The sequence below is a fragment of the Neolamprologus brichardi genome, chromosome 7 (genome assembly GCF_056152115.1).
Source record: "Neolamprologus brichardi isolate AB-2024 chromosome 7, ASM5615211v1, whole genome shotgun sequence".
Taxonomy (NCBI): domain Eukaryota; kingdom Metazoa; phylum Chordata; class Actinopteri; order Cichliformes; family Cichlidae; genus Neolamprologus; species Neolamprologus brichardi.
Window position 1 is genome coordinate 50,391,209 of NC_142110.1, and position 110,925 is coordinate 50,502,133.

Consider the following 110,925-nt stretch of genomic DNA (forward strand, 5'->3'; position numbering starts at 1 on the left):
TCCTACAAAGTAGATCTGTCGCTGAAGAAGTGTGAGCACAAGTGGGTCTGAGGAGAAGAAGTTATCAGCAAAAACTTTGTAGTTTTGCTCAGCTGGCAGAGTTTCACACAACTTCACCACAACATCTCCTCCAATCCCAAGTAAAGTCTTCTTCCCAGTACCACCTTGATAAACAACAAAATCATGGACCATACCAGAGGATGAGCACCGGGCCCAGATTTTCAATCCCCAGGGGTGGGGCTTTCCCTTCACATACTGCCTTATTGGGCTGTGTGTCCCCTTGAAGGATACCATTTGCTCATCAACAGAGTTGTACTCCTCTGGGACGATATCCAGGCATTGTTTGCAAAACATTTCAAGCCATGGACGGATCTTCCAGCACTTGTCTTCTGCATCTCTGTGTAATAAATCTGTATTGTCAGTGAAATGTAAAGATCCCAACAGGGTTTGAAATCGGTTGCGGGACATGTTATCTGCTACCATAGGACACCTGGTGTCATTTTCCCAGTATGCTCGATTTCCAGGCATTTGGCATAGACCCATCCTCAGATGGCGACCAATGAGTATTTCTAGTTCTTTAACAGTGGTATTTACATTTCTCAGATGGTTGGATTTTTGTACACTGTATAAATTTGTTTGTTCCATTACTAACAGCAGCATATCATCTGTGATGAAGTTTTTGAAGTACTCCAGTGGAGTGTGGATCTCATCTGGAGGTTTGGCACAGGGTCCCTTGAATGTGGTCTCAGGGGTTTCGAACGTTTTCTTTCTCCAGGAGAATTTTTGTCCTTTGATAGCTGCCTTGGGCTACCCAGTGTCCATATGGCTTGAATGTGGCTCTGTCTCTAAATCACTTGAATCACAACTGTCTGAATCACTGGATTCATCACTCTCCACGTCTTTGTGGGGGATGTAATTAGGGTCTTCAGAATCTTCATCTGAGCTACTTTCACATCCCTCATACTCACTGTCCTCTGCAGTGATAAACTCCAGCGCATCTTGAACACTATATTTTTTCTTTTTATCCATTCTACAAAAGAGTGAAAATGACAAAAAATCGGGGGTAACTGAAAAACGCCTCGACAAAGCTAAAGTAAAGTTCCATCACAAATTTAGGTAATTTAATAAATTAGTTATGCTTGAATTTAGTTAAATATGACTGAGAATTAACAACAAAGAATACATTTACTTAAAATAACTGAATGAGCTAAACTGACTAAGCAAATGATCAGTTTTTGTCTTTTTGTGACAAATATGTGACATCAGTTTTTTTATGAAAATTTGGAGTTTAATGCCCGATGTGACATATTTGTCACAGCAATATTTAACAAACTGATTCTAGATCAAATTGTTTCAGAAATATTACCAAACTAGGCTACAAGTGAGCTATGACATCTTATCTATAGTTTAGAATTGCTGAATGAGTAAAAGCTTACCTTTGCAAAAAGAAAAGAAAGTTTTTTAAAATTAGCATAGTGGTCTCATTAGCTAACCAGGTGGACCGAGACTTTGAAAATGGTGTCTTGCACACCCAGAGTGCCTCACTTGTCACATGACTGAACTAGTTTGTGCAGTAGACGTCACTTAGGGACTTTATTAGTTAAAAGTAAAAGTTAAACCATTATAAATAGTTTTTCTCTAAGTGTAAAGGGGCGGTGACACTAGTGTCACTGTGGGTCTTTAAGGGTTTTAAAAGAAAACAATTTGAAATCGCAATCCAGAGTGTGGTCAGTTCTTGGGTTAAGTCCTCTGAACGCTGCAGTATATAAAATACAATTCACACCAAACCATATTAACCTGGGTTACAATATCCTATCAATCATTATATAAAATAACAAACTTGATTAAAACTCGAGTTCTCCAAGTAAAAAAATCCCCATTCATGTATGTCATGTGACAGCCTAATTCCTATGACATCATACAATGGTGGTTCCTTCAGATCAAAGGCACATATTTGCCTTTGATCAAAAAGGCTTAAGTAGGGGTGCGAATGATAAACTTTAAGTCCGTTTATTCGCAGCACTCATGTTCGCAGCATTCAAATGTACGCCTGAGAAACATTTTGAAACAGTTGGATCTTTTACACAGTCACTTTATCAAGACTCCAACATGTCTGAAAGTAAACACAGCAAAAAACAACAAGCTTACGCTGGCTGTCCTCTCGAGGGTGCACAGCCAAATTCCCCAGATGACGTTTTATCCGTCCGAAGGGCGTTAGCTGAAAGTAGGCAGGTAAACCAAAATCTAGAGGACAGGATTAAACAAATCCAAGCAGAGAAGATTCGATTTGAAGAGCAGTGCAGACAAATGGAGACCCAAAATAAACAGCTGGAAGAAAGGCACAATGGGTTTGTCAAGAACCAACATGTCTTGCAAGTAAAGCTTAATAAAGCACTGCACAGAAATGCAGAAATGGTTCATAAGAATAAACAATTGGACACTAAATACAGAGAACTGGAGGCCCGAAATAAAGACTTGGAAGAAAGGCACAAGGAAAGTCTCATGAACCAACAGAAGCAGCCCAACGTGGACATCATAAATGAGGGCTGGGGAATAAAGTTTAATCAAGCTCAGCAGCGCATTGCAAGCCTGATGACAGAAAAGAAGCAGAACAGCCATAAGTTAAGAACAATGTCCTGCCAGCTTCAACAAGCACAAGCTGTTACTCAGGAGCTCCATGGGAATCTCCAAGACGCTGAGAAAAAGAAGCAGGAGATGCAAGTACAGCTTGATGAAGCCCTGGAGAAAAACCAAGAGTTTCTTCAAGAGAAGAAACAGCAAGACATAAAGGAGAAAGAGATGGAATGCAAACTTCACAACATGAAGAAACAAAACGATGTCTTGCAAATAAAGATTAATGAAGTACTGCAGAGAAATGCACAAGTGCTTCATGAGAAGAAACAACTGGACACTAAATACAGAGAACTGGAAGGCCGAAATAAAGACTTGGAAGAAAGGCACAAGGAAATGCTGGTGAACCAACAGAAGCAGCCCAACGTGGACATCATAAATGAGGGCTGGGGAATAAAGTTTAATCAAGCTAAGCAGCGCATTGTAAGTCTGATTACAGAAAAGAAGCAGAACAGCTACCAGCTTCAACAAGCACAAGCTGTTAATCTGGAGATCTATGGGAAACTCCAAGACGCTGTCAACCTGAATCAGCAGCTGCAAGTACAGCTTGATGAAGCCCTGAAGGAAAACCAAGAGTTTCTTCAAGAGAAGAAACAGCAGGACATAAAGGAGAAAGAGATGGAATGCAAACTTCACAACATGAAGAAACAAAACGATGTCTTGCAAATAAAGATTAATGAAGTACTGCAGAGAAATGCACAAGTGCTTCATGAGAAGAAACAACTGGACACTAAATACAGAGAACTGGAAGGCCGAAATAAAGACTTGGAAGAAAAGCACAAGGAAATGCTGGTGAACCAACAGAAGCAGCCCAACGTGGACATCATAAATGAGGGCTGGGGAATAAAGTTTAATCAAGCTAAGCAGCGCATTGTAAGTCTGATTACAGAAAAGAAGCAGAACAGCTACCAGCTTCAACAAGCACAAGCTGTTAATGTGGAGATCTATGGGAAACTCCAAGACGCTGTCAACCTGAATCAGCAGCTGCAAGTACAGCTTGATGAAGCCCTGAAGGAAAACCAAGAGTTTCTTCAAGAGAAGAAACAGCAGGACATAAAGGAGAAAGAGATGGAATGCAAACTTCACAACATGAAGAAACAAAATGATGTCTTGCAAATAAAGATTAATGAAGTACTGCAGAGAAATGCACAAGTGCTTCATGAGAAGAAACAACTGGACACTAAATACAGAGAACTGGAAGGCCGAAATAAAGACTTGGAAGAAAGGCACAAGGAAATGCTGGTGAACCAACAGAAGCAGCCCAACGTGGACATCATAAATGAGGGCTGGGGAATAAAGTTTAATCAAGCTAAGCGGCGCATTGTAAGTCTGATTACAGAAAAGAAGCAGAACAGGCATGAGTTAAGAACAATGTCCTGCCAGCTTCAACAAGCACAAGCTGTTGGTCTGGAGATCTATGGGAAACTCCAAGATGCTGTAAACTTGAAACAGCAGCTGCAAGTACAGCTTGATAAAGCCCTGGAGGAAAACCAAGAGTTTCTCCAAGAGAAGAAACAGCAAGACATAAAGGAGAAAGAGATGGAATACAAACTTCACAACATGAAGGAACAAAATGATGTCTTGCAAATAAAGATTAATGAAGCACTGCACAGAAATGCACAAGTGCTTCATGAGAAGAAACAACTGGACACTAAATACAGAGAACTGGAAGGCCGAAATAAAGACTTGGAAGAAAGGCACAAGGAAATGCTGGTGAACCAACAGAAGCAGCCCAACGTGGACATCATAAATGAGGGCTGGGGAATAAAGTTTAATCAAGCTAAGCGGCGCATTGTAAGTCTGATTACAGAAAAGAAGCAGAACAGGCATGAGTTAAGAACAATGTCCTGCTAGCTTCAACAAGCACAAGCTGTTAGTCTGGAGATCTATGGGAAACTCCAACACACTGTCAACCTGAATCAGCAGCTGCAAGTACAGCTTGATGAAGCCCTGGAGAAAAACCAAGAGCTTCTTCAGGAAAAAGAGCAACTGGAAAAAATGCAGGGAAAGACACCGGATCATAAGGCGGCATAGCCTGGTCTTCCTCCACCGCTTTTCTCATCTCCTCACCCCTATATCTCCCCTCTTGCCCTTTCTCTCCTTCCACCTCTCCATCATTCTCCATTTTTTCTTTCTCCCCTCCCTTCTTCATCCTTTTTCTTTTCTTTTTTCCCCCTCACTCCCCCCCCCCAACTAGTCAAGGCAGATGACCCTCCCTGAGCCTGGTTCTGCAATAGGTTTCTTCCTTTAAAGGGAGTTTTTCCTATCCACCGTCGCCGAGTGCTTGCTCAGGGGGGATTGTTGGGGTTTCCTCTCCTCCTTTCTCTTTCCTTCCTTATATCCCTTTCTTTTCACCTCCCCTCTTCTCTCCTACCATCTCTCCTCATCCTCTCCATCACTCTTCATTTTTTCTTTCTCCCCTCCCTTCTTCATCATTTTTCTTTTCTTTTTTCACCCTCACTTAACTTATTCTTGACTAACAATAAACACAATCAACCATATTTTTACTTGTGTCAAATCAATGTCTCTTCATTCAAGAATAGTTCATCTTATGAATAAAAGCAGCAAACGGGTAATAGCTGTGTGTGTTGGTGGGGCGGCATATTTACGTTTTACATTTTATAGTATTTGTCGTTATCTGCTGGTTTGACTCATCCAATAAAGAAATGCATAGACAAAAAACACAGAGTTATGTTTCTCTTATGTAAGAGGACAAAATTTCAGCAGATGTTTAACATAAGAGATACACATACATAATGTGCATTATTTAGACTGGTGAAAAGCACAGATTTTATTCACATTTGGATTAAAAAATTACAAAATAAATAGATGAAAGAACAATTGAACATAGTCTTAAAAAAACAAACCAGAAACATGAAGACATTGTAGACACATAGCTAGGACCAGAGTCTAGGTTTGCAAGAGCAGTTTTTACTGGTAATCTGAAGTAACAGACCACTGTGAATTTGGAACTGCTGGCTGCAATGGAACATGGAATGAAATGTACAGTTTCAGCACTTAAGTTGTTAGATCTAAATTACAGAAGGAATTAAATAAGACATCATCCATCCATCCATCCATCCATCTTCTTCCGCTTATCTGGGGCTGGGTCGTGGGGCAGCAGCCTAAGCAGAGAAGCCCAGACCTCCCTCTCCCCAGCCACCTCCCCCTTTCTGCTTGTCAGGCGGAAAACCAAGGCATTCCCAGTAGTGATGGGATTTCCGGCTCTTTTTAGAGAACCGGCTCTTTCGCTTCGGCTCACTAAAAAGAGCCGGCTCTTTCGGCTCCGAACAGGCTCTTCGGGTTGTTTTGTTGCTTTCATTTATTTATTATTAACAATAATATAAAATTATGCACAAAAGGAATTACTAATGTAAAAAAAAAAGTGGTTTTATTTATATATGTTTATATATAAATATATGCGGTGGACCCTGGAAACAAAACACGTACAAACTCCAAAACAAATTTCTAGCATGAACTGAACTTCCAAAGCAGAACTACTAGATCACTTAAATTACACAATTGAAAGCATGTGTGTATTGTTTGTGTATTTATACACAGGCACTCATATATATTCAAATAATTTAAAAACAATGTTCATTTACCTGTTACTACCACACACCAAATCTGGTCGTTGGTACTTGCTGGCTTGTGTAGCCACTAGGTAACAAATGCTCAACATTGCACCCTAACATCCTGGAGCACTTCTGTTGTCTTTTGTACGTGTTTTGAGTTTTTATGTGCTTCTGAGTTTTTACGTGCTTCGGAGTTTGTACGTGTTTTGGAGTTTGTACGTGTTTTGGAGTTTGTACGTGCTTCGGGGTTTGTACGTGTTTTGAAGTTTGTATGTGCTTTGTCTCTAAGGGCCACCGTAAATATACTTTTATTTATTCACTCCACATAAAATGTAATAAATAAATCATATAATACAAAAATCAACTATTCACATTTCAACTTTTAACTATTTACATTTTCAGCTTTTTCCTTTTACAAATTTAAAGTGAAACAACACAAAGCACTGCAAACCACAACACAATTAAATATAAATTAAAATATGAAAACAAAAAGAACATGCATATTCTCTGTCATATGGGCCCGCATGAATAAACTTTCTGAATCCTTTATCATCTGCAATTGAAAATAGTTGTGGATGATTACTATACCTTTCTAATGTGACGTTGTTGTCCCTGGCTCTCTTTCTCTCCCTCTGGCTCTGTTCCTGTGCTACTGAGTGTAACTACCGCCCCTCCCCCCTCTTCCCAGCGTAAAGCACAAGGCTCGAGTGCTGAGTGAAGCAGAAAAAAAGTGCGAGAGAGAGGCTGAGAGAAAGAAAAAAAAAAACAACAAAAAAACACGTGACGGCTCGCAATAAGGAGTCGGCTTGCATCGTTCACGTCAAAGACCCGGCTCTAAGCAGTGTTGCCAACTTAGCGACTTTGTCGCTATATTTAGCGAGTTTTCAGACCCCCTAGCGACCCCCTAGCGAAGTTGGCAACAGCTAAAAAAAGAAGTGAAAGCGCATATCGCTTTTACTCTCAACAAGCAGCGGGTGCTGTAACGCAGTCAGTTCTTCTTTTACTCTTTTACTCTTATGCTGTTTTGTGGATCACAACTCTTAAAACTACTTATAAACACACACAGAAAGTAACTCCACCAGAGTGCCTATTTCGGGTCACTTTTGCCGGTCCAAGCCCGGGTAAAGGAGCAGGGTTGGAATTGTGACATTAAAAAACAATAATTGCTAAAATAAATTTAATTTGTAGTTCTAAATAAATTCTAAATGCATTTAGGATGTTTTTTACTCACTTTATGTCTCTTCCACGATGTTATTTCTCTCTCCAACAACATAGATTACAATTACATTAGCATGACCAATTATGCAAATTAGGTGATGACGTCATTTAGCGACTTCTAGCGACTTTTAGGACAGCCAATAGCGATTTTCCTTACTGAGGAGTTGGCAAAACTGGCTCTAAGAGCCATTTCGTTCGCGAACGACCCATCACTACAAAACATGTACAAACTCCAAAAAGCACGTACAAACTCCAAAACACATTTCTAGCATAAACTGAACTTCCAAAACAGAGCTACCTAGATCACTTAAATTACACAATTGAAAGCATGAAAGCATATGTGTATTGTTTGTGTATTTATACACAAGCAATCATATATATTCAAATAATTAAAAAAAAAAAGTTCATTTACCTGTTACTACCACACACCAAATCCGGTCGTTGGTACTTGTTGGCTTGTGTAGCCACTAGATAACAAAAGCTCAACACTGCGCCCTAGCATCCTGGAGCACTTCTGCTGCGTTTTGTACGTGTTTTGAGTTTTTATGTGCTTCTGAGTTTTTACGTGTTTTGGAGTTTGTATGTGTTTTGGAGTTTGTACGTGCTTCAGAGTTCGTACGTGATTTGAAGTTTGTATGTGCTTTGTCTCTAGGGGCCACCGTAAATATACTTTTATTTATTCACTCCACATAAAATGTAATAAATAAATCATATAATACAAAAATCAACTATTCACATTTCAACTTTTAAATATCAATTATAATATGAAAACAAAAAGAACATGCATATTCTCTGTCATATGGACCTGCATGAATAAACTTTCTGAATCCTTATCATCTGCAACTGAAAATAGTTGTGGATGATTACTATACCTTTCTAATGTGATGTTGTTGTCCCTGGCTCTCTTTCTCTCTCTCTCCCTCCTGCTCTGTTCCTGTGCTACTGAGTGTAACTACCACCACTCCCCCCTCTTCCCAGCGTAAAGCACAAGGCTCGCGTGCTGAGTGAAGCAGAAAAAAAGTGCGAGAGAGAGGCTGAGAGAAAGAAAAAAAACACAAAAAACCAGGGCTCGCGATAAGGTGCGTCGTTCACGTCAAAGACCCGGCTCTAAGAGCCATTTCGTTCGCAACCGACCCATCACTAATTCCCAGGCCAGCTGAGAGATATAATCTCTCCAGCATGTCCTGGCCCTGCCCCAGGACTTCCTCCCGGTGGGACATGTCCGGAACACCTCACCCACGAGGTGTACTCATTATGTTATTATCTTCTGTGGATAAAAAACCAGCTGAACTCGTCACTATTCACCAGTCAACTGTGCGTTGGTAACTTGGTGCTCAACCTATTTTTCACTCTTACTTCATGTTACCTGACCTCCTCTTGTCTCCATTCCTGTTTCTCTCCCTGTCTGTTCCTTGGCTGGTAAAATGTGTTGGGTAAAAGCGGGTGAATAGATCAAAATATGATAGTATCGACACCAACACTGATACTCCATACTCCTTTGTTATCTATTTTTGTTGATTTATTTCTTGGAAATGAATTGGAAATAATTCCAGTTCATTTGTGAAAAATCTCTGAATATTTTTTTGTTGACTGTGAAGTCTGTTTTATTTATATAACATGTTTAAAACAGAATTTGACTCATGGTGCTTTAAAGACAGACACATTTAAATTACAGGTAGTGAAAAGACATTTTGAAAATATAATAATATAATAATAGCTAAAAGGTGTGTTATATTGTGTTAACTACAACTATTATTAGGGACAGTAAAAATCTGTGATTTAGAGGTTGTTAAAATGTGTTCAGAATTGGTAAATTGATGATAACTCATCTCATATTTTATGACACTTTGCTCTCTCCATACATAAACTGCCTTTATAGGTTAAAAGTAATACGGAACTTGGTATTGGATCGATACGATAATTTGCAGGATTGCCAGCACTATTGCCAAGACCTTGTTCATCTTCAGGCTATGTCCACATGTACACGGGTATTTTTGAAAATGGAGATTTTCCATTTTCATTTTAAAAAATAATCCCGTCCACACGTAAACGCAGAAATGAAGGAAAACACTGCCAGGAACATGCCAAAGCAACAGGTGGCCATATATTCCTAACGGTGTGTTCACACCGAACGCGATGGACGCGAACAAAAACGCCCCAAACGCCCCTAATTTGACGCGTGCACATTCGCGCCTCAACGCGTGTCCAAGAAAAATCCATCGCGCGTCAAAATATGAAATTTTGACGCGCGTGAACCGGAAATGTGGGAGGGATGTGGGAGGAAGTTGTGCCAGACCGGTATCTTTGCAAGATGGCAGCTGTCGAGCTAGCGCTTGAAGAGAGATTCTCCCTTCTCTATGTACTGTGGAGAGCAGAGCAGCGGCGTAAAAGACGCCCTCGCCGTACCTGGGTCCATCAGGTCCTCCAGAGGCATGAGCAGTTTGGTGAGTTTCACCATTTTCTCCAGGAGCTGTGCCTGGATGACGGCCGATTCCAGCGACATCACCGTCTTTCACTCGGCCAGTTTGAGGACCTGCTTCCCCGGGTCGGTCCCAGAATCGCCCGCCTAGACACCAATTACAGGCGCTCAATCCCACCTGCAGAGCGCCTGTCCATCTGCCTGAGGTTAGTAAAAGTATTTAATACGGTAGTCCTTTATTGATACCTGTGCTAATACATGCTAAACCATCCATTTATACACTGCTAACATGGATGTGCTATGCTAACAGTGAATGCTCTCGGTGTTTACTGATAGCAAACTGTGGTACGGAGACGACTGTTTATAATATTTCTAGTGATACTCAGAAGGTCTCATCGAGTCCCGATTTAATTCGATTTATGCTGTTATCAGTGTTTGAATGATAGCATGGCTGTGGTGTCATATCAATGTAGTATGCGCTCGGTGTTTGCTGATATCAAACTGTAGCATTAGGACCACTGAGTTAACCTTTGTAGTGATACTCACTCCTTTTTATTTAGACCTGGTTTAATTCTGGGATAGTTGAATATTTGTATATAATCACCGCAGACTGTTTTAGATTATATCTAATATATATCATGTAATTATCCTTATAATTAAAAAAGGTTTTATGTAAGATTTATGTTTTGCAATTTGTAATTTTGGAATTTCAATAATGTATTTTGTAACTGCAGTACACATAATACTCATTTTAAACAATTTTGTCCAGGTTCCTTGCCAGCAAACAACTCCTCCAGAGAGGCTGTCCTGGTGAGGGAGAAATTCATGGCTCACTTCTCGGTGGAGGGAGCTGTGTCTTGGCAACCAAAGGAGTAGCCTGTTTGAAGTCCGAGTGACTTCCCCACAACGGCTCTTTTAAGAGCCACCCACAAACCTCTAAAGAGTGTTCCTGTCTTTTTAAATTTTTCTTAATAAATGGAGCTCTACTCCAAAATAAACTAACCTCTTTTTACTCTCTTAAATAACTTGTCTTCACTATGTTCCTATATACAGTGTGGTGCAAAAGTTTGGGCAACCTTATTAATAGTCATTATTTTCCTGTACAAATCGCTGTTACAATGAAAAATGTCACTTACATATATCATATAGGAGACACACACATTGATATACACTAAATATTTATTTCATTTCTCTTTTTTTGTGTTCCCAATTTATGCACCTGCTTGATTTAAACAGTTATTGCACACTTTCTGTAAACTGCATTTCACTTCTCAAATATCACTGTGTGTGTCTCCTATATGATATATTTGACTATTTTTATTGTGACAACCAATGATTTGTACAAGAAAATAATTACTTTTCACAATGTTGCCCAAACTTTTGCATCCCACTGTATTAGTATGTTTTGTCATTAGTATAATATGAAATAAATTCTACTTGTGTCAAGTCGGGTGCCAATATTTGCTGTGTAGTAGAACAGAGACATTTTGTCATTATAAATGTTTATTTGAAAAAATATAAATTCATTAACAAAAACATTTATCATAAATATATGAAATTTAACTATTTACAGAGAGACAGGAATAAAAAGGACCCAGCTTGGAGTGGAAGAGCCTCAGGGAGAAGGAGGAGAAAAATAAGAACATTGTTTCTGCCCTGGAGAGCTGCTGCCTCATCAGAAAACTACTGATCATTAGGGTCCAATGTTTCCAAATTTAACACAGCTGTGCTGTTTTCAAAAGCTAATTTATAAATTTGAAATTTCACGAATTCTCGTGTCTGAGGCGGCATGCTCTCCAGAACAGGAACAAGGCCGAGGAGGAAATGTTCAGTTGGAGACGGGCGTGGCCTCTTTAGGGACTCCAGGATGGCCAGCTCCACCGCCGATGGACCGTCCTGGGACCCGTCCCTCGCCCGCCTTCGAGCTGTCCTCCTCTGTGGGCCTGTAAAACACAGCACAAAACAACACAAAGTAATGAGAAGGCTGCTACTAGATTTTCATTTTCAAAATTGAAAAAAACAGGATATAAACAGATTGGTTGTAGATATTTAGTAAAGGTGATCACAAGGGAATCCAAGCAAGTAAAAAGCTGTCAGTGCTTGATGTTCATACCTGTGGGTGCAGCAGCAGGAGCTGAGGGATCAGGGACTGGGGAGCCAGGAGAAGAGACAGGGGAGGACTCTGCTGCATGATTACTTGACTCTATGAAGACAATATTAAATGTTAACAGGTTGAAGACAATAGTCATAGAGAATATTATATTATTATATACTTATATATACTTATATACTTATTATTATATACAGTGGTCTCTCATTTATTGCAGCACATGAACAGTAGTCACAGTTCTCACAAGTTGATTCTCAAAGTGAAAACCTTTGTCGATTTTAAAACGTAAAAGTATTATGCCGCGCTTTTTCTCCGTCTGCGGCGCCACTTTTGTGCGCCTTTTTTGCTCCCGGTGCAGGTGTGTATTTCCGAATGAGGGTCATAGTTATGAGTGTTTTTGTGCTGTTTTTTTCTATTGGACGTGATGGTTATCAAAACCAAACATGATAAGTTTGGCAAGCGCAGGAGACACGACACGGAGGAGATTTGTCATTTGGGCTGCAGAATGCAATGCGCATTGTTGAAAGCTGTACGGTGCAATAAAAAAAATCAGCGAAAAGGCGAGGCAGTGACGGATGAACAGCGGGACTACTGTATACTGTTTATTAATAAACAAAATATGTTCCTGTATGACAACACGCATAAATTAACTGCCTACATTAACTCAATGTAAACATACCTTCTGACTGACACTCCCCTGCTGCCTCTTCGGGCTGTCCCTGGTCCTCGGGGGAGAAGTTCTCCACGGTCCGCACCATATTACCGCTAGTCTCCCGCGGGGTGAGGAAGGGGTCCAGAAACCCCATGACCGCGAAGAACTTCCATTTTCTCCCCGATCCTGCTGCAGACCCACTCCCCTTCTCCTTCTCTGTCTTCTTCTCCTTATTATAAGTGTCCCTGAGGCTCTTCCACTTTCTCCTGCAGATGTCCTCTGAATAAACGCATTATCTTGTTAGCGGAAAGGTATTTGTACATCAGTGGGAAAATAGCGGGGCAGTAGGCGGGCTTGCTAGCTTTTGCGCGGGTTCATCGGGTCAGTCTGAAAATTAAAAAGAAGAAGGAATGAACTTACCAGGTTGCCCGATCTCCTCACTTATGTGTCTCCAAGCTAGGTCCTTTTTATTCCTGTCTCGGTAGAAGTAGTAGCTAGCATCATATAGCTCCGGGTGATTAGCCACGGCTCTGATGAGCTTTTCCTCCATTCTGAATGAAGAATGAAGGGCTTTGGCTGGATCTGCCCCTTTGACCTAGGTCAGAGCCACGTCACCAGGCTCCTGATTGGTTGTCGCGGCGCGATTTGACGCTGGAGTTCAGATTTTTCCAACTCGAGCGGTAGACGCGAAACGCGCGTATGCACAAAATGCAACACAAAAACTCACGCGCGTGGTTTTATCCGCGAGTCAAACGCGCCAGACGCGCTACACTGACGCGCGTTTCACGCGTTTTGGCGTTTTCGCGACGCAAATCTGCTTCCGAATTTTCGCGGGACCCACAATCGCGCGTCATCGCGCTTTTCCATTGACTTTACATGTAAACCTGACGCTCTATTCGCGTCCATCGCGTTCGGTGTGAACACACCGTAACCGTGCAGAAATGTTGGCCAATCAGAAGTCTAGAAGCCTCGGTGGGAAAAAGTAAACAAAGCTGGGGCATAGAAGCAGAACCAAGTCGTATATGTGGAGGGACAGTAACTGTGTGTGTATATGTAAGCATTTAAACACTGCAGAGAGTACAATTAACAGTAACAGTATTGTAGAAATTCATTTCACTGAAACAATAACGTGGCGCACAGTGTGACGTCAAAAAATGCGCACACCTTTGACGCTGCATTTTCTGCGTTTTCTGCGTTTTTCTCGTCCAAACGTAAATGCAAAAACTGAGTTTTCAAAAATATCCACCCTGGCCGGAGTTTTTAAAAATCTCAGTTTTCAGTGACCAAAAACGCAGTTTACGTGTGGACGAAAGGTGCAAATGCATAGAAAAATCTGCATTTTCAAAAATACCCGGGTACGTGTGGACGTAGCCTCAGAGGAAGGATATTCAAACTCACCTCACTCTTCACCAGCACTGCTTTCTGGAGACTTTGCTGCCTCCCAAGCCTGCAAATCACAAAGGAAACACAAATTACCAGCTTGCTTACTGTACTGAAGGACAGCTTATCTAAGTTAAAACTTACCTGTTTCTTTGTCTGTGAATGTCAAAAATCTTAAAATGTTCATTGGTCTCTGGGGCCCTGCTCTTGTTCCTGTAATTACAACAGCAAAATGTGTTCTTGATAAAAATAAATAAATAAATACAATGATTTGTTTATTTGGGTTCTGTCCTGCTAACTAGAGCAAACCAAAAATATTTATCACTATCTTTATTAGAAAATTTGCGATATCAATAATAATAATAATGATGCATTTTATTTGGTGTGCCTGTCAGAATCCCAAGGTCACCTTACAAAGAACAAAATTAATAAAATAACAATAGTCATAAAATAAGTTAAAATTGCAAAACAGAGCTTGACAAATAAGTTAAAATTGCAAAACAGAGCTTGACAACAAATAAAATCAGCACTAAAGCAAATAAACCAGTTTAAACAGATGCGTTTTGAGCTGTGACTTAAATACGGAAAGGCAGTCAATATTTCTTATGGCTGGAGGAAGAGAGTTCCAGATCCGAGGAGCAGAGCAACTGAAAGCTCTGTTCCCCATAGTAATAAGGCGTGAGGACGGAACAGTAAGACGAATAGCAGATGAGGATCTGAGAGGGCGGGAAACAGTGGTGATATGGAGCAGGTCACACAAATATGAATGAGCAGATTTATGGATAGGAGGGAATTACAGTAATCAATACGGGACGTAATAAGACTATGGACAAGGATGGCAGCAGCATGGGGAGTAAGGAAGGGACAAAGTCGGTTAATATTATGTAAGTGAAAGTATGCAGACCGGGTTATGTAATTAATGTGAGACTGGAATGAAAGAGTATTATCAAGTATGACACCCAAACTCTTAACCTGAGGGGAGGGAAGGGTAGGAGGATTTTCAATGTTAATGGAAAAACTGTGGGATTTGGTTAAGATAGATGGTGTACCAACAAGTAAAACTTCAGTTTTATTACTGTTGAGTTTGAGGAAATTGGAGAAGAACCAGGATCTAATCTCAATAAGACAGTTTGAGAGGGAGGTAGGTGACGGTATAATTGATGCGAGACAAAATACAACTCCACAACTTTACTAGGGCAAAAAAAACCCATCCATTTATTTTCACTTAAACAAGCAGCTGTTTTTATGTGCATTAAAGCATATTACAAATTTAACAGTACAAATGCAAATTCCTTGCTGAAAGTTTAACCAAAAGGCATTTCCAGTAGAAATGGGCTGACATATCCTGAGCATAACCATGTATAATATCCACTGAAGTTAAAAAAAAAAAAAAGGTGCTTTGCAACATTAAACTGCAGTGTGCCAAATAAAAAAGTCAAATACGTATTTTTCGGACCATAAGGTGCACAGGATTATAAGACACATTAAGTGAAACAAAGCAGTCAGATAAATCAAATTTTATTCAACTCATTCTTCTTGCTTCCTCCACTTCTGTACCATTGATTCATTAATGCTGTATTCTGTCACAGCTGCTCTAAGAGCAGCTTCTATTGTGGATAGGTTATATCAGTTGTTCTCCTGACTGAAGTTTGGTCTGTATACAGCATCCTGCCATGCGGTTGCATTTGTCTCTAACCATCAGGAACCTTCATGTTAACTTTTATAGAGTGGAAAAAGTTAGCGTTCATCCTCCAGCTTCACTGATTATGTTATACTAACATAGCTGTGTCGCTAGCGATCACGTAGCACATCATGATATACCAGCTAGCCCAACTTCAGTAACCTTACAAACGTCACTGCTGTTTAATTTCCTGTCTTCATTTATGTTGGAAGTGATAGCAGAGCTGTAGGTTTGAGTTTTTTCAGAACTCTCTCAGTCAGAACATGCTATGTCATGCTTCGGTAACTAGCGAAACTAGCGAGCTAACTTCAGCTTGCATGTTCTACAAAAAAACTTTGCTTTGGTGGGTATCTGACGGACAAACACCAAACCAGTTCCACATCATTGAAGTGGCACCATTTTTGCAAACCAATTCTGGTTCATCCATTTCACTCAACGATCTGCTTTCTCCCTTCTCATTCTCTGTTGCCACCATGCTTTTTCGGCCATGTGCGTATGAAAACAAAGGCACTGCGCATGCGCCTTTTACCCATATTCTATCGCGATATCTAACTTTCTTATCGTTGCCTACATATAAATTGACAATTTATATTTGCATTTAAAGTTATGGAATATGATTCATTAAACATGTTTGTGGCTGTTACAGTAAAAAATATAACTTTTTCTACTCGGATTTCATTTTCTTATCGTTGCCTGACATTGTACTGGTATTACCGTGAAAGGTATAATATTGTCCAGCCCTACTGCTAACTCTGTCTTTGAGCCAGGTGCTCTTCTGTCACACAACTATTATATTGCTTTCCAAGTTTAAACCACTGTGACAGAAATGACAACAATCCCTATGGTACACTAGTCAAGCTGGAAAGATAAGGGAGAGGGAGGAAAGTGTGACCGCCTTTGTCAAGAGCCAAACGAGGAACGAAAGGCTTTGGTGAAACTTTATACAACACAAACTTGAACATGGAAAACATATGAAATGTTTAAAGTGAGAAATTTCAGTATTTGATGGAAAATACTTGCTGATTTTGAATTTGATGGCAACAACCTCTTAAAAACACTGAGACTGGGGCAACAAAAGGCTGGAAAAGTAGGTGACATTAAAAATTAACGGATATATGAACAATTTGCAACTAACTAGGTCAGCTGCCAACATGTCAGTAACATGACCGGGTACAAAAAAAGCATCTTAGGGAGTTTCTCAGAAGCCAAAATGGGCTGAGTTTCACCACTGATCTTCAAAAACTGTATACAAATTGTGGAACAATTTCTGAATAATCTTCCTCAACACAAAATTATTTCAAAAGAGTCAGAGAATTTGGAGAAATCTCTGTGTTCAAGGGAAAAGGCTGAAATGAGATGCAAGGAAGAAGCCATATGTGAACCAGAAACACAGCTGACTTCTCTGAGCCAGAGCTCATTTTAAATAGACTGAGAAGTAAAACTGTTCTGTGGTTAAATGAACTGTCCATGAACTGTCAAATGCCTTCATCACTGATGGTATGGGGTGCACATGTGCTGAAGATATATAAAGATTTTACATTTTAAAAAATGGGAAAAAACAAAGTACAGATGAACAGAATATACTGATAAAAGCAGAAAACACATGAAAAAGAATCAAAGAAAAAAACGAATGACCTCAGTGTCAGTGACATTGAAACCAGGATGTTTAACATCATCTCAAAGTGCATCCTGAAGGAGCACATGCTGTATGTCTGAGAGATAATTTGAATGACTTCTTCTCTCTCATTGAACGAGAAATGGTGAATAACTGAAGTGCTGGCTTCTGGGGAATGTAATTTAACAGGTTAATAAACAAAAGTAGCGCATTTGTTGTTTGATGCATCTGATATTACCTGCAGGTGGTGAAATATCAGACCAATAATCGATTAAAAGTGGCTAAATTGAGTTAAACCATTTCCCATGAAGGCCTTTCCAAAACACAATAAATGCAAAATAATTTCACAGGTTTTTCAGCTACTATTTGCTGCTCTGGTTCACTTTTCTTTTATGATTTATTTTTTTCCTTGTGTTGAATTTAAATGCTGTAGATTAAGTATGCCGTTGGAGAATAAGGAGTGAGACAACAAAAAGAATGAAAGCAATGTCCTGATTTCGCCTCGGGTCGTAGATCTTCAGCACAGACTATTTATTACTTTATTATTTTCACTCTGAATTAAAGTTAGGGTGGGTGTGAGGTCCGTGAGCTCACCATGTGATTTGTTTGCATTGCTGTTAGCTTACTCTTCTTGTTTGTCAAAATGCCTTTAAACCTAAGCTGTACTTTGTACTATATAGCAAATGACAACATTACTCACAAAAATGCTCATGTTGAAGATGAGAGCTGAAAGATGACCAGTCATGCTATAATCAATCCATAAGCAACAGTTTGAAAAATTACTTTATTCAAATAAATGTTTGCATCTTTGCACACCAGCTCAAAAGATGACCGGTTATTACCTTACTGCTGCCAACAGCTGACCACAAATGAAGTACACTCACTAATTAGGTAAAGCTTGGTAGTGCTAGGGTAGACTTACTTTTGCCTTTAGAATTGCTTTAACTCTTCGTGGAACAGATCCAACAGATCTGGAAACATTTCTCAGGGATTTTAGTCCACATTAACATGTTATGCTACACATACAGCTGTCAGAAAATGGGTAAACTCTGGTTATAAAAGGATGATTAACATGGTGAGCACCAATATACAGCTAGGCTCTGGTGTTTAAATATGGCTTAGTTGGTTGAAAAGATCATTACACCATAATGGATTGCATTTATATCGCACTTTTCGAGACCCTCAAAGCGCTTTACATTAAAATTCCACTATTCATTCACATACTGGTGGAGGCAACCTACCCAAGGAAACAACAACCAAGACAGACAGAGCTGGGGATCGAACCAGGAACCTTCCGGTTACAAGATGAGCTTCCCAACCCCCTGAACCACGATCGCCACCACAACAAGCCTGTCTTGAACCTTTGACATGAGGCAGGATGGATTCAGGCTTTCATGGTATTTAGTGAATTTGAGACTTATCAGGCAATTTTCTAGTCTTTTATTATCCAATTTTGGTGAACCTGTGTGACTTATAGCCTCAATTTTTATGTTTAGCTGATTTAGCTGATACCATACCTGGTGTGATCTTCTGGTACTGTAGCCCATCTGGTTCAAGGCTTAACATATCAGAATTCCCAGAAGAGTTTTATTGTTTCTTTTTAAAACAAAACAAAACAAAAAATATTCAACAGGATAGATCGATAGACAGATAAATCAAAATTAAGGATGAATGATTGGTGTACAATGTGTATTATGATGCGAAACAAAAAACAGCAAAACCTAAATACATTAACAATACTAATTACCCAAAGTGATGCTGCAAAATTAATTAAAATAAGCTTCTAAATGCTAAAGTCATTGTTTGTGTGATGTTTGTCTTATATTAGCAATCATTTTAAATCTGAGCTTCCTTTTTGAGCTTGTTCAGAATACTGTCTTTAAACCTCAGGTAAGTTGTCATATACTAAGAATAACCTTTAACGATGAAAATAAATACTATTTTGTCTTTACATATTTTATTTTGTGGAGTTGAGGGCTCTTTCATTCAGTCACTCACTTAAAATTACCCTACACGTTAGCGACACGTGGAAACTACAATTCCCAGAAAACCCAGCAGTTGTCTCTCTGAGGTCACCAGGAAGCTGCTTCTTCACAACAGACGGTGTTCGCTAATTATTCACCGGCGTACACCGCAAGCAGCCCAGCTAGGCGGAGTTAACCACTCTATTAAAACTAGCTCCCCGGTGAACTGCTTCGGAGTTGTTTGCTCAGTATAAACCTCTAATGAACAAAAAGACATCTTTTTAGCTGAACAGGTGAGGACGAGCAGGAGGCTTGGAGGACGGTATATTTGAGTGAGAGTTGGATTTTATACAGCCTGTTGGTTTCACCTGTGTAATTTGGCCAGAATTACTTTTTATACATTTAGCGACGATAGTAACTCTATGACAGTTCTGAGCGGTTTGGTATGACTGTTTCGTGTGTGGTTCTTTCTTAAGTTTGTTACTGTTATGTCGTAAGCATGTAGTTGTTGTTTAGTACACACGTGATTCACCCCAAAGTGTTTGTGACATATCCAGCGGTCACTGTAACGTCAGTCTGCTCAGGCGCCCCGTGCACGCAGAGCTTCAGCAGAGGTGTCTTGTCTTCTCCTTGAAAGTAAGCCAAACTGCTCCTTAGTGCTATACAAAGTGTTGTACGCAGTGTGAAGATGTGCTCCACTTGTGGTGCTGTAGCTTCCCCTTGTTGCTTCGACTGTTCATGACGCATAACGTAACCGAGAAATAGCCCGTTTTGGGCCAAACTGCATTCAGTGATTGGCTCAAAAGCATTGAGTTTGTTGGCAGTGCGGTGTCGTTACTTAGGTACTAAACCATGTTACGTGTGCATGGTGCCATAGACAGTATAAAGTAACGGAAAGAAAGGATTTCAGTATAAAAGTAGAATCTTATACTGTCTGTGGACATTTGTGTACTGTAGTGTGCATGGTTGCACTCACTGATAATGAATGTCACTTTGACCTTTGAATAAAATACTCAGGTCCAGTTTCAAAGTCTAAAGTTTAAACGTCTCTGTCGCTGCAGACCACCAGGAAGGGTATTTCACCTTTCAACTGTCTGTGGTTTAGTTTGTCCTCTTCTGGTAGTCTTGGGTGCTTGAAAAGAAGGCAATGAGACTTTCTTGTTCTTTAGTTCTGAAACAACTATTGGAGATTCTTAATGATCCTGGTTCATTAACTCACTATTTTGGATACCCCAGGATAATTCAAGGTGTGAATTGTTTTGTTTTTTTAAACATTACCACCCTCTGCCACAATGTAAGCTATTAAGGGCACATGGGTCAAATTGTGACTGGGGAGGGATCTCAAGACTGCATTGTAGGTGGGTGATAGTTAGTGTCTGCTTAGTGACGGTCATTCAGAGTGGATGTAGACAGCCTCCTTTATCCTTTTCTTAAACAATTCCTCTTGGTCAAAAAGATGAACATCTACTATGACCTGGATGACTGAGGACCTGCACAGACATCCATCTTATGTTTTTACTATAACACATATTTACATGTATATGTTATACTTAGAGACTTAGAGAGTTTTATTGTCATTGTGCAGTTTCTTGCACAGTGAAATTGGGTAGCTGGACCACAAGGTGCAAAAGTAAAGAAGGGAAAACAATATACAATGAGGGAAAATAAATAAATAAATAAAAAGCAATATATTTTTATACATATATGTGTGAGTGAACTATATACATGGTGTATGCGTAGGAAACATTGAAACAGAAAATAGTCTGTCAGTATACCCTACACTACTTGCCAAAAGTATTTGCTTGTCTGCCTTCACATGCATATGAAGTAACATCTTATTCAAAAACCATGGGGTTTAAAATATGTTGGCCCACCTTTTGCAGCTATAAAGGTGCTCAGTCAGGGTGAGGTCAGGTCTCTGCAGGCCAGTCAATTTCGTCCACACCAAACTCATTCGAAAAAAAAGATATCGAAAAATATATATAAAAGGATATCGGTGAGTAGTGGCAGCAAGTCGCGCCAGCGTTCACTCAACCGGAAGATGATAACTTGTACCTCCAATGGCATTGTGGAACCTGCTTTGTGGACTGATGTACAGTTTTGTTGGAACAGGAAGGAGCTAAGTCCAGTCCCCACACAGTGCAGCATGTTTTACACCACTTCAACTGAGGCTTTGGATTGCGCTTGGCGATTTAAGGATTGGATACAGTTGGTCAGCCATGGAAACCGATACCATGAAGCTCTCTATGCAATGGTCTTGAGCTAATCTGAAGGCCATGTGAAGTTTGGAGGCCTGTCGTGATTGATTCAGGAAGTTGGAGAAACCTGGCTACTTCTATGCACCTCAGCATCCACTGACTGCTCTCTGTGATTTTAGGTGGCCTTCCACTTTGTTGCTGAGTTGCTGTTGCTCCCAATCACTTCCACTTCCACTGACTGTGGTAGTCACTCTGGCACTGATTGCTTTTTCACAACAGCAATGTCCTTAATAGTAGCAGATCCATTTTTTTTCTTGGTTTGTTTTCAGCAGACCAACCACATTAAAACCTCACCAATTTTACACTTAACCTTGGGTAGATCACTTAAGAAAGTCCGCAGATACGCAGTAGAACCAATATAGAACTTTTAAGACCAATATTGAAGCTGATATTTAGTAAAAGTCTGATCATTTTTTTCTTTCAGAAAACATAAGCAGCTACATGTAATTATTTATGAGTTCTTATTAAGCTAATATGACAGTGCAGTATAAATTAAACTTTTTTATTGTCCCAATAGAGAAGTTCCAGAGCTCTGGTTGATGCAATATCAACACTCATAATATGAGTGTTTCTGTTGAATGAGCATCATCCATCCCTCTGAACTCTCTTCAAATTTGTCTTCGTCTTTGGATTACCAACGTTTAAATAAACCAAAATGCGTGTTTCTTTCATTTCATATATAAACTGTCTGCCATAAGAAAACTCACTATTTTGTTTATCTTCAGGAAAATTCACATTACAGTACAGCTCAGGTACAGTGTTGAAGCTGAGTGTTATTGCCTCTTAACACAGTCTGGCTCCATTGCCAATAGCATTCACACAGAGAGTAGCGTTCTAAGGATCCTGTGATGCGATGTGGCTTTGAAATCTGTTTTTGATTTCTCACTCTTCCCAAGGTCGACCTCGTTCCCCTTAAACAGAAGGTTTGTCGCCCAAGGATTTTTCACCCGAAATTGCACTTTCAGAGATTTGTCCCGGTTGCCTGTGTGTTTCCCTTTGATGCGCTGCAAAGCTTTCCATCTTAAAAAGAAAAAAAATGATGTTGCTGTGTTGCAGCATGACCAAAGCATAAAATGGGCCCCCTTTCTCTGTCTTTCCCACAAAATGTAGGTGCAATAATAAAAGATCATGTGATTGCAGGCCATGAGCAACATAGAAATGAGATCACATCAACTGATGTTACCGGTCCAGGAATGGGGCTGCTGCTGTGCTGTTATTAACAGCTTTTTCTCCTCTGTCACAATGTGACACCCACTACGAGCTGCAGGGCATAATCAGACCGTACCATTTCTGGCACTGAGTCCAGAAATGAAGCTGCACTTACTGTTAGTGCTAAAGGTTCCTCATTACAGCCAGTACAGTGTTGATGTTATTGTTTTCATCTCAGTTTGAGTGTGTTTGTCGGTGAGTCATCATGGAAAACTGCTGTTCTGGAGACATGTACTGTTATATGAACTGCATATTTTTGCAAACACTGACATAGACTGGCAGACTTTTAGACTGTATGTGTGTCTGAACAGATTTTTGTCGGCTAAACTTAAATTTCTCCTAACATCACAGGGTCTGATATTAGCCTCCCCACCCCATCCCCCCAACTACTGCTATTGGTGTTGCATTGGATTGCATTAAACTGAAAGAAGTTTCTGTTATTTGATCCTATAGTCCTTTAATCATGGCACTGGCTGGGGTTAGAGTTATTGAGCTGGCAGGCCTGGCACCCGCACCCTTCTGCGGCATGATCCTGGCAGACTTTGGTGCCAAGGTGACCCGTGTGGACCGGACCAAAGTTCCTACGTCTTTGGACACACAAGCACGGGGGAAACGATCTGTGGCCATCAACCTGAAGACCACGGAAGGTATAGCTTTGCTCAGGAAGCTCTGCATAAAGTCTGATGTGGTCCTGGAGCCGTATCGCAAAGGTGAGACCTGCAGCACAATAGTGCCAACAAGGGGTATTATGAGCTCTCTACAACACTATGGTACTTATGTACAGAATTACTTAAGTAATTATAATGTTTAAAAACAACTTAATTCTTTTAAATTCACTTACATAACAAGTTGGCAATTTAGGGAAAGAAAACTATATATCCTAATGTAACACAGAAGTATGGCTCTTTGAGTTATTTAAAAAAAACTTTGTGTTTTATTTATACTCTTATTTTTTTACAGTTAGAAGATTCTTAATTTTTAAATGCCATTGACTCTTGTGTGTCTTCAAAGGCTTTACATAAGGCGACGAGCCACGTAGGAATATGAAAGTCTTTGAAAACCAACATAAGCAGTAGCACAAACAGAAAAGGTAATGTGTGATTAAATTTACATGTGGACTTAATTTTGACTGCCCAGGTGTTATGGAGAAATTTGGCCTTGGTCCACATGAGCTATTAAAGGAAAATCCTCGGCTGATCTACGCTCGCTTGACTGGATATGGTCAGAGTGGATCTTATGCCACCGCAGCTGGGCATGACATCAACTACATTGCCATGTCAGGTAACACAACTGTTAATGCTTTCAGATCAAAATTTTAGACTCATAAGACTGCAGACTTCATCAAATACTTATATGTATTTATTATTAATTGACATTTATTTTATCCTTCTTTTACGTGTGCACATGAGCTGTGAAAACAGGCCCTTTTAAGGGTGTCTGCATCTCACAGTTAGAAATGAGCTCAATGCTCCTTCATGTTTAAAAAAAAGAAGCCAGTTAAGGTGGTTTAAGCACTGATCTGGGATGCTTCCTGGTCACTTCCAAGGTGAGGTGTTTTGGAGCAGAACCAGGATACACTGAGAGAATATGGGCCAATCCATTAAACACCAACATATTTAAATAGCATCATTTCAAAATTCTTTAAATAGAAATGTTAACATTTTCTTACATACCATGTGGCGTTACCTTAACAACCACAAAGGCTTTTTTATCCTTCTCTGGCTTTGTGATTAAACTGTTTCCATGTTTCGTTTTTTTCAAAACAGCGTAGTTAGAACCATTTCTTCAAACTTAAAATTTATATATAAAAAGGTATGTACTCACATTCCCAGTTCCCATTTTAAAACTTCATGGCAGCGCTATAAACTGTGTAAAGGACTGCAGACTGACACAAGGTTTGAATAAAAGGGTGTAAAATGACAAGGGAGCCTTCATGAACTTGATAATTTGAGGTTTGGATAACCCTAAAAAAATGTAAATCTTAGCAAGAGTGTATTGTGTGAATCTCCGAGAACAGTGGGATTGGGTTTATGTGACTCAGAAAGATGTCGGCATCTCACCAGAAGAACTGGAGGCAGGGACCTTTTCAGGCCATTCACTGTAAAGCCTAGAGATGGTTGTGTGGGAAAATCCCAGTAGATCAAGAGTTTCTGAAATATAGACTAGCACATCTTGGAGCTAAATCATATCACATTCAAAGCCACTTTGATCACTTTTCCTCCCCATTCTGATGTCATGGTGGTTGTGTTGATCATGTCTGCATGCCGAAATACACTCAATTGTTATTGGCTGATCATATAGATAAAGGTAAAGATTCCTTTATTGTCGCTATACTTGGGCATCGTAAGGTGTAATTGGAGCAGAGCTTGCATTTCAGCAGACTAGTGTACATACATTCTTACGTGCTCTCTCTCAGATATTTGTGTTAATGAGCAGTTGAGCATGTCTATCTATTAAAAGGACCAGTGGGCGTATGACTACAAACTCCCAAATGAGGTCTGATAATGTAAACGTACTTTCTAGTTGTGCCTCCAATTAAACAAGCCCTAAGAAACCTTTAATAAAGCAGGATTTACTGCTTTATTAAAGGTTCTTGTTCAGTCTTGTTAAAGCATTAATGAGAATTTTAGAAGAGGTTCTAGATATTTCTTTTATTCATATTGTTGATATGAATCAGTTGGCACCGGTTATACCAGATGAACTTGATGGATTTTTGAAAATATATTAAAAACCATTTAACCCCACACATATTCTCCTCTCTTTCACCTACGTTTGGCGTCTTTACGAAATGAAAAAAGCCCGTCTGCATGGCCTCTTGCACTTTCATGGCCAGATGCTGGGTAATAAATTGTACTCACTAACTACAGCATTATTTATTTATTTATTTTTTTCAGAGAGTCTTTGCAGTCACCCTAAAACTCTGTTCAAGAACACATTTCTGTTACAATTAGCCCATTAGTGGTTTCCTAATAATATCATTTTAGTTTCAGCAAAGGGGGTGAAATATTTTATACATACATTTACACTTACAAGGATGCATTTTAAAGGTCTAGATAACAAGTTTTGATAGTCTGTTTGGGCTTTATTTTGCAGCACACCAAGCCGAACTATCCATGTTTATAAAGGATTAAAGGGAATGATGACATCAATGTAAGCCGAGCCAAAAATATGGTTTTATATGGTACTTCATATATGGTAAAACATCAGAAACGATCCTCAGAAAAGCTTTCAATGTTACTTAGCTTGGCACTTAACGGTACAGGCAAAATGCAGCGAGTGGCTTTGTTTAGCATAAAGAGTGACCTTGGTAAGTGTATATCTAGTGTACTGTAAGGCAGGTGAGATGTGTGTATATGAAGCTGTGAGGTTTTTTTCTGTGTGTGTGTTTCCCCCACCCAACCTCCAGGACGTTTTATGCAAACTAAAGAAGTGAGTGGATACAGCCGCGATAGTAGATGTGTTTAATTGGGACCCCATGCAATAAAAGATGGTTGTGAATATTATCTCTCATAGTTTATAGGGGTGGGTTTTTATAATCGATTTATTGATTAAAATCGATTCTGGCTTGGATAACGTGAAATCGATTAATTAAAATCCTGAATCGATTTTTTTATATAAATTTATTTTGCCCGAAATGCCAGAATCTCAGGTGAAACCTCACAAAATTTCAACAACCACCAAACAGCTAAAACAGTAAATGAGAGCAGAAACACAGATTCTTCACAAAGACGTAAACACAAAGCGCAGACCTGCGGATCAGAATCAGTGAGATGTCGCCTTTCTCACCCGACGGCACGGACACGGTCGGGGCTGAAAGCCGACAGCTGGCTGATTCTGATCTGTCGGCGGGTCCGCGCTTTGTGTTCACGTCCTTTTTGTGCTGATTCTAAAGCTGTTAGTTTGATGTCTCTCCAAACAATAAAAATGAAACTGACTGAACCAGCAGCAAAAGAAGATCCAAACTATGCTTCACATAAACATCGTCATGAATTCTCTCTGACTTTTACTGTTTTGCTTCCACCACGATAAAATCACACTTCATGCACAGCTCTCTCTCTCTCTCTCTATCTGTACTTCAAAAACAGTTTCCCGTCTATCCCCGAAATCTGTTTTCTGCATTATTCACTTGCTTGTTACGCACAAGACTACCGTTGTTTACAGCGCTGTCGGCCGATGTTTTTTTTTTTCGTTTTATATACTACTTCCGAAAAGAAAACCTAATTTCTGCCGTTCAATACTGAACAAATTTAAACTTTTTAAAATTATGCAAAATGCAAAGCGCTCAGCCGTGTCTCAAATAAAACCGCTGTAATGTCAGAGGTAACGTTCATATGTTGATTAATGGTTTTCTTTCATTTTTGATGTACTGCAGAATATTTTTATAAAATCCCAGGCCAGGAACATCACCTTCATGTTTTTCTGTGTTTTATCTTCAGCTACTTTGACACAAAGGCATCTGCTGTGATGCTCACACCTTTGATAAAGTCTTGCGTGTGTCAGCTTCCTTTTTATAGATACAAAAATATGTAAATGTACTGATCTGAATTATAATATTTCTGACTGTCAAAATTTCCCAGATTCAAATCTAATTGAATCGAATCGTGGATCAAATCGATTTGGGACCTTGTGAATCGGAAACGAATCAATTCTAGAAATCAGTGACCATACCCAGCCCTAATAGTTTATGTCCAGCTTGACAGTCTGCTTTTCATTCAAGATCCTTTTCTTTTTTTTTAATATGTATTTTTTTGGCCACGGGTCAGATATGAACCCGGGCCCACCACGCTGTGCTATACAGCATATGGTCGTCGCCTCATCCCAGTAAGCTAAGTCGGTGCCCCAAGGTCCTTTTTATGCTATTTCTTTGTTACAGGAAAAGCAAAAGGAGGGGAAAAATACAAAGCAAAGGTTACATGCTGCTTTAGCAATGCCAGCAATGGATTTGACAGACTAGAAGAAAAATAAACCCTTTGAAGGAGATATGTTCACTTTCACACCACTAAATATCTTTAATGCATTGCTGTTTGTTGTGGCTCTTTTGTTTTCACTGAGCTCAACAATACTTGTTTTTCTGCGTAAAGCTTCTACTTTTTCATTCCTGTCATAGGCCTTTTATCCCGGCTGGGTCGCAGTGGCGAGAAGCCTTACGCTCCGCTGAATCTGTTAGCAGACTTTGGAGGCGGTGGTCTTACGTGCGCTCTGGGGATTGTCCTGGCGCTGCTGGAGAGGACAAAGTCAGGGAAAGGACAGATCATTGATGCTAGCATGGTAAGCACCACTGATGTAAACATTTACTATCATGAACTGTATAAATGAAATAGTAAGAAATTTTTGTTTTTATCATAACATGCTGAAGGTGCTTGGTACATAGTGCTTACAGAAGCCCTGCAAACTTAAGACTGTGTTCTGTTTTATGTTGCACTGCACTGTGGTAAACTGTGTGGCTGTTATACTTTTCCCCCTGCAAGAGAATAGGAAACACTTAGGCTCTAAGCACACTATGAAAAATTAGTTTAATGTACTTATTGTAGTATAAATAAAGTAATCAGTGCGATGTCCACTCCGCTGCCCGTGTGAGTATCTGCAAGTGATTGTATTTCCTGTGATAGTAGGATAAGTCATTAGGTGGATTCCTTGCAAACATCTGGTTTATTAGGCAAAGACAGAAAAATGCTAGTGGGTGTGAAGCAGATATAAATGTGTGCTCTGAGCTTGTCTTATGACAGAAAAATGTTTAGAACCAGTCGGCTGAATTAAAGTGATAGAAAGTGTTAAAGTATTTACAATGATTTGTGCTGAAAAAAAGGGCAGTATTCTTTGCTCTGAAGTGCAGCTACAGACTGATAGCCCTCACGTCAAATGCACTGCACTGTTCGGATAAACAGAGTTGAGTCTGTCTTTAAACAGGAACATCACAACATCCTTTGGAGATTTTTGTTTAGTGCAATACGTTTGCAATCCTTTTATCCTGTTAGAAAAAAATAGCTACCAATGTGGCTTGAAGTTACAGCAGTTCTACAGTTTTTACATAATCCATCCATTCATCTGTTCTCTTCCGCCTATCCAACTCAGGATCGGGCTATCTGGAGCCTATACCAGCTGCCATAGGGCAAGAAGTGGGATACTTTTAAATAATAATTATATAAAATACTTCACTAACTGAGCGGTCCTGTATACTCTCAAGCCTATTACACTATTTATCTATTTGTTGCTGCTGTCAGTGTAATGTTATAGAATAATATGAACTTAAACTAAACGACTTCAGAACTTTAACATATAACAACATTTACATTTACATGTTGTAATGTGTTATGTGTGTGTGTGTGTGTGTGTGTGTGTGTGTGTGTGTGTGTGTGTGTGTGTGTGTGTGTGTGTGTGTGTGTGTGTGTGTGTGTGTGAAATCATGTAAAAATGCAACGGTATAAAATGCTGTGTATTTATAAAATGATAGATAAATATTCCTCTGCATTCCTAAGACAACAGTCTGCTTTTAGGATGGACTTTTTCTGTTTTCCCACATAGCATCCTCTGCACTTCACCGCTTCTCTTTTACTCATATTTGCAAATCTCTGGACAGGGAGGGATGAAACTCGATCATGTTTACTGAGATCAGCAGCAAACCTTTCAGATTATAAGTCATAAATACGTGAAAATGATGCAGCTCTGTAATGTGTTTTACAGACTCATGGATTGCAGGTAATTGACGGCGGGAATGATGGTCAAGTTAGAGATTATCTTTTCACTCTGTCTTTTCACACACTCTATCAGCTCAGCACAGCAGCTGTGCCATCAGCTGCAAAGCCAACAAACTGTACATGTAATTTCAGAGATGCCCTTCATAACTGAAGGATGTGCCAGACAGCAGCTGTAGTAGATAGCTGCAATTTCGCAAGTTGAAAGAAGCTGCACATCTCAGCCCTGTGGGGAACTGTTCACTGATCACAAGTTCTGAAAGTGAAAGTTATTTGGGCAGTAGAGAGATTTGAGATGCAGTGCTAAAGCTCAGAGAGGGGATGAAGTTTAATATTTTTACATTTTTAACTTGGGTACACAAGTTTGAATTTATTTGGGGTTTTATCAGATCCACTTAAGGTAAAAGGTATTAATACAGGCTTAAAGTGTAACACCACTTGAAAACGGGCAAAAAATCTTATTTTGCATGTTTGGATCTTAACAATGTTCCAAGTGGAGCTTCAACATGCAACAAGAAGAAGTGGGACTGAGACAAAACATTTTTCTGAGCATACAATTGTTTGAAAACATTGCTTAAGCTGAAACAGGCCGTTTTACAGCAGATGAAAAGTTTAGGACCACACCTCCAAAAAAACTGTAAACCCCCCAAAACATAAATGAAAGTTCCAAACATGAACTCAGTAGTGAGTAGCTCCACCATTATTGTTTTTGATCACTTCAAAAAATTGTTGTGGCATGCTTGATGCAAGCCTTTCCATGAGGTGACTGGGAACATTTCTCCAAGTGATGAAGATGTCCACACGAAGGGCATCTACTGTCTGGAACTGTTGTCCATTTTCGTAAACTTCCCTTGCCTTCCATCCCGAAAGGTTCTCATTTGGATTTAGATCACGGGAAGAAGTGCCTTGTCCTGCGGGCATTGTGCACTGTAGCATTGTCTTGTTGAAAAACCCAGTCATTACCACACAAACAAGGGCCCATGAGGGATGCTCTCTGCAACATCTGGACATAGCCAGCAGCCGTTTGACTTCCTTCCACTGAAGGAAAAAGCACCCCATTATGGTGCCTCCTCCACTGTGGCGCATAGAAAACATTCTCATCAGAGAATAAAACTTTCTCCCACCTTTCATTGTCCCATGTTTGGTGCGCTCTTACAAAGTCCAAACGGTCAGTTCTGTGGTGTTCAAAGAGACGAGGTCTTTGAAGACTTTTTTTTTTATGCCCTTCAGTCTCAGATGCCGTCTGATTGTTATGGGGCTGCAGTTGGCACCAGTAATGGCCTTAATTTGGGTCGAGGATCGTCCAGTGTCTTGACGGAGGGCCAGTTGAATCCTCTGGCTCAGTGCTGGTGAAACTTTTTGAGGTCTTCCACTTGACTTTTTTGTTCCATAACCCTCAGGATCATTTAAGAAATTCCAAATGACTGTCTTACTTCATTCCACATCCAGCAGCGATGGTGCACTGCGAGAGACCCTGCTTATGCAGTTCAACAACCCAATCATGTTCAAAAAGGGAACGTTTTTTTTGCCTTTGCCATCAGAACATCATGACAGTGCAGGGCTCGCAAAATCGCTAGCCCGACGTCCCGGGGCTAGCGATTTTGCCAGTCGGGCTACCAAAATCTATCTCTGCCCTGCCCGTCGGGCTGTCATAGGAAGGAAAAATATATGTCAATGCTTTTGCATTCTTTCGGAAATGTAGCTGGGTAATTATGTCATTGGCATCGGTGAGCCACTGTCAATATGTGACATATTGAAATCGCGTTTGAATTTGCGCTTGTTTTTTGCTTTCACTTTGCAATCGCGCGAACTGTGTATAGAGAGCAACAGCACTGATTGGTGAGTGATGATAATTTGCACACCAATTCCTCTGACATCGTCTTATCAATCGTTAGCTTACTATGCAAACATGACAAGTGAAATCTCCCACAGCAAGCTTAAACATGTGAGAGGTTGATCGCGCAGAGAATCGCTGAGCGTTATGTGAGTGCCTGTGTAAAAGCAGCAGGATATATATTTTAGTTCTGCTGAGCCAAATAAGACAGGTCAGGGTGAAGAAGTGACAGCCAAAGAAAAACTTACCACAAAACGGAAAAGTTATGACAAATCAGACTGTAAGGCAAAAAGAAAGTGCAGCTTTATGGTTTCATGGCTGCAATATGACGAGCTATATAACCAGGCGTGCACATAAGTGGTCCGCAGGTGCGCATTCACTGTCAAAATAAAAAACGCGCACAAGATAAGAAGTTGCAACGCGTACACTGGATTTTCTGGAGGAGGACAGACATTTGTTTAGAACTCTTAAAGATGTCGAAGAAGCTCCTTTAAGCAATTACTTTGGTTTTCCTCCACCTCCAAAGAAATGTCAGAAGGAGTCCGAGCCACAAAAGAAGCGCGTATTCTCGGAAAAGTGGTTGCAGGAGGTGAGCTGGCTTCAAACAAATGATGAACGCACAGAGATGTGGTGCAGAATGTGTCGTGAAAATCCCACTCTAGCGGACAAAAACAGTGCCTTTTATATGGACGCAAAGGCGCGTTGCAACTTCTTATCTGGTGCGCATCTTTTATTTTGACAGTGCATGCGCACATGCGGACCACTTATGTGCACCCGAGTAAATAACATAATGTTCTGCCGGGTGTGTTGTTGGTTTTCCCTCGATTTCTGAGTCGACAAGCGCCTTTGTTACTGGGACCAGTAATATTAAGAAAGGCCCCCATTAGAACCCATGAGAAATGCAAGAAATGCATTATTGCTCAGTCTACAATATCTTTCCCAGAACAAACACCAATTGCAAATAACATACTAAAAATAAACCTGAAAAATCTGTTTAGAACAGTGTACTATGTTGCAAAGAGTGAACTACCACTGGCAAAATCTAGCAGTCTTTGCAAACTTCAAAAAGCAAATGGCCTAGATCTTCGTTCCACTTGCCTCTTACCCGTGACTTCAGTGGAAATTTCAAATTCAGGATCTGACACAGATTCATGTCCTACAGTCCTTACAAGTTCATAGAAATTTCTGTTCAATTAGAACCAAGTATTTGAGTTGATGATTGTAATTTTTATACAATGTTGTAATTTGTGTTTCAGGAATTTTTTGATTAATGTTTTGTTTCCGTTACAATATTATACTTTTATACATCAATGTATAATTTTATAACGGAAACAAAACAGGAAACAAAACATCAATCAAAAAATTGCTCTCTTTTTTATTCGGGCTACTTAAATTTATTTTGGGCTACCAAAAACTGAAGAGTCCCTGCCCAAAGGGCTACCAGGGATTTTGAAATTTTGCGAACCCTGCAGTGTGACTACCTGACAGAAAATGACAGTGAATGCACATTTTTGCCCAGATCTGGCCTTTAAAGGCATGTGGTCTTAAACTTTTGATCAGCTGTAAAACGGCCTGTTTCAGTTTAAGCATTGTTTTCAGTAAATTCTCCAAAAAATGTTTTTTCTCACTCCCACTTCTTCTTGTTGCATATTGAAGCTCTACTTGTAATCTTGTTAGGATCCAACGATGCAAAATATGATTGTTTGCCATTTTTCAAGTGGCCCTAACCTTTTGATTGGGACTGTACATACAGTCATTTAGAGCTCATGCAAAATTATGCTGAAGGTTCTTCAAAGTCTTTTAACCTGACAAGGCAAAGGCCTTTTAACTTAGTTAGTGATCTTAATTGACTACAACTAGTAGTTTTCTCAGCTGCATCCAAGCGTTAGTGCAAAGCATGCTGCAACCAGAGTGAGTTGGGCTCAGCACCTTAGTTCCAGTGAAACCAACTCTTAGTACTCTTACTAGCATACCAAGATATTTTGTACAATTTCATGTTCCAACATGACTGTGTGCACCAGTGCACAAAGCAAACCCCATAAAAATCCCATAAACACACTAAACCTAAACCTTGTGGGAAACCTTCCCAGATCAGTGGAAGCTGTTACAGGTGGAAAAGGTGGGCCAACATCATACTAAACTTATGAATTAAGAATGGGATGTTTAAGTTTATGTGCATGTGAAGGCAGAGGAGTAAATACTTTTGGCAATATAGTGTATGTATTAGCGCTGTATTCAAATTCATTGAACTGTTTAATGCATTTTATGTTTGTTTGGTCTGGTGTAATTTCAATTTTCATGCTGTGTTACTTAGTGTCCTCACTCTCAGGTTGTTAGTGGCATAAGCATATGCATGTCAGCATCCACTTAATGAGGGATGCGAAATGCAGAGTATTACAATTCAGTATAAAATCTTTGGCTTAAATTCAGCCTTTTTATGAAACTTATAATATGTATGTTAAATTATTTTTTTTATTAATGCATACATAATTATGGTTTTACCCTACCTACCTATCCTATACAAACATGATCAGTACATATGTTTACTGGATTTTACTGTAGTATAATCCAGTCAGGTACAGCAGTTTTATGATGGCTTAAAAAAAATCCTCCAATTAGAATAGAGACAGTTGATTAGATTGTAGAGGTGTTGGGAAAAGACCATTAATAACCACAATGTAGGACTGCACACTAAACCTTACATCTTTCGTATTGTATTTAATTTTAATGTATTTTTATTTTAATTGTAGAATTCTTAAGGCCAGATTTACTAGTGGTTTTTTTGTTGGGGTGGGGGGGGGTTGTTTAGTTTTTTTGCACTACCAAAAAGAATAAGCAACTTTGATAAGCTACTATTGAGATGTCCTAAATAGGCATGGTGATAAATTGCGACTGAAAGGCAGTTTTGAATGTTATTATTTGTGATGTGCAAATTTGTAGAAAATATCGTATCAAAACCCAAAATTAAGATACTGTAGTATTTATGTTATTCTTTCTAACTTGATTTTCAAAGGTTTGAGGCTGGCAGGCTGGCAACTTCTTGCATTTTGTGCCAGTACTTACAGCTTTATTTTGTGCCTGATATGGCTGTCAGTATTGCTGCTAGGAGCATTTGTTCATTTGGGCTTCCAAGAGGAGAATGTTATATTGGTGCAGGTGGACTGCTTGAAGCTGTGGGGTGGTGCCAGAGCTGTGGCTCTGTCCTGTTGTTCTTTATGCAGTCTCAATCAATTCCTTTGTCCACCTGTTTTTCATCTCCTTCCTCTCCAACTTTAAATGAGCTGATTAAGTCTTTTTGTTGCTGCAGTTAATAATGCAGATGCAGTCCTTCATAGCGAGATGCTGTGCCTGTGTGCTAAGAAACTGATTTCCTGACATATTGAAGGACTTAACCCTCTGGGCTCTATCTGGCCACTTCACTTTTCTTTTTTCAACCATTTTCGTTGCAAATGGAATGAAACTTCCCAAAGGTGTGTATTTTTTTCAGATTTTTTAATTTTCAACATCAGCTCCTTAATAATATCAAATTCACTATACACCAAATTGTTCCTCTTGATTATATCGTGGCTATTTTTGGCCAATTGAAACCCATTATAACCACCTTTTTTGATTTCTTGTTATTGACAGTACTATATCATGTGATTTAGGTAAAATTTCTTTCATTCTAAACTCAACACATGAAAATTGTAGTTTTTAATGTTTTTTACCAAATTACATCATTTACCCATTTTTGGCCAAGCAAGTGATTTCATGTAATATTCCGAGTTTCTAGTAGCGGCCTTTGATGGCTTACCACACTCCAATGGACCAAAATAATGAAACAATTTTGACATAGGTTTGATCTGAAGGATCTAATAGTTTGTGTTTGTGCATGACATTGCAGCACAAACATGTATTTGCAAGATAGACTGAAATAAATAATGACGCATCAAACATTACATAGGCTGCAGTGAATTTCTGTCGATGCAGGCTATTGAGCTTTGAGCTTCCCAGTCAAACTCAGCTTTGAAGCACATGCTAAAAGCACTTTTACTCTGTATTTTTCATAAAAAGAGACCATACCCAAAATATTAACTCTAAAAAAAAAAAAAAACCCAATCACAGGACATTTGTTCAAACCTGCAGCTGCAGCTGCAGCTCAGCAGCACTGTTTGTAAACGTGTCCTGGAGTTTATGCAGGTGCAGACAGTGCTACTGCTGTAAGTAAGCCTAACAGCTTCCAGATCATTTATTCAGGCAATATGGCAATAAAGTCATCACTGCTTCAAGCACTGTCTATATGATCTGGTCAGAGAGCAAGGACAGCAAGCAGTCCTCTGCCCTTGAAGAAAAGACATCTGCCCAAGATGAAGAAACTTCCTCTCCAGAAGATGAGGGGACAATCTCCAAAGAGGCTGACTGCATCACCACTGATGATGAGTACTAGCCAGTGCCTGAATCCTCTTCTTTGGGAGAGGATTGGGGTTGGGGGGCATGGAGGTGGAGGCCGAGCTGATGGAAAAGAACATAGAAGCATTTTCTGAGACTGAGGAGCCGGCGACTGAGTGGATCCCTCATGAAAGGAAAACCATGTGGGTCCCACTACTGAAGAGAAACTGCTCTACAATCCAGTACCCACTGGTATCAAACTAGGGGTCACCTTGTATGCAGTTCACTGCATTAGCAGCCTGAGATCTACGTTTGACTTTTTATAACAAATGAGATCTTTTAGCTGCTGTGCACCCTTACAAACCTGCACGGGAGGCGAAGGTGTGAGGATTGGAGATGTGAGCCTACACCAGAATAAACCAATACATAGCATGTTGGAAGACAACACTGGAAGTTCTCAGGAAGTAAAAAAGGGAACGGGGTTCAGATTCCAACTGACGGAGGAGCTCCGAGGACAACGTCTTTCCTTCGGGCACCTTGGCAGAGGAACCCCTCAGATGAAAACTGGAACAGGGGAAACAACCCAGAGCTTCCTCCCCAACTCCTCCAGTTGCAACAGAGGAAGATTTTGTTGTCTGTCTTTGGCTTCACCAAAACTACCACGGAAATATCCCACATGCCAAAGCAACGGAGGAATGTGCTTCTTTTGACAGCAACACACAAGGAACCAGCAGTCAGTGATGGGGAATAAAGGATGCGTGAAAGCAAGAAGCAATCCTGGACTACAATAGGCACAAATATTGCTTGGATAACTTAGAGGGTGTTGGCACCTCGAGTTGTAGAAGGAAAACTAACTGATGGCTCTTTTCTCCAATCTCCTGGATGTCTTGAGATACAGTGTCATTGTCCCGCCGGAAACAACTTCACTGAAGTGGGGGAGTCCTCTACAACCTACAAATGAAGAGTGATCCTGGGAGAGCTGGGACACATGCTCGTGACCTCAACAACTGCAAGATGGCCTTGTCCTTGATTCTTAGTCACTTCTGCCATTGATCTCAAGATACAGTAGTCTGAACCAGAGTGTGACCCACACCCCACCAACAAAATGAGAAGAAGGTGCAAAAGGTGCACCTCCAGGATTGGAACAGCAGCCTCTTGCACCAGGTGTAGAAAGTGTGCCTACAAAAACCACTCTAATGTGGTTAGTACATCTTGATGCTAATGAGGATGCACACAGAAGCACATACTGGAATATAAATTTTGATCATGTTATTGGTCATTTCAGTGGTTATTTGGTCATTAAACTGCCTTTCTGTCCACTAACACACCATTTGTGATTTTCTTTTTGGCCATTCACCCCCCCCCCCCCCCCCCCCCAAAAAAAAAATAAATAAAATAAAAATAAAAATAAAAATACAAAAATAAAGTAAAAAGAAATCATTGTTACTGTTACTGACCTGCAATGATGATAACAATATTAGGTTTCATCATTCATATGCTAAAAAATGTGAACTTTATTACTATTTTCACCTAAAAGCGTAGTAATAATACATAATCTGACTGGTATTCAAATGGTATAATATCTGAATTTGAATTATATTTTGGTTTTTATGACTAGGACTGGTGCTAATTTAAAAAATCAAGTCAATGAAAGTAGAAAAATGTTTTAATATATATGAATTTTATTGACTTTTGTAACATAAACAGGGGGTGGCCATTTTTGGCCACGAAAAAGCTGAGAGGGATTTTTTTTTTTTTTTTCCGTCACTGCACAAAAAAACAAAGATGCATAAAACTCATTGATACTTTTAATTATTGCTATACATCTAACCTCCATCATGGTTAGAAAATAAATCAGATGGCATGTATTATTTTTTAAAAAAATTGGGGTTTTATGATGTTTTCCATTTATGAGTTCCTAGGATTATGTGATCTAACTGGTATTTAAAGGCTTAAAATTCTGAATTTGAATGAAATTTTGATTTTCATGAACAGCACTGATGCTAATCTAAAAAAATCAAGTCAAAAAAAGTGGAAACTTTTCTTAATATATATGAATTTTATAGCATTTTGTAAATGTAAACAAGGGGTGGCCATTTTTGGAGGGAGTTTTTATGTTTTTTCTCTCCCTGCACAAAAATAACAATGCATTATAATCAATGTTGATGTGAATCAATTACATGCCCCAGACTCTACTATTAATAATACAAGAAATTTCAGTAGCAATGCAATCATATAAAATTGCGAGATTTGAGGTTGTCTTCCAGCTAGTGCAGTGGAAAAACAAACTGGTGTTTAAAGGGTTAAACATTTAAAAAGTAATAACTATTTTATATTTATGAAAAGAACTGAAGTTACTTAAAAGCTTTATGCAGAAAAAATGGCAAAAAAAACATAAAAATAATAAAAATTACATTATTCTATAAGTAGAATAATGCAGAGGTTGTTTTTCAAGTTGTTAATGATACTACATAGACAGAACGTCAATTTGATTAGTTTATTATATTGCCTTGGATTCTCTTTAATGGGAAATTATTCTTCATATGAAGCGTGAGGTTGTAGAAACACCTGTTGTGGCCTGTTCTATGTGTTGGTGCAGGAGCTGATTAAATGCCCAGCAGTACACCAACTGCATCAGAACTACCAACTGTGACACATGTTCGACATGATCTCTAATTTTTCTCTCAACATCACTGGTCTGCTATCAATTATATTATTAGTGTCCATTACTGTCTGTCCGTACCTGACATGCCTATCGTTTTGATGCTTAGGTGGGCTGCAGCCAGTGCCAGCGCGCTCTGTATCTGAAGGCAGGGTGCATTACACGCTCATCGTGTGCTTTTCTGCCATTCTGACATACGTGGACATATTTAAATTCACACCTGTGGGCACTTTACAGACAATTTCAGGGAATTTAGAAACATTGATTGTGTACCAATGTGACAATGGAAAGAGTCACTTGAAGGTATGATTACCTGTGTGTGCAGCTTCCTTTGCTTTGCTGAATTTTTCCCCCATTGTTTAATAATCTACTCTGAAGCTTCAGTGTTCATTCTCACTGCCCTCCGAGCTCTTTTCAGTGAAACGACTCTGGAAGGCTCGCTCAACACTACACTTTATACTTGGCAGCAGACAAAGACAGGCAGTATTTAGATGATAATAGAAACCACAAACACAGCTAAATATAACTCAAGATAATAAATACCAGGTGCATGTTCAGCAGGTGGATACAGACACAAGTCCAATAAGCAGCTGCTTGCTAATGTTTGCCAAATCGATTTAAAAATCTATGATATGTCAGTGTTGTGTTCCTTAGTTGTTTGCGTTGCTTCCAAGCGGTTAAAGACATCAATGATTGCAGGTTTTATAGCTTTAAATAAAGACAGAGACAATGATCTCCTATTTTTCTCCTATTTTTGTGTCAGCTCTTGCTCTTAGAGATTTTATTGAGGGGATGAGTGGATTCAGCTGCTGTATACAGTATAAGCTACACAAGAAAACAGACTATTAACACTGCTTCTCAAATCTCCACACTTATGGTCTCATAGTTCTAAACCAGAAATCCATTTTTCATGAGTGAAGATCATCAAAAGAGAAAATGCACATTCAGAGCGCCTTCCCTACTTCAAGCAATAATTTCGACTAGCTGGAGATCTTTCTCCACTCTGCTTTGTCCCTGACGGCTCACAGAACTGTATTATACAGATGCACAGCTTGTAAAATCCGGGGCTGATGCCAGTACCAGTTTTTATGATAACCATTTGGCCGGTACTAGTGCCTTTGTGCATTCTAATTTAGTGTTGTCGTTGACCCTTCTAGTGCCAGGCAAGTACAAACAACAACAACAACAACAACAACAAACAAAAAAAATGCGAGGGAAAAAACAAAGTCCAAGCACAAGATTAATGTGACTCAAAACTTAAACTTCAGCCACTGCCATAGGTAAATGTTAATTATGTGGTATGTATGTTTAGCTGATGTATTGATAAATCCCTAGTTAAACGTATTTGCTCATGTAACCCTTAATAATAAGCATGCTGTCAATTAAAGGTCACACAAAGTGATTGTAATCAGCAGTAAGAGACGATAGTAGTTATCATTCCTGCAGCCTTTGTAGAAGGACTATTGCTGACTGATTCCCTCCCAGCAATGTTATTATTTGCGTTGTTTATGTCATGCATTCATTATTTTTTTGATCAAGCTTTTTCTGTTTACTCAGCAGCAGTGGAAGCAGCACCAGTTTAAATAAGCTTTGAATACAGAAAGCTGTGTTAGTATTTAAAATGTAATTTGTGCGTGTCGTTGTTGCACTGACACCACATTTCATCTTTGCTTTGTATTTTCTGTTCTCTAAAGATTTTCATGCCAACCTGCTTAAAAAGCGATATCCTCGGTCTGTCATATGTGTGACAGTTATCTACACTCACACTAACAAATTAAAGGAAAAAATAAAAATTAACAACAGAAAATTGTTTTTTCAGTGACATGTCTTCCTGTCTCATACTCTTCAGGTGGAAGGAGCAGCATATATGGGTTCGTTTTTATGGAAATCTCGTAGTATTGGTTTGTGGAACCGATCTAGAGGAGAAAATATATTGGACAGTGGAGCTCCCTTCTACGATACCTACCAGACTTCGGATGGGCAGTTCATGGCTGTTGGTGCCATTGAACCTCAGTTCTACAAACAGCTGCTTAAAGGTTTGTTGACTCATTTGAATCAACAACAGGAAACATTTATGGTGGCTAAGAATCAAGTTTAAGGTTCAATCCAAAAATGAATGAATCAGAAAACTGCCTGTAACCCATCCAATCATGATTCTGATCAATATTTGAGCAAAGTGAAGCATTACAGTACACTGCCAAAGTCTCGAGCTAGCCCTCATTGCTTCATATTTTACTTGGAAAATTGGAAATGAATGCACCGATTTGTTGAAACAGGCAAAAACTGAAACTGAATTCTTACAACAACTTTTACTCTTCAACACAGCTTGGATTCTCCTACACAAGCTTTTTTGTCATTTTTAAGTGGTCTTCAGGAATATTTCTCCTGACTTGTTGAAGATCATTCAAAGCCCTTCTTTGGATGTTGGCTGCTTTTTGTTTGGTTCTCTGTCAAGATGATCTTTCAGTAATATCTTTTTCAGTGATAACTCTTTCAGTAATCTTGAGGTCTGGGTTCTTTCTATCCAGGTATTCTTTTACTGCATTGACAGTGTGTTTTTATGCTGAAAAATTAAGCCATAGCCAATCAGATGCTTTCCAGGTGGAATCACATGGGGGATCAAAATCGGACAGTAGTTTTCTACTTTCATAATTCCATCAGTTTTGAAAACATGCCCAACACCACTGGCGGAAATGCAGGCAGAAACAAAAAAATTTAGCATACCTCAGCTTTCTCTCCCTGTTTGCCTTCCTCAACAACAGCGTTTTTAGAGCCACGCTTCCACTGAGACTAGTTCTGATGAGGCTTCCGTGGATGAATCAAGCTAATGGTTCAATGGTGCAAAGGCTATTGAAGGCCTTTCAAACTGTCATCCCCTGAGTTAGGTGCCTTTTTGAGGCTTGGGCGATTCATAGGTCAGTATTATGTGGCGCAACATTTCTCTAAAAATGGCCAAAAAAGAATGACGAGCTGCCTCTTATCTCTCAGTAATATGAAGCGTTGGTAGGTCTGCACGGCTTCAGGGTGCAGCACGTCACCATCAATTTCTAGGTCAATGCCTGAGAGTAGTTTGTCATCACGAAACTGCCCCAGTGGGAAATGTCCCGTGGGAAGAATTTCCAGAGCTGGCGGGACGTCATTCTAAGGACCCGCACTTCCAGGACTCTTGCCCCGCATTCACCGTGCCACCATGTTGTGCAGTTTCCGGGCCCACACAAAAGGATGGTCCTCCCCAGTCAGCCTCCAGGCCCAATCGGTCCGGCACTTCCCAGCAGATGTCAGTGAAGCTGCCGCGCGAGGTCAGCGGCAGACTCAGAGCTGCCATCTGAGCTTCCCTTGACAGCAGTGGAAGCAGCCACGGCGCCCACTCCGCCACTGCCATGCCTCTGCCGTGGCCTGGAACGTTTCCAGGAAGACCTGGGGGTCATCACGGCGCCCCATCCATGCATTGCCGCCAACAGTGGAGGAGTGGGTGGCAACATTGCAGCCCCGACCAGTTGCTCCACGACCTGAGTTTGCCGCTCCACCTGATCTTGTAGCTTCTCCAGCTACTCCAAATAAGTGACCACCATCGTGGTTCATCTCAGCCAGTATCTGCGCCAAAATTTGCAATGGCTGGGCGGGTGGCACGGCTTGTGGGTCCGACATACCAGCTGTACATTTTGGTACCTGCTTCTCGACTTTTCAGCCAGTTGGCAGCACAGCACACACTCCTCCTCTGGTCTCTGGCTTCACTATGTATAAACGGAGAAACCTCCTTAGTCAAATCACTGCATGTCCCTCCAGCCCCCTTGAGCTCACTGCCCTACACCTCCGCCACACAGTAAAACTGACAGTACCGATTTCAGTTTTCTACTCACAGAAACATTAATGATTGTATTCACTGTTACAAATAGAGTTACCTTTACCTATAAGTGTGTGTGTGTGTGTGTGTGTGTGTGTGTGTGTGAAAGAGAAATTGTGCATAAGAAATTACAGAAAAAAACTGCTATATAAAAGTCAGTGCTTAAATCCTGCACATGGAGTCATTATTCATTATTTAGTAGAGCAGTAACGAGTGGTTAAAATGATTACATCATGTGGCCAACTTGGACCTTCAGCAAGATCAGCAACCCATATTGAGATGAAAGTGTTGGCTGCTTCTGCACCAGCTTGTTATACGGAAGTTTATTTAACTTGATATTACTTTTGGGTCATAAAAAGTTTTTTTTTTTTCTTTCTAGGTTTAGAGTTGGATGCTGGAGAGTTGCCTTCTCAGATGAGCTTTGATGATTGGCCAGAGCTCAGACGAATCTTCACAGAGCGTTTTGCCTCAAAGAGCCAGGCGGAGTGGTCAGAGATTTTTGATGGGACTGATGCCTGTGTTACACCTGTGTTGTCTTTTGACCAGGTGAGCTCACACCCACATAACCGGGAAAGAGGCTCTTTCATGAAGGACTCCAGTGGGGAAGAAAGCCCCCGACCAGCTCCGGTTCTGTCTCGCACTCCTGCTGAGCCTTGCCTCACCTCCGACCCCGTTACTGGAGAACACACGGCTGAGGTCCTACAGGAGTACGGCTTCACATCCCCACAGATAAACCAGATGCTGTCAGCAGGAGTCATAGAGTGCAATGCTGTGAAGCCAAAGCTGTAAACAAACAATCAAAACAGTCAAGTTATAAATGTTTGAAAGTCACACAGTGGCACCACCTTTTAAGATTTGAAGTAATTAACCATGTGATTGACATACTGGAAATAAACAACTGATTTGGATAAAGCAAAGCTACATGCAGAGCACATTTGAGTGACTAACAGTAAGATCTGCCATTCAGATTGTGTCGAACATAACTGTGAACAAATCAAAAGAGAAACTAAGAAAGTTATTTTCTTTTCATAAGCTAGACGTCCTCAGAATATGTGAGTGAATTTTTTTTTTTGCAAAGCACAACTACTCTATTAATCATAAACTACTGATATCTGCTAAATTATCCAGCTCAGGATGAGCAATGGTCATACATAGCAAAAGAGGATTGGATATCTCCTGAAAGCTCAGCAGTACCAATAACATTACATTAATTAGACTTTGTTGTTGTTTTGCTCTCCCGCAACAGCTTCTGATTTGTTTGCACTAATTCTGACACACGATTGTTTAGAAAAAATTGTTGTAGCCAGACATGATGTCACCCACTAAAGTCATCTTTTCAAGACTTTGGCTTGGGGTTTCAAAGCTCACCCTTCGTTTTTTTTTTTATTCTAAAGAAGGCCATAATTTACACAATGAATGTCAAGCTGTATTAAATGAGATCAGAAACCAGTGTTTGTGATTCATCGGTAAACTGTTTACTGAAGTTTTCAATTAGCATTAGGCTTGTTTATATCCAGAGGAGCTGCCCCCTGCTGGCTAATTGAAAGAATGAAGTTCTGAGGGACTTCATGGGCTTAACTTTTCAAAACCACATGGAGACCTGTGTCTAACATTCAGTAGATCCGACTTTCGTGTTGCACTAACTGCACATTTCAGAGACAGGAAACGTTACGCCTACAAAGTGAAAGTAAAACTACTGCATTGATTATGTTGACACGAGGCAACTTGGTCCTTTTTTGTGTAAGTGAAGTTTAAGTCACTTACCAATATCTTTGTTGCAAGCTACTAATGCAACTCTGCAAGCTCAAGTTAGGAGGCTCTGAAGATGATTCAGATTGACTAAATAAATTACTCAGTAGCTCATTGGGTATACATGTTCAGCTGCTTGTTAATCCTAATCCAATTAGCCAGTCACCTGCTGAAGTTCAAACTGAGCATCAGAATGGAGACGGAAGCTGATTTAAGTGATTTTAAACAGGGCACAGATGTTGGCATTTCAGAAACGGCTGACCCGGCAGGCTGGTTGCCTGCTCATCCCTCTCTAAAGTTCAAAGGTAATGGTCCTAAAAAGAGAAAATATCCCCTGAGTGGCAGTTATTTGGGTGAAAATGTTTGGTTGATGCCAGAGACCCGATTAGAATAACCATTCATTGCAGTCAATGTATGCTGAGCATTTGTAAATTCACAACACCTCAGATCTTGAAACTGATGGGCTACAGCAGCAGAAGACCACACCGGGTGCTGTTCCTGTTAGATAAGAACAGGAAAAAGGCTGCAATTTGACAGTGAAAGGATGATAACGCATTGTGTGCTCCAATGAGTCTCGAATTGCAGGAAATGGTCAGAAATTTATGTAAAAATCAATTCTGCTTTGTATCAATGGTTCATCATTGTGGTGGTGTAATGGTGTGGGGAATATTTTCTTGACACACGTTGGACCCCTGAAGCAACTGAGCATCATTTAAATACCAATGTGTCCATGCCAGCTGGCCCAACCCCCTCTGTGACCCTATGTTGGATAAGAGTTACATAGATACATGCATGTATGTATGATTGATTGACTAACCTTGTAGTTATGTGAAGAGAACAAGTAAACTCCATTACCTAAATACAAATGATTTGGAAGAACATGAGAAATTACCATAGTTATGTTTAGTATGCCTCGAGACAGTCAGTAACATCTCAGAAATATTATTAAATATTTATTTAAAGCCCACTACTAATAAATACAGACCTTTAAATTTAAATTTTAGAGCCCCAATCTGCTCAGCAGAGAAGCTGGTGAAGCAAAGAAAAGATGTGCAAATGAGATACTTCCCTCCCTACGTATTCATAAATACTTGCAATCCCTCATAGCTGTTGTTAGTCGCGCATATTAAAAGTGCTAACGGGTTTCCAGAGGATTGAAAACATAAATGAAACATAAACATAGTTTCACAACAGTCTAAAACTTAAAAGAAAAATAATGTAGGTGTGCGTATATTACAGTCTTATTACAGATGGCTCCCTAAAGTATTTCCTAAGAAGCTGAAAATTTTAAAATACACATACAGGAGGGTAAGGAAATCCTCACAGGAGATATTGCATTCTTTAGGAGCTTCCATTTCTTTTCTCATCTGTAACATTTTGTACATCACAAGTTATTCAGTCATCTTGCTGCATATTTGCATCGCTTCACTGCAGCCCACTGGTGCCGCTAAAGGTTTGAATGATTTTGCTCCTGAAGTAAATCAGTCTCCCCCCTGTGCTTTAATGTCTGCAAAACTAGCAAAGCTTTAATGACTCACCGTATATTTAAAATAATTGGCTGCGTTGGGAATACATGTAAACAAGGACAAATGTCATTTGAGTGAGAGAGAGCAGAAGTGTGCAAAGATTTAAGGTCAGTCCTTCAGAAATCAAGGTTTTCTCATTTGCTCCTTAATGACAGACATTTTTTTTTTTTATTCGTAGTCAGGGAGCTGAAATGTTTACCTCTAAGATAATGATGACCTGGAATTTGTGGCATTCAAAATCAAATTTAAAAAAAAGGTTTTAAAAATGATAATGAGGTACTTTCTCCTGGAAAAATAGTGGAAACTGATTGTAGTATGCCCTAATTAGGAGTCCTCCCTGAGCCACGTATACAGTATCTATATATCCTCAGTATGTAGCACTACACTAAGAAACCTTTGGTCGCAGTGGGCTTTCACAGACTGGCAACATTCCCACTACTTCCCAGTAAAGCTAACATAATCTTTGACTCTTTACAACTGAGTGTTTCCCTCCATCTAGCAATAGCAGAGTTGCCAGCTTTGTTTACCTGGTCACTTTTTACTTGTTTCTGCATTTACTATTACACATTGTGCTGCAGTGTAAGACCTTGAGACATGTAAGAATGTGAGGAATGTCTGCGTTATGACTTGAAACATCTGACTCTCATCATGTCAGGTCAAATACAGGGCAACTGAATGTGAGCTTGCATCATGGGATTACCTTTAAACACATGTGAACGACTGTCAGAAGTTTTAAGGAATAATGTAAAGCGAGAATGGCTTCAAAAATAATACTGTGATTTTCTAACTATAGCTGTTATAGTGTACAGAGAAAAACAAGTGATCTGCTATGAGGAGGCTTCATGAGGATGCTTTGCTTGAGCTGTAGCTGTTCCAAGTACAGTTGTAAGTACAGTTGTTTACATGTCAAAAATTTAATCCACAAATTTTCAGTAGGCTTGATGTCGTGGCTTTGGCAGGTCCAAAAGCTTAATGGAGCCATTTCTACATAACTGCAGGCCATCAGTGCAAACAATTGTACATAAATACAAGTTATTCAGTTATGTCACTGATGTATATAAACTATCACCCTCAGATGGAAGGAAATTGTTTAGCATGCACAGGAACAACCCAGGAAGCACCAACCCTGCCATGAAACTGCTGGAGAACCAGCATCATTGTCCACAGTGAAGCAAGTTTTACATCACCATGGACCGAGAGGGTGCTGACCAAGAACAAAGCTCCTGCTCTGAAGTCAACACCGTCAAACTTGATTAAAATTTTCAGCATATGGATTAGCCAAATGCCTTCTGAGGAAAAGTTTTTTGGTCAGACGAGACAAAGATTGAGCTAACTGGTCACAATGACAAGAGATATGTTTAGAAGAAGAAAAGTGAGACCTAAGAACACTGTACCAACTGTAAGCATGGTGGTGGTAGCATCATGCTCTGGGACTGTTTTGCTGCCAGTAGTACTGGTACATTGCACAATTTGGATGGAGCAATGAAGGAAAACCACCTCCAATTTTAGCTTCACCTGATATCAACAGCCTAATAGTTAAAACTTGGATACAACTGGGTTCTCCAGTAAGGCACACACATCAAAGTGTATTTTGGAATAGATAAAAAAGGCTAACATTAAACTTCTGAAATGACCTTCCCAAAGCCCCACCTTCAACTCTCTTTTGACCCTGCGTGGATTGGAGAAAATCCAAAATAAATTCAAACTTGTACATCTAATTCTTGTTTTTAAAGCTATTAAAGATGTATGCTGTACAATCCTTCCACTCTGGGAAAAGAACAGTTCAAAGAAATCATTGTGAATGTGTGTGTGAATGGGTGCATGACTGGATGTGTAAAGTGCTTTGGGGTCCTTAGGAACTAGTAAAGTGCTATACAAATACAGGCCATTTACCATTTACCATTAAAAGCTCAAAATTACTGTGACGTTTATGCATCTGCAGTTCCACAACTATAATGTGAAAACTGCTTTGTATTTAGAATGTCTCTTACAGTTCTTTTAATGCCCACACAGACTCCATAGTGTTTACATCAGATGTCTCTACTATAAAGCAGGAATGGGGTTTAGCAAGGTAACTTTAGACTTGGGATTTCAAAGTTAAAGAAGAGGAAAAATAAGTCTCTAATAAGGATTTTAATTGCCTTGCAACATTTTGAGCTGTTCCTCAGACTTCAGACGCTTTAGAAGTCTTGATGCTTTATTTTGTGGATCTGTCTCTTTTTCTAATAGGCTAGATCTTTTTTTTTTTAAATCTTTTTTTATTAAGTATCACTTCAGCATTCATAAAGCTGAATATTAGGATATATTGGTTGTCTGTTCTAAATATGAACATGACAAACACAAACTAATCTATAAAGTGATATCATATGCACAATATAGAGCAGTCTCAAAGAAAGTGGATTCTACAGTGTAGTGGTTTACATGTTCACCTAAAATAACAAAAGCTCCCCAGTTTGATCACACAAAGGGAAACCAGTCCCTTTGGCATTGTCTCAAGAAGGGCATCTGGTGTAAAAAATAAAAAATAAAAATCTGTCAAATCAAACATGTGGAGCTGCTTGCCATGAGGACCCTTTGTGTGCGGGTAAGGGAGCTGCCGGGAGCAGCATTCGTTAGAAAATGAAAATGACCTTTTTCTTCTCACTTCCTACGTCTGACTGCTCCCACCTTTACCCCAAGGGATCACATGTACCATCACTTGATTAACTGAAAGTACTGCTGTAGTCAACCACAAGCCCCTTGTGATTTCATGGTTTATTGTACGAGTCGTCCATCATAGCATGTGCTTTGAGGAGCCTTTGCATTAACAATAGCTTTATTTGTATAGCACTTTTTTAAAACACGGAGGTACAAAGTGCTTCAGAGTTTGAAACCACACATTATATATAAGTGCACGTGTTCCAGTAGTCAAACATATAGACTTTTATAGATACATCGTATGGAAAATATTACCAAAAAGAGTAAAACAAAGGATTGAGTAGATGCTGACATAATTAGTTTTCAGCAGTCATTTAAAGCAAACCAGTTCACTGAGTGCATCATTTGTCCAGTGGAGGTTCTGAAGTCTTAAAGCCTTAAAGCCTGTCTCCATTTATCAAAGGCTGTCGAGCATGGCTTTTTAAATAAAGGTCACATAGATGCATTAGATTCCAAGAAAGACTATTCTTATAGATTCACCGCTGTCAGTATTTACTGACTCATCACTATAAAAGTACCTCTTACTCTGTAATTTACACTGTTGATTAGGTGAAAGTTAAATTAAAGAATCTTTGAGAAATTGGTGATGGGGCTAAAGAGATTTATTATCTTAAACATTATTATAAGTGTCTCTTATCCATACATCTAAGGTTGTTTCATCCATTCATTTTATTTCTGTCTGATTATAGCACATCAAGGAGTATTTTCCAAAATCAAGGGAAAAAAAGAGCAGCTATATTTCAGACAGAAAGCATGTAGGCAGAAACAACAGCATATTTGTACCTACCTCTCATACATAATGCCATTTTTAGCCACCAGAACCCCCCCCCCCCCCCCCCCCCCCCCCCCCCCCCGCCCCCAAGAGGAAAGATGGTCCTTGTTAAAGGGCACAGTCGTACTTAAAGGTCACAGATTACAGAAATTTACTCCTACATCTGTCTTCCTGAAGTGTCTGAACAAAATGTTACTGAATGACACTGGCAGTGCTTCAGTTATAGCCTATCTACACTTTTACTTTACAAAATAGCACCAAATAACCACATGCAGCTGAAGCTTTGGCCCTGACCTCTTTTAAGGTGAATAAACTTAACAAGATGACATTGTTAGGTATTCTTAGACACAGGAGAGGGAATATAACACAATTCTGGCCAACACACTACCGCAGGATTCACAGCCGGCAAAGAGTTTGTACATTTCAGGCCATGGTTCACCATGTGAGTGTATGCAGGCAAGCGTGTGACGACTGTAATTAAGCCATCACAGCCAGGTCATTAATCACACCCTTAATCCAGCCTTTCAGGTGACTTCCTGTAGGCTCACTGCCAATCCAATTAATGGAAAATTAATGATGAATTATATCTTATCCTCAGTTTGGATAACACATTTGCCTGAAGCTTTGTTTTTTTCGTGATCCATGTTTATTAATATTCTGTCACACAGTGCATATAAACAGTAGGTTGCATTGTGCTGGAGCCTATTAAAGTGACTCTTGATCACGGCCAATTTTTACCCTAAAGTCAAACTAAAACAATCTAAAAATTATTATTCATGATTGAAATCAAAAGCTTGGGATTTATTCAAACTCTACAACATCACTAAGAAGTTCCAGATGTGTTTGATATATTTTTGATGCTTCCTGGCACCGTGACAAATGATCTGAAGGATAGATAGACGGGTGCCTTGAATTATGCCTTTATTAAACAATGAGAATGTCAGTGTGCAGCACAGTGATAATCCTTTCATTTCTCGAAGATCTCTCGGTAGTTTAAAGAGGCAACTATGAGACGGTACGTTAATGTTTAAAACAGTTTAAAATTTCTCTCTAGGATATATTTCTCTCTTTGTAAAATTAATCACACATCAGGAAAAGTGCTCCAAAGAGCACAAAACCACAAACACAGTCAAGAGATCCAGTCCATCCATATGAAGTAGCTGAGATGAAGCAGTGCATAGTTCTCTGCCTGTGTCATCACTCATCTGCTGACCAAAATGAAACACAGACTTAGCCCTAATCAAGTTTAGGCAGATTTTTTTTTTTTTAAATCACTCCCTGTACTGTTGTTCGGGTAAATTTTTAGACCCAAAAGCATGAAAGAAGACCATGGCATCAGCTGCTAGTTTCTGAAGTCCTGGTTTAAAGCCTTTCAACCCTTCTTCTTTTGATGAGAAAGGATTGGTCTGTCTTTGAAACTGCATACTTATTGGTTAATGACTTGCGATCGATAACTCATTAGTCAAAGAACGTGCAGTCCCAAAAAGATGGATTGAGACCAAAAACCCAACAGTTTCCTGTTGGGTTTTTGTGTTTGTGGAGGTCATGTTTGTGGAGGTCATGACAGAAAGCTGTTTTCCCATATACTTCCATAGGACTGATAGTCTTTTTGCACTGGGTTAATTGTTCCAACCTCAACAATTAAACCATGTTTTATTATGTCTAGAGGGTAAATTAGAGAAAAAACAATGTTCTCTTAACATGGCATCCTTGGGTAAACATAAATGTCAGCATGTTAGCTCAAAGCATTGTCCCGTGACGCGTATTTTAACTGGCACTTGCCCTTTATATGAATCTTTTAAAGACTACCAATATGAGTTCAGCGCTTCCAAACTGCCTTTTATTTATTTGTTTGTTTTTAGGTTAAAAGAGTGGTGACTATTAAAGAAACAGGCGGTCAAAGTAAATTCTCCTGAGCCTGTTTTGATGTCATGGCGATTTGATTAAGACCACATGAAAGACTTTTTCGTGGAAATTCTAATAATTCACAGAAATCTGAATCAAGCGGTTTAGTTAATCAAATGCTATGCTGTTTTTTTTTTTTTTTTTAATCACTCAAGATGTTTGGAAACCACTTAATCTTGATGATATAATATGTTGCAAGAGAAGTTCAGCTATGAGATAAGGGACTCCAGGGTGTCCTGTCACGCTGCTTAGCACTGATTTGTCCTAAAAGATTAATCCTGTGGCCTTATTATAGAGATGGGGACTTAAAACTAATGAACCAGTGACAAACTGAACATCATCAAAAACAAAGAATCAGTGTAGTTTGAGTGCGCTGATCTTTAAATATGCTCAGGAGTTTCTATAAATACTGGGGACAACTGCTAGAAAATATACTTTCAGGATGAGGTCTGAATGGTTGAAGTACGAACAAAGGATGGTTTGTGTGTTACTTGCATGCAGACTGCGTGTCTCCTGGTTCATATCCTCTGATGATACACACAAGATACTAATTTTGAGAAAGACACTTAACTTTGAGACTGCCCTTTCGCGGTAGCAGCCTCAGGTAACTGTAACTGCCAAGTATTTAGAGGTCACAGCATTCTAAGACACTCTACTGCTGTATCTAATGTCGTCATCCACACTTGAAGAGCTTGACAATCAGCCTTTTTTCTTCTTTACTACAACACCAATAAAAACTTGGCTCCAATAAGCACATGATGAGATGGTGACAGTAAGAGAGACAGTGGATCCACACAACAAAGTAAAATTCCCAATTGTTATTTATAATGTTTACACAAGAAGTGATTTATATAACCTTAAATTAAAGCAGGGATGGAACTGAAACTAAATGGTAAAGAAAAAGGGAGATGTTCCTTAAAATAGTAGATATGAAAGCAACAGGGGTGATGAAAAATGTAACAATATTGTAACAAAATAAACTAACAAAAAAGAGAATTAACTTATTCTGACCTAACTATGATTAAACTGACATTAAAACAAAATCAAGAGGTTTGGGGAGGGGGTCAAAATAATACAAAAGCACCTGAGCTGCCATTAGTGCTAAATTAATATTGATAATTATGGATTGCAGTTATAGGGATTTTTTTTTTATGATATAGTAGTGAGGACAGTATTTAATGATTGTAATGGTTATACAAAAAATCCTAATTGAAGATTTAAGAAATCAAATCTATTTATCATGGCTGCTATGTCTTAAGTAAAACAGCACATGATATCATAATAGGCTTTTTTCTCCAAGTGTTTCAAAACCACCCCCATGACTTGACATTTATTGATGTCAAGTCATACATTTTGTTTATTTATTCTAAATTGATCTGTAGCTCAAAATTTGGCATACACATGAGGCAATAATACTGTGGAGGCATGAAATATAACCAAAATGCAAGAGTTAACTGGTAATGTTACAAAGGAAGGCTGCTTAAATGTACAATTACCACCCCTCTCCTTACCCTGCCTCCAACCAAAAACTGAATACCTGCACAAAATGACATTTATTCAGATTTGAGTTGCATAAAAAATCAATCAATTAAACTAACCCCCTAAATTAGATTTGCAACAATTAGGTTTACATCATAGCTGCCATAAATTAACAATATTTAATTTTTAACAGTATTTCGAATGACCAGAATCATGCACAAGCTGTTTATTCAAATTCATTATTTTTAATGCCAAAATATAATTACTGTTGTTATCCACAAATGTTCAAATTAATTGTTTTACAAATATGCTGATAAAAAACAGTAAAGCACACACATTACAAATATTTACTTGCACTCCTAAACAGATAAATATTGTTTTAGCTGTTGTGTCAGTTGTACAGCACACTAGTGTGCTGGCTCATGTTTAGATAGAAAAACATGAATTTAGCTTTGTGAATTCAGTAATCTTTACTTGTTTTAAAGTAAACACTACTGGCCAGTCATTAGTGGCCAGTAGTGCCACCCATTGACAAATCACACTCAACCCCGTGAACTGCCCGAGGCCTTTACTAGACAGAATAGGAAAAGCCATTCTGTAATCTCTTTAAAACACTCCCTTCTTTTTCCTCCTCCCTTGTCTTTCTCTCCTCCTCGCCGAGTCTTGCTCAGACCTTCACATGCAAAATAAAGCTGCGTAGCGCTTGAACTCTTTGCTCAGCTATGCAGTAGTGAAGAGGATTAACTCAAGCCAAGCGCCAGTTTTGGCATTTCATCCATCCCTGACGGAGAGAGACTACCCAAAGCTACCTCTTTGCCTCTCTTCATCTAAATCTCCTCTTTACTCCCTTCCTGTTCTCTTTTTCTCCTTCTGTCCTTTACCCCCCTCATTTTCAATTATGACTCTGTTATCAGAAGATCAGTCTGTGAGACCCCAACCCTGTCGGATCTCTGAGCCTGGCAAACACATCAGCACTTCTCTGCACCAGTACTCAACAGACTGCAATGGCAGCAATGTGGACTACGTAGACAGTGTGGAAGACTCTGTCTTTGGAGCTGTGGAGCCTCACAGGCGCTCTCGGGGGCGCCTTATTCTCCACGGCCTGGTCATGTTTGGAAGGGAATTCTGCTATGCCGTGGAGGCAGCTTTTGTCACGCCGGTGCTCCTGAGTGTGGGCCTGCCCCAGAGTCTGTACAGCTTGGTGTGGTTGATCAGCCCCATCCTGGGCTTCCTGCTCCAGCCCATCATCGGTTCAGCCAGCGACTATTGCCGCTCGCCGTGGGGCCGGCGGAGGCCTTACATCCTGGCACTGGGCATCCTCATGCTTGTGGGAATCACCCTGTTCCTTAATGGAGATGCTGTCATCTCAGGTGAGGGATCAGTGAAGAAAACTTGAGGGTGAGGAATTCAGACAGAACAAGAGTGGAGGTAGTGTGCTATCTGTAATCTTGTTATGTCAGAAAATGCTTTGAGGCCACGCTAGCTTTGATTTAAAAGTATTCCAAAGATTTACTATCAGGCTCCACTCCTGTGGCTCCCAGTTTGGATTCGGGAAACAGGCACCCTCTCTACTTTGAAGAATAGGCTTAAAGCTTTCCTTTTTGATAAAGCTAGGGCTGAATCAGGTGACCCTAAGCACTCTCTTAGTTACACTGCAGTAAGCTTAGACTGCTGGGAGGGGCTTCCTGTGATGCACTTAGCATTTTTTTCTTCATTCACCTTGTTTCACTCTCTGTGTTTATACACCACTCTGCATCTAATCATTAGCCATTATTAATCTATGGCTCTCTTCCACAATAAATGAATGTCTCTTTCCCCTCACGCCCAACCAGTCAGGGCAGATGGTTGCCCCTCACTGAGCCTGGTGTGAGCTTCCTGTTAAAAGGGAGTTTTTCTTTCCCATTGTCACCAAATGCTCCTGTGATCATTGGGGTTTCTTTCGAATATTGTAGATTCTTTACGTTACATACCTTATATAAAACACATTGAGGTGATTGTTGGAGGAATTGGTTTGATATAAATAAATATAAACTGAACTGATTTAGGTTTTGCTGTCTTCTTTTACCTGCAGGACAAGGTTAAGGGCAAGTTTCAACCTCTTTGCAAGACTTTTAAAGACTCTGAATCCAAATTTCTACTTGTGCGCAGATTTTGGGGGATAAAATGATACATTCATCATGAAAGGAAAAAGTAGGACCCAGAGATGCTCCATTTGAATCCATTAGACTCCAAACAGCATCACAAGAGCGTCTGCACACAGAAGAATCTGTTACCATAAAAAGCAATATTAGGATGGGTAAAAAGCCTTCTCTTAAAAAACAGAAACGCTAACTGATTCACTGCTGGCAGTGACAGCGTGTGTGTGATAGTTCAGCATCCTGTGGAATCATTCGGAGATTAAATACACATTTGGCCATAATTTAAGTCACTCTGATTTGAAGCACATCATCCACTTAACCCAAATCATTGTTTTTGATTGAAAAATCATGAAAGCAACACTCTGCAAAAATGTGACAAACTCAGATTCAGAGGTTTGCTTTGTGAGGAATAATGTGTGTATGGGCAGTTTAATTTGCAATTTGTAAGCTGTACACTTAAAATGCAGCAATCAGCTCAACAGTAACATTCGTTAAGAGTCTTAATTGTGTGTAGTTTGAACCTTTTTCACTCTCGTGCTTTCTTTGCCAGCGGTCAAAACACAGTTAAACTAGATGCAGTATTGTTGTGGTTAATTTCCTTTTCAATCAAACTTCAGCAGATGTTGAGAGTTTTTATATCGTGCTGAATATCATAAAGCCCCAAAAAGGGCTCAAAAAATAAGAATTATCCAGATTATTTTAAAAAAGATAAAGATATTGTGCTTGATAAAACTAAAGACATTGCAAATGAATTTAATGATTTCTTTGTAAATGTTGGCTTTAATTTAGCAAAAGAAATTCCAGAGTCAAGAAATAATAACGACCTAAATAAACATATTACTCAGAATGTGTCCTCCATGTTTATTGGTGCTGTAACTCATAGAGAAATAATTAACATTGTGAAGACATTTAAAAATAAAAAGTCCACTGACTGTTTTGGTATTGACATGATATTAGTTAAAAGTATTATAGAATATATAGTGCAACCTTTCGCATACATTTGTAATCTGTCCTTTCAAACTGGTGTATTTCCCTCACAAATGAAAATAGCAAAAGTTATTCCAATCCATAAAAACGGAGAGAGAAGTCAGTTTACCAATTATAGGCCAATATCACTGCTCCCACAGTTCTCAAAAATTTTAGAAAAGTTATTTGTTAATAGACTTGATAAATATATTGAGAAGCATAATCTCCTAAGTGATAACCAATATGGCTTTAGAGTGAAAAGGTCCACTTCGATGGCAGTGATGGAACTTGTAGAAGGGATATCTAATGCTATAGATAATAAGGAATATACTGTTGGTGTTTTTATAGACTTAAAAAAGGCGTTTGATACAATTGATCATTCTATATTAATGAATAAACTAGAGAGATATGGCATAAGAGGGTTAGCATACAAGTGGATGAAAAGTTACCTGGATGACAGATATCAATATGTCGAATTCAATAATGTAAAATCTAAGCAGTTGAAGGTAACTTGTGGTGTTCCTCAGGGCTCTGTGCTGGGCCCTAAATTATTTATATTATACATAAATGACATATGTAGCATTTCCAAACTGTTAAAATGTGTATTGTTTGCTGATGATGCCACTCTGTATTGCTCAGGTAAAAACCTAGAACAGCTTCTGACTACAGCGGAAAAGGAGTTAAATATATTAAAAAACTGGTTTGATGTAAATAAGTTATCATTAAATATAAAAAAAACAAAATTGATTATTTTTGGCACTAGACAAATGAAAAATGTATCTAAAATCAGGGTTAATGGAATTGAAATTGAAAGAGTGTACGAAAATAAATTTCTTGGAGTGATAATTGATGATAAGCTGAGTTGGAAGTCTCATATAAACCATGTGAAAACAAAAATGTCAAAAACCATTGCTATTCTCTATAAAACAAAGCATGTCCTGAACAAAAAATCATTATACACACTCTATTGTACTCTGTTGCTTCCATATATGACTTACTGTCTGGAGATATGGGGTAATGCATATAAAACGAACACTCTTCCTATTTTCAAGTTGCAAAAAAGAGCTATAAGAATTATAAACCAATCAAACTATATAGAACCAACTAAAATTTTGTTTATTAATCTGAATACCCTGAAATTTTATGATTTAGTTGAATATAAAATGGCACAGATAATGTATAAAGCACAAAATAACTTGCTTTGCCCCAGTACTCAGAAGCTGTTCAAAGTCAGAGAGAGTCAATATGACTTAAGGGGAACAGATTTCTTTAAAAAAAACAAGATAAGGACAAATATAAAGCAGAGATGTGTTTCTGTTAGAGGAGTTAACCTGTGGAATAGTTATGACAGTGATTTAAAAAGGTATAGTTCATTTTCCTTGTTTAAAAATATGTTTAAAAATAGAGTATTAGAAAAATATATATATCAAGAATGAAAAGAGCAGAAAAAACAAAAACAAAAAACAAAAAAACCTCTTGATTCTTTTGCTTTGATGTAGTTACTTACTAAGGTGGAAAGTTTTTTGTTTTTTTGTTTTTTGTTTGTTTGTTTGTTTGTTTGTTTTGTTTTTGCTTTGTTTTATTATTTGCTTCGAGCCCTGTGTACAGGAGCTGCATGCTAAAAGATCTTTTGTTAAAAGGGTTGGCGTAATAAGCAAATGCTTCAGCCAATACCTTTTGATTAGCCTTGTCTCATGCTTTCTTGCTTTGTGGTAGATCTTTGTTCTGTCTTCACTGAGATATTTGAATGCTAATCAATAAAAACATATCACTCAAACAATCACAAGTCACTGCTATGAGTTTGTTGGGTTTTTTACCTCTTCATTTATAATTTTGATGGTGCAAAAATACAAAAACCACTCTGTTGTGATATACACACAAAGAGAATTATTTTTCTTCAATATCATCCAAAGTGTTCAAGGTGGTTCAGTTTAGCCTGAAGCTGTTAGAGGATTTTTTGTGCGTGTTTTCAGGCAAAAATTACAAAAATAGACAAATAAACAGCCAAGAAATTAAAGATAAATGCTCCTGGCTTTCTTATAGCGCTCTTATGAACTATAAAGTATGTCTCCTGACGTAGGCTGGATAAGCTGATTATCTCTCCATGTTCCCTGGGGCCGTAGTAAATGCCAAAGCGGTCATGTGACATAATGTTTTCTAGCTGCCCTCTTCTTAAAGATGAAAAACCTAACGCTGTCCTGCACCTCCCAGAGTTGCTCTTTTGGAGTTAAATTGTTTTTTTTACTTTTTTTTTGCCACTTCAGACTTTTTTTTTTTAAAGAAGTGACAAGTTAAAAATCCTTCCTTCACCTGTAGTTTTAATATAATGATAAACCTGTCTTTCAGTATTCACTTGTATCTCTTAATGAAATCGTAAAATTGTCTTTAATAACTTCTAATTACACGTTCTCTTGTGGTGTGAGTTGACATCTTTCATATCTCTAAAAGAGCAGCTTAGTGTTCAAGCATTCAGGTTTTAAAATATAATTGCTATGGCGTCAGTTATAATAGGTTTTCTTTTTTTAATTATTGTATTGTTATTTTAAGTGCCTTCTGACGTGCGATGTGTATCAAACCTAATTAAACTTGTGAATGTGACAGATAAGGCTCCTTAGTGTACTGATGTAGTCAGTGTATTATTATTTTAATCTTTCTCTGTGGTACGTGCTGAGTGCTGATGTGTACTGTTGTTTTCCAGCACTCGTCAGAGATAGGTCGCTGAAGAGCATATGGGCCATCGTGGTGGTGATGTTTGGAGTCGTGCTGTTTGACTTTGCTGCAGACTTCATCGATGGACCCATTAAGGCCTACCTGTTTGATGTATGTTCACATAAAGACAAGGAAAGAGGCTTACACTACCATGCTCTCCTCACAGGTATGTAACACAAACACTGTTTGGTTCTTGCTTCAATACTCACAGCTTTTGTGTTTTGTTTAGACTTCTTTATGCCAGTTACGCTGGTGATTGTTTCCTTTTGATGGATTTGGACTTTAGTTAGGCAGTAATTTTATGTTCATTCTGCATCTGAGCAACTCACAGTAACGCTTTATGGAAGGAAGCCTCCAAAACTTCTCCTACTGTGACTGAGTGGGCGGAGATGCACATATAGAGGGAGTGTGAAAGTTTCAGTGAACTATGTCTGTTTGTCGGCGTGTTAAACTGTGGGTGGAAGCTATGTCTTTTTTATTTTATTTGTGAGTGCAAACAAGAGTTCACCTGGGAAATGTTTGATAATTTGAGATATATACATATATGCTTTTCTTGATAAGCTTGTCTGTAACAATAAAAGTTAGGTCAGGCTAGGATAAAGCACAAATATAAGAGCACAACTGATATAACAGCTGGCTGATGATATTAGCCAATATAATGGTATAGATAAATAATTTTCATTTATCAACTAATGAATGAAAATTTTAAAAAGTAAAGAAGAGATGGGTATAAATGTCCTTCAACCATGTTATGAGTTTGGGCCTTTTTCCACTCTTTATGACACAGAAAGTAATTTTTTTAGGTTATTTAATAGAAAACAAGAATGTTGTACCCATAAATATACATTGATTTGTGTGTAATTTTGTCTTTCAATTAAGTAATGCATACTCTGGAATTAATTCACTAAAAATACATGTGGTTTACCATCATATTGCACTGTCATCTTTAATTCCATCACTGTATGCTTCATGTATATTGCTAGAAACCAACCACATAAACAATACATCCATAAGTGACTTTCAATTTTAAAATCCTCTTTCTTCTTACCTCAAGCCTCATCTCCTGAACTGAAGTCAGGGCTGTGACAAACAGAACCATGCATGCACATGCTATTTTTTTTTTTACTGATAATGTCATAATTGCTAGCCGTCAGCAGATTAGATTTACCCTCCCATCTCCGGACAGCTGACAGCGAGCTGCTAAACAACAATAGCAAACGCTCGTTATAAGCTAACATTATGCGCACTGGTGTACAGTCATGTTGGAAGAGGAACAAAGCTGGGAGCATGAAATTGTCCAAAATGTATTGACATGGCGTTAGCAGTTCCTTTCACTGAAACTAAAGGGCCGAGCCTAACTTTTAAAAAACAGCCCAACACCAAAATCCCCGTTCTTTTACCTAGCCTACCTCTCTGTGGCTGATTTGCTGTTGTTCCAATTCACATGGGTGGAATGACTGTGGAATATGTAGCAAGGAAATTTCACGACTGGACTTCACTTAGCTCCTGAGAGCAATCCATTCTTTCACAAATGTTTCTAGAAGCAGTCTGCATGCATAACTGCTTGATCACCTGTAACCACGGTGACTGAAACACCTGAAATTCAATGATTTAAATGGGTGAATGAATACTTTTGGCAATATAATGCATCTAAAAGTAACAAAATAAAAAACCTGTAAAAGTCTCCAGCACATCTTGCTTTATTGTTTATATTCATTTGACGATATTTCCTTTTCAGATGAATTGCTTCTACAGGTATAGTGACTTATGTTAAGCATAACATCTGTGTTTAGTAGAGAGGATAATGCCCTTTACAGTTTAAATGCTCTGGTCAATTTAAAAATTGCAAACACGCCAATATAAACTGTTCATTACTACTATAAGAAAAGTCTAAGCATTAACAAAGGATGGTGATTGTGTGTATGCATATGCATATGGGATTGCTCAAATACTGTGAAAACTGTAGGGTTTTAGTATTTTTTAGCTCAATTCTACAGTATAGTTTTACAGTTAAAAAGTTGAACACCAAACCAAAATGCAGGACAGATGAATGAAAAATTGAGCACAACCCGTCATTCAAAAGCCTGTAAAACCACTTTTAGGAGCAATAAATTGAGATGATCATTATTAGTCTCTCACATTATTATGGAGGTTTTTATAGTTGTTTCTGTTTATTGAGGTTTGCAGACCTTCATTTACACACATCTCTATTAAAGGTCCACTACATCATTTCTAATCAAATTGAGGTCTGGGCTGTTCAGCTATTTTGTTGTAGATTTGCTGTTGTGCTTGAAAACGTTGCAGTGTCTCATGACCTAATTTTGATTAATCTTTCGCTGTTGGGCAGATGGCTTGACATTTGACGCTGGAATACTTTGGTATACAAAGGAGTTCACTGTCAACTCAATGACGGAAAGGCCCTGTGGCTACAAAACAAGCCCAAATCATCAGCCTTCCACTACTTCTGCATGTTGCGATGTACACTATGACCAAACATCTTCACTTTGGACTGCTCTGTTCCAAAGGTCTTGTAGTTCACTCAGGTGCAACGTTGTAACCTGTAAGGTGCTCAGCGCAGGTTGTGGGATTTGTGAGTTTTGGGGCATAACCCTCTTGTCCAAGGCCAGAGCATGGAACTGCAGAGGAGCTTTTGTGTGAGTGCTTTCGTGCCTTTCATAACTTTGCTCACTCCATTAGCTTTTACCCAGCACTTCATGTTATGGCCAAATGGTTGAACTGATGAATAGATTTTCCCTTTTGCTGAGCAGGTTTGCACTACAAAAAGTTCTCAGGCACATATTGGATGTAACATGACATCAACCAGCACATCAGTTTCTCCTATCAGTTTTCATTTACGTCTGATCTTTACTTCTGATTAAATAATACGTTTAGGCACACAAAGCTGCTGCTGTGCCTTTGACAAGACTCTTTGGCAGGAGGGCGAGTTAAACGCTTTTCAGTGTGGTAAATTCATTTGCACCTCTTTGTCATCCAGTGGACCGTTTATCAAAGAAAAGGGGGAAAAGATTAATATTATCACTTTTTTATGTTGCTGGAGGTATAAATTCAAATATCCTTTAAAAAGTTAGTATGTAAACTAGCCTGCTTGAAGATTAAAGTTAAATATAAAGTTGAATATAGTTTTATGTGCAGACTTTAAGATCTCCCCTGCTTCCCATAATTTCCATTTCCAACATTTCTGGAAGGCAGTGTAATTCTTTTTAATCATTTGAACTGAATATAATTTGAATATAATTTCCATGTCGATACCCATAATACTTTCACATTGGATAAGTTCACAATGAACAGATAAACCTGCAGCATACTGTAGTGCAGTAAATGTGATATTTTTGTATATTTTTGTTATTTCCGATGCACTAATGAAGCATTATAAACTTAAAGAATATTCCCCAAAGTAGCTCACATAGAAAGACAGACAGGATCAAACAAAGCTTCTTTCATGGACATGATGATGATGTTTTCGGTGTGAGCGTAGCGGTGTGCTCAGCTCAAATGTCAGCAGGCACTGGGTGGTGTGAGCATTTGAGTGAGGCAGTAATCCAGCCGTGAGCTAGTCATGTGTTACACAGTCATGAGTCTTAGCTGAGAGAGACCGGAGCCAGGCACATGACTGCCATGTCTGGTATGTGAAGTTTTAGTACTGTACTGAATACTTTTACATCTGAAAGTCATGTTTTTAAACCATGTTAATCAGTATAACATGAATATTATTACTGTACAACAGGACTTCTTAAATAAATAATTCCATCGATAGCAGGGTTGAGCTAAGTCAGAGATGGTCATATGAATCCAGTTTATCAGCAACATACTAATAACTGTTTGACGAGTCATTAGTCAAGCTGAAGGCTAAGATCTCTATGTGCATGTTAAGTATTAATCTATAAAGATTTGTTTTCTAATGTTTTCTGTGCCCTGAATCACCAGAACAGCGTGTTCTCTGTGGGTGTAGACCTCCTGATTTCCAAATGAACCTCTGGGTTTTCCTCTCCTACTTAACAAAACATAGACACAGTGGAGCTGTGACTCCCTCCATCGGAGACAGGGGAAGGTTAGGCAAGGACAAATTTGCATGTTAAGATATAATTTAGTGCAAAGATATGAGTTTTAGGGTTGTAATTAATGTCAGGAGATGACCTTTATCTGTGGACTTTTGTTTGCAGCAGTGCTTTTTAAAGGTTGCTGTTTTGATCAGATGATGTTGTTGGTACCCCCAGGGGTACTTTGGAGAATTGGAAAAGGTGTGAAACTTGTTTTTATTTCTTATTTATAACAATGTTAGACCTGCATTATTCCTAAACTAATTAGGATTATTTTTTAAATGTAGATTTGATAAACTGCATTTGATATTCAGCATTCCTGTTTTCATTGCTATGGCAATGTGTGAGTAGGAACCCTTGTTTCCAATATTTAATGAAGGATTAAATGTTACAACAGTATTCAGAGTATAGTGAAAGAACGCAATTGTATGAGGCCTTTTTTGTGCAATGACAAAAGAAAGCAAAGACATAAAAGAGACTAAGAAAAAGAGCTAAGAAAGCATGTGATCATTGCAGAGAATGACAAAGACTTTTTAAACCCTGTTTTTTAGATTTGGTTCAATACAACCAAGATCTTCCAATTCTTTGTCTTAAATAAGGAGATGTTTGAACTATTGTATCGAAGTGAGTTTTATTACAGGCTTGTTGTTTAAAGAAGCTCAATGGCTCAATCCTTTATTGTACTTTTTGTGTTGGCAAGGGGGTATTTGTCCTAATAAAATACTTCACGCTGGGATGCAGTATTTATGATGAAAGTTTGATAACCACGGGTTTCCATTTTTACAATAAATCTATGCGCTGTTTGCAGCACCATCACAACTGAGAACAATCAGCCTTGAGTCTAACCACTTCAGCCTTTTTTTTTACTTTTTACTTGAGTGAAACTGTAGGTGCAGACAATAAAAATCTCAACTATTACAGTGGTAGAAAAGACCAGAAAGAAAAGAAAGGCACTCTCTTGAAGCAGGAATTGATTCCGCATCAATCTTCAAGTCATGCAGACATAAGTGAAGTGTGACTCCTGAAGTGGTTATTACTGTACCTGCCAATGACTAAAATGTAGAAAAATAGCCTCTATTGAGGTGAGCAACTATAGAGGGCTGCAAAGGCAAGAGTTAATGGACAAAGTTAGTGATTCAACAAAAACAATCAAGTAGTTTTATAACCCCAATTCATAAAAAGTTTGGATGCTGTAGAAAACAAAATGAAACAATCTGCAAGTCTAATAAAGTTTATTCACAATAGAGCACAAAGAACATTTTTAACATTTTACTATAAGATATGAGCTCATTTTGAACACATCTCAAAATGTTCAAAGTAAGAGGTGCTAAAAAGAAAGAGCTGAATGAACATTTTACAATGAATTAGGTTATTTAGAACCATGTCAGTAATACAATTGGGTACAAAAAAAAGTGTCTGGAGAAATCTCTGTGGGCACAGGACAAGGCTGAAAATCAATACTGTCTGCCCGTGAACGTCTGGACCTCAGACTGCACTACACAAAAAACAGGCATGATGCGGTCATTGAAATCACTACATGGGCTCAGAAATGCATAAAAAAGTCATATATGAACATGATCGAAGCTCATTTCAAACGGGCAAAGTGGAAATTAGAAAATCATGGGATTTTCTAATGTAGGATGGCCCCTACATCTGTATTTGTCCTCATTCTAAACATTTTACAAGTTTTCTGTGTGCTATTGTGAATAAAATAAAATTGATGAAATTTGTAAATCATTGAAATCTATTTTTTGATTGACATGTTACACAGTGATTGCCTGCATTTTTTTTTTTTTGAATTGGTGTGTAATTCTGTCTTTTTAATTTTGTTATTTGGTTATTTTGCTTATGGGATGTGGTCAGTTAAACACGTAATCACGTTAAAAAAGAAAACTCAGTCTCTTCCTGCTATTTTAGAAATAGGCGCTTTATAAGAATAACGTCATCACATTATAAAAACTATTAGTGGTGTATTTTTATGTGTTGCAAAAGCCACCAAGTTATAGAGAGGCAGTGATTCACTGAGGGTTCACTGAAGGTTCACTGAGCTATCTATCCATAGCTCAGCAAAATTATGACGCTGACATAAAGAGACAGCTGTCTCCACTAAGCAAAATGCTCGATAATGACGCGGTCCATCTCGAGTGTGGAGGCTGTGTCGTTAATCAAAGACGTGTGATATGTCTCTCCAGCGTTGTGTGCAGGTGATAATTCGCTTCATAATAGTACGCTGCGACGGTGACAGACAGGCTAAATCCAGATTCCTGATGAGACACATCCATTGCCTGGATGTTGATCTTAGCTTATGTCATCTAACCTTAACACTGACATTAAAGTGCAGACAATCTACATTTGAGCTTAAGCACAAACACTTGTGTTAGAAATACTCTGGTAAAAATGGAAGTATTGATTCAGGTTCTTCATGCAAATAAAAGGGAAACACTAAAAAGTAACTCTTTTCAACTCCACAAACAGCTTTTGTGCAAACCTCATTAAACCTCCACCTGCCAATTTCATTTAACAAGCAACACTGCAAGAGTGCAAACCTTCACCATGGCAGTTCACTCTCTGGGCAGTATTTGTATTTAAGAAAACAGTGTTGTATTTTTTATGAATTCATTTTGTTTTCATTGGGTTTTTGTAAACACACTTTCAGACGTTTGTAGTGCAGTGAAAAAATTGCAAAGTTCAGGCTTTTGTTGTTCGTTTTGTTGAAACCTATTTTGATATACTTTTTGAATATTATTTTTTTTATTATTATTATTTTTTTTTTCAATTTTATTGTTATGGATATAGTACATGTGTAGAATTCATTTAGTATTTTTTTTTTAATATGCCATAATAAATGCCAAGTGAAAGTTTTTGCTCACCAACTTATTTGGTTTTCTGAAAAAACAATACAATAAAATAAATTAAGAATGTATTCAGGAGCATTGTACTGTATTCTGTATAATGTATTTAAACAGTTAAAACCTGTAGTACACGCCGCACTTGCAAGAATCATAGTTTCTAAGTTGTAAAGCTTTTTTGTCAATTTTTGACCAACAAATCATTAAGTTGACCTTGAAGACCTTTTAGTTGTTAGCCTGACCCCACTCTACACCCCTACACAGTTTTACCAGAAATCATTCAAAGCTTTTCAAGCTGTTGTGAAAAGCTATTGTGTTTACAGACAACATGACTCATGCTACCAAAAACATAAACACTTTGGCAGAGGTAATAAAAAATATTAATTCGTGGGAATATTTTTTCAGTCTTGACTCTAATGAATGTACTCTGCTTAAACATCTGCTATGTAGAACGCAAGCAGAGGAAAACAAAGGAATTTAAAAAATAACTATATTTGCTGTTACCTACATTATAGATGGGCCACTTTGCCTAAACAGAAAAAGTTAGGAGTGGATTCAGAAGTTGTGGGAACACTAAGATCAATTTTCAGTTCAATTCAATTTTATTTATACAGCACCAAATCACAACAACAGTCACCTCAAAGCACTTTATATTGTAAGGCAGACCCTACAATAATACATACAGAGAATAACCCAACAATTATATGACCTATGAGCAAGCACCTTGGCGACAGTGGGAAGGAAAAACTCCCTTTTAACAGGAAGAAACCTCCGGCAGAACCAGGCTCAGGGAGGGGCGGCGACCGGTTGGGGTGAGAGAAGAAAGACAGGATAAAAGACATGCTGGGAAGAGAGACAGAGATGAATAACAAGTATGATTCAATGCAGAGAGGTCAATTAACAAATAGAGGAAGAAACACTCGATGCATCATGGGAATCCCCCAGCAGCATACGGCTATTGCAGCATAACTAAGGGAGGATTCAGGGTCGCCTGATCCAGCCCTAACTATATGCTTTAGCAAAAATGAAAGTTTTAAGCTAATCTTAAAAGATCAATGTTAGTGGTACAGCCTGGAATAAAAACAAAACACTAGAAGTCACATTCATTTCTTTTGTGAGTCCCAGTGGAGTTTGTGTGCATGACGTGATCAGTTGAGCTGCGCTGCCTCAGGTCTGATTTAGCCCACCGAATTTAACAAGATATAACCACATGATCCACATGAGCCACAGTGGCTGATTTCCAGTCCCTAGACAGCATAAACCTTGTATAAAAGTGGGATTCAGTGCACTGTAAAACCTAATAAGTTCACAGAACTCAAAGGTTGTTGTGTAACAGATTACACATTTTTTTTTGTGATGTTTTTAAAAGTTTTAAGTTGAACTAAAATAGAAATTACATTTGCAGTTGCCTGAAATTATCTCAATGTTAACTTATAAATCTTGACATTCCTCAACTTATAATTAGGGAGTAATAAACTCAAAATGTTCAATATTTTTCAACTTAATTGAGGTGGGAAATACACTCAAAAATGTTTACATATTGCAAATCATACACTGTAGGAAATAAACTCAAACTTTTTGATATTTTTTAACCTATAATGTGGGAAATAACACTTAAAATGTATTAAAATTACAATCAGCTAAAAGTGTTAGAAAACCTAAAAATGACAACACTGACAATTTAACAACTTTTTTTATTCAACACAATGTGCTTTTAAAAAGGCACAAATAACGGAGCCCACTCATAACGAAGTGCTTCATAAATAAAACAAAAGAAAAAGACTCTAAGGGTCTCCATCTCAATTCAATAACATTTTCAGTATTAACAGCAATTACAGCTATTAGAACATTAATCAATCAATCAATCAATCTTTATTTATAAAGCACTTTTCATACAAAGATGTAGCACAAAGTGCTTTACATGGTTAAAAGCAGCCCACCCCACCCCACCCTCCAACTCACTCCCCACACCCTCATTAACATAAACGATCATGGATACATGCACCCCCGCAAACACACACAAACACACACACACACACACACACACACACACACACACACACACACACACACACACACACACACACACACTTAAAGAGTAAAATTGGGCTGGGCACACATGAGCCAGGTGAGAAAACACTATCATGGGGAGCTGTCTGCACCGGGAGCTGGTCACAGACCGCAGCCTCCAGGCTGGGCACACAGCAGGAGGGAGGCAAAGAAGCCCCCCAGCCAGGCTGAGAAGACCGACAGAGCCCCAGCAGCCACGGTCGATCACAGCCCCGGTGCAGAGCCCCCTCCAAGGAAACACTGGAGATATGACCCAATAAGAATATATACAGGATAAAAAGATAAAATAAATAAGAATGGGATACAATATAAATATAAATAGCGTAAGAAGTAAAAAAACCCCGAATAAGAATAATATCAATAAATATTAGGTAAAACCTAAATTAATAATGTAAATAGAATAACAGGATATAATAAATAAGCATAAAATAAATAAACGTTAGGTAAAAGCTAAATTAAAAAGGTGGGTCTTGAGCCTGTTCTTAAAAACATGTACATTCTCTGCGGCCCTGAGCTCCTCCGGCAGGCTGTTCCACAGACGAGGACCATACCACTGAAAAGCTGCCTCTCCGTGAGTATGTGTCCTGACTTTAGGAACAATCAAAAGGCCAGTACCAGAGGACCTCAGGGTCCGCGAGGGTTCATATGGTAAAAGCAAATCTGAGAGATAAGAAGGCCCAAGACCATTAAGACATTTAAAAACCAATAAAAGAACTTTAAAATCGATCCTGAAACACACGGGGAGCCAATGCAGCGATTCTAAAACCGGTGTAATATGAGTCCGCCTTTGTCTTCACACGGGCTGCAGAGTTTTGTAAAAGTCGTAAAGGTGAAATATTATTTTTGGAGAGACCAGAGAGCAGGGCATTACAGTAATTAATGCGACTGGTAATAAAAGCATGCATCAGCATCTCCGTGTTGGCCCGAGAGAGAATAGGGTGGACTCTGGCTATATTTTTTAGATGATAAAATCCAATTTTGGTTACATGTTCAATATGTGGGGTAAAACCAAGCTCAGAGTCAAAAATAACACCCAGGTTTTTCACTTGTAGCGAAGGACATAGTGAAAATGCCTGTAATTTAGACAAGAGTTTCTCTCTCTGAGCCTCAGGACCGACGATTAAAACTTCAGTTTTGTCCTGGTTAAGCTGTAAAAAGTTTTCTGCCATCCAAGATCTTGTATCTAAAATACAGTTAAAAAGGGCATCCATTGGTCTGGTGTCATTGGGAGACACGGAGATGTACAGCTGAGTGTCATCAGCGTAACTGTGGAAGTTCACTCCATGCCTCCCGATGACACCGCCGAAAGGGAGCATATACAAATTAAAAAGTACAGGGCCTAAAACTGACCCTTGGGGCACACCACATGTCATTTTATGGATCTTAGAGGAGCATGTATCCATACTCACCATAAAAGTTCTGTCTGAGAGATAGGAAGTGAACCAGTTGTGTACAGCACCAGAGAGGCCCACCATGTGTTTCAGTCTGTTTAAAAGAATAGCGTGGTCTACTGTATCAAAGGCTGCGCTTAGATCCAGTAGCACCAGGACTGAGAGCTTTTGGGAGTCCCAGTTACATCTAAGATCATTTAATTAATCTGAGTATAAACAAGTTTTTCTATAAAATAAAAATAAATTTTATTTTATAAAATAAAATAAAATATCACATCTGATGGCGCTGATTTTTCCCCTGAAGTGGTCTGCAAACTGCTCACAGAGTGAGTTTGTGGGGGTTCTTTGGGAGCTGTTAAAATCAGGGTTAAATAAATGATCTATGGTGGAAAAGAGGACCTTGGGATTATTTTTGTTATTACTGATTATTTTGGCGAAGTATGAATTTCTTGAATTTCTTAGTGTATTATTGTACACTTTAAGTTGCTCGCAAAGTATTTGATGGTTGATTGCATTTTTCTTTTCCCTCCATCTCCTTTCTGCTGCCCTGCAATTTCTTTTGAGTTTTTTGACTTCTTCGTTTCTCCACGGTGTTGTATGTTTTATGTTACTCTTTTTGGTGGTGAGTGGAGCAACGGAGTCAAGGCTTTTCTTCAGTTTGCTGTTAAAATGATTAAAAATAAAATCACAGGGTGCAGGTAGGCATTTAACACTTAGTGTACCTTGACAACTGCAGCTCACTTTCTTGTTTTAAATACATTAAAAAAAAGTACTGGTTTCCACTGCCACACTTCATAGGGAACAAACATCAAGGCAGTGCATCAGGGTATTAGGCAACAGAATATTAAACATGAATAGTGCATGAACTGAATAGTCATTCATCTTAAATGTGAGGTAGAAGAGGCAAATGGTAAAAATGGTTTAAAAAAAAACAAAACAAACAAAAACAAACCCTTCAATACTCAGCTTAACGAGTTTTCCATTCCAAGTGATTTACTTGAACAAATTCTTCTGCATCAGTAAGCGACCTAACAGTGGTTTGTTGTATTCAAGGCACATCACAACCTTCTGGATACATGTGAATAAATGCTCGAGAGTCTTTGCGTATTGTAGGTCTAGTGCACAGAACTACCCAAAAAGCAGGAGAAATGAGGATCCAGAGTTGTACTGGTTTATACAGCTGTACATAACTGGGAACAAACATCAGGTAGTGCATTAAGGTGTCAGGCAACAGAACGTTAAACATGAATAGTCCACGAAATGAGCAGTCATTCACCTTAAATTTGAAGTAGAAGAGCCAAAATGATTAGGAAAAACAAACAAACAACCCACACGCACACACACACACACAAAACAACTTCCTCAATACTCAGCTCAACAAGTAGTCCATCCTGAGTGATTCACTCATTAAACAAATCTTTTTTCAGCGTCAGTAGACTCTCTTTCAGTGGTTTGTTGTCCACAAGGCACATCACAACCTTCTGGATAAATGTGAATGTAAGCTCAATTTCCTTTGGGTATTGTAGGTCTAGTGCACAGATGTACCCAAAGAGCAGGAGAAATGAGTCAGCCAGATTTTTGGGACCATTCAAAAGTATTTTATCCTCAACGACAATGCAGATGCTTTCAGGACTGAAGAGGGCCGAATCAGTAGTGTCATCCGTGACAACTGTCAGCAGAGCCACAGGAGTGTCAGTGAGGTCTGGACCATCTGCTGACTGCCAAACGCAAATAATACAAGAATGAGTTCAGCCCCTCAAGGACACAAATTATGCTATTGATTAGAGGTGTGAATCTTCAGGAGTCGCACATTTCTTTTAGGATTATAATGTTAACGATTTAATTTGATATTGCGATACATCATGACGCATTACAATATTCTTAATTTGGGTTTGGTCTCAATACATATGTTTATATAAATGTTTTCAATAATAAATATATGTCAAGATATTTGTTTTTGTTATTTACTAAACATTTGTCTGACCACAACATGGCACCAAAAAAAAAAAAAAAAAAAAAAAAAAAAAGAACACTTGAATTCTAAAAGGCAGTTTTTATCTGCGGATTTGTTTTTGTAAATAATCGTTTTCATGTTTTCTGGTTTATGCGTAACAATCTTCTTGCAATCTTATTCAACAATAGTTGATAGATGGGAGAAAACAAGTCAGATGAGGACTGTGTTGAACCTCCTTCCTGATATACACCCTGGTTCTCCTTGAGTTCTGAGTGATGTCAAAAGATCAATCTTGGGAAGTGCACTGCGGTCGTGAGTTCTCAGAACCTGCTCTTTGAGCAAAAAGAATGACAACATCACGGAACGTAAGTTTGGATAACATCATAGAAAGCTCACGGCTCTCCAACGGGAGATTGAGAGACCAGTGTTGGACTGTTAGAACAGCTTTGAAATTCATATGAGTTGTTCTCACTAAAGTAAAAGCCATCATCCCTTCATGCGGAGACCCCTTCGGCACCAGCTGCGGCCTCAAGGCTGGAGCTGAACAAAACACCCTGATAACGACTGTGTTTAGACTGTTCCCCCCATTCCATGCAAGGCCGCCTGGGTTGGCTGGAAGACTGTTTACTTAGCCTGGCGGGGCAAAGGACACTGTCTCAGCTGAACTCTGGACACACACACACACACACACATACACTGATATGCACACACTCATCCCCCTCCCTTTCCAAACGCCTTCGATGCTTGTGCCCTACCGGGGAAGATGGCAGCCGACTGGACCAGCGCAGACATGCTGCAGGACCGGATGCGCTGTCTACACCGGCTCTCTCTTACCCTTTACCCGCCCCTGTTGCTTGTCTTGTGTTTCTATGGTGTATTGATAGTCATGTGCTTTTTGTGCTGAGGTGTTTTTTCTGTTATCAAACTGTTCTCCCACTAGGAGCTCAGTCTGAGTGGAGTTTTTTTCTCTCCTCCTCTTACCTCATGTTATGTATTTTCGTTGTTTTTTTCCTATCAGCCTACCATTCTGACATGTCTTCCCAATGTGATGTTTGTGTAAAGTTGGTCAGAAGGTTCCTTTGTAAGTACGCATGCGCCACTAGCGTGCTGCCTGTTGTAACCCTAATTTCCTTCGGGATTAATAAAGTATTCTGATTCTGATTCTGATTATGTCATATATTCGACTGAACAGCTAGGCAAAGGGGTTGATGCAGAGGCCCGTACACTTACATCAAGTGTACTACAAGTCCTGAAGAACTTGGAGGCATCTTCACGCAGGTACACAGGAAGTGCACGAAGGACAAGGGCCCATCTTATATTTACATCACGTTGTTCCTAGATGAACATAGAATATCTTTTAGAATAGTAGTTACACAAATGCAGAGTAAAAACAAAGTGTTGGATAGCCATATTCTGATTGTCATTGTTATAGATTACGGGTGTCCAAACCTTTTGTGTAACGGGCTAAACTTGTCAATCTAGAAGGGTAACCCTACCCTACCCTAGCCATAGATGGTAAATTCAGTATTTTGGATAGCCATATTTTTAGTAATACACATTTTAAATTAATAAGTTTCCATTGTAAATACTTCAATAACTCACAAAGGAAACATTTCCAAATGTAAAACAATTTTTACAAAAACAGTATATATTAGGGGTGCAACGATACACAAAATTCACAGTTCGGTTTGGTTCGATACTTTGGTGTCACAGTTAGATTTTTTTTCGATACAAAAAAATGTTCATGCTTTTTTAATTTGTCATTTATTAAAATTATAAATATATATTTTAACTCAAGCGTACAGTTTTTAAATTTAATGTTGCTGAAACAACAAAGGGATAAAATAATAAATCTATCTGATCGAGAAATCACTAATCTTTGGAAAAGAGAGTTTATTACAGAGAAATGGCTCTTTCCAAAATAAAAGCTATACTATACGCTTCTTCTGGGGTATACTCTCAGCAGCATATTAAACATATCAGGTCCCCATAAGGAGAATCATGTGCTAACGGCTGTCTAAATGACTCCGGTAAAGTTTGTAGCATGTGTGCTTGTTGTTTTTGTCTGCTTCCACTTGTCTTTGCACTAGGATGATGTCGGAGTACATGTGCAGTCATATTCATTGTGTTCCCACTAGTGCTGTCAGCGTTAATCTGAAATGACGTTAACGCCACAACACGGCAAATCTCTGTTAACGAGCTACCGCGGATCACCCCGTGCGTGGGGCTGGACAGCGTCAACACGTTAACGAGCAAACTGCGCTAACACACTAGTTCCCACCCATGTAATTGAGCATTGGGTGGCACATCCAACATACTGTTTTACTTTTGTCCATGACGTGCTTACCTTCAGGGTCATACTTCACATGAAGACCAAAACAGTTCCAAAAGCCAGATCTGAATGAGGGTGGGGGAGGTTCAATTTGCCATGTTGCAACGAGCTTAGCTTCTGGTTTGCTAGCTTGCGCTGCGCTCAGTGGATCTGCGGTCGACAGTGCAGCCTAGGCGGAGTAGTCGAACGCAGATCCACTGAGCTCTCAACACAGACAGCATCGTCAGAAGAAAAGTAGATAAAATAAATTTAACATTTTGTATTGTTTGATACATATGCGTACCGAACTGAAAGCACTGTATCGAACGGTTCAATATCGATACGAGCATCGTTGCACCCCTAGTGTGTATATATATATATATATATATATATATATATATATATATATATATATATGTATATATCACTTTGTGGAATACCACTCTAAACTGTTAAAAGGATTTCGAGATTATCTCACAACCACATATTTGAGACTACAAAAAAATACAAACATGTGCCTACACATGTTTGTATTTTTTCATGTTGTTTAGCATTGTTCGTTTCATGCTAGCACACATACACATAGCTCAACAGCGTGAACTACTGACTGTGTAACACGGACACTTATTGAAATAAGTATACAGCAGGGATAACAAGTTTTTGGCTTTTGGCAGAAAGTTCAAATGCATGGAGTTAGAACTGACACCGTCAACTTCCCGGGCAAGAATGCAATGCGTTATGGGAAATGTTGTCCCCCACGGAAAACCGCCAAAACATTACACCATTGTAATTTGAAGTAACATTAGGTATTTGTCACATTCGATAACTTCTAAAGTTACAATTACTTGGATTCGAATTTATTTATAACAAACATTCACTATGCACAAAGTACGAATATATTTCCAGTTAAAAATAAAAAAAGACTGTTTATCGAAATAAATTTAAACAAAAAAAAACAAAACGTTAGATTTACCAAATTCAGGGCTGCTGCTGAAAAAATTAAGGTGGTGGTCGTGGTGGTTTGAAGTTGGGGACCCTTAATCCACATGGGCTGGCCAAATCTTCCCCGCATCAAGGTAAATTCAAGATGGCTGACTCAGCTTTCCTGAGGGAGCGACAAGACTCCACCCACCAGAACGTCACTAATACGTGCTTCTTAAACTTTTTGAGCGTTCTGAACAGCTAAAAAATATTGAGCCCTATTCAGTTAAAGTTGCATAAAGGCCAACAGAGCTGAATACTTTATAGTTTGCTCAACTACAAAACGACATTTGAGTGTTATGAGCTTATTAGTTATGAGCTAAAACAACTGTTAGGGATTACAGTGTGAGTAAATCTAATAAGCATTATCATCTTAAATTTATATTGATGCCTGCTACCCTTGGTATAACCAAACTCTCTGCACCAGTCCAACAGTGCATCACTGTAAACTTCACCACAGCAATGAAAAGTAACCAGTGTAGCTTGCACTAAATTGCCCAGTATTTTCATGTTATCTTTGAATGATATACTTAAAGTTGTTTTGCAGAATATTTCACAGTATGAAAATAAAAACTAATTTCATCAACACATCAGGTATAAAGCTGATATCGAAAGCTTATGAAACTGAGGACATTACCTTTATGCTTTAAATTCTGAGTCTATCAAATGTCACTGAGCAGCACCTGCATTTAAAAACAATCTCTCCTCCTCCTCTCCTCTTTCCTCATCGTTGAGTAAACTTCGCTCTCATTCTTTTCTCACCCTGGGAAATACAGCAGCGATCATTCACACTGTCTGACAAACTGCACAGACTGTTGTGTTTGCTGACATTTGTTGAGCTAAAAGATGCATTTAAAATGACTTGCCACTTAAAAAAATATTACTCCCTTTGTGCTCACTTCTCTTCTGCAGCGCTATTTCATCTCGTCATGTGTCATAAGAACCGATGTGGGATACACCAATAGGATTCTCTTTTATATGTTACTGTTTCTCCATTTACAGTGAAATCAGTTTTATGTCTGGAAGGTGAGTGAGGTCAAATAGCTCCCGTTTGAATAAACCTAAAGTAACAAGTGTTTAAATACTCAAATAAAGCACAGGTATCCAAAAACTCTATGTAAGTACAGTAACAACATATTACTTTTCCCACATCTGAAAATATTCAATATATTTCTGTTCTGTTATGAGTTTTGAAAGGTGCTTGTCCAGCGGTGTGTGCCAGTAAAAGTAATAAAATTACTTTTCTCTTCATTTATGGAACATACTGTATGTACAGTTATATTTGGTTCTTTTAAAGAGTGTCAACAGATAAATGCGGTTTGCTTGAATAATATCTCAGATAAAATTCACTTTTCAATCAGTTATTTGATCCAACTAATTTAATAATTTAATTTTCTTTTATGGAAAAGGTACGTTTATTCTTTACGGAAGCGTAGAGCTGCCACCCAGGCAAAAGAAAAATACAAGTGTATCACGTTATAACGTGAAAAGTTTATTGTTCTAACAAGATACTTTTCCTGTTTGTACAATATACTATCATGTTTGTACAATATACTTTTCACGTTTGAACAACATAATATCACGTTCGTACAATATACATAATTATCACGTTCGTACAATATAATTATCACGTTCGTACAATATAATTATCACGTTCGTACAATATAATTATCACGTTCGTACAATATAAATATATTGTACGAACGTGATAATTATGTATATTGTACGAACGTGATATTATGTTGTTCAAACGTGAAAAGTATATTGTACAAACATGATAGTATATTGTACAAACAGGAAAAGTATCTTGTTAGAACAATAAACTTTTCACGTTATAACGTGATACACTTGTATTTTTCTTTTGCCTGGGTGGCAGCTCTACGCTTCCGTAATTCTTGGCACCAGAAGCTGTTTGCAAAAACTAGCTTTTGTAGCATGTTTGTTTTGACTATTTTTCAATGCATAATTCCCATGGTTTCAGGGTTTTTTGGAGGGGACTGTCTTTCATGTGCTGCCTGTTTCAAATCCATCACCTTACACTTTCCTGCAGATGGCCTCTAATCATCTTCTTCTCTTCACTCTTTGATATGATGCAAAATTCATAGTCGTCTCAGAGATCGCAAACACACCAGCCCCTCAGGCACTGAAGCAAAAACAAACCAGAACATTTCTACCATTATAAAAAGATGTCAAGGCATTGAGTCACATAATTGTATGTTCAAAGACATGTTCACCAAATGTTTTCTTTTTCTTTGCACTCTTTCCATAGAGGTCAAATTTAACCAGTCTATTCCTGATGACATACAGATTTAAGAATTACCTGATGGATGATTTTGGGATGCTCAGAATCTTCTTATGGATGCTCTTGATTTGAATTTGAATAAACTGCTTTAATAATAAGCAGAAGCCCACTTTTTTTCTTAAGTTTTTAGCCTGGTTAAAAGATCAGATAGAGATTTTTAGATCTTGGTATGATGACATCACCAGAACAGTAGGCCCTGGATGTCAGAGGTTAAAAAAGATGGGCTCCACTGCCTACATAACAAAAGGCACTAGATAATAATGTGAAATAGGTTTATCATAGGAGAAATTCAGAGTTACAGCTAGTTGAGTTAAGCTAGTTGGTTTACACCTTAACTGCTTTGGTTACTGTCAAAGGTTTCATGGAGTCATTTATCCACATTATGACAGCTTTAAGCAACTACAGAAAGCCCGATAGAGACTAAAAACAGAGCTTAGAAGCAAAAAGATGTTTGATTTGCATTCTTTAGTTGGTCTTAACACAACACACAATAAATGTCCGTGCAAATAACTGTTTTCTAGCTACTTCGCCATATCAGTTCAAAAGGAGGTTTCCCAACTCTTGATGCTGTCCCCAAGTGGTTGAAAATAGTAGTTATTTCATCAGTCGCCACTCTAGTCACCAAGTATATAACTAATAGAGAACAAGTGCATTTGGTTCCTCCCCTTTACCTCTCACTGCTCTCAGCCATGCTTCTAGAACAATTCTTGGATCTACGCATTGTTTTAATCTTTCATTCTGTGTGCACCAGGCCTGGGCGGAGCATGTGGTTACCTGGTGGGAGCTATGGACTGGGGTCACTCTGCGTTGGGCCGTCTCCTTGGATCTGAGTACCAGGTCATCTATTTCTTCTCAGCGCTGACCTGGGGCATCTTCCTCACTGTGCACCTCTTCAGTATTCCAGAGCAACCTCTGGGCAAGGCACCATCTCCGTCTGATTCACCATCCAGCCCTCTTCGCCTACTGAGCTCTCATAGCAATAGTTATGGAGCACTTAAGGAGCCTGTCTCTCCTGTAGTCTCCGCATCTGTCACAGATCTCAGGCCCAGATCTTTCTCAGCCCTGGGAGAAGCCAATTCAGTGACCTCAAGTGTCAAACAGCTAAACAAAGAGGTATGTAACATAAAGTCTTTCAGGGAGTTTAGTGCATTACCATAAGTGAATTACACAATACAGAGAGCCAATAAAACTAGTCAAACCCTGAAGTTGCCACAGACTATATTGAGATTCAAATGGTTAGTCAAGGTACACCTGGCAGAGGAAACTATGGAAATAACACACCGAGTCTTATAGGAGTTTGAATACTTTCTCTACAGTAGTAAATGCTGATGTGAGATGCAGTATTCAGGGAGTTTCAAGACTATTGATACACCTGCCAGTTCATCTTACTATTCCTGCTTTGCTGAATGCTTTGCAGAATATCTTAGTATTTGTCCCCCCCCCCCCCCCCTTTTTTTTTTTTTTTTTTTTTTTTTTTTTTGCTTTATTGACACCAGTCATGCAGCCGGCATGAACTCTCCAAGTTTGTATAAATCCTGAAAAACTATGGTATCCCAGCAGGATCTAAGAGGGTTCCACAGAGTATCTCAAAGGCCGCTGAGATGCAGAAATGCCTTGATATCAGAATCTTTCAAGAACCCCTATAATTATAGCGTGAGGCTGGGGTCAGCGAGTGTTCAGGAAAGACCAATAGAACACATCTACCTGAGTGTCATCTCAACGACTGCTTCAGTGCAGACAATACTACTTCCAACTTTATAACTTCCTGCATTAAAAGTATATACAAACTTTCCAAAGATTTTCTAGACTTATATATTTGACTGATGTGATCTCAGTCTTTTACATTTCAGAGGGATTGATGTGATCACCTTCCTCAAAATCACCTTTACAGTTTTCATTTAAGTGTGTTTGATGAATTATCTCTACGATGTCGACCTTTTGCCTGAATATTCCTCCTCCTTCTTTTGTAGATTCAGCTTTCTATTGATGCTTCACATTTGTTTATTTTTTGCCTGTTATGTTAGAAAGGTTTAAGAAAAAAAGATGCTAAAAGAATTGCTCTGTATATATCTGCTACACTAGAAAATTAATAAGGGATGATTGTTCCAAAGAGCGTATTTGTTTTTTTCTTTTTCAAGTCTTCCTTTTGCTTTAATCATCTCCTATCGTTAATCCTAAAGCCAATTTCTTAGTAGTAGACCTTTATGCTGAATCCCTTCATTCAATCTAATTACAGCCTTTTATGGGGCATGCATGTTTTTTTAATTGTAGAGTCTTTTGAAGTGTTGTCACTCATGGGCTAAAAACACCAATAGCTGTGAAATACCAGCAGACTAATGAGCACTTTGAGATGTTTTTTTCCTCCTGTCAGTTTTTTTAGCTGCTGGCACTGATGCCTGTGATGTTTTTGTGTATTTGCAGGACCAGAAGAAGATAACGTTCAGGTTGCTGATAAAAGCTATTGTCAATATGCCAAGTCACTACCGCTACCTGTGTGTCAGCCACCTGCTGGGATGGACAGCGTTCCTCTGCAATATGCTTTTCTTTACCGATTTCATGGGACAGGTATTGATTTGCATGTGTCTCCAGTGAGCTTTTTAGAATTTCAAATAGTAACCAGTCAATAATCTTATTTAGAAAGCTGGGCCATTTGTGACCTCATAAAGGTTACAATTCTACTTGATATTTATCATCGCTGCGCCTTTTCTTTCACATGTTACTGTCAGATTGTGTTTCTCGCCAAGGCCTCTGTCTGGTGGAATAGATGAGAAAAAAGTGTTTATTTTTCTAAAGCCTTGAGTTTAGAATTACAGCCAACTCACCACAATGTTTTTGACTGAGATTGTGGACTGCTAAAATGCCAGCTGTTGCTAGACAGCTGCAACTATAAACTGTACCAATAAAACTTCAGAGCAGATGTCTTCAGCTGGATATTAGTCCAATTAACCACACTGCAAGTGTTATATTTGCACTAAAAATGCTACAAAAGGCACTAACAAAACCATGAATGGATCCAGTTCAATTTCTCAAATTAACTGAGCTGATTTCTAAGGTCTACCAATCAACTAATTCTCAAAGCACTTAATGATGCATTACTTTAAGCAATTTACATACCAACAAGCAATTTAAGCAAGTTAAGAAAAACATTTTTTAAAAAGGTCACGAATAGAGCCCAGGCAACATGCAATATTTGATGAATTAAAAATCAAATATTTTGATATATTGCTGTTTTTCTTCTTTTAGATACAGGAAACCTAAAAAAGATTCCCCTTACATTAATATTTATTTGTTTACGATATTACACACCATTTGTTGTTCGTGGTGTTCTGAACACGTCTTCCCGACAGGAAATTGCAGAGTACCCGTTGGTGGATAAACTCCGCATCTACAATCATAATTCGGTTGTAGAGCATTTTGCTTTTTCACTTTTTCATCTATTAGCATTATAAAAGCCAATACCAGTAGATCAGCCTCCCAGTACATCGACTGGGCTCTAGTGATGAAGAACAGAGTTAACTAGGTGTAGACATCATTGGTCATGAGGATTGTGTGTGTGTGTGTGAGTGTGTGTGTGTGTGTGTGTGTGTGTGTGTTGTGATCTAAATGTGTCAAGTAAAATATAAAGGTGCTGCTTTTATTCCAGTCTGTTACAGCTAGTGGTCCGTCTATAGGTGACCATTTGCTTTTGGCTAACAACGTAGTCATTAGCAATGATTTTTGTGATGTCAACCTGCGAGCAGCATTATTGCTTGTGAGCTTCTGATTGGCCATCAGATCTAGGAGTCAGGGTTTAATCACCACCTGTTCATTGGCCTTGCCGTGTTCTTGACGCTGATTTTTTTGGATTTTCATATTAACAGCGATAATTTTTTCAAATAAAAATAGAAAATCCTTGTACATGTGGAAACCATCTCAATAATCCAAGCAAACAAAACAAAAACAATTAACATATGATTATCTAATTTACTCAGTTAGTTTGGTTTGCTTTGTTTGAATATGGCAATTTAGTCTTTGGCAGAAACAATTAACAAAAATCATATCAGACTTATCTGATATCCCTTAAAATGACTTACGTTCAAATGAGGTAAGGTTCAAAGCAATTCAAAGCAATAACATTAGAGAGGAAAAGCAACACACTGCAACATGTATCTGCGTTCAAGCTCCATTAAGCTGCTTGCTTGTGTGGGGGCAGATGGAGGGTGAAGGGAGGTGCAGCGTGTTGTTATTGTTGTGTGCAATCTTCTGTTGACATGTGCCATTATGATGAATGCTTTACAGTGTCACAGTGTGAATGCTGATCAAAGGATGCTCTTCACACCATGACTCTGCCCCGCTTCATTAAGCACAGATGCACCAACTTATCTAAAATTGCAGGCTTATTTCTTATCAGCAATGAGAAATCCATAGTCAGGCTCCCTGTTCTGCAACAGGGCTACAGATGTTTTGTTCATAAGGCAAATAAAAAAATAAAAGCCTGATTTTAAAAAGAAGTTGGCCAGTATCTGATATACAAATCCTTCCTTTTTAAATGACCCTCCTCTCTTTTCAGATTGTGTATAAGGGGAATCCGTACGCCGATCACAACTCTACCGCCTATGCCACATATGAGAGGGGAGTAGAAGTTGGCTGCTGGGGATTGTGCATTAATGCAGTGTCCTCTGCTCTCTACTCATGTAAGTGGCAATAATGTGTGAGGGGAAGCTATGTGAGAGAGTAGGAGTGGCAGGTGGAAATGGATAACAAAGGGAAATTACTGCTTTTGCTTTGGGATTGCAGGGAACTCCCTTAACATGCTTTTGCCAAGGCATCCTGACCTGCGTTATTCTGAACACGTAAGTCCACATGTATGCTTCAAACATCCCCTGTTAAACAGCACATGTGAACCTGAGAGAACTGTTGTGCTACATACAGGGTAAAGCTCAGCCAAATAATGAAGGCTTGGCATGAACTCAGCTTTTTTTAGTCTTTTGCTGTTGAGAAGGAGTCTTGGCTTCTAGGAAATGAAAAACGGCCTGTCTAATTATATGTACAGACGGTTTTGGTACATGTAATGTACGCTAATCTAATGTTCACATAATTAACTACCCTGACTCCACACGCCTCATGCGGGTTTGTTGATCCACCAGTAATTTTAACTTTCCGTGACGTACATGTCTGTGTGTTTTCAGATGTGCAGCGCTTCCTCCTCTCATACATCGGGCTGAAGGGATTATATTTTATGGGCTACCTTGTGTTTGGATTGGGCACCAGCCTGATTGGCCTTTTCCCCAACATCATAGCAACGCTCGTCCTCTGCAGTGTGTTTGGTGTTATGTCGAGCACACTCTACACCATCCCATTCAACCTGATAGCAGAGTATCAACGTGAAGAGGAGGTAATAAACTGGCAGTAGAAACACTCACTAGCTAAGGAATTGTTCAGGTTTCCTCAGTTTAAAAGGATCACATGGTTCTTAAATGAGCACATTTGTATATTGTACACGATACTGCATAACTATAGTATTGATTTTCCGTTTTTTCCACAGTGTAAAACATGTTTTGTTGTCAGTTTGCAGGTAAATAATAACCCCATACTCCAAAATAATTATCTTTTTCCTAGTATAACCTTTGGTTTTGGGAATGAATCAGATGTAGCCCTAATGTGTCCTTATGTGAAACTGTAACAGGCACAAATTGACTGACAAGCAATCAATCAAGAAAATAATCTGCAGATTACAGTAAAAACATAAAAAGAAATTATTATTTCTGGTGTTTTTGTTTTTTTTTAAAAAAGCATACTGTAAGAATTAAGATGATCGAACATTTCTGAATGATGTGAATGAAAGCTTCGATTTAAAAGGGTACATAACGACTGGAACGTTTAGCGTAGCTACTTCCTTTAATCATGATTTCCGATCAAAATTTGAGACTAAGATAAAGCATTGCAGTAATGTGCAAAATCTTAAGCCACACCTCAATCTTTATATTTTCGTCGAAAAATGTACAAAAAAAAATGTCAATATACATGGGAACACAGTATGTAAGGCAAAAACAGAGTGTGTCTGATTCTAATTAGTTTGAAAGTCAATGTTTGGTACGACCACTTTTGTGCTTCAATAGGGCCTGAGCTCTCTCAGGCGGCTTTCTTGTCATTTCTTTAAGTAGTCTTTAGGAAAGTTCTCCAGGCACCTTGAAGGACATTCAAAGCCCTTATTTGGATGTTGGCTGCCCTTTATTCCATGGTCTGTTGAGATGATCCCACACTGCTTCATTTATGTTGAGGTCTTGGCATTAGGTGGGTCCTTGGTGGCTGATTTTATTTTGTGTTTTTCTCAAGGGCGTAGATTTGGCATGGATGGAAGGGACATGTCCCCACCAATAATTTGATCTCTTCGAGTAAAGAAAAACTAACCCGATAGAAAGAAAAAAAAGAGATCTGTCAGCGTCTCATTCACCCAGCGGTGCAGAAAGAGTTAAATTACGTTCTCTACTGGAGTCCTACGTCATGTGACAAATATGGCCAATGTGATTGGCTGTGCCTTTCAGGGAGCTCTGTTTAGTTTTAGCAGCGGCAAACCTGCCCTGCCAGGAGGAGAGGAGGATGGCAGCAAAAAGGAAGAACCTGGATATAAGAAAGTAATTTTCAAAGAAACCTGTAAGTCACTTAAAGCCAAGTTCACTCATAAAATGTGTCCGTCATAATAACGTTACAGGCTATGCTAGGCTTTGGTACGGTGGCCCTGAGAGGCCAAACGGACTGCAACTTCAGAAAACACTTGTAAAAAGAAAAATGCTGCAAAAAGAAAAACACTTGCAAAAAGAAAAATGCTGCAAAAAGAAAAACGCTGTAAAAAGCAAAATGGTGCAAAAAGAAAAACACTTGCAAAAAGAAAAATGCTGCAAAAAGAAAAACACTTGCAAAAAGAAAAATGCTGCAAAAAGAAAAACACTTGCAAAAAGAAAATGCTGCAAAAAGAAAAATGGTGCAAAAAGAAAAACACTGGCAAAAAGAAAAATGCTGCAAAAAGAAAAACGCTGCAAAAAGAAAAATGCTGTAAAAAGAAAAACGCTGCAAAAAGAAAAACACTGCAAAAGAAAAATGCTGCAAAAAGAAAAACGCTGCAAAAGCACACACAACACAACGGAAATAGGAAAAAAGACAACGGGAATGTTTCTGGGGAGACAATAACCGGACAGACCAGTTGCACGAACCAAAACATGCTAACAAGTGCACTGGGACTGGGAGACACTTCAACGAAGTGGAAGCGGAGCGGCCAAAGAGTAAACTTTCAAAAGTAAGTTCTGAATATTATGTCACTTATTTATGTGCAAATATTTAATAATGAGGAACATTAAAACATTACTGTTGGCCACATGCCGGCAAAGTTATGTGACATTAGCGATGTTTGTACTTTTAGCGTTTACTTTGTTTTAAAGTCTTTACTTTATACGCAGTTCGATAGTCGACCTTAATCTTACAGAGAATGTGATGATTTTGTGGATAATTAAAGTCAGTCATATATCCACAAACACAACAAGCTGAAAGTCAGTGATGCTGCTCGGTTTGCAGTCCTTGTGAATGGCCTCGCTAGAAGTCTGACTAGCTATCCAAACAGCTAAACATGAACCCAGGAACTCCAGACAATAGATGAGATCTTATGAAGTTTACTGGTTCTTTCATTTTGTGAAACTGTAACAATAAAGCATATGTGGAAATGTACATTACTCATCTGTACTGTTAACAACAACATGTGCCTTAAACCAATTACCTAACAATGCATTTGAGAAGCTAGCATGACGATTAGCACCGTTAATTAGCATATGAACTGGCGATCTCATTTACATATGAATAGCACATAGAAAACTTGTTAACTGTGGTCCATCACACATAAAGACAACACTTGGAGTGTCTCATTGCTTTTCACCATTAAATACTTACAGACAATGCTTTAACAAACACCCAAAAGAAGGACATGAATGTGGCGCGGCCATCTTGAAACAGCATAGCAAGAAAACATCCACTTCCTGTTTAACTCTTTTCTACTGTCATAAAACATCGACTTAAAGGGGCCACAGGGTGGCACATTTTACTAACATTCAAAACATGAAATTAACTAAGCAGTAACATAACAGTCCTGAATATCATGGCACAAGCAGGATTCACTGCACTGTTAATGTTAGCTAAGTTATATTGCTGCCTCTGTTCGGTGGTGTTGAGCCAAACGGACTTTAACGTGTGTTTGAACGAGCTGACGGTTCACTCGTTAAGCTGAAAGAAAGATGCTTTAATCACAGGAGTCACACATGTGTCCACTGTACCATCTGGGAACTCTTCTTGTTTAGCACTCGTAATAACACAAACACTAAATCCTCCTGTTTGTAGCAGTGTATACACCTGAGACTGTCACCTGTGTGTCTGTCCTGCACTCTCTCTCTGTTTCTTTCTCTCTGATTGTGGAATAAAAGGATGAACATGTGTTTATAAGTTACACTTGTGTTTGAATCCTGCAGCTTATCACACATTTGATTTCCATGTGTCACAACTGCAAGTGTCCAGAGTGAGGACAGACTGAGGGACCCACTGCCGCACATCATCTGTGAGGCTTTGCACCCCTGATGATCCACCAGGACAAACTCAGCAGTGTGTGAGGAAGAGGAGGAGGAAGAGCCAGCAGCAGCTGACAGATGGAGAGAATAGACAGACTGTTCCCTGTTTGTGAATGACTGCTAGGAAACTAATTGTCTGTCCTGAATCAGTCTTATTAGGTAATGTTCAAATAATTTGATCATTCCAGTGTTTTCAGTGTGGGAGAAAGTACTCAGGGCCTTCAAGTTACACACTATGAAAGGCAGCAACAAGTTTAATGTTCAGAAACCTAAAGTATGTATCAGCAGCAGAATGGAGCTAAAAATAATTGTTTCACCACCGTTAAGGCTGCGTACTTTACTGAATTGGGAAACAGTCCCTGAATTGCTGTATCCCAATTCAGGGTCTGCAGCCTTAAAATACGCAGCCTTAACGGTCCTCAAGGGCCGCATTACTCAAAGACCGCTGAGGCCGGAAGTGCGAGGCTTGTGAAATGGGGCGGTCTAGTCTCCGTCGCGCTGCCCAGGTTGCCTAGCAACCATGATACTAACAGCTGGAAATGTTTCATACAGCTTTGTTTGACAGAAATGAAGGATAACATATTTTGTACATTTGTTTCTACATGAGCTTTGTGTGATTTGATAAGTATCTGAGGCTGAGACCACAGGACTGTAAAACATGATTGTTGGGCTTCATTTCTGTACTGAACAGTCATTTAAGATTAGCTAGTAAATAACAATTAGTTAATGTTGTTCATGAGACTAAAGTCATCTCACTTTGGTAATGTAAATATGGCCAATATTATATTAATCATTATTAGTTATTACAGCGGTGAACATGAACTCTGTGTCAAACACTGAGCTTCAGTAAAGATTCAAGTTGCATTTATTTATATTTCCTATCACCTTAAATCTTCACTTAAAGACAAGTATCTGTGACAGTGTATATATAGATGTATCATATATAAGAGACAAATATTGTTCTTTAATATGTTGGCATTACTAAATTTGGCTCAATGCTTATATATGTGTGTAAGAAGAAAATGTACGAGCTGTGATAACTGTTTCTGATAGAATGAAGAGTAGACTGATATATTAAATATTCCTTTATTGGGTGAGAAAATCAGACCATGTCATAACTGCTTTAAGTCATACAGAATAGATATCAGAGCCTTAAACAGGTTGACTTCTGTTAAATGGGTCAAACTGGGCAGAAAGTAAACAAACACATAACATCCTTATAGAATATGATGTAACACTATAGATCAACTTACCTCAGAATATATAAAGCATATAAACAATTACAGTAATATGATGCAACAAACACAGCAGTACTACTAATCCAAAATACTCAAAGCTTCATAGAACTGAAACAAACATTTATTTTTAGGTCCATTCTGCTGCTGATACATACTTTAGGTTTCTGAACATTAAACTTGTTGCTGCCTTTCATAGTGTGTAACTTGAAGGCCCTGAGGACTTTCTCCCACACTGAAAACACTGGAATGATCAAATTATTTGAACATTACCTAATAAGACTGATTCAGGACAGACAATTAGTTATGTTAAACTTTCCTAGCAGTCATTCACAAACAGGGAACAGTCTGTCTATTCTCTCCATCTGTCAGCTGGCGCTGGCTCTTCCTCCTCCTCTTCCTCACACACTGCTGAGTTTGTCCTGGTGGATCATCAGGGGTGCAAAGCCTCACAGATGATGTGCAGCAGTGGGTCCCTCAGTCTGTCCTCACTCTGGACACTTGCAGTTGTGACACATGGAAATCAAATGTGTGATAAGCTGCAGGATTCAAACACAAGTGTAACTTATAAACACATGTTCATCCTTTTATTCCACAATCAGAGAGAAAGAAACAGAGAGAGAGTGCAGGACAGACAGACAGGTGACAGTCTCAGGTGTATACACTGCTACAAACAGAAGGATTTAGTGTTTGTGTTATTACGAGTGCTAAACAAGAAGAGTTCCCAGCTGGTACAGTGGACACATGTGTGACTCCTGTGATTAAAGCATCTTTCTTTCAGCTTAACGAGTGAACCGTCAGCTCGTTCAAACACACGTTAAAGTCCGTTTGGCTCAACACCACCGAACAGAGGCAGCAATGTAACTTAGCTAACATTAACAGTGCAGTGAATCCTGCTTGTGCTGTGATATTCAGGACTGCAAACCGAGCAGCATCACTGACTTTCAGCTTGTTGTGTTTGTGGATATATGACTGACTTTAATTATCCACAAAATCATCACATTCTCTGTAAGATTAAGGTCAACTATCGAACGGCGTATAAAGTAAAGACTTTAAAACAAAGTAAACGCTGAAAGTACAAACATCGCTAATGTCACATAACTTTGCCGGCATGTGGCCAACAGTAATGTTTTAATGTTCCTCATTATTAAACATTTGCACATAAATAAGTGACATAATATTCAGAACTTACTTTTGAAAGTTTACTCTTTGGCCGCTCCGCTTCCACTTCGTTGAAGTGTCTCCCAGTCCCAGTGCACTTGTTAGCATGTTTTGGTTCGTGCAACTGGTCCGTCCGGTTATTGTCTCCCCAGAAACATTCCCGTTGTCTTTTTTCCTATTTCCGTTGTGTTGTGTGTGCTTTTGCAGCGTTTTTCTTTTTGCAGCATTTTTCTTTTTGCAGCGTTTTTCTTTTTGCAGCGTTTTTCTTTTTGCAGCGTTTTTCTTTTTGCAGCATTTTTCTTTTTGCCAGTGTTTTTCTTTTTGCAGCGTTTTTCTTTTTGCAGCGTTTTTCTTTTTGCAAGTGTTTTTCTTTTTGCAGCATTTTTCTTTTTGCAGCATTTTTCTTTTTGCAAGTGTTTTTCTTTTTGCAGCATTTTTCTTTTTGCAAGTGTTTTTTCTTTTTGCAGCATTTTTCTTTTTGCAAGTGTTTTTTGAAGTTGCAGTCCGTTTGGCCTCTCAGGGCCACCTACTTTGGCCCACATCAGTATAAAATTGTATGTACCCATTAATAACGTGTTTTGGAAACGAACTGCACAACATGCAGCACTATTAGTTATCTCAGTCTCCCACAGTAGCATTTCTAATTTGGTTGAAACTGTCAGAGAAAACAGCAGCCTCGAGTAAGCCCGGATATTAGTTTACAGAGGCTGTTAAAATTATATGTCTAACGTTAAATGTTGGTGACACAATAATTTCATCCTAATGGTACTGACATACTCATAGGGTTAATTTTTGAGACAAAATATCATGAGGTAGTCATCATTTTGCAAATATTCCAACCAACAATGGTGATACAAGATCACAGGTGAAATTTGATGATGACTTGTTGGTTCATTACTGTATTTGAAGCACATGTGTGACTGCATGTATTTGGAATGTCTCACTGTTATTTATCAGGTGACAGAGGCAGCTCTGCCATGTTCTAGCTCGGACAGAGGTGAAGATGCGAGGTCACAGGTGACTGACTGATAATTTGTTTCTATAGATTAACTAGTATTTATTATCATGACAATTGTTAGGCTGCTGATGTAAATTGATTCATTAGTGTACATTTGACAAAGAATCTGAATTGACACGTCTCACTTTTTATATGGCACAAATCAATGTGTTATTTTATCAGGTGGCAATATGTCCTAGTGCAGTCAGAGGGGAAGAGCCAGGGCCAAACATGAGGCACATCAAGCACAGAATAATAATTGTAATCTGAGGATAAAACACATGTACTGCGGATGAAAGAAGCTTCAGTGCTCTCAGAAGACTAAAAACATGGCTAAGGTTAACAGTGACTCGAATGAGATTAAACAATGCTGCTGTATGCCATGTCCACCAGGAGAGACTGGACAGTATAGATGTAAAACCAATATGCCAGCAGTTTATCTCAGTTAACGAGAGGAGAAGGCATGTGTTTGGCTCCTTCACATAGTGAACATTGAGTTGTTGTGTGGGGCACCAGTAGTCCATGTCTGTTGCTGTAACAGTAGTTCATGTTTAGAGTAAAAAATCCCAGCTCACTGATTTGATCGGGGCAATAGTGCCTAAACTGTTGCATAATTTTGCTGAGAGATCTGTTACTTTGTGGTCATCTTAGATGAGTAGTTTTATGGACAAAAACCACCAAGTCATTAAGTGTTCCCTTAGTGCTAATGTATCAGAGATGTTGGTGTAAATGAAGTAATGATGTTAAGTCCTTAAAGTCATATTCTTTTATTGCCATGACTGTATTTGAAGCTATTTTTATGTTTGTATGATACCTGATTTATATGAAATATGGCTGAAGTAAACTAAACTCTAAAATACTTAGTCAGTCATTTGTTTAATAGTAATTTAACATTATATAATTCAAATGTAAAACTATGAATTGTAATTTTAAATGGTTTAAAAGCATGTAGAATAGCATATGTAGGCAAGTATATTTCTCCTTTTTTATCAAGAAGCAAAGACAAAAAGGGGAAAAAAAGAAACAGGGCAGGGTTCGGTGGTTGAATCATCCGTGCCCACCAATGCCACAAAACAAATCTACGCCCTTGGTTTTTCTATCCGAATTTTCTACCCTGCACTGGCAATGTCTTTGGGATCATTTTGATGCTGAAAAATGAAGCCTCTGCAAATAAGCAACCTTTCAGATTCCATAGAGGATTAAAATCTGAGGGTACTTTTCTGTATTAATAATTCCATTAATTTTGATAAGAAGCCAGACACCTCATGGAGAAATGCAACCTATCACAGAGCCTCCGCTGATGGCTGTACCAGTCACTGTTGGCCATGCCTCCTGACCTCCTCTTTACATTCTGATGATGATCTGAACCAAAATTTTCAAATATGGATCCATCACTGCATAAGACCTGCTGCCACTGATTTTCCAGTTTTTATAATTTGGCATTCCTCTGCCTTTTCTCCTTTTCCCTTCCTGCTACCCTTCGACTGAGAACATTTGCATTGAGGCTGCTAAATCTGTCAGGTATGTCAGGTCTCTGCTGGTTTCTTTTTTTCTTAAGGACATGACTTTCAGATACTGTACATCTGCTGCAGATTTTTTTATTTTTCCTTTAGGCCTGCAACTTTTGTCCTCAACTTGGTGTATAGTTTTCTTAAGCACAAACTGCACACCATGGTGAGATATTCTGAGTCTTTGGATGTTGTGTATCTGTGTTATCTTTGCCATTTTTCATAGATTCAACTAAGGAAATGAGGAAAACGATCCAATGTTTTTTCATCAGGCTGCTGGTAACAAAGTGTTTAAAGTAACAAGTTAAAAACTGGTTCTTTTTTAACTTGTCTGATATGTGTAGACACGACGCTGGTTCATCTCTTGAGTTAGGTCTCTTTGTATTCTTAAACAAGGTCAGTCAATCTTCTAAAAATGTGGACTGAAAATGAGTGAAAAGGTAGCCAGCGTGCACAGACAAACTCTGAAAGATCTTCAGAAAGTCAAAAGAACTATTGCAGGAAAATCTGGCTCCTTGGAAGCAACATATAAAGAAGTGAGGTGTGGCTTAAGACTTGTGCATAGTCCCATATTTTACTTCCTTAAAGTTCAAGTATTTACAAAAGACAGATCAAGAATGAGACACTTTAAAGCCCCCGAAAAAACTATCCTAACTATTAATCCCATAATACAACTGACTCTACTCCTTCATGCGGTTTTCTGTAGAAGTATTTAAAGTCCAAATGGAAACCAGAGATATTCACGAGGCTCTCCAAAACCATAAAGCCAGATATGTCAATATTTATTCATCAATACCGTCCCAAGTAGAACGAAAGACTGAACTGACGTTTTTGTGTTAAATTGTTGTAATGCTCCCTTTTATACCTGTTAAATGGGGAATTAATTGGTTTAAATATATCAAACAGTAGAAATCATCTGTCAGTCAAGTACATAGGCATTCATATTTTATTGTGAATTTGAAATTGCATCATTCAGTGTTACATCATTGTTAGACGCTGTTCTTCAGTACAAGATTTTTGGCAAGATTTTGCCACTTATTTAAGTTACATTTATGCATTTAAATACCAAAAAAATAAAATAAAAGATCAGATTTTCATTTTAAAGGTTTGGAATAACACTAAACTTTTTTCCCCTTTTTTTTAAGTGTCCACATAAATGTTTTAATACCGCTTATAGTATTGCTGCAACATTCTCAAACAAGTTTATATAGTTCATCTATAAAACATAAACTGCAATGTCATTCATAAGTGGTTGCCTCAAAAATCAATTGTTTATTTTATTCTGTCACGGTCGATCAATACCTGATTAAACAAAATCAGGTGAGAGTTTGATGGAATTCAACTTGCAACAACTGAAGCGAGGCTGAAAAGAATCTATCTTTTTAAGAAGTGGTTTCTTCATATTCTCAGAGCCGTCTGTTTATCCAGCTGTTTGTTTGTGTTTTTTGCCACAGCCTCTCTGATTAAACTGAAATTGATGTTTCCATATATTGCTCTCTTGTTTTCCCCTCCCCGTCATCCTCCTCTTCTCTAATAACCTACAACCTCCTGTGCTTCCAGCAACAACTGAAGCTGCACGGAAGCAATAAAAGTCCTCGAGGTTCGGGAATGGACTGTGCCGCCCTCACTTGCATGGTCCAGTTGGCTCAGATCATCGTGGGCGTGGGGCTCGGTGCTCTGGTCAACGCAGCAGGAAGTGTGATCGTGGTGGTCCTCTCGGCTTCGACCATGTCTCTGCTCGGCTGCATCTTCATTGTCCTCTTCATCAGATATGTGGAATGAATGATTCTGCTCAAATACAAATTTTAATGATATTGTTTTAAATAAACAATCATTGCTCATTATATCATCATAACGTCTGCAATTTTTAATCTTACCTCAGTGGCCAATTAACTGCCAATTATGACAATTTGTTTTAGGTTTCTCTGGTCTGATAGATCCTAAAAATGGTCTTTTTTGGCTAAAACAGCAACTGATATCTTCTTCAGCTCTTGTCTCGTGGTGCTGCAGGACCAATAGTGGACAGGAACAGATCAATAAGATCAAAAAGATCAACAGCACAGCAGGAGAAGTACAGACAGTGGTTGCAGTGGATGACTTCATTACTTTTAAAACTCTGTTTCACTTCAGCTCTTTGTATTCTATAACTTCACTCATCTCTGCTCTGCCACGTCTGAGCCATAATATCATTCATTTCATTTCATTCAGTATTACGAAAAAGCCAGAGTAGCCTTGCAGTTCAAATTTTATTAGTCACACCTGTTAATGCAGCTCCCCTCCTCTAGATCGTGGCACTTGTTAGTCTGGGTTGGTTTTACAGGCTTGTACAATAGGCCCCAATGGAAGATATTACTTGGAAAGGTTAGAACAACCAATTAGAGCTTTTTGGACAAAGGGTAAGACACCTGGACGTCAAGTCAAGCTCACCCACATCAGCTCCAGAACTCTGTATTATCTACAAGGTAAGACTCATAGAGTAAGACTTTTTTTTTCTATCAGAGAGCCAAAATCAACTTCCTGTATAGGAGTTTTGTGGGTGTACTGATCGACAGTATAAAGCATTGCCAATAAGAGCAGAGGATCCTGCAAACTGATGCACGACATGGTTGTAAATACTATCACTAGGATTTTTTACGGCAATGACGGATCTTGGAACTTCTCTCCTGGAAGTTAGCATACACTATCTATGTTAGCATACGCTAGCAAAGACATGGCAGCAAAAGGTTAAGACCTTAGCAAGCAAGGCTTTATATTATCAGCACACATAAATTACAATAATTTGTGCCTGAAAACGTGTTAGTTGATCAATCACCAATGACGTACAATAGATCTGGGACTTACAGATGAATTGCAGTTAGCAATACTAAACAATACTACCCAGTAAAACTATCCAATAACATCTATTTAATTTTGATCTACCTACAAGTACCTGTAATTCACCATAGTTGATTTTAATTAGAGATCCTGTCTTTATCCCTTTTTTCTAGTATTCATGTTCAGCTAAGCCGAACAACTTTAGTCCTTTCAGTGTTGTACCATTGTGAAAGAGAGTATTAACAAGTTTCATGACAAACTATTCATTTACGGACTGCTGTTTTTTTCTTCTATTCGGGTTGCAAGGAGTGTTAAATTTGCAGCTGCATCATTAGAAATCATGTCAAATTTTGACATATTTTCGATTTATTGTCCAAAGCTATGTCCCACTTTGGTAATTAAAATATTTCTCAAAGGCTCTCAGGTTAATTTTTTGAATCTAACAGACTATTTTTTTGACTCAAGGATGAACTGATTGCAGTTAGTTAGTTATCAAGGTGACTCCCACACAAAACACAGTGAAACTTTTTAACAACAAATATGGACATTAGGACAAAATATCACACCACTGTCTATAATGATCAAATAAAGAAGTAACAGCATTTTGAATCAAACCAACTTGTGTTTATGTTATTGTTTTTATTTTTTATTTAGTGCACACCCAACAAGGGTAGAGACAAATGCCCTGTTACAGTGGGGCAAAAAAGTATTTAGTCAGTCACCGATTGTGCAAGTTCCCCCACTTAAAATGATGACAGAGGTCAGTAATTTGCACCAGAGGTACACTTCAACTGTGAGAGACAGAATGTGAAAAAAAAATCCATGAATTCACATGGTAGGGTTTGTAAAGAATTTATTCGTAAATCAGGGTGGAAAATAAGTATTTGGTCACCTCAAACAAGGAAAATCCCTGGCTCTCACAGACCTGTAACGTCTTCTGTAAGAAGCTTTTCTGTCCCCCACTCGTTACCTGTATGAATGGCACCTGTTTGACCTCATCATCTGTATAAAAGACACCTGTCCACAGCCTCAACCAGTCAGACTCCAAACTCCGCCATGGCCAAGACCAAAGAGCTTTCGAAGGACACCAGGAAAAGAATTGTAGACCTGCACCAGACTGGGAAGAGTGAATCTACAATAGGCAAGCAGCTTGGTGTGAAAAAATCAACTGTGGGAGCAATCATCAGAAAATGGAAGACATACAAGACCACTGATAATCTCCCTCGATCTGGGGCTCCACGCAAGATCTCATCCCGTGGGGTCAAAATGATCATGAGAACGGTGAGCAAAGATCCCAGAACCACACGGGGGGACCTGGTGAATGACCTGCAGAGAGCTGGGACCAAAGTAACAAAGGTCACCATCAGTAACACACTACAACGGCAGGGAATCAAATCCCGCAGTGCCAGACGTGTTCCGCTGCTGAAGCCAGTGCATGTCCAGGCCCGTCTGAAGTTTGCCAGAGAGCACATGGATGATACAGCAGAGGATTGGGAGAATGTCATGTGGTCAGATGAAACCAAAGTAGAACTTTTTGGTATAAACTCAACTCGTCGTGTTTGGAGGAAGAAGAATACTGAGTTGCATCCCAAGAACACCATACCTACTGTGAAGCATGGGGGTGGAAACATCATGCTATGGGGCTGTTTTTCTGCCAAGGGGACAGGACGACTGATCCGTGTTAAGGACAGAATGAATGGGGCCAAGTATCGTGAGATTTTGAGCCAAAACCTCCTTCCATCAGTGAGAACTTTGAAGATGAAACGAGGCTGGGTCTTCCAACATGACAATGATCCAAAACACACCGCCCGGGCAACAAAGGAGTGGCTCCGTAAGAAGCATTTGAAAGTCCTGGAGTGGCCTAGCCAGTCTCCAGACCTCAACCCCATAGAAAATCTGTGGCGGGAGTTGAAAGTCCGTGTTGCTCGGCGACAGCCCCAAAACATCACTGCTCTTGAGAAGATCTGCATGGAGGAATGGGCCAAAATACCAGCTACTGTGTGTGCAAACCTGGTAAAGACCTATAGTAAACGTTTGACCTCTGTTATTGCCAACAAAGGTTATGTTACAAAGTATTGAGTTGTATTTTTGTTATTGACCAAATACTTATTTTCCACCCTGATTTACGAATAAATTCTTTACAAATCCTACCATGTGAATTCATGGATTTTTTTTTCACATTCTGTCTCTCACAGTTGAAGTGTACCTCTGGTGCAAATTACTGACCTCTGTCATCATTTTAAGTGGAGGAACTTGCACAATCGGTGGCTGACTAAATACTTTTTTGCCCCACTGTATATTGTGGTTCACCAATTACATGATAAATAAAACAGAAAATCTAAACTCAAGAGAATGCAATTTGACCCGCGTATGTTTGCCCATTTACAGTAAACATATTTCTAAAGGCACTGCTGAGATTAAATTTTCACCAGATGTCGGTAACAACTCGATCCAAGCATGCAAAGAAATCAAACTATAAATGTCACTAAAATTGAACTCGTTTGATGCCATAATACACCATGTTTGGAGGTCAAGAGGCACTGCAAATCACCCGCAAAACACCATACCAACAGTAAGGGGCGATTTTAGCCCATTTTGGGGGTGCTTTAGCTTCAGCACCCCCAAAATGAATCAAAGCACCCCAAAGATTTCTTACTTTTTTTTTTTTTACAATATTTGCTGTTTGTGGGACACACTACTAAAAATATAAAAAGCATACAGTACTTAATTGAGATGGAACATTTTAACAACAAAAGTATAGATAACCCCTCCCAAAATGGTTTGTTCCAGCTCGGCTCTCCCCTGCTCTGGCTCTAGCGCCGTTGCTGCCAGAGCGATGGTGGCTGAGACGCAGCAGAGCGGAGGTGTAAGTGCCTGGCTTAAAACAGGACATATTAGCTGCATTTAACCTTCAGTTACTCTTTATATAGTTAGGTAGGAGTCAGACCATGTTTCTTTTTAGCTGAAAAACATTACCCCAGGTAACCTGCTGTGTTGAAAACGTGTTTCCCGACTATGTTTGCTACCCTACAATCTGTCCTGCTCTGTAGTAAAATCAGCGATATTTGACCGTCCTGTTGCTCCCATTGAAATGTATATAGTATATATTTAAAATCTAAAACAACATTGTCTGTAGCCTACTGTTGTTACCACTGTCCTGTTTGAAATCTAATGAGAGAAACTGGTTATTATGTTCATATATGCATGTGCCGATATTAAACCCAAGGTACTAACTAGCTAACTGACTGGATGCCCATTAACCTTATAACTCTTGTTGTGTGTGTGTGTGTGTGTGTGTGTGTGTGTGTACAGAGAGACAACCAGGTTCATAATGGATATGAGGAGGTTTTTTCAAAAAAAGGAGCCACATTCAGTTAGTGTAAAATCAAACGATCCATCAATAAAGGATAATGTTGGATCAGTGTTTCAATATGTATATCTTTTATTAGATGTGCATGTGGTTTGGTTATTTGCCTTTTGGTTGAAACTACACTGAGAGAGGACTTTTTTATTAGTGATCTTAATAGTTTTTTTTTTTTTTTTTTAAATCGAATTAAATACAATCTATTTGTGTATGATTGTCAGTCCAAAGAGAGAGAGAGGAAAGAGGGGAACATGAGGAGAAAGTACAAGGTCAGGAAGAACCAGGTAAGAAAACAGGCAGGGAATACTAACAGGCAAAACAGAAACTGTTAAACTGGCAAAGAAAAAAAACAAAACTAATTTTACTCGTACAATCTGGAAGTTGTGTTCTCCCTATATTAAAGCTGCTATACAGAATCTGCTAAACAAACTGGGTTGTCAGCCCTGGCACTGCATTACCATATTGAGCTTCAGTCAGAGGAAGTCACGGTTGCCAAAAACTTTTTGAAGCTCAAGAGTGAGATATGTTAACATTGTACAATCTTCTGGATAATCAGATCTTCCCCACACTGAAAACTGTTATTCGGGTTGCCCTAACAAACCCAGTTAGCAGCTGTAGCTGTGAGAGGTCTTTTAGTGTCTTGAGTCAGCTCCATACCTGGCTGAGAAAGACCATGGGTCAAAGCAGACTCCAGCACCTGGCTGTGATGTCAGTTAAGAAAGAGATGCTTGAGAGACTTGACCATCAAAATGTGATAGACGGATTTGCCAACCTCAAGGTGAGGCGACATAGGATAAAAGAAAAGAAAAAATCTGCAGAGCCATAGTAGTATCTGGAGTAAACATCTTTTCATACATTGTATACATTGTACCATAGGCCAAGGTGTCTCCATTTGTCAAAATTTTTAATAGTATTTTGTACATTTCTACATTTCAAGGACTCTTCTATTTTTGGATTGTATTTTTATGTATCTGTATTGCATTATACATACACTTTAAAAGTGAATCTCTGTCCAAAAAATGCACTCAGTTTACTTTTTACTCACTATGAGCATCATTCATTATTCTCCCCCAGTAATTAAGGTTAGGATATGTATTTTTTTTCAAATTCCAATCCATTCTTCTTTAGCAGCATTTAAATAACCTTTATCAGATTTGATGGTTTTGTTACAGACTTTTAAAAAAAAGTGTTTTGCTTTTCTTTCACAAATGTGGGGATTAAATTGTGTTAAAATGCACAAAACAGTGATGTCATGTTTTGTGACGAGGACCCAGGCACAGAGAGACTTGATTATATAAATAAATCATAAGATTTAAGAATCTTATGATTTAATAAAGAAATTTACAGACTTGCACAGAGATGGTAAAATTATGATGACTGATAATGGAGATGAAGACAACAGACGATGAGGACAGAGAGGAACAGGGGTTTAAATGCACCAAGGAGACAGCCAGAGGGAACTCAGGACAACTGGAGACATTTAAGGATGCAGGGACTGACAGAGACGGGGAAGAAGTCTCATCGTGACGAGTAAAGTTTATCTTGCCTGGATGGGCAGCTCTCTGGGTGCTCAGCACCCACAAAGCTCTGATTCTAGAATCGCCCCTGCCAACAGTGTAGTTTGGAGGTGGGAACATCACGGTGTGGGGCTGTTTTTCAGCATACAGCACGCTGGACGAATGAACGGAAAACGCACTGAGACGTTCTTGATAAAAATCTGCTGCCATCTAGCAGGATGATGAAGATGAAACGAGGGTGGACGTCTCCCATTTCAAGACAATAATCCCAAAAACACAGCCAAGGAAACTCTCAAATGGTTTCCGAGAAAGAAAATTAAGTTGTCATCTAGAAAGTATTAAATACATTTCATCAAGCTTGCTCAGTACTTTTTCTCTGTGTCATTTCTCATTATCAAACATAATTTATCGACATCTATGGTTTAATTTCATTGCATGTGTGGATTGGATCGGTTGTCACCGACATCTGGGGAGAATCTTTAGAAATATATTTACTTGGCAAATTGGTGACATATTAAATACTTATTTTACCCACTTCCTATATGTATTTGGAGATTATGTATAGGAATTTCAGGAGTGGGGCCACGCCTCCAAACCTGCGCCTTCCGGTTGTCATGTATACAGGTTCCCCCCTTCGGGGCCTTCCCCAAACTGCAGCTCAATTCATGTCCAAGCGTTCACCTTTACCTACTAAAACGCGGTCAAACCTAAAATGAGGACGTGAGCCCAGCTAGTGAAATATAATAACTGGAAAGTTGCTACATCTGAAACCTACACAAACGCAGTATTTCACAGATTTGAGGTAATTCCAAAAAAGTTGGGAAGAATGTAAATAAAAAAGGATCTGCAAATCTCATAAATCCAGATTTTATTCACAATAGAACATAGAAAACATGTCAAGTGTTTGAACTGAGAAAACAGTCAAGCGAAACATTAGTTCATCTTGGGATTTGATGACAACACCATGTCTCAAAAAAGCTGGGCAATAAAAATAAAACGCTTGAAAAACATTTGGTGCTAAAAAGAAACGGTTGGAGAAACATAATAAACTAACTAGGTTCATTTGCAACAGGTCTGTAGCCTGAGTGGGTATAAAATGAGCGTCTTGGGAAAAGTTCCACGTGGACAAAAACTGCAATTCGGGCCTCTAGACATCTTTAAAAAACTGCTGTGCTGACATACTGGTGAAATTGCACTTCTTTTTCTTATACTAAAATTTACTGGTTTCACTGGTCTGGCCGTATGTGGCCTTGGATGCAAAATGAGTTTGACGTTCCTGGTCTATAAAATCATCAAAAAGATTCATAAAATCAGAAAAGTTGATTTGAATTAGACTGAGGCAAAGTGGAAAACTGTTCAGTGCTCGCATCAGTGCTCATTTAAAAAGTCTGCATCTCTGATGGAATTGAGATGACCTATAAAATTGGCGGATCTGAAAAGACACCATCATTGATGAAAGCTTTTAGAGCAGCACTTCCATCCACTTGACATCTTTTTCAGCGAGGTTCTCATGTATTTCAGCGAGACAGTGTAAAACCACATACTGCATGTATTACAACAGAATTGATCACAGTAGAGTCCAGACACTGAACTGACCTGTCTGCAGTCAGACCTTTCACCGATTGAGAACATTTAATGCAACATGAAATGGAAAATATGACAAAAAAGAGCCAGGAGTGTTGAGCAGGATATATCAAGCAGGAATGGAGCAACATCCCTCTCCCAACTGCTCTCCTCAGTTCCCAGCTGTTTATAGGCTGATGTGAAAAGAAGAGAGGATGCCACACAGTGGCAACTTTTTAGACATGTGTGGCAAGTTTTCCTCAGTTTATTATGTCTTCTGCGTTCTACTGCGAATAAAATATGGCTCTACAAATTACTGCATTCTGCTGTTATTTACATTTTGCACATTTATAGCCAATTGAGTGAATAAGATAACTAGAGTTCACAACAAAAAAGCCTTTGCAGATTATCTAATCATATTTGCATCAATGTCCTTTACATCCAGACCCATGTGAGGAGGAGATATTAGGTCGCCTTCTGAGCAATGAATATTACATTTAAATTTCTAATCATGATTTTAATTCAAGTCATTTTTTATTACTTACATCAAAGGGGATTTTACTTACTTTCCACAGGTCCACAGGGGCGATCGTGGCTCAAGAGTTGGGAGTTCGCCTTGTAATCGGAAGGTTGCCGGTTCGAGCCCCGGCTCGGACAGTCTCGGTCGTTGTGTCCTTGGGCAAGACACTTCACCTACCGCCTACTGGTGTTGGCCCAGAAGGGCCGATGGCGCGATATGGCAGCCTCGCTTCCGTCAGTCTGCCCCAGGGCAGCTGTGGCTACAACTGTAGCTTGCCTCCACCAGTGTGTGAATGTGAGAGTGAATGGGTGAATGACTGGACGTGTAAAAGCGCTTTGGGGTCCCTAGGCGGGACTAGTAAAAGCGCTATACAAATACAGGCCATTTACCATTTACCCATGATATGTGTGCGTGCACTGTGGGTTTCAGATTGAACACCCACATGAATCATTTCTCTGGTGTACTAATTTAAAACAAGGTCCTGGAGCTGTTTGGCATTCACTTGTAATTAGATTAGCCTGTTGCCATGTGTATATATATTCTCTTCATCCCATAATGTTGGTTATTTTTGTGGCTTTGCAAGACACCTGTTAGTATTTAGGTGTTTTTGTTTCTTTTTCCGTCACTGTTTTATGTCATGGGCTCACAGCTTCAACAGATGATGGACTGAAGGCTCTGGAGGCATATTAACCAAATGAGAGTCTTTAAATGGTCTTAAGCACTTAATTGACTGTATTATTATTTATTTTATTTTATTTTTTGGGGGGTGGGGGGGGGGTTCAATGTGGACACATGAATAGCTTTTCAGGGAGGATTTTATTCTGCTCACACTGCATCATCAACAGGAGAGAAAGGGAGGAGAGGGAGGAGACTGAAGCTGTCAGTGAAATGCCATTTTTGACTGCTTTTAAATTCGATTTATATTTACTGAGAACTTTGCTCTCTGTTTATTAAAAGTCATCGCTGCCCTCTCAGCGAATGGATGTGAGTAAATGAGATCTGATTATGTGCTCCCATCTAGCAGTCACGAGTGGTGGGGTTGAGTGGGGTGGTGTTTTTAAAGGAATTATTACTCATTCTGTGATAGGTTGTGGTCACTCTCATTTTGGCATGTAAAGGTATACGTTTGTATTTTGATTTCTAAATAATGGAGCTTGAAATGAAAACACTTTTAAAAGCACGTTTTTCTAAATTCATCAAATTGCAAAAAAGCAAAACATAAAACAGCTAAATAAAAACGAATCTCCCATTTAATTTATTTTTAAAATTCAGTAAATTCTGCAGTAGCAACAAATGTATGCAGTGTCCGTCATACTTAATTATAACACCTCTTCTCCATATGCGTCAATCAAACTTTTCCTCCCACAGTTCAAAACATCAGTCTATGCAGCCCTCCGTGGACCCCCCTCCCCCCCAACACACACACAATCAGCACAGGTCTGTGAAACATTCTCTGTAACATTATAGTGGCATTTAACAACTAAATGTCATTCAAGATAAGGACGGGGCGAAGATGAGCAAATGTCTCACATTTTGTTGATGCACCTTACCTGCACATTTAATATATGTTTTGACACCTTATTAAAATATAATATTTTCTCATAGGTAAGAACACCAGTAAGTTGGCTTTTTAAAATCTCAACCAGGGTGAAGCCAAAGTAGCATTTCTGTGGACAAACATGAGTCATAAGCGCTTCTGTTTGACATTTTTCCTCCTCCAACTTGGACAGCTGTGAGGCAAACAAAACTGACCTGATTGATGTAAATGTGTATGAATACAACATCACAGAGGATTTAAAACGTGCCTTAGATTAAGCGCTGTTCTGGGGTAGGTCTCGCCTGTCATTGTAAATCACTTCCCCTGGAGGATAAAACACCACTGCGGGCTCCTCGGGTGCGCACACGGGGACCAGGACCTGCCCTTGCTCGTCCGCCTCCGGCTTTGTGGTGGCTGTGATCGGTCTTAAGGTGGTCAGAGTCGGCGATGTCATCCGCCAGAAGAGTTTTTTCAGCGCTTTTCTGAACTCCCGCCTCATAAGACAGTACAGGATGGGATTCAGGCAGCTGTTGGAGTGCGCAAGGCACACGGACACGGGGAACACGTACACTTGCATGCTGTAGTACTCATAACTGAAGTGAACCACGTTGAGTTTCACGAGGATGCCCCAGGCTGTGAGAGCCTGGTTGGGCAGCCAGCAAAGAAAGAAGGACAAGACCACTATGGTGACGGACTTTGTGACTTTGGCGCGTCGCTTGGCGCTCGAGGTGTTGATGTTTTTGGAGGTGATGAAGCGCAAAAGGAGCAGGTAGCAGGCTGAGATGATGCCCAGAGGCACCACGAAGCCAAGCAACACTTTTTGAGAGTGATAGAGCGCGAGCCAAAACTGCGCCGATCCGTTGGTTTCCGGGAATTTGACGAGGCACAGGTCCTCGTTGGAAACTGTCACCGTCGTGGAGAAAACCGCGTGCGGCAGAGCGGCGGAGACTGCGGAAACCCAGATGATAACGGTGATGGACCGCGCGGAACAGCAGTGAGCCCGCCTCCGCCTGCCTTTCAGGGCAGACGCGAGTGACCAGTACCTCGCCACGCTCATGGCGGTCAGGAAAAAAACGCTGGCGTACATGTTCATTGCCGTCACATAGGACACTATCTTGCACATCGCTTTGCCGAAAAGCCAAGTGAAGTCCAAAGCGTTTTCCACAGCCCAGAAGGGCAGAGTCAGGACGAACTGGAAGTCAGTCACCGCCAAACTAGTTACGAAAAGGTTGATGGAGGATTTTTTCCACACATGTTTAGACTTCATTAAGTACAAGACCAACAAGTTTCCAACCAGACCCAGCGCGCAAACCAGAGAGTAAATGATCGAGATGATAATCCTTACAACAGCGGCTCCATCTCCCACAGAGTCAGCTTTCTCAGAGTCTGACAGGTGGAGGTAGTCCTCGTACGAGCTGTTGGTCGTGTTAAAAACATAGCTCAAGTTAAAGGAAGCAGCATAGACGATCCCTGGCGAGCCTTCATAAGCAGTGTCGCTAAATTCTCCAGACATTTTTTAAATTAACTTTTATCCACGAGAGTGTTTAAGTCATGATCAGATCCAAATGACTCGCACCATTGAAATAATCTTTGTATTTGGCTCTATGTGCGAGTTTTCTGCGAAACAAAAACAAATAAAATGTTTCTGTGCGCACAGGCGACACAGTTCTTCATGAGCTTGTTGTGTTGCTCTGAGATTTTGTGCGCCTCATCTCTCCAAGAAGCTTCCTGACGCAGCTCACGTATAAACGTGGCGCTGTCTTTGATTCTGGTCCTTGGTGCAGATACCACGAAGAGGGTGGGGGTGGAGGGGTGTTCCACGGACAAGAAAATTCAGAGCATGGAAATAAATTGTTAAAAAATTGAAGTGTCTTTATTTTATGCATGAATGTATTTATTTCTTCAGATCGTCTGGAACATTTTCTTCCTCACATCGCACTCTCTTATACTGATTCCACTTCAGAACAACCTTGTGCGCAAGCATGTGACACGACAATGTCGTTCATTATACAGTCGCACAACCTTCAAAGACACACTGTGGAGTTTCGAGGACACGCGCTTGGCAACATAAACTTTAAATATCACTGGAACCTGCTATTATTGCTGCACTACATTAAGAGCCGCAAGAGTGGTCCTCACAGCTGTTCAACACGCAGCTGAACGAGAAAAAGAGTAGTTACGATATAATTGCCAGTTTTTTGGATCAACTTGTGTATCAAATTCACCTCTTCTTTTCCCGTTCATCAAAAAGTAGCCACTGAGGGGATAAACAACCAATTCTGTACCCGTTTCTACAAAATAGATTACTCAAAATGTGAGTGAATATTACTCCAAAAGACAAATGGAAAAAAAAGGATCTTCTGTGAGTTCACCTTGCAGTCTCAATTTTGTCTCATTTTTTGCAACATTTTTTAAGTTCCCACATCAGCTCATCTAAGCTTCAAAGAAAACAAAAATTAGCCTTCAGAAAGTTGCACAAAAATCTTTCGAAATGATTTTTTTCTAGGAATGAACAAGCCAGTGTCACTTGCATACCACGTTCCCTCCGTTGTGTAATCCACAGTGGTAAAGAATCTTTAGATCTTTTGTCAGAACGCAGCAGACTCTTTCTTACTGCTGACAGTCTCGTCCTACGTGTTTTCACTAACAGTGAATTCCTGCTGTATCGCACTATTATGTTTCAGAGTGGAAGTGACTGCTATTGTGCATCGGAGTGAGTACTCTTCAGATTTACTATTTATTTATTTATTTATACATTCTAGTTTGCAAAGAAAAAGAGCTTGCATGTGAGGGGAAAATAGTTTTATTTCATCTCACCACAGATGAAAATAAATAAATAAATAAATAAATTACATAGCACTGGACACAATCCAGGCACAGCAGAAAGAGCATTAATACATGCCTAAGTATCCAAATGTTTAGTATATTATTTGGCGAACTTCATCAAACCAACCAGCTGAGAAAAAAATCTATATATACTTGAGAAGTTTCTACCAGCAAGTTTGCGTTTCAATACCAAGACTGTATATAAAAGATGGGCGTAGCTTCAGCGTCTCAAAAGAGAAGCTAATTTCTGCAGATCCCTCGCTCCACCATGTCTGTTTTTAAAACATCAAGACGGTAATGAAAAAATGTTCATCTTAAGGTTTAATAATAGGAGTTCACGAACCGACGGCTGTGTCACAGTAGTAGTAATAACTATCTGGTTCATTTAAATCTACCTCTGGTTTGTCTTCTGCCTTGGTGTGGTTCACGTGGGCAGGTGTGAAGACGGTAATTGGACTTAAGCGTGCACCAAAACCACAGGGCCAAGAAGACCTTTAGAGAAGGTGGCCTCAGTCCAATTCCAAAAGACTAAACGCCTTCCCATTGCCAGGTATGCTTTGCATTCTGGGATGTAGCAGGTTGCCACAGATGTGCGGCGTACACAAACAGTCAGCCATAAAATTAATGTAAATTGTAATCCAGTATGCCAGAACACATCAACTTCTTCCTGCATTTACTTTATGTTTTACACCAATGACCGATGAACAGACCACAAATTCTCATGTGGCTTGTAGGGACACCTATTGGTCCATCTGGAGTTTGCTTTGGGGGGGGGGGGTGCGAGTGTGAAAAGAAACCAAACAAAAAAAGTACAAGTTTACAAACTCATCAGATAATTCAGACTACAGTAAAACACCTGCAGGTTGCTAATCTGGTTTAGTGTTTATTCCTGTTTTCTTTATTCGTTTAACTTTTGTTTCATAAAGGTAAGATTTGAATTAACCAAAATAAGATCGTTCCATGAATCAAATTCACTGCCAGCATTTTCCATTATGTTGGACACATTCCCATTTAGCTTGATGGGCAGCACCTGATAAAATTGGTTTTAATGTGATCTAACAGCAACTTACCCGCTGCTAATGCAGAAAACCCAATGCAACCCAAGTTTAATCTCTTATTCCAAGAAAACAAAATCTGAAGCCAGATCAGCTTTTAGTTCTTAACTTCATGTGGAGTTTAGGAGCACCGGGACTGCTTGACATTAGTGCTCACACAACAATCTGTCGGCTCAAGGCAAGAAAAAAAAACATTTAATACATGGAAACTACATCACATTGTTACACAGTGTTTACTTTACATGGTGCCCTTTAGCCAACACTAATGTGGATATATAAATCAATACAGCTGTATCAAATGATAGCAAGAGGAATAACAAAGACCATTATACAGACTTTCTGTTATACAGATTCTATTGGCCTGTTTTTGAGAACAATACATGCTCAAGGGAAGGCTGTAAACTCTCAAGAGCCTCAGGAGAAAGAAGGCAAGAGAAACTTTGATCAAGAGCGTCTCTGTAATGGTGTAGAAAATCTCAAAAGAGACAGACAGTCGGTGCATCAGGAATGTGGAGAATATGTGAGCGTCATGCCGTAAGCACTTAATAAAACAATGTAGTTTTCTGAGATTTGGTTCGAAAACATTTTACTATTATTTTTTTTGTGTGTGCTTTAATGTTATTGCCAGTGAATAACTGACTACTTGAGGCACGTAGGCCAAGTCACAGTGTTCTGGCATCAAGTCTCTCTTGAAAATGAAATTTAATATTTTTTTACCTGGATAAACTGAAGATAAAGTACAAATAAAAGCTGTGTGAGAGGGAAAATCTTTGCTGTTTCAATCACAACTGCCTGCCCTCTCACTAGATTTCAACTTGTTTTAGAAAATATCTTCACACAACAGCTAGAAAAAGTAACTTAGAGAATGACACCTGTACCAGTCTATGCCTAAATCAGGTGTTTCAAACACAAGGTCAACAGGCCAGAATCAGCCAGGCAAAGACTCCACAACCCAGGCCACTGGATGGCTTTGGAAAGTGGGAAGGAGGTCATAAATTTTGGACTTTCAACTGTATTTTGATAAGTTTCAAAGTTTTTCTATTGATAAAGACCTCTCCCAAAGCCATGCGCAACACCAAAGTAAGTAACAGATATAAAATTAAATGACCGAAAATTATAATTATTATATATAATGCATAATTATATATGTGTATGTGTTGAATATGGAGCTACCAGGTAGGAGGAAAAAAAGAATAACTCGGAGAAGAATTATGGATGTGGCGAAGGATGACATTTGGAGGGTTGGTGTGACAGAGGAGGAGGCTAGGTACACAGTGAGATGAAAGCAGATGAGCTGCTGTAGCGACCACTAAAGGGAACAGCTGAAAGAAGAAGAAGAATTTAAAAGAATTCAAAGTTCTGATTTACCTACTGGCTCTACGTTAAGTATCACTGGTGAAAAACAAAAAGTAAAATATTTTCTTATATTTTCAGCGTTAAACTGGAATAAAGTTAAGGACATACAGCCCTAGTACTGTAAAAACCATGTATTTAATGTAAAGATTTAGAACTGCCTTCCAGATCACATACCTTTCTACTGCAGCCCTTGCAAAGTGTGTATGCGCACATTTAGAATAGTCACATCATTGCACCTTCAATTTTGAGTCTCTTGCTGAGTATGGTTCGTGAGCATAATGATGACTTACTGAATTATGTTTATTAATTTAAATGTGGTTGTGCTCTGCTGACCTCCAGTGGCATTATTAGGACCTACAGCAGCTGAACACAAACTGGTTGGAAAAGAGGGAGGATCCAAAGCCCAGCAACTCTTCCTGGACAACTCCCCAAGCTTGCTTCCAATGCTGATTTAAGTGCCATCCGGTGTTTGGGAGTCACAGCACAGCTGTTGGAGCCCCTATAGCTGGCAGAAATACCAGAGAACAGATGGAGCTGATAGCAGTCATTGTGGAGAGTGAATCGAGATAGGCTTGTAGTTACATTTCATCAAAGGTCTAATGTCCACCGGAAATAAACAGGCGCAGTCATTTAAGGTGTTGTTTATGAAAGAGGTTTTTACTGCCTCTCTAACAAATTAAACATCTACAACAGTTTGGCAGGTTTCTGTCTCTCTTATCACATTCATTTCTAAGTACAGCAGACACACCCCTCATATAGAAACTCCAGCATACCCTGGCTCTCGCACTTTTGAAGTCAGCTGCGTGCTCTGGCCCAGTGAAATTAGGTCAAAGATCCTAAACTTTCACTGTCAACAAAGTCTAGCAGAGATTTACACAGACATTTTTTTTTCACAGTGTGATTGGTGTTCAGAGTATTTTTAGTGCTTATTAATCAGTTGGTTTCATTTATGTGGATAAAAATGTGAGAATTAGCCCACTTTTGAGACATCCTAGGCAAAGCATTTCACTGTAGCAGAAGCCAAGAACAAGTCAGTCTCGTCTCCACCTGCAACCAAGACCGTTTTTCACATGATCAAATTCAAACTTACTGTGACCAAAACAAATCACTGAAAACAGAGATTCAAGGGGCTTAATCATGGCATTGCATGAAGTCCAGCAAACTACAGCTGCTGAGAAGATTGCACAACCAATCACACCTATACACCAACCAGTCACCTGAGGCTGGCTCCACAAAAGTGAATCAGTCAATAAAAAGTCCCGTGTTAGCTTTACTTTTTACTGCACTAAAAAGTATGTTTACAGCCTGGTACGAAAAAAACAAAAAACAAAGAATGTCTATGGAGAGCTGGAATGGGGTGGGCTTTTGGATAATGGAGTTTGGTTCATGGCTGCTTTGATTGACAGGTGTCTAGACACAGCAGCTGAAGTCAATAAATGTCTCTAGGCTTCAGCTTTGCTACTTTGAGCCATTAAACTGTACCATACCATCATTTGTTGGTACCTTGGAAAGTTATCAGGCTTTATTTCATTTTCTAAGCCAGACAGATGTTTTTGATAGGATTTAAGGGTTGTTTTCTTTCTTTCATTCCTTCTTTTAGATGATGTAGCAGTTTTACACATTTGCTTAACACGTGAAAGATCCCTGTTTTAAGCCTTGGAGTAGACAGAAATCCCTTGGGGCTAGTGTAAAATGTGCCAAATCTAATATGTGGAGCTACCTGATGCTTCAACTCCTTGTGAAAATGGCAGCAGCTTTTTTTGTTTTTGTTTTTTTAAGCAAAATTCTGGTCCACACTGCATACTAACTGGTAGTACATGAGGCACATCAGGGGACCGCACTGGGGTAGGGCAACCTACCTAATGTAGGTATACTGTGGACATGCTGCACATTTATAATGGGTCCCTGTCTGCTTAGTGTGAGCAACCCACTGTCAGCCCATGCCATGAGCTCCCCCATTGGGGCCAATCTGGACCCACTGTGTAATGTAGGCCTGTTCACAGTAGCTCCACATGGGCCCCAAGAGGGCATTACTTGTGATTTGCTAAAAAAAAAAGAAAAAAAGCATCAACCAGGCTCTATCCACGAAAGTACTGTTGTGGTGTTTTAAAGTACAAAGAGAAAAAAGGCATTGCATTGTACTCCAGGCAGTGGTAGTGATGAGCTAATAGCCTGTTTTGTTTTCAACTGCTATTCCTGCAACATGACTCAGTTGTGACATCCCTCCCATCTCTGATGAAGTGAAAGGAACGTGACTTATGCGCACAACACAGAGAAACAAAGCAAGTGCCAGCAGGTATGTTAACAGGAAGTACACAAAAAAGACAAATGTCATTGAGATTCTTTGTTTCAATATGACGTGTCAAGTATCGTTTAAGTTTGGTTAGACCAGTTTTTCTTCATACAGAAATGATCTTCCAGAGATGCAGATGTAAAGTAGTAGCGCAACAGTATTGTCAGCTGTTCACGGGGTTGGCAATTCCATCTCCCCTTTCTGACCCAAAAACACGACCTGATGCGTCCACCGGGATTTGCATGGATGCATCAGTGTGTGTAAAAATCTGCCTGTGGATGAGGCTGGTAGTATAAAAAGTGCTAGATACAGTAAATTACAGTTCATTTACCTTGGAATCAACTATGACAATAGTTACAATAGTTACATGAGTAAGCCGATATAACGCATAGCTGTACAATACAATTCTTCTTCACCCAACTCTTTTCAATCTGGGTTTATACATCACTTTGCATTTAATTATTAGTTATTATTATTATTATTAATCTCTCCCTCAGTTCAACTGTGTGTCTTTTGTCCTGTCTCCCTCCCAACCAGTCGCGGTGGATGGTTCGCCCCTCCCTGATCCCGGTTCCACCAGAGGTTTCGTAATGTTTCTTTCCACTGTTGCCAAATGCTTGCTCATAGTTTTTTTCTGACTGTTGGGGTTTTCTTTGTATTATTGTATGGTCTTTATCTTACACTTTAAAGCACCTTGAGGTGAGTGTGGTTGTAATTTGGTACTATATAACTGAAACTAACCTGAACCTGTGCTTGTGTCAGATGCCTCACAGTATAAAGGCTCTAGGTTTTAACCTGTCCAAAGACTTGCTTGTCCGGTTAACTGGTGATTATGAAGTGGCTCCTTGGTGTGACAATACATGTTTGGGGTGACCTCTCATCCAGTGTCTGGTTTAAAGTCTGTAGAACTGGATAGAGTTGAGCCTAAGATAAAGAAGCCTTTATTCATCAAATACATGAAGTCTGTTGAAATAATGTAAATATATTGGCAGCAGATGACTATCTGAACCTAACTGTATGCACCACAGTGCTGTCAGAGGCATAAACAGATCATCAATCTGCACCACACAGCGAAGCCGCAATTATTAGTGGACCACTGGAGCAACACATAACATATGTGTCATCTCAGTTATTTTGTTTTTTGTGAAACAGAGAAGCTCTGAAGAGGTTTTTGCATTATAAAATTTCCATTTCTAGTACATCCACTCCCCTCCTGCAGATAAGGGACCACAGTGAGTTTCTGCACACTTACCTTCCAATCTAGACAATAATCAGCAACATTGCCCTTGAGACCTTCACAGAAGTGAAGAAGGCACCACACAAAAGACTGCGGATCATGATTTTCAAAAAGCGCTCCGCTGGGTAGGACACTATCAGACCTCAAAATGGTGAGAACTCACCAATAAGTACACTCTGCTAACACAAAGCTAACCAGACCAACTGCATTCATTTACATTCATATTTACCAGACGGACATGAGGGTAAATCTTCTTAATATAAAATAAATCTTCTTATTCATCTCTCTGCATTTTCAGACACCCAAATAATTAGTTTGAGTGGACCTCCTTGGTGTAACAGTATGCTATCTCTGTCTGCCATATTGTAAAAGACGCTTCTAAGAATAGCTTGGACATAATAGCTTAGCATGTCGATACCTAATAGAGAATGTGCATGACATTTAAGGTTCTACTAAGATGACAAAATTGTGAATTTTAAACTCTTAAGATAATTTTGAATGTAGTAAAATCTATCTCTCATGTTTCTTTAGCATACTTTTAGGATAATACATGTAATAGATGCTGTGCATGTGCATGACATACACTGTAAAAAAATGTAATACAAAAGTATTTTACTGTGTATTTTACAGTTTTGTACTGTTTTTCTAGAATATCATTAAATTTACATAAATAGACTGTGATTTTACATTTCAAATGTAAATTAATGTAAAATCAAATAAATAATAAAACACAATTTTCTGGTTTGTTAAATGTATTTGTCTGTACATATGCATATTTAGATTGTTAAAATACATTCACAAATGTATCATAATTTCACAAATATTTGTCCATTATTTGAAAGATTGAACTGTTAAATTCAAACTTAATGCTATGGAAAAATATATAAAATGATTCTTATAAACTTTTTTTACATCAAATTATTATTATTATTGTTGTTATTTAGGGTGATCGTGGCTCAAGAGTTGGCAGTTCACCTTGTAATCAGAAGGTTGCCGGTTCGAGCCCCGGCTCGGACACTCTCGGTCATTGTGTCCTTGGGCAAGACACTTCACCTACTGGTGATGGCCAGACGGGAATTGTAAAGCGCTTTGAAGGTCTCAAAAAGCGCTATATGAATGCAATCCATTATTATTTAAACCAACTGTTAACTGTATATTTCTGTACATTTAAGTATTATTATTCATATTGCCGCATTTATTGACCTTGTTTATAGGTAATTTCATTGTTTAATCACATTAAAATGTTCGTAATTTAATGTTTAAAAGCACTTCAAGAAGGCAAAATCCCATGTGAAATTAGGGCAGCAAACTGTATTGTCATTACTGAAAATAACTGTATCTTCATGGGAAAGTTATTTTCTGTTATTTTCTGTTATTGTTTTGGTGCC

General features: G+C 39.0%; 3 protein-coding genes and 1 long non-coding RNA gene across 5 annotated transcripts; 3 read left to right on the forward strand and 1 right to left on the reverse strand.

The window, feature by feature from the left end:
• The first annotated feature begins 9,904 nt into the window (after positions 1–9,904).
• Positions 9,905–10,868, forward strand: LOC148102210 (uncharacterized). Its single transcript, XR_015719366.1, has 2 exons — positions 9,905–10,049; positions 10,613–10,868. It is a non-coding gene; the product is annotated as an uncharacterized LOC148102210 (long non-coding RNA).
• An 8,554-nt stretch (positions 10,869–19,422) lies between these two features.
• amacr (alpha-methylacyl-CoA racemase) lies at positions 19,423–43,555 on the forward strand. 2 transcript variants are annotated; one of them, XM_035907033.2, is made up of 6 exons: positions 19,423–19,538; positions 23,166–23,422; positions 23,850–23,993; positions 27,820–27,980; positions 40,118–40,304; positions 42,492–43,555. In XM_035907033.2, exons 2-6 carry the CDS (start codon positions 23,176–23,178, stop codon positions 42,899–42,901), a joined length of 1,149 nt encoding a protein of 382 aa, XP_035762926.1. In that variant the 5' UTR covers positions 19,423–19,538; positions 23,166–23,175; the 3' UTR covers positions 42,902–43,555. The 2 variants fall into 2 exon arrangements, with proteins under 2 accessions (XP_035762926.1, XP_006789163.1); XM_006789100.2 differs by lacking the exon at positions 19,423–19,538 and adding an exon at positions 19,810–19,881.
• Positions 43,556–52,924: 9,369 nt separating this feature from the next.
• slc45a2 (solute carrier family 45 member 2) lies at positions 52,925–91,243 on the forward strand. Its single transcript, XM_006789101.3, has 7 exons — positions 52,925–53,610; positions 58,043–58,219; positions 76,721–77,082; positions 78,391–78,534; positions 80,519–80,642; positions 81,138–81,343; positions 91,016–91,243. The coding sequence occupies exons 1-7, from the start codon at positions 53,139–53,141 to the stop codon at positions 91,235–91,237; spliced, it is 1,707 nt and encodes a 568-aa protein (XP_006789164.2). The 5' UTR covers positions 52,925–53,138; the 3' UTR covers positions 91,238–91,243.
• A 9,801-nt stretch (positions 91,244–101,044) lies between these two features.
• rxfp3 (relaxin family peptide receptor 3) lies at positions 101,045–102,283 on the reverse strand. The gene has a single exon (XM_006789151.1). The coding sequence runs from the start codon at positions 102,281–102,283 to the stop codon at positions 101,045–101,047; it is 1,239 nt and encodes a 412-aa protein (XP_006789214.1).
• Positions 102,284–110,925: the final 8,642 nt, after the last annotated feature.

What these genes read in the sequence shown, in the direction of transcription:
- amacr (XM_035907033.2), top strand. Translation starts at nt 23,176, where the DNA reads ATGGCACTGGCTGGGGTTAGAGTTATTGAGCTGGCAGGCCTGGCACCC. An exon ending in CCTGGAGCCGTATCGCAAAG is followed by an intron (nt 23,423 to 23,849) that starts GTGAGACCTGCA and finishes TTGACTGCCCAG; the next exon opens with GTGTTATGGAGAAATTTGGC. An exon ending in CAACTACATTGCCATGTCAG is followed by an intron (nt 23,994 to 27,819) that starts GTAACACAACTG and finishes TTCCTGTCATAG; the next exon opens with GCCTTTTATCCCGGCTGGGT.
- rxfp3 (XM_006789151.1), bottom strand. Translation starts at nt 102,283, where the DNA reads ATGTCTGGAGAATTTAGCGACACTGCTTATGAAGGCTCGCCAGGGATC.
- slc45a2 (XM_006789101.3), top strand. Translation starts at nt 53,139, where the DNA reads ATGACTCTGTTATCAGAAGATCAGTCTGTGAGACCCCAACCCTGTCGG. An exon ending in TTACCGATTTCATGGGACAG is followed by an intron (nt 78,535 to 80,518) that starts GTATTGATTTGC and finishes CTCTCTTTTCAG; the next exon opens with ATTGTGTATAAGGGGAATCC. An exon ending in AGTATCAACGTGAAGAGGAG is followed by an intron (nt 81,344 to 91,015) that starts GTAATAAACTGG and finishes CTGTGCTTCCAG; the next exon opens with CAACAACTGAAGCTGCACGG.